The sequence below is a fragment of the Peromyscus leucopus genome, chromosome 1 (genome assembly GCF_004664715.2).
Source record: "Peromyscus leucopus breed LL Stock chromosome 1, UCI_PerLeu_2.1, whole genome shotgun sequence".
Taxonomy (NCBI): Eukaryota; Metazoa; Chordata; class Mammalia; order Rodentia; family Cricetidae; genus Peromyscus; species Peromyscus leucopus.
In genome coordinates this window covers 116247055-116391233 of record NC_051063.1, presented here as the reverse complement: position 1 = coordinate 116391233, position 144179 = coordinate 116247055, and the positions used below count along the sequence as shown (strand labels likewise).

The window sequence follows — 144179 nt, the reverse complement described above, 5'->3', positions numbered from 1 at the left end:
AACAATTTCCCTTGTAAACAAAGACACAAAAACACTAATTAAAATATTTGCAAATCTGAATCCAAGAACAAATCAATGTGATTATCTACCATGATCAAGTAGGCTTCATCCCAGACATACAGGGATAGTTTAACATATGAAAGTTAGTAAATGCATTCACTGTATAAATAAATCAAAAGAAAAAATCACATGATCATTCTCATTAGATTCTGAAAAGCCTTTGCCAAAATCTAGCACCCCTTCATGATCAAAGTCCTGGAGAAATTAGGGATACAAGGGACACACCTAAACACAATAAAGGCGATGTACAAAAACCCTATTGTCAACATCAAATTAAATGAAGAGAAACCCAAAGCAATTCCATGAAAGTCAGGAACAAGGCTGTCTACTCTCTCCATGTCTATTCAATATAATACTTGAAGTTCCATCTAGAGTAAAAGACAAAAGAAAGAGATCAAGGGAATACAAACTGGAAAGAAAGAAGTTAAAGTATCTTTATTTGCAGATAATATGCTTGTACATATGACACCCCCCAAAAATATCTACCAAGAATCTACAGCTGACAAACACTTTAACTGAAATATCTGGATACAAGATTAACAATAACAACAACAACAAAAAAAATTAGTAGCCCTCTTATATACCAATGACAAATGGACTAAGAAAGAAATCAGGGAAACAGCACCCTTCAGAATAAGCTCAAATAACATTAAATATCTTGGGGTAACTCTAACTAACCAAGTGAAAGTAAGTTCTGTTTTACAAAAACTTCAAATCTTTGAAGAAAGACATTGAAGAAGATATCAGATATGGAAAGATCTCCCAAGTTCATCGATCAATAGGATCAACACAGTAAAAAACAGCCATCCTACCAAAAGCAATCTATAGATTCAATGACATTCCCACTAAAATTTCAACACAATATTCTCCTCTCAGCACGTTGAAAGGACAATTCTTAGCTTCATATAGAAAAACAAAAAACCCATGATAGATAGATAAAGCAGTCCTGAACAATTAAAACACTGCTGGAGGAATCACCATCCCTGATTTCAAACTGTATTACAGAGCTATAGTAATAAAAAACACATGGTACTTGATTAAAAACATACAGGTTGGCCAGGCGGCGGTGGCACACACCTTTAATCCCAGCACTCGGGAGGCAGGGTCAGGCGGATCTCTGTGAGTTCGAGGCCAGCCTGGGCTACCAAGTGAGTTCCAGGAAAGGCACAAAGCTACACAGAGAAACCCTGTCTTGGAAAAAAACAAAAACAAACAAACAAACAAAAAAAAAAAAAAAAAAAAAACAAAAAACCATACAGGTTGATCAATGGAATTGAACTGAAGGCCTAAACATAACTCCACACAACTATGGACACCTGATTTTTGATAAAGAATCCAGAAATGAACAATGGAAAAAAGACAGCGTCTTCATCCAATGGTGCTGGTCTAACTGAATGTCTACATGTAGAAGAATGCAAATAGATCCATATTTATCACTCTACACAAAACTCAAATCCACGTCAATTAAAGACCTCAATGTTAAACTAGACACACTGAACCTGATAGATGAGAAAGCAGGCAACAGCCCTGAATGTATTGGCACAGGAAACAACTTTCTGAACAGAACATCAACAGTACAGGCACTAAGATCAACAGTTAAAATCTGGGACCTCATGAAATCAAAAAGCTTCTGGAAGGCAAAGGACATTGTTAAGTGGACAAAGCAGCAGCCTATAGAATGAGAAAAGAGTTCTACCAACTCCACATCCAAGAGATGTCTAATATTTAAAATATACAAAGAACTCAAGAAATTAGATATCAAAAAACTAAATAATCCAATTAAAAAGTACAATACAGATTATACAGAGAATTCTCAATAGAGAAATCTCCAATGGCTGAGAAATACTTAAAAGAAATTTTCAAAAATCTTGGTCATCTGGGAAATGCAAATCAAAACGACTCTGAGATAGCATTTACACCTGTCAGAATGGCTAAGAGCAATAACAAAGGTGACAGCTCCTGCTGTTGAGGATGCAGAGCAAGGGGAACACTCCTCAGTTGCTTGTGGAAGGGCAAACTCATAAGGCCACTATAGAAATCAATATGGGGGTTTCTCAGAGAACAGGGAATTGATCTACTTCAAGACCCAACTATAACACTCTTGGTCATATACCCAAAGGACACTCCATCTGACCACAAGAACACTTGCTCAGCTATGTTCATTGTGGCTTTATTTCTAATAGCTAGAAACTGGAAACAGCCTAGATTTCCCTCAACTGAAGAATGCTTAAAGAAAATGTGGTACATTTATACAATGGAATATCACCCAGGTGTCAAAAAAAAATGACATCATGAAATTTGCAGGCAAATGCATGCAACTAGAAAAAAAGTTACCCTAAGTGAAGTAATCCAGACCTAGAAAGACAATTATGCTATGTATTTGTAAGTTGATATTAGTTGTTAAATAAGTGATAATCAAGCTACAATCCACAGACCCAGAGAGGTTAGGTAAAGAGGAGGGCTCTAGAGGGGACACAAATATCTCCCAGGGAATAGGAAATAGAATATATTTTGTGGGAAGACTAGGAATCTAGGGACAGAGCAGGAGGGATCAGGTGGGAAGGGAGATGGAGGGAGAGAAGGCAGAGAGAAACAGCTGGAACTGGGGGACACTTTGGGAGTTGTATGGAAACCTAGTACAGTGGAAATTCCCTGGAATCTATGAGGGCAACTCTAGTGAGGACTCCTAGAAATGGAGGATATGGAATCTGATCTGTTTATGTTTTATAGCCAAGCAAGACTTCCAGTTGTAGGACTGGGTTGCATTCCATTGACTTTTTGCCAAGGTTGTCCTGTGGAGATCCCGAAACAATTCATGCTGATGTTAGTACAGAGGCTAACCCTTTGAAAACTAACAGAGGGACCCATTGTTGAGGACAACATCCACACAACTCATTGAACATAGAGATGTTGAGCTGGTACCCACATGGAGCATTCACTCCTATGTTCTAGTCTCCTTTCTACTAGAAAGTACTCTGCAGAATACAGAAATAGAAACCTGGACACCAAGTGTGGTGATGTGAATAAATAGGTACGGTCCTCATAGACTCACGTGTTTGAATGCTTGGTCCATAGTGAATGGCACTATTAGGAGGTGTGGCCTTTTGAAGGAAGTGTGCCACTGTGGGGGCTGGCTTTGAGGTCTCATATTCTCAAGCTGTGCTTAGTGTGGCACATAGTATGCTTTCTGCTGCCTGCAAATCAAGATGTAGAACTCTTAGTTCTTTCTCCAACACCATGTTTGCCTGCACATTGCTATGCTTCTTGCCACAACAATAATGTACTGAACCTCTGAAAGTGTAAGCCAGCCTCAATTAAATGTTTTTTTTTTTTATTTTTTTTATTTTATGAGTTTCCATAGTCATGATGCCTCTTTACAGCAATAGAAACACTAAGAAACCAACCTACCCATGAAACCTTTGATCTACATTCTGTCCCACCAGCAAGATGTGGTAGGGCAATGGTGGCACAGAACTTGGGGGAATGGCCAATCAACATTTGGTTTAACTTGAGGACCACAGGAGGAGAGGGAAATTATTCCTAACATTGAATGGCCAGGAACCAGAGGCCCGATAGCCCAGGGGTCTAAGGCAGAAACAAATACAACTGGAAAAAAAGTCAATGAAATGATTCCTAATGATATTCTGCTTTACTTAAAGATTGGTGGTGTGCTAAGTTCTCAACAGAGAGGCCTCTTGATGCAATACATAGGAAAGGTGCAGACACCCACAGCAGAGACTCCACAGAGACCCTCTCTGGAGAGAGAGTCTAAATTGGAGGTCTCCTTTGAGTCCCTGCTTTGGAGATCAGGAAACTCCAGAGAGGAGCAAGAAGAAAGATTGTAGGATCCAGAGAGGATGGAAGACACCAGGAGAACATCGCCCACTGAATCAACCAAGCAAGGCTCACATGAGCTCACAGAGACTGGAACAGCAAGCATGGAGCCTATGTGGGGCTGCACCAGGTCCTCTACATTCTATGTTACCGCTGTTAATTTGGTTTTGGGAGACTCTTAACAGCTGGAGTGGGTGCACTGCTGCCTCTTTTGTCTGCTCTTGGGACTCTTCCCCCCCTATTGGGTTACCTTGTCCAGCCTCAGTATAAGGGTTTTTGACTTGTCTTGTATCTTGTTAGTTTGTTTGGCTGCTGTCTCTTGGAGGCCTGCTCTTTTCTGAAGGGAAACAGAGGGGGAGTGGATCTGGGGCAGAGTTGAGGAGGCAGTTGGGGGGAGTTGGGGGTGGGGAAACTGTGGTCAGGATGTATTGTATGAGAGAAAAATCTATTTTCAATTAAAAAAAATAATAATAAGCACTGCCATGAACACCTAAAGTTTATTTGGCAACTGTATATCACATTGTGTGGAAGTATTTTGATTGATAATATATGATGTTAGATTATATTTTTCCTTTCTTAAAGAGTTTGAGATCAATTCACCCCATAGATAGATAAAAATTAAGAATCAATAATTAAGTTTTGAACTCAAACCCAAGTAACTATTAGGACAGTGTACCACAATACTTAACTTGACATGCGTGACAAAGTTTGTGTGACTCTTCACTACTATTTAATGAATTTCATTACAAGTATTGCAATTGCATAAATATAACTGAGCCTCAAGCTCTCTCTCTCTCTCTCTCTCTCTCTCTCTCTCTCTCTCTCTCTCTCTCTCTCTCTCTCTCTCTCTCCCTCCCCCTCCCTCCTTTTCTGCACTAGAGCCTCTCTTTTTTAATAGGGATTGCTTTCTCCGGCCAGCACGAAGAAGGCTTTCTTTAAACTCAGTGGTTCACAACACAAAAGAGACAGACATGAACATGGGAAAGAGACTTGTAGGGTGAGGTAAAGATGTGACAGAGGTAACTAAAGAGGGTGGGGTGGGGGCAATCAGTGCATTGTACATATGTGTGGGAGTGTCAATAATATATTCTTTTTTTAATTGGAAAGTTTGTAAAAATAATGTAACACACATTAGAGAATTTGCTGACCCATCCTTCAAGGAGTGTTCCACAGCAAGCTGATGCTCCACAAAGGTAGCTCTGCCTGGAAGTTTGCAGCTTCTGTTAGAGACGCCTACTTTAAGTCTGTACATTTCCTCTGCAACAAACTCTTAAAAAATGTCGACTTTTAGAAATGTTGCTCTGAAACTTGGAAAATGATTTATCGTTGCAGTATATTAGTGCTCTGAAAAAGCCTTTAATTAACATAATTTTTTTTTTGTGAAAGGTCCTGAAAGAATCAAAACCTGCTAGTAAGTCATCTTAACTCTTGTTGGATTAAATTTGAATGGTTAATGGATCTGAATTAAAGTTTTTTTTTTCTTTCTGGTAACTGTTTAAGCCAATTAGAGATAATTACTTCCTCATACATGTATGAATTTTAGAATTATTCCTGAATAGATACATTTTTTTTTTGTTGTTGTTTTTAGAGACACGGTTTCTCTGTGTTGTTTTGGTGCCTGTCCTGGATCTTGCTCTGTAGACCAGGCTGGCCTCAAACTCACAGAGATCTGCCTGGCTCTACCTCCCAAGTGATGAGATTAAAAGTGTGTGCCACCACTGCCCAGTGAATAGATGCATCTTAAAAGGCAGAATGGAAGCCGGGCGGTGGTGGCGCATGCCTTTAATCCCAGCACTCGGGAGGCAGAGGCAGGAGGATCTCTTTGAGTTCGAGGCTAGCCTGGGCTACCAAGTGAGTCCCAGGAAAGGTGCAAAGCTACACAGAGAAACCCTGTTTCAAAAATCAAAAAAGGCAGAATGGTAAACCAAAATGGCAGTAATGGGAAACCATAGTTACAGTTTTAAAATCTTTGTATATATTACAAAGTTCTTGATATGAGTAAATATGGAAGTGTTTCAAATTAAAAACAAGAGTAAGGAAGTAAGTTCTCTGATATTGATTAAGGGTATGTGTCAGATTTGTACATTAGTATTATACAAACAGGAAATTTAATCATGAATTTAACTCTGTAATTACATGGTTTTGCAGGCAAACATTTTTTTTTCCATACTTTTCATTTCTCCCTGATCCATTCCTGTATATCTTCATGCTCAGGTCAGCATTAGAAGCATATGAAGATCTTTTTCATCTATAATGCTATAATCTTTGTTTTGTGGTTATTTGTATACATTTTCTGTATAATTATAATTTTCAACACTGGAATATATGTGCTTAACTTGAAGTCCATAATTGTTTTAAAGCTTACTTTTATAAGTAAAATGAGACTCGTCCAGCTCCTTCCATCAGCTTTTAGTTAATATTTGATTATTGAATGAACAAAAATAACAGCAAAATTATTTTGAGAAAAATGCAATAAAAATAGAAACTGAAAAATAAACAGTCTTGTATTCTTATTGGGAGTATTATTTTTTCTGTTTCTCATTCTGAAGATAAGAGGTCAACAGATACAAAAAAAGTCACTTGAGATTTATATATGATAATAGGAGTAGAAAGCAATGTTTATAATTTACCAATTATTTTCTAGGAAAGAAGGCACATTTTTACTTAAAAATACATTTTAGAAAATGGCATATTTCTATGACTCCAAATGTGACTTATGACAAACCTTTAAACTTCAGCTGACATTTTTTTTCAAGTGACACCAGATATTTCAAGTAAAAAACCCTCAACTCTATTAACTACCAGTTTAACTTGTGAGAATATAACATTTTCTTCAAGCTTAAGGAACATAATTATATCACGCTTATTCCATCCTGCATCCATTTCATCAACCACAACCCAACAGGCACTTTAAATCTTTCCCTTAAATCTGGTACACTTTTAAGAACCCAGTTAATACAGAATACAGGTGGCTATTGTGTGGATATTTACCATTATCCTAAATGCCATGTTTATATCTAAAAAATGCAATCAGCAGTACTACTTGCATACCGCACCATCACTACAAAATCAGGACTAGAGTATATAAAGTTAAGTTTAGTTTCTGCTTAGAGTGACTGATGGTGACTTTATCATAATGCATAATGCACATAATTGTTAATATTCAGAAGAATTTTATAGACATGTAATTAAGCAATAGTTATCAAATAATTAGCTCCAGCCCCTATCAGAATCAAGAGCAAATCACATTTACAGGATTGAACCTGTAAAGGTTTATCTTGAGACCATGTTGTCATGTGCACAAGGTCAAGCAATTTGCTAAGTGGTTTGAGGTAGTACAAGCTTTGTAATAATGATTCAGTCATATTGGCTCTCTGTGACAGCTCCAGGATCTCTCATTCCTTTACTTCTAGCAACAATGTCAGGAAGAAGTTAGAGGGAGAGCCACTGAAGTGGCTTATAGCCAGGCTAGTGCACTGGTAGTCCATCTTCATGCCATACTGGTCATCCCAAGTCATATGACCCAGGACCTGACTTCAAAGGAAGCTGGAAAAATCACTGTTCTTGTATTTTCTGGAGAAAAGAGATTTGGTTAGCACCTTGCTTGTCTCTGCAAAGCTATTAAAAGAAACATAGCATGTGCTCTGCATTGACTCCTTTTAAACTGTTTCTTTTCTGCTTGTCAGGGGACCAGTGTTGGGGTTCAGCTCCAACCTATTGAAGAGTCCCTTGAAGGGGGGAGTGAGGAACTGAGAAGTAATAGGAAGAAATATAGATGTAGATGGAGAGAAAGACAGAGACACAGGATAGCTTCAGGAGGCCCTGAGTCAATGCCCAGCAGCTGCCTCGAGTTTATGTCTAATGGACTTTTTATACACTAGCAAGGGGAGAGGCAAAAGACCTCCCCCTTTCAAGATCAAAGCACAATGTACAACCAAGTGTAGAGCCTTCAAAACACCTGGTAACCACGCCCCCGGCAAAGCATCTTGTGATTGGGCCTTGAAGACACCTGGTAACCATGCCTTTGCACTTATTATACAGCCTTGGAGAGCAACATAAACTCTGACTCTCCAACCTTGAGTCAAACCACAGGTTGGAATCTTTGTGGGCTCCCACACATGCTCTGCCTCAAAACAGTCCAATTACAACTGTACCAATCACTCCAAAGAAATAAAACATTGCTTTAATTCCAAGAGCCATCTCAGAATAATAGCTATTTCTATTTTTTGAACATATTCTTTTTGAAAAATTACACTATCATTTGAGACTGAAGGTGTCTTTTTATTCTAGCTTATACTCCACTTTGTTGAGAAGCCAGTTATGGGGCAGGGAGATTGATGAGTTTTGTCTACTAGTTGTAATCCTGAGCTTTTCAGAATTGAGGTAAGTGATATAAAAACTTCAGATTACAAAAATACCATGTGCAAACTCTGTAGCTGAGATCTGTAGCCAGTGCTCTGCTGGCATGATAAATGTTCGGTGATTATTCTTTCTCTCTTGGACACATTGTAGATTCATTGGAAGCTTTCCAACCAAGTACATTGGATTTCCACAATATTCAAATATATTCCTAATGTTTTCCTTTAGGCTCTGTATACACAACCCTGACTCCTTTCTTTACAGACCTGATCACCTGGTTGTGGGCTAACTCTTGAACTGGGTCTCTTTGAAAACTAGATGCAGGCCAGCTTCTGGCTACATGAGCTATACAGAGTCTTTGAAAAATAATACATATTCTCCCCTATTAATCTGTGGACTGTGGAAACTAAACTGACTTTTAATGTAGATTCACTCTTGTATGAGACCATTTTCATTAGCAGCATTTAAAATTTATATTTCTTCAGCATTAATTCCAAAAATATTTTTTAATGTATATTAGGCCATCTCAGTTGTTAGGAAAACCTTCTCAGGTGACTTGAGGAAAAGAAAACGCATCTTCATTGTTGTTTGGAAACAAGTGGTAGATACAGATCATAAAACTTTCCACTATTTCCCTTAAAAAACAAAAACAAAAACAAATCAAAACAAAAAACCTTCATTCTTTAATGTAATTTAGGGAGATGGATATTTAGTCACATTCTTTGAAACCTATGTTAGAAGTATAGAATCTCTTCGGGGAATTGGGCAGGAGTTAGGATTAGCACTGTGGTGGTTGAATGATGATAGCCCTCATAAATCTCATATATTTGAAGGCTAGTTAGTGGGACTGTTTTGGAAAGAATTGGGAGGTGTGACTTTGTTGGAGGAGGTGTGCCACTGGGAGGGGGCTTTGGAGGTAGGCTTTGAGCCCAGTCTCCCCCCCTCTGTCTCTCTTTGTCTCTCTCTGTCTCTCTGTCTCTGTCTGTCTCTGTCTCTCTCAGTGTGTGTGTCTTAGTACCAGCCTAGGAAATGGTACTGCCCATATTTAGAGTAGGTCCTTCCACTTCAACTAACCCAGCCTAGAAAGTCTCACACAGGCACACCAAGAAGCTTGTTTTTTTTTTTTTTTTTTTTTTTTTTTAGGAGATTCTGGATGCTATCAAATTCAAAGTATTAACCATGATAACTCCCCTCTCTGAAATTTCAGTCTAGCCTTCATAGCCTCTCAATGCACTTAAAATCAGAATTAGTATTGTGGTGATATTTTATTTGTGCTGAATGTGGTGATATTTTATCTCTGCTTTAATGAATAAAGCTAGCCTGGAGAATAGGGAATAGCAAGCCATTTTAAGTAAACAAAGAAGTCAGGCAGTGGTAGCACATGTCCTTAATCCTATCTGTTAGCAGACAGGATCTCTGTGTGTTCAAGGCCACACTAGGGAACAGAACCTATCATGGTGATACACACCTTTAGTCTCAGTACCAACCATAGAGGTCTGGGATCTGTACAGATAGACAGAAAGTGACAGAGCTGTGTAGGAAGAGGAAGTAATGTAGCTGGGCTAAGAGCCAATGAGAAGGCAGAAAAGCAAGGCATATAAAGGCATGGGTAGACAGGAAGTAGCTTGCATTTGGAAATGACATTTGGAAGCTGTGGAGTTGGTGAGGTGAGGTTGGCTGGTGACTTTCCCTATTTCCCTTATCTCTCTAAAGCTTTTGCCCCTATATTTGACCCTGTGTTTTTTTTTGTTTAATAAAACCATTTAGAAATTCGTCTACATAGTATATTTTATCTACCTTTGCCTGGGATTGTAACTCATCCGCTGAAAGCACAGGTATGACCTACTCTATTACATTTGAAAGTGACAATCTCTGCTCCACTGTTGTTGTTATTATTATTTTTCATTGTTATTTTAAAAGGTCCTTGTTTTACAGCCCTCAGAGTCATGACCCTCCTGCCTCAGCAGCAGAAAGGCTGGAATTACAGGGAAAACCACAACGGCAAGATGTGGTATTCATATTTTAAAAGTAATTAGCATAGAATTATTGGTTTCATTATGACTTTTCAAGCACACACACACACACACACACACACACACATTTGTGTCTTGTTCTTATTTGCCCCTATCTCATCTCCATCTTTCCTCTAAATGTCAAGTGTTAGACACCAAAATCCAAATGATCCAATCCACTCGTTGCTCAAAGATTAAACTCCATGTACCTAACTCTCCTCCTTATTTTTATGAAGCTATTCTTCATTTATAATACAGAGGTAAAGGGACAACCTGGGAAACAATGGCTTCCCTTTAAACTAATATCTTTTTGAAGACAATTTCAAAAAAAAGTAAAAAACATAATTTGTTTGGTAGCCTCCTTTATTGAATTATTTTCATGTAAAATATCTAATTAATTTTTCATAAATAATTTCAAATATAGTATAACCTCCACTATAGAAATCAGGAGATTCAAAAAATAGAAAAAGGGAGGGAGCAGTCAGGCCTGTTGGTACACATGTGTGGTTCCAGCTAATCCGGAGGCTGAGGTGGATCTCTTGAGCCTAAGTGTTCAAAGCCAGTTTGTATATCAGAACAAGTCCTAGACTCTTAAGAGAAAATGTGAAGGACTTGAGGTTTCAAAGGCTTAGCAATCTTACAAACGCAACAGAGAAGACTGGGGAGCAAGCGTCTTGACCTCCCAAGGTGAGTACAGTCCAGGCTCCGAGACATACATAGACCTTTTAAATGCTTTTGTTCTTAGTGTGAAGAAAAAGTGAGGTTATAATGAAAGGTATGTATTCTTTGATGTATTCTGGTATTCTTACTCCATAAAATGCATTTCAAAAGTTGCATAAAGTCTTCGGTGGTAATCACATGGCCACATAATCTCCTTGGCCTAGATGTTTAAAAATAATCTTAGAAGTCTTCATGTGGAGTGATTATATTACTACAAAAGCAATAGAGGGAGAAAGGGGTCTGTGCAAAAGTTTGTTTTGAGAAGGTGTAGTGACTGTTTAGAAAGTGTTAGCAAAGGGGAGGACTTTGCAGGCTGGACAGGAATTATGGAAGGCATGGTGCAAAGGTTCTGAAAGTTGAAGCCTGTCAGGGAAGAAAAATCCGAGGCCTTGAAAGATGGGATCAGATTAGGTCATTAGAGGATGCAGACCTCTGAGGGTCAAGAGTCCAGGAGTCTAGAGCTTCTGCAGGCGACTGACTGTGAGGGGCAGCTAGCTGTCCAGGCACAATGCCATTAGTTCTGAAAGGCATCAAGGCAGGTAGGTGGTGCTAACAGAGCTGCAAATGTTGGGTGGAAGAAAGATTGAATGCTAGGTAAGAACTGGAAATAAGCAGAAAGAAGGTAGGTTTCTGATTAGTCAGATTTTGTATCACTGTGAACACCTGAAATAACAATGTAGGGAAAGAGAATTATTTTTTCCTAAAGTTGTAGAGGCTTATATTCATGGCTTAGTTCCATTGACTCCTCACTTGTGTTGAGGCAAATAGCTGTTGATGGGAGCATATGACAGAGGCTCACTTCCTGGTAAACAGGAAGCAGAAGATTAAGAAAGGACTATGGAAGCCAAGAGTGATGGTATATACCTTTAATTCCAGAACTTGGGAGGCAGAGGCAGGTGGATCTCAGAATTTGAGGCCAGCTTGGTCTACAGAGTGAGTTCCAGGACAGCTAGGGCTACACAGAGAAACCATGTCTTTTTTTTCTTTATTAAGAAATTTTTTATTCACTTTTACATACCAAGCACAAGTCCCCCTCTCTTCCCTCCTCCTATTGCCCCCCAGCCTTCCTCCCCACAACCCACCTTCCAGTCCCTCCTCTGAAAAGGTAAGGCCTCCCATGGGAAGTCAGCAAAGCCTGGTACATTCAGTTGAGGCAGGTCCAAGCCCTTCCCCCTGCATCACGGCTGTGCAATGTGTCCTACCACAGGTAATAGGCTCCAAAACGTCAGCTAATGAACCAGGGATAGATCCTGATCCTACTGCCAGGGGACCTTTTAAGAAGACCAAGTTATACAATTGTCTCACTTATGCAGAGGGCCTAGTCCAGTCCCATGGAGACTCCACATCTGTTGGTCTAAAGTTTATGAGTTTCCACTAGCTTGGTTCAGTTTTTTCTGTAGGTTTCCTCATCATGCTCTTGCAGATTCAGAGATCCACGCCAAGCTACAGGAGTCCAGTTGAAGAAAGGGAAGAGGGATTCTATGAACAAGGGGTGGGGAATCAAGATCATCACAGGGAAATTCTGAGAAGAAAAGATGAAGAAAGAGAAGGAAATGGAGAAGAAGTAAGAAGAGGAGGAGGAGGAAGAAGAAGAAGAAACTAGGGAGCAAGGACAGCCACAGAAAATATACCTACCAGTGACCTACTTTCTTCCACCATTCCTCAGCCCCTAAAATTATTTATCTCCCAAAATAGCTTCATCGGCTGGGGACTAAGTGGTCAGAATGCGAGCTGGTGGACAGCTTTTCATGTCCAAAGCCTAACACTTTTCTTTGGGGAAAACTCTTAAGTGTCTGATGATAGGCGATTCACAGGAAGGTAGTAAGGCAGGCTCGGGAAGACAGCAAGCATCTCCTGCTGACTCGTGCAAAAGCCTGCATGAGCAATGCTTCGTTTTTTTCAGCCAAGAACTCTATCACTTAAAGCCCTGAAGTATAGCAAAATTCTGCCAGTTTTTCAGTGTAGCAATTTCAGTTGTTAAAGCCAAAGAAATACCCCTGGCTGGCACATGCTTAATTAACTACAATGCTTCCTGTGTGTTAGTTTTTAGGAAATCCCTCTTTTTCTCTACTAGATGTTTATGAAAAGCAATTCATCTGAGCCAGGGGATGGTGGCACCTGCCTTTAATCCCAGCACTCAAGAGGAGACAGGCGGATCTCTGAGTTGAAGGCCATCCTGGTCTACAGAGTGAATTCCAGGACAGCCAGGGCTACACAGAGAAACTCTGTCTCAAAAAGTTAAAAAAAAAAAAAATCCTGTGTTCCAGTGCAGCCAATTCGAAACTTTGTTGAATCATTTGGAGGGCTCTAAATCACAGACTAAATTATTACAACACTAGTCTAATGTTTGGTGGTAAGTTACTGTCTAAATGTATTTCTTGTGTGTTTTTAATAAAAAATAAGTGGCCATGTGCCAAAAATAGAATAAGACTAAGTATGAACTCACTAGTTTTCATAGATCTATAAAAATTCTTCCCTCCAAACATATATAGGTTGAGAGACACAGAGACACACAGGTCTGCACCCTTGGCCTCGGTATCCTTACATTTATTCTTCATGTACTCTTTGTTTTAAACCATCTCATCTCTTTTGTTCTTTTAAACTGTCCCATCTCTTTAGATAGTTTTCATTATTTATTTATTTTTTATAATTACCAAAACATCATTTTAATAGAGAACTGAGGTAATGGTGCACAAGAAAATATTGGAAAATGTAAAGGTCCGTTAAATGTTCTTTCCTTTTGTATTTACTGCTCTGTATCCTGCTGAGGAACTTGTACATGTTGGTAGGCACAAATGAGGGACCTAATCCATATATTTGCTAGCAACCTAAACCAACTTTCTGGCCCTGATCAGTTTGAATTCAGTATACCTCAATTAATATGATGTTATAAAAATTCTAGATAGCACATGGCACCAAACTGACTGTATGTCCAAAAGCAAATCATGACACAGAAATCAATGGCAAAATGATTTTTAATTTAGTTCTGTAGTGACTCATTAACTCCTGTGTTCTATCTCCCAGAGTTAAAATATCTTTCCTCTTCACAAGGGAAATGTTTAGGGACTCTTCCTTGGAAGTATGCCTCCCATCAGTAGAACTTGTAAATCTTAGTCATTATACAAGCACACACTGCATGCTCAAGAAGTCATTTTACAGAATCGGTATGTAATATGATCACATTTTCCACTAAATATTCCACTTATGATAGAAACAATGCTGGAAGCTTTGCTCACTGTACCAACTCTTCCTGTTTTACCAAATATTCTGAACACTCTTGATTCATATAGTCATCCAAATTTTGTCCATCCCTGCTTTGCTCTCCGGTTTTTAAATAACTTGTAAACAAATCTGAGAAAATTAACATGGAGTTGTATATGACTTCTTATTAGTGATTATTATTAAGGAATTCTAAAAGACATTGAATATTGTAAATGATTGATGGCCACATTAGTAATTGTGTCATTAAAGTATTATGTTAGTCATTTTCTGACTATCCTTACCCTAAGCCGTAGTATTCTGTTCTCTTCTATTTTCCTACAGTAGTCTCTCTGCTTGGCCACCGTGACCAGAGCCTACATAAGACTGCATAGCACCTCTTCAAATTACAGTACACTCATTACTCCGCTGGGTAAATGAAGTCCACCTGATTGTGTGGTTTAGTAAGAAAGTTCACTGGTTTGGGACCCATGATATTCCCCTAATTGGGTGTCCAGGTCCAAGTTATAACCCACACAATTATCTATAGTGGCCTTGGCCATGGCTCATTTAGACACTGTTTCATGGATCAATTTATACTACTCAATTGCAAGGAAACAGCTATTAATTGGGATTTTTAAAGAACAAAAATATCTTTCTTCTATGTGATCCACTAAAGTTACACTATCCACCACTGGACTCTAATAACAAAACAATCTTAGTCATAACAGGCTAATATTTTAAAAAATCAAATCAGACAATCTTGAAACCAATGCTAGTGAGACACTGTATAAGCTGGGTTGTAATAAACAAACATGATTAAATAATAATACGAGCTTATTTATAATTCACATAACATCCAGGATTATCTTTAATTTCATTGCTGTCAAAGACATAAGATCTTTATTTTTTATAATGATCAGTTTTATGGGTGTATAATTGACAGAAAATATATTATACTACTCTGAAAGATACAAACAGGTAAGAAAGAACATTGTACCATTTGTAAGTTATCTTTCTATGCTTGTCAACTTTCCTCCAAGAACTTTTCTTTCTGCTCTGCTCTCAAGCTGCCACTCTTCTGCTTTCTGTTATGATGTGACAATTTTTATTGTTCAGAGCTTCACAGGCATAACATTACACAGGACAAAGTCTACTGGTCTTCTTCAGAGAATAATTACTTTGAGATAAATACACATTATTGCATGTACCTGTAATTATTCCTTATTGCTAAGTAAAACCCATTATACAAATACTCTAAAAGTATTCAATGGTTAATGAATTATATGGGTTGTTTCCAATGTAGGGGATTAGAAATAAATTGAACATATATATTCATATATGTTTTATAGGCATATGCTTTCAATTCTTATAGGTGAACACTTAGGAACAGAATAGCTGCATCATATGCTTGGTGTCTGTTTAACTTTTTAAGAAAATTACAAGATAATTTTCCAATTAGGTTCTCTATTTTATATTATCTTTAAATGCTTTCTTTTTACATTTCTTTTAAGTTGGTCTTATTATCTTTATCTCACTAATTTCCCGACAAGTAGGTTATTACTATCACCTAGTGATTTTCTTAATTCTAATCATTATAGTTTTCATATTTAAGGCATTTTCTTTTCAATACATTATAATAACTCTCAATATATGGAACACAGTTAGTGTAATTACTAATTTCTTTGTCTAGTATTTCTATGATCTGTGTAGCTCCTGTGAGGGTTTTCAGTGCAACAGTTTCCCTTTTTATTGTGGACAGTATTTTCCTGTTTCTTTGATTCTCTGGACATTTTTACTGGATGTCAAATATTGTAGTTCATTGAGGTTTGATATATGCTAGATATTGTTGTAACCCTGCAAACATCATTCATAGCTGTTCTAGAGATAGTTCTGGCAGGTAGATGCACTCTTACTCTTTTTTTTTTTAGTAGAAGTTTATTGATATCCACTTATGTAGTATTTTACATATACCCACCAGTAGAGAGTCCTCAACATTCAATCAACTCTTCTAAGAATTGCTTCATGCAAAAATGGGTTTCTTTGCCCTCCCCCAAGAAAGATACTTCTGCTGTTTATGCTCTTGATAACAATGCATTTGATTACACCACCTTCATAAAAACAGTCCTTAAGACCTCTGCAAACAGTGAAGATATACTAGCATAGAACCCTCTCCAAAATGCAATGCTTCACAACAGAGGTGTAGTGTATGAGATATAGGAAACGGAGATTCCCCAGAGGTTGTGCCCACACCTAGAGGAAGGCACCATAGAGCTGAGGCCCCAACTGGGTGGCCCTATCTTCGGAATGTGGACAGCTGGGATTGCAAGACCTTCAGGTCCTCTTCATCCTCCTCATCCTCAGCATCCTCTCCCTTTTCTGAGGCAGCCATTGCTCCTGAATATTCAGGCTCAGGAAGAGTGTCAGTTGCTTCTGGGTGTTTTGCCCAAGGCTCCTGCTGTGATTTCGAAGAGGATTCTGTCCATCTCCACTTCTGCTGCTTCTTCCATTTCTTCCTGATCACCCATGCTTTCAAATGTATCCTCTAACATCTTTATGATTTCAGCCTTCTTCATCTCTTTGGACAGCTCACACATAGTGTCCTGAATTTCTGGGATCTTCACAAGACTCTGCACAGCGTTCGTCACTTCTGTGCTCTTTTGTAGGGAACCAGATAATCTTAGAACCACAAGCTGGTTCTTCATCCCCATCAGCATAGAGTTCATGTGTGCTTTGGATGCATATTTGTTCACAGCCTTCCTTGAACTGATCATCTGCTTGGCCAGAACTGCACAATCATCTTTTTGGCCCTTCTTAGTTGCATCTTTCACAGACCACTTTACGTCCTCTTCTTCTCTTTGGATATCTCTTATTTGCCTGTCAACAATTCTCATTTCCTTTCCGATCTTCAATGACCATTCATTGACCAGCTCTTTGGGAGGCTTCTCCTGGGTTTTTCCAAACAGCCCCATGATGAATTGGACTCCCCTTACTGTTTCCTGCATGCTTATTCTTTAAGACTTGTTTTTAATATTCATTGGGCAGGAATAGATAAAGTAATCTTACTTCACTACAGGGACAAGATCTTCCTGAAAACTATAGAACAAGCCCCATGAACTATGACATTTATTGACTACCTGGTAGAAAGAAACACCAGTTCTTGCCTTGGTGTTTCTGATATTCTTCTTAGATTACTAATTTTCCAAACTCAAACAGTTTCCTCACATATGTTTGCTGGTCAGTGTTTTTGACTACAAGGAGATGCATGCATATGTATCTTGTGCCTAGCTTCTAAACTCAATCAGTATAACTCTACCTTTTCTGTTATTCTAGCCTGTGACCTCTGCTTCTCTTTATTCCTCTAACTCACACCTCTAACTCATTAGAGAATGTTATAGGTTCTACTTTGACTTCCTCTCCCTGAATCAGGTCTTGAAGTGGGCAGTAAACTAGAATGAATCAGGGCTTACCTTACTGTATTGCTGTCCTTCATTGCTTAATACCAATGCCCAGTATTTAGGAAGATGATGCTTCAAGTATTTCATTTGGTTTATTTGTTATTTAAAGAAGATGGGTAAATTTAGATCCTTTCTTCCATCCATCTTATCCCATACCCAAGCTTCTTGAATTCTTTGGCAGTGTTAATGTACAAGTCTTAATCTTCTCTATCTCTGAGTTCAGACCATGAAAGATCATGTTGGGGTCATTTTTGTGAGTTACATCTGAAAACAGTCACCCAGTTAATATTGCACAGGTGCATTTGCTTAAAAGGTCAATTGGGAACAGTAGCCAGTCTGTACCCCAGTCCATAGCACATTGCACATTTATGGGTGCCAAATGCCTATATTACTTCCCCTCTCATACAATAGAGAGTACCATTCCATGTTAAGGGAAACAGTATGAAGTCTATCACTTATGATCTTCTCCATTGGATCTGGATGTTGTTTTTAATCAACTCTTCGATTTTGAGACTTAAAAATAAGTAAAGACCTTTCTTATGTCCACACAACAGCAACAACAGCAAAAAAAAAAAAATCAGAAAACAGAAGAAAGACCTTTAATTAAAACTTTCATTTAGACAAAGAAAATAGTAGAATACTATTTCACTTTTTGGCTCACAGTGTTGATAAAAATTCTGCCAGTCAAGAACTGTCAAGTCCCAGGGTTAACTAGAATGATGCCAAATGTCTGTAATCCCAATGATAAGGAGGCTAAAACAGGATGATCAGAAGTTCAAGGTCAGGCTCTGCCACATGATAAGATAAAGCTACATGGGTTACATGGGATAAAGAATGCCTAATCTTAAAAAGAAAATAGATGGGCCTGGAGAGATGGCTCAGTGGTTAAGAGTACTTCATGCTCTTGCAGATGACCAGAGTTTGGGTTCTAACACCCACACAGTGGCTTACAACTGTCTGTAACTCTCAGTTTCAGGGTACTTGATCTGATGCCTTCTTTTGACTTCCATGAACACCAGATGTTAAGGGAGAGGGTGGGAGAAAATGGTGACAAAATACATGTCACATGAGAGTAGAAGGGAAAATCTATTGGAGGACAATCAGAACGATGGGGGAACAGGAAAGGAGAGAGTGGTAGGAAAGGAGGGTGAATATGGATGAAATACAATGAAACATATATGTAAAAATAACAAAATGGAAAATATTACTGTGCATGTCATGAGAACTTTAAAAATTAATTAGAAGAAGAAAACAAATTGAAGTAAATTGATACTGAAAAATGTATATTTCCTCTAGCTGACAATGAAGTTATTAACTCCTAAAGATAAGATATTGTAATTATGGGATTAACCATGAAAATACCTAAAGTAAACCTACAAAAGAAAGAAAAAGAAATCAAATCAAGTCAATGAAGCCATCAAATCAAAACTGATATAAAGGGAGGAAAGGAACAAATGGATTATAAAAATGAAAATCAATGTATCAAATGGCACTAGTAAATCCTTACCTATTAGTAATTACTTTATGCTGTGGGATGGTGTCTTCTGTACACTGTGAATATGGGTTGCTACCATTGGTTAATAAAGCAGTAAGGAAGCTGCTCTGGCCTATGGCAAGGCAGAAGAGAGCCAGGAGAGGGGGACTCCAAGCAGAGAGACAAACAAAAGAAAGAAGGCAGAGTCAGAGGAGATGCTGAGCACTGCTGGGAGCAAGATGTAATGAAACACAGGTGACACCACGAAGCCACGTTGCAAAACATAAATTAATAGAAGTGGCAAAACATAGATTAATAGAAGTGAGTTGAATTAAGTTGTAAGAGCTAGTTAATGATAAGCCTGAGCCATAGACAAAACAGTTTGAAGTTCATATAAGCCTCTGTGTGTTTACTAGGGACTGAGAGGCTCTGGGGAACAGGAAAACTGCCTACAATTGGCATCCAGACATGGTGGCAAGAGTTTCCACCTAAAACCTGAGAAAATTTAAGAAGAGATTATAGAATGGAGCTAAGAGTGGCTTCCTAGTTCATGTCTCTCGTGTGGGCTGGGCCGCAGTACAGAGACACTGTGGCATTCAAGCTTGAGCACAGCATGGCATATATATATATATATATAAAACATAGGCTTGGGAAAGAGAGGGAAATAAAGTATAGGCAGTTATGCAAAGAAATAATAGTTTTTAAAAATAAAGTCTTTAAAGAAACAATGAAAGTAATATAAAAGAAACAGCCAGATAAAGATGGAAAATACACAGAGTCAGGATTACATATATTATTGTATTTTCTTTGACTTTTTTGACTGTTAATGAGCTAGCGGCAGAAACACTTTTGATTGTAAAGGCTGCTAAGTTAAACCAACATATATATTATAAAGGTATTTTCACTTCAAAATTTGAGTCTAAGGATATGTTGCTTTGCAAAAAATGTTCTGCTTTTGTTTCCACAGAAGATGAGAACCCATAGATTCCTTCTTGGTTAATACGGTTTGATTGAGCAAGACCTCCTGAAAAATCTCCAATGGGAAGAGGTGGCCCAGATGATTCAAAGTTTCAGAGCACCTCTGTTGCAGTTTCCTTTGAGTTCTGCATCCAGAAAGGCTTTAAGGATGCTGGCTGAGATGATCCAGCAACACAGACTACTCTAGTCAGGACTTGACTCTAATCCCAAATTTTCTTTGGGTCCCTATAAGATTACCAGTGCCCCAAGTCACCAGGATGTAGTCTAGAGAACTATGCTCACATTCCACAAAATAAATTATGGATATTTGTCATTTGTTTAGGAGAGTTGGCTACAAGTTGTTATGGTTAATGGTCAGAAAAAAGCTGAACAAAGGAGATTATATTCAGGGATCTCATTCTGAAAAGAAAAGGGGATATAGAAATGATAGAATAAAAGTGTTGATTGTTGAATCTACTTTAATCTAAAAAACAAACATTAATCTTACCTATTTTACATTAGTATGGATTTTGGGTTTATTAATACAAATTTAAAGTTTTTTATACTGTATATATTTCTATTCTTGTTTAAGCATTGTATTTATGAAACTCATTTAAAATTGTAATATATAATTAAGAAATACAGATTAATAGTCATCTATGATAATCAAATTTATATTCATGTTAGTTAAGTTTTCTAGGTACACATTGGTATGTTTCAGTTGGGTAGGTAATCTTCAAACACTTCAAAGACCTACAGAATATGGCATTTAAAATGTTTTAAGAACTTAGACTTTTCTGGACATTGAGACATATCTGCTCCTGGCAGCACCAATCTACTTCAGAGAAGATGATGGGCATTGAATAAACTCCATATAGAGTTTGCTTTTTTTGTGGTAAAAGTTAACCATTTGGACAAGAAACTACTCTTTCCTGGACTGCTTGACAGTATATTGTATGAACCAGACATACAGGACTCATAGGAAAGTGACCACTGAACTTTGCCAAAACAAAGCGAGATGATCCTTCATGTTTCTGCTTCACAGAAGATACTGCCAGACATTCTGCAGGACACAGAAAAAAATGACTGATAAACTTTGCCAATAGGCAAGACAATCCTTCAAATTTTCTGCTTCATTAAAAAGTATGCCAGGCCTGTAGGCTGTGATAGACTACCCCAATGTTGCAGAAGAATGTTGGGTGACTGTTTAGAATTTCAGAAGTTGCTTACAATGCACTTCCTGTTTATTTAGGCAATATTAAATCCTTCTGGGGTCTTTGATGGAATTAAAGACTAAATAGTTATAATTATAGTTTTCCTTAATTATGATAAAAGGTAAATTAGATATGAAACTTTAGACATAAATATAGGAGAGATGATAGAATATTTTCTTTGATTTTGCTAAATACAAATAGCCTAGATATTATAACTATAATTCTTGCTTGATAACTCTTTTGTTACTATGTAATTTTACCATATTAAAATGAAAACCTTCCTTTTTGATTAGACAGAAAAGGGGAAGTGTTGTGGGATAGTCTTTCTGTATACTGTAAATATGTATTGCTATCATTGGTTAATAAAGAAGCTGCTGTGGCCTATGGCAAGGCAAATAGAGCCAGGAGGGGAATCCAAGCAGAGAGACAAAAGGAAGAAGGCAGAGTCAAAGGAAATGCTGAACACTGCCAGGGAGCAAGATGTAATGAAACACAGGTAACACCACAAAGCCAAGTGGCAAAATACAGATTAATAGAAATGGGTTGAGTTAAGTTGTAAGAGCTAGTGAATGATAAGCCTGAGCCATCAGCCAAACAGTTTGTAATTAATATAAGCCTCTATGTGTTTACTTGGGGCTGAGCAGCTGTAGGACACAAGAAAACTTCTGCCTACAGCTTTAAATGTAAGTGAATTAAACTCACCAATTTAAAATACTAGAGTAATGGAATGGATAAAATAAGATACAGCTATATGCTGAATATAAGAGAATCACTTTAGGTTTGAAATACACATAGGCTGACAGGGACATAAAAATATATTCTCCACTAATGTAACCCAAAGAGAGTAGAGTGGCTATACTCATGTCAGATAAAGTAGGATTATGTAAAATATAGTCATAAGACAACAAAAGTCATTATAGAATAAAATGGTATATTCACCAGGAAGACATAATAATTATACATACATATCCATGCCACATCAGATTTACATATTTACCTAAATATGTAAAGCAAACATTGGTAGATAAAAAAGAAGTGATACTAAACTTCAATATTCCAATTTCAACAAGAGATATGACATTCAGATTAAAATTATTTAAAAACAAAGAAGTAGTCACATGTTCTTGACAAACATTTATAGTATGCTTTGTCAGACAGGAGAGTATGCATACTTCTAAATGAAACAGGGAATATTCTTCAGAATTTTTCGACATCACTCTGAAATTTGATTTTTTTTTTCTTTTGCTTTATTTTCAACACATCTGTCACATTTAATGTTAAAAGATGGCTCCCTGGAACCGTTGTGAAGAATGTGTAGAAAACTTATTCAGTTACTGTTATCTAAGCTTTTATAAAATCATTTGTTGAGTTCTATAACCAGTCATCTTTTCCAATTTTTTTTTAGTTCTCAAATTCTGGAATCTATTATCTTTTATTCATTATTGAAAACTATTCTATGGTGGGGCTAGAGAGATGGTTCAATGGCTAATGTCCCTGGCTCACTTTCGAGAGGATGTGGGTTCAATTCTCAGCACCGACATGGCAGTTCACAGCTGTCTGAACTCTATTTCCAAGGGATCCAACACCCTCACAGAGTATATACAGGCAAAACACCAGTGCACATTAAATAAATAAATCTTAAAAAAAAAAAAAGAAACCTATTTCCTGAACTGAACTTTTCCTTACAACCAATTATTAAACAATAAATCATAGCAACAAATTCTTAGATTTTTGACATATTCCCTAATGTTACAAATTCATATATTATCTTTCTAAACATAAACATTAGTTTGGTTATTATTTTTTATTTCACAACATGAATCACTAATATATTTCCTCTGTAACTAAACCAACTACAACTGGGAAAGGTAATTGACGTTAAAAAATTCAGGATGTCAGGATACATATCATTCTACTTCTGGCATCAGTATCTACTGTTGTTGTTAATATAGAAATATATTAAGTACAAAACAATTAAAAGTTTTTTTGGCTTTGGTAGAAAACCTAGTTAAGAAGTACATGATGGCACACACCTTTAATCCCAGCACTCAGGAGGTAAAGGCAGCTGGGTCTCTGAGTTCAAGGCCAGCCTAATTAACAGAGCAAGTTCCAGGACAGCCAGGGCTACACAGGGAAACCCTGTCTCAAAAAAACAAAATAATAATAATAATAATAATAATAATAATAATATTACTTCCTCTCAATTGCACTCTTTAAATTTTGGGATGACATCAAAGATAAATGCCTGGGTGCCCCCCAAACAGTTCAAGCCAAACAACCATGTTCCATTTCCAGAGGGCCTAGTCCATCCTTGGTGCATGGACAGGCTTTTGAGAATCTGGTGCCTGTGGTGTGATGCTTTGTGCAGCCTTGGTGCAGTGGGAAGGGGCTTGGATCTGCCTAGGCTCAGTGTGCTGGACTCTGCTGACTCCCCATGGGAGACCCTGATTTGGGGGATATGGGGATGTGGGGTGGCTTGGGAGGGAGGGCTTGAAGGTGGGAGGAAGAAGAAGGTGGGATCCGTGGGTAGTATGTAGAGTGAGTAGAAAATTTCTTAATAAAGAAAAATGAAAAAAAAAAGATAAATGGTCGTAATATTACATTTAGGTAACAAATGTCTTCAAATATATACAAGCATGTATATTAACATACATATATGTCTATAGTGTCAAGACAATTTTAGAAAAGACTCTACCTCATACCCTCTGGTCAATGCTATTAAATTATTTGTATCAATTATGGAGTAAAGTTCATCTCCTTCTAGGCTACACCCACTGACCAAATGACTGATCAGTTGGGATAAGTCTTTTTTTTATATTATTATTATTATTTTATTTTACAATACTATTCAGTTCTATATAACAGCCACAGATTCCCTTGTTCTCCCCCTTCCTGCCCCCTCCCCTTCCTCCCAGCACACCCCCCATTCCCATCTCCTCCAGAGCAAGGCCTCCCCCAAGGACTGAGATCGACCTGATAGACTCAGTCCAGGCAGGTCCAGTCCCCTCCTCCCAGATTGAGTCAAGTGTCCCTGCATAAGTCCCAGGTTTCAAACAGCTAACTCATGCAATGAGCACAGGACCTGGTACCACTGCCTAGATGCTTCCCAAACAGATCAATCCAATCAACTGTCTCACCTATTCAGAGGGCCTGATCCAGTTAGGGGCCCCTCAGCCTTTGGTTCATAGTTCATGTGTTTCCATTCGTTTGGCTATTTGTCCCTGTGCTTTATCCAACCTTGGTTTCATCAATTCTCGCTCATATAAACCCTCCTCTTTCTCGATAATTAGACTCCCAGGGCTCCACCTGGGGCCTAGCCGTGGATGTCTGCATCCAGATTCCTTAGTCCTTGGATGGGGTTTCTGGCACAACTATTAGGGTGTTTGGCCATCCCATCACCAGAGTAGGTCAGTCCTGGCTGTCTCTCGGCCATTGCCAGCAGTCTTTTGTGGAGGTACCTTTGTGGATTTCTGTGGACCTCTTGATTTGAAGAACGTTTATCAGACAAGACTCTCTGGTTCCTCATTCTTTCCCATGACCCTTACTTAGTAGGACTAGAATACTTTTGTTGGAAGCATGGAGAAACAGGCTTTTTCAAGACTTTCTATTTCTAGTAGTTAGTAGTAGTAACAGAACAATAATTCCATAAACTTTCCTGTGACTTCCTTCAGGTCATTGACATATGATTGATGGTGGCTGGGGCAGTTCTTGTATCTTCTGTCTGACTCACTCACAGCTTGATTGGACTGCATCTTCATTTATTTTCCATGATTACATAAAACACCCTTGATTGGATGTTTGTTTTTTAACTAAGCTTTGAGATCATTGATAAATGCATGCTCCTTTCTCAATGTCTTCAGCAACCAAATGGAGAATTTTTCTGTAAGTAATTCACCCATTTCTTGTTGCATTTATTTCTTATGCTCATTGAATAGAGATAGAAAGAAGAAAATACAATTCTGAGTGTTTGTGAACCACGGGGCATTTGTTCTACGATGTTACTGTGTTTTTTTCTGGTGTTCATACTGAAACTATTGCAGCTAGTAATTTTCATGTGTTTCTACAACAGAAAACTTTCACATACCACTATAATCTTCACAGTCAAAATTGAAAAAAAATATGTAATTTATTCTATAACTCCATAATAAGATTAGTGAATATTCATTGACCTATGACCACAGCTCTGTTTAAGGTTCTGGACTTATATCTAAGAAGGAGAGAGTTAGTGGGGGAACTTAAAAAATATGTAAGTATTAAACATATAAGATGTCAAGTAAGTGTTTAACAGATATAGAGAGGGTATCACAGAAAAAAGTAGTGTTAGTAATATAAAATAATGTTTTTTTCTGAACCATTTATTTACTTATTTGTGTGTTTTATACATATATAAGGCAGCCAGAAGAGAATATCTAGTGTCCTACTCTATCTCTTTCTTCCTATCCCTTTGAAACAGGATTTTATCACTGAATCTGGAGCAAGGCATGCAGCCAGCAAGGCACTGGGATTTGTTTGTCTCCATCTTTGATAGTGCAGGAGCTTTAGGTGCAGACAGTCAAGCTGGATTTTATGTGTGTGCTAGGTATTCAAGCTCAGGTCCTCTTACCTCTGTAGTAAGTATTCCTATATACTCAGTCAGCTCACTAGCTCCAATAGTTATGTTTTAATATAAGTCAGTAACGTTATGCAATACTTCAAACAGCCCAACACCATTGCTGTCTGTCTGAATTCCAAATGGTGTTTTTACTGGCAGGTGGCCCTTCATCTGACTTGAATTCAAGGTTCCTGTCTTTTACCTGTGGTTTTTAAGATTGTAAAGCTTAGCTCATTGCCTTTTATAAGAATGTATTTTGGGCTGGAGGGAGACAAAACTTTGCCCCCTACCCTCTGGTCAGCACTCAGTCATGGGGCCAAACTTAATTATAGAGTTAAGAAATTTATACCTTCCAGGAAAACAACTAACCAGTTTCTATACAGAAGCCAACACTGGAAGTAACTGGGTACGTTGTTACTGGATCAAGTTTTATCATATCACTAAATTCAATGCTGAAGGTCAATTAAATTTGATTTTCTCCTATCTACTATATCAAGTATTGTAATCAACACAGTTGCCAGACAAGATTTCCATTTATATCAACAAACAAATCAAAGAATACCCTGCTTGAGTTCATAGAAAGCAACAACAAAATAAACAAATGTAAAACATGAAAATAGGAGGCAAGTTTGTAGTAAAAAAATGTACAGCCTGAGCAGAAGAGGAATTGGAAAGAGCAAAGGAATGGAAAGACTGTTACAAAGCAATATATACATGTACGTTTCAAGTAATAACAAATAAATGTAAAAACAAATGTAAGCTTTGAAGTCAGACATTATTCAGTTTAAGCTCCAGTTCAGTTAATACAAGTTATTTTATTATTAAATTAAATTATACTATTCTCACCTTCAATTTAACTGGTAAACTGAAGCCAGTATCTACATTTCAGGTTTAGGCTAAGAGCTAAATAACACAATACTAATAAAAACACATATCAAAAAATATTAGAGTAAATATTCCCCTTTTGCTTTTGGGTTAGGGTTAGGGTTAGGGTTGGGGTTAGCCTTCCTCCATCCAATCTCTTACCTTCTCCTCTTCCTTTTCTTAGATTCTTCCGTCTTTTCTGTCTCCTCAATGAACTCATTCCCCTTTCAAAGTGAATATGCTTATGGCTAAATTCTCCCCTTCCAAAATTATAACCAACAAATACTCTTTATACAAGTACTTCAGAATATCTGCCCTTTGAATAATCTAATTAAGAATATGATCAAAATGTTCTTTATTAGGTCTAAATATTCTACCCTACTGAGACTTCTGGAGTGTCTTCTTTGGATAAGACATCACAGACACTTCCTACTCTTGCTTTATTGGTGCCACCGATAATGAGCTTTTAAGTATCTGAAAGGATGGTCAGAAGCTGGAAAATTACAGGAAGAAAAAATTTAAATGGACAGTAAAACTATATGAGGATTTAATAAAATCTTTGAAACTATTTACTTTACTCATCATTGATTTGCTTGACTTAAAGTATCACTATTTGGATTTGTTTCATTTTAGAAAGTAATCATAATGAGTTTTTCAAAAGGAAAGAATGGGTTTTTGAATTGCACTTGCTGTGCATTTATCTTGAATAGAGAACATTTGCCTCAGAATTTTACAAGGTCTGTAACCATATGGTTTTGCATATAGTCTCTTATGTAAGGGATTTTAGTGAAATTTTCTTTGTTCATATTACCTCAAGTTAAATCTTTAATTAAAAGCTCTGAGTCTTTATTCAGCAGTGTGAAATGCTTTGATGCAGCCCCGATAAGAAGTGCTAAGCATAATTAGTTGTAGATAATTTGCATATGCTGAAAATCATGTTCAAAGACCACAAAGACTTTTGTAAAATTTGCACTTTGGAGGAGCTCCCTAAAAATATAAAAGATAACTTATGTAGCTCAAGAAGACTATTTTTGTAACTGTATTTTATTTTGGTAAAAAGCAGATGTTTTATTATCTTTGAGGAAGGAAGTGATTTTGCTTAAAATGTTATTTCCTATGATATATCACTTCATATATAATGTGTTTAAAGTAAGAAAACATCTTATTAAGACTCTAGAGATGTTATATTTGGAAATGTCACACTGGATTAAAAAGTTATAACTTGCTAATCTTTCTCTTAAGAACATTTTTTTTTCTTTCTTTTTTTTTAGGTTTTGATTGAGATTGCTGGATTTTATTTTGCTTAATGTGATCATTGTCATGTTCAGATTCTCATTACAAATTAAGTCTGGTAGGGTTGACCTATGGATGGGAATCTGTTTTTAACAAAAGGAAAGTATAGCAAGACTTTTACTTAATACAGCAAAGCTACCTTCTCCCATGGAGACACTGTGGGTCATAGATGAACTGGCAGTAGGGGTCTGTGAATACTGATAACTGGAGGGTGATGAGCAGAGGTTGTCACTGGGAACCGGTTTCTGTTCTCTATGTATAAAAGGGAGAAGTGTGGCCCACACCTTTAAGTTGCTTTCAGTGCTGGCCTTGGCTGTAACTTCTCCTCACAAAAGAATACTCCAGAATTTTACTCTGCAGTGTATCTGCCCCACAGTGGCTGTGACATGTGCAAGGGGTTAGGCACAGGGCTATGGCAGGGCATTCAGGCTACTTTCTTCTAGATCATGAGCATATTTCTAGTATTCTCCATGGGTTCAGTGACTTTCACTCTCAGTGGCCCCTACAGGTGCTATGGATACATCAATTCATTTCTATACCTGTTGTCATGTGCCAGTACCCTTGTGAAATTCATGGTTCCAGATGAGGTGATCCAGATCTTTCTGAGCTAAAGGGGTATATCAGCATACTTCATTTATAACATTTATTAATAGGATTGGTGCTATGGGATGTTCTGTATGTTAAATGTGTTGTTCTGATTGGTTAATAAATAAAACACTGATTGACCAGTAGCCAGGAAGTATAGGCAGGACAATGAGAGAGGAGAATTCAGGGAAGTAGAAGGCTGAGGCAGAGAGATGCTGCCAGCCACTGCCATGAGTACCAACATGTAAGATACTGGTAAGCCATAAGCTATGTGGCAAGATATAGATTTATAGAAATGGGCTAATTTAAGATGTAAGAACAGTTAGCTAGAAGCCTGAGCCATTAGACCAAACACTTTAAATAAATACAAGAGTCTGTATGTTTATTTTATAAGTGGGCTGCGGGACTGCGGGAGCTTGGTGGGAGCTGGAGAGAAACTCTCCAGCTACAAATGGTGCCCAATGGCTCAAGTTTCCACTTAAACCTGAGAATATTTAATAAGCAATTCTAAATGAAGCCAAAACCAGGTTCCTGCTTCATGTCTCATACAGGAGGCTAGATGCTGCAATATGCGGGCTTGAGCTACACGGGTTCAAGACATGTGGGCTTGACCTATTCCCGCCGAGTTATACAGATGGTCCTGTAAGCCACACAACACGGTGCATGGTGGATTTAGCCTTTACTAGTTAAAAAAAGTTTCTGGGCTACATGCTGCTTGTATAAAAGCATAGACCACTGTTCCTAAGAGTTGATGGCTCCCAGAGCTGGCAGTAAATGTACCATCGCCATGTTGGGAAGCTAAAGTGGGTGGAGCCAGCAGCTACAGCACCATTTCAGTCTTACAATGCTGCAGTTTAAAGCAATAGGTTCTCAATAAGACAGATTCAAATGAAATAGTTTACAATGTGTGTATACGTAGGCTTGAAAGAGAAAAAAAGTGATATATATATATATATATATATATATATATAGTTATATAAAGAAATAGATAGTTTTTAAAAATAAAGTATTTAAAGAGACAGTAAAGGTAGTATAAAAATAAGCCATGTAAAGATGAATATTACACAGGGACTTCTTCCACAATATTCCTGAGCTTTGGTGAGAGTGGGACAGGTCTTGTATTTATGGCTAGCCATTCAGCTTATTCTCAGTGCTTTGACCAATCATACATCTCTGCAGTTACTTCTGGATACTGCAAAAAGAGCTTCTCTACCTATGCTAACAGCAGCACTATTTTTGAGTATAAACACAGTTATATAAGGAATTTGACAGGAACATCATGTTCATTTAGCAAAACAATAGCAGCAAATTCCCCCACTAGAACCTTTGACTTCTCCAGTCACAGGCTTATGCTTAACTATATTGAATAAGGTCCCACAATTAATAACTATTTTCACCAAAATGAAACAAGGAACTTTACCTGAGGCCCATATTCTTAACCAGCTCTTAACTAGAATGTTCTGCCTGCATCCACCAGATGTCTATTCTGTTACTTTGTACTTTAGTTTATGTGTCACTGAGATACTTTATACTTGGGTTTATGTGTCACTGTTAAGGAAGATGAATATGTCTCCAGATCTGGAAGGTCCTGGGTTTAAATTCCACTCCCAAAAAATTACATGCAAAAGATCTATTATGGAACAGTTCTATCTCCTACAGTGATAACAGTGGTCTCTTGACAGTTTCTATGAGAGAAGATTTAAGTTGTATTACATCCAAAGATGGTAAGTATGTGAGATAATGCGTATTTAAAATAACTCAATTTAGCCATCCTATTATATGTATGTGTATGTGTGGTGGTATTGTGTTCCCCAAAATATTGTACACCCTAGTAAACTTATCTGGGATCAGAGACAGAACAGCCACTAGATACAAAGGCTAGAAAATGGTGGCACTCACACCTTTAATCCTAGCACTCCAGAGGTAGAAATCCCTCTGGATCTCTGTGAGCTCAAGGTCACATTAGAAATGGCCAGGCATGGTGACACATGCCTTTAATCCAAGAAAGCAAGCCTTTAATCCCAGGGAATGGTGGTAGAAAGCAGAAAGGTATATAAGGCACGAGGACCAGAAACTAGAAGCATTTGGCTGGTTAAGCTTTCAGGCTTTTGAGCACAGTTCAGCTGAGAGCCATTGGGATGAGGACACAGAAGCTTCCAGTCTGAGGAAACAAGACCAGCTGAGAAGCTGGCCAGGTGAGGTTAGCTGTGGCTTGTTCTGGTTCTCTGATCTTCCAGTTCACTCCAATACCTGGCTCAGGTTTGATTTTATTAATAAGACTCTTTAAGATTCATGCTAATGTACGTGTATGTATCTCAAAGAATGTGCTGTCCATGATATACATATATGCTATTATATATAATTTTGTCAACTAAAATAACTTTAAAAAACAAGTTCAAGAATTTATATAGTATAGATTATTTATAATATGTCTTTTGAAAAGGAACCTATCCTCTCAGCTTGAGTTTCTACATGAATAAATGGCAATAATCATACTGTTTGTTGTTAAAGAAAGGGTGTACTTGAATTATATATAGGACACAAACATGAAAAATGTGTCTTGGCACATTAAGTGACTTCTCTGAGCTTGCACAGTTAATGAGTGCTGCAGTCTCAGTTCAAGTGCATTGATGCAAAACAGCATGTGCCACCACATGTCAGAGAGGCTAGAGTCACTCTAGTTGGCAGTACTCAGGAATGCCTCCTTAAAGAAGGAAGAATTCTTTAAGTTTTTAGTTTTTAGCTTGACTCAGTCAAGTTGTTTTATGCTTATAAGATAGTCTTGATATTTAGTCAGGCAGTACAGTATTTAGTCTATTACTTCAGTAAAGAAATTTATTGTGAGGCTAAATATTCAATAAATTGAAGAATTTATGGTATGCTCAACAGAAGAGAAATCCATACTTTAATATAGAGATTTCTTAAGCTACTATTCAGTAATTTTTCTGATTTGATTTTTTACAGCCAGAGAGAACTGTGGTATTTGCTGCTAAGATGTGAGGTTTATTCCTTCCTGGTCTTTTGGTTAATATCAAGTGTAGATTTTGAGGTTCAGAGAGGTTCAGTGACTTCCCAAGTTCATAATGCAGGCAAGGGATGGAGCTGGTATTAAACTGAATAATATTACTGCTATGGTAGAAATTAAAGTCCCTTCCAAAAAGTGAATAGCTGGCCTCCCAACAGAGTATGTCTCTGGAATCTGCTATAAGCATTTCCTTCTTTCAGGCAAAATGGCCATCCTTTCCTTTGGTGAGACTCATAATTAAAGCCTTTGGCAATTCCTGCAGACCCAGTGTTCCAAACCTTCTTTTTTCCTAGTTGTGCTAGCTTCTCTGTATAATGAGTGTCAGGTAGTACCATCTAATTAGCAAATGGCAGACACTGCGTGTTGATACATAACTCTTACCTTCCAAAGCTCCTATTTGCTGTCTGTGACTTGTGACCTCATTGTGAACTCAAGTTGCAATAAAGCTACCACTGTGATTGGGGTTAAAGTAGCTGTAATCTTCTTAGCCTTAGTTGAAACTGTGAAAGTCTCTTTCATCTTCAATTATTATTTATTTGGCCTGTTTCCCTGGAGGGCAGGAGGCTGTCTAATCCTTTAGACTGAGCCTCAGGAGTCTGCCCCAGCAGAAAGGAATGCTAGTCTTACATACCAGGAGCTAGAAGACTAGGTCTTGACCCCAATAAGGATGGAAGTAGACATGTTTTAGAAGTTCACTTGTCCCATGGCTATTTACCAAGAGAGCTACTTTAGAAATGACTTAAGAAAGAAGTTCCTAGCATTGGAGATGATTCCTAAATCAAGAAGATTTAAAACACTGAAACCTTTATTTTCAAAACAAATGAACAATAACAACAAAACCACAGTAGAACAGAGAACAAACTGAAGTATGGTAGAGTGACCTACCTGATGGATAACTGATTACCCTCCTAAAGTTTCTCAGGACATAAAAGCTAACATTATCTCTCTATATATCCACAGACTTCACTTTAGGACAATGGAGAACCTTGGAAAATGTGTCCCAGAGACCATGTGTCCAGACAGGATTAACTTGAGTGCTTTAAAGAAGTGGTGACATTTATTTGCAGAACCATTGCATCAAATGGAGGATCAGCAATGCTATGACCACATTCATTAAAAATAACTGTTCTGCCAACAACTCCTGCAAACATTTGTCCTATGTGGGTCCTGGCCAGACTGTGTACAGTTCTGATCTGAGTCTTCAGATACTGGGCCTCATGCCTCTTTTTAGAATTTATCATGAGAGTGTACCTCAAGAAGCCTACCTAGTAGACATGCTTTTTGAGGCATCTCTCTTCCTTCTGACATAAGCCTGTTGCGCAACAATACACCTCACTTGCAGAAATTATCATGGGTGAACTGGCTAAGAAGGGCTGGCACCAATCATTTGCACCACAGAATCTGATGCTACCAAAAAGATTTAGACATACCAGAGCTGAGAGACTGTTCTGATAAACAGCCAACTAAAAACAAACCCTCTCATCTTTCATCATCATTTCCATTCTACCTTTTGCTTGAATATTTCTTTACCCAAAGTTCTGACGGTCTTTAATTGACATCAAGTAAAATGACAGAAACCTGTCTTCTCTCACCTGCCTTCCAAATTGGATGAACATCAGTTTAGCTCATCAGATTTTCTTCAAATGTGTAATCAATGGAGTTCTGATTTCTATAAATCATGTATTATCTCTATTGCAAAACATCTAGGTTATTGTTGAAACTCAGATATGTAAGGTTTGCAAATCTACAGGCAATATACAATTTCCTTTCTTTACAATACTGCCAATGTGGCAAGATGGGAAAGTGATGTCTGTAATTGGAGGTTTCTTTCCCACCCACCTGTTCCCAAATATCTGGCAGCTGCTTCCAGATAATTGACTGGAAGTCTTAATATTACTTATAAATTTTGGGCGAATAGCGCAGGCTAGTTACTAGCTAACTCTTACACTTAAATTAACCCATATTTCTCCTTTGCTTTGCCACATGGCAGTACCTTTATTTTATTAGCATGGCACATTTATCTCCTACTCCCTCTGCATCTGGCTGGTGACTCCTAACTCTATCCTTCTCCTTCCCATCATCCTTAGTTTGGTGGTACCTCCTATACTTCCTGCCTGGCTACTGGCCAATTAGCATTTTATTAAACCAATTTGAGTGACAAATCTTTACAGGGTATAAGAGGATTATTCCACAGCAGATGTCCTTAAGCAGTAAATTTTCCAGTTTGTTTTTTAGGAACCTGAAAGGATATTATTATCAAACATCAACACAGAAAGCTTAATGATTTAAGCTGTAAATGTATGCGATAGGAACATATTAATTTAATAGTTGCATATGCATTTAAATAGTTTATAGAAATAAACAATCTAGTAAAAATTTTTCTATGAAAGATGATAACCAAGTTGAGCAACTCTTTTAGAAACAATAGAATATAAAATATATTTTAATGTCTTCATTATGGTCTAGTGTTAGTTAGATGTGAAATATTTTGAAATACTGAGGACACATTAAAATGTAGAGAAAATTGTCAAAGTACTAATGTAAAAATGCTTTTTTAAAAAAAGAAAAAGGTGAGCACTTAGAAGAAAAAATATTTAAGCCAAATATATCACTGCAAAACTTCAAAATACTAAGTGGAAATAAAAATAGAAGATTTTCTTAATAATTATGCACCAAGTTTAAAAAAATACCCTTATCTTGGTATCTTTCTTTCCAGTTATATGCATATACATATATGATAAATATAGATATAGTTAATATATATGACTATATTCTAATATATAATCATGTCCGTATGTCTATAGAATTACTATTATAATATTAATATACAGAAGAGACATGATAAATGTGTCATTTAATACTTTTTCAAACTATTGTATATATATGAATGATATAGTTGATACATGAAAGATATCACATGTAACTTTAAATGTTACATTTTCAAATAGCATAATAGGAAGTTTATCATTTCCATTAACTAAATTTTATGAGTTAAATGTTAAATGACTGTAAGTTACTAAATTTTATGGACATGACATTGTTGTCATACCAACTTTCTATTGATGTGTATTCTGGTTGCTATTAAAATTAGTGATATATGAAATATTTTGTGCCACAATTTTGAAAGATTGCTAATTTCTTTAGAGTAAATTCTTAAGAAGACACTGCTTACATAGCTCATACCATTTGTCAGATAATTGGGTCTCTGTTTCAATCCCTTGATGCACACATTTATGAAGGTCTTTATGTGTAACAGGCTGTCACACAGTGTGAGGTAGCAAAACTAGGTTGACACTGGAGTCAGTGACAGATTCAGAATGGAAAGATAGCCCTTAAAGCTTCTTTCCCAGCAATCTTTGGGCTTCCATCTTCCCATTGCTTTCTATACATGCCTGTTGCAATGCTCATGTCTTTGAGGCAAGCAATGACAACTGCAACAGCCACACAACCAACAAAAATGGGTACCTTAGTATACTTAAGGCTCACAGCAACAGAAGACATGGCCTTTCAGATTTCCTATTTTATACTACTATTAAATGATTCTTAAGCACATGTGCAAGGCAGAAGATCATCCAACATAGCTATACCTGAGTAGTTGTGAAAAATGTCTCAGGCTTCCAGGTATGATGTGACAGGCACAGTACCATGTGCTGAGAGAGTATATGCTCATAATCTCACAAGCAAGTCAAAAAGCAGTCAGTCAGTGTCTCCAGAAACAAAGTTTGTAGAGAGGAAATGGCAAGGAGCTCTCATGGAATCTGCTTTTACACAAGTGTGCTATGGAGGGACAGAACTCTCTTTTCAGACTCAATGGCATGTATCAGTTAAGATTTAGTTTGGCTGCATACAGGGACAAACAGCCAAACGAATGGAAACACATGAACTATGAACCAAAGGCTGAGGGGCCCCCAACTGGATCAGGCCCTCTGAATAGGTGAGGCAGTTGATTGGATTGATCTGTTTGGGAGGCATCCAGGCAGTAGGACCAAGTCCTGTGCTCATTGCATGAGTTGGCTGTTTGAAACCTGGGGCTTATGCAGGGACGCTTGGCTCAGTCTGGGAGGGGGGGACTGGACCTGCCTGGACTGAGTCTACCAGGTTGTTCTCAGACCTCAAGGGAGGCTTTGCCCTGGAGGAGGTGGGAATGGGGGGGTGTGCTGGGGGGAAGGGGAGGGGGCCAGGAGGGGGGAGAACAAGGGAATCCGTGGCTGATATGTAGAACTGAATAGGATTGTAAAATAAAATAAAAGGAAAAAAATAAAAAAAAGAAAATTGCATCACATTGTTAAAAAAAAACTCAACTGAACTAATGCTTAAACAAAACAGAATATATTCTCATACATAAAGTAAATCTCAAAGTAATGGAGAAAATATGTACTATTTTATTTTTGAAGACTATTGATTTGAGGCTGGTGACAGAGCTCAGGCCTGGGGAAACTAAGTCAGGGAGATTTCTTTAGGAAGCAGCTACTTGGTGAGCTATTAAGAATAAAATTGGGCCAGTGAGACAGTTCAGCTGGTAAAGGTGCTTACTGCCAAGTCTGATGACCTGAGTTTGATCTCCAGAACCCACATGGTAGAAGGAGGGAAGTGACGTTGCAAGCTGTTCTCTGACATCCACACTTACATTGTGGCATTCATGTACCCCTATTCCTTCCCCCACAAAATAAATAAATGGAGGGGTAAGGAGAGAGAGAGAGAAAAAAAAGAGTGAGAATTGGAAAAGCTGAATGGGAGAGGCACTGGAGAGAAGAATCAGCACACTGCTGCCCTTTGGAAACTGGAGCAGGATCAGGAAGGAGACAAGGATATTATCTGATGACATCCATGAGCCTGGGAGGAATTTTAACCCCAACGGGCTCATGGGGGTAGCTCCCATCAATGCTTCCTGAGCTAAGCATGGGCTGCTGTGGCAGAGTCACTCCAGGACAGCAGCCAGGCCCTGTCTGACTGGTTCTGAGTGTCACATGAAATGGTGTGTTGGTTTGTGGTGAGGGAAATCTTCTCAGCACTGATAAGATCAGTGGGATGAGGATGACAAATGGTGGCTGGAAAAACACTGACACTCAGCTGAGAACTTGGCAGCAAGACTTTGGACGTCATTGTCATTGCACACTGAACCCTGAAACCTGCATTTAGAGTTGCTGGAACTCCTCGTCCGGGGCCTATCTGTACACTCGGATTCTTATCTCTTTCAGGTCCCAGCAGTGTCGCCTGTACAGGTAACACGGAAAATTAGGAAAGCAGGAGCAGCACAGCTGTCGAAAGGCAGCCATCTCACCACCCAAGCATACACTTCAGTTGTTTGCAATGGTCTATCTTTTTTTTTTTTTTTTTCTTTTCGGTTTTCCGAGACAGGGTTTCTCTGTGTAGCTTTGCGCCTTTCCTGGAGCTCACTTGGTAGCCCAGGCTGGCCTCGAACTCACAGAGATCCGCCTGGCTCTGCCTCCCGAGTGCTAGGATTAAAGGCGTGCGCCGCCGCCGCCGCCGCCGCCCGGCGCAATGGTCTATCTTTTGATCTGCTTCTATGAATAATATGTCAATGGGTTTGTGTAGTAAAAGTTAAAAAGTATATACTTTATTTGTAACTGGTGATTATAGGTTGTGACTTGATTTTTTTTTGCCCATTTTTAAAATAAATGTTATGAGGAAAATATTGTGAATATATTTCAGTGTCTTGATGGTATCTCGATTGTTTAATTTTCATTCTTTAAATTGATAGAAAATATTTTTTCATATTATTGGATTTTTGTATTTCTTGTGTACCAAGTTGTTTTTTCGCATCTTTTCTCTTTTATTTTTGGGGTTGTTTTGAAAATAATTTAATGAGAATTTATGTATATATACCATATATATTTATGTATATATACCATTTTTCCTTTCTTAGTTGTAAATTTCCAACCATTTTCCATCTGTCTTTTGTCATTTCCAAAGACATGCATACATACAAACACATGAATACATATACACAAGCATATACAGTCACATATACAAAAACAAATACACAAACATGCACTAACACATGCAACCACACACATCATATACACACATCACAAATACACACACACACACACAAATGCACACAGTTTTGCACATGCACACAGTGTATTTTCCTTTTATCATTCCTACCTTCATGTGATCCATCCTAGCAATTATATTGAATAACCATTTGCCTTTATCTGCTAATACTACTGCTGTGGTATAGAGGAAGCACACTCCGGAACTGGCCTGTGGAGAATCAGAGGGATCAGCTGATGGATGTTGGTAATAGAGAGGGAGGAGTCAAATGTGGCTGGCTTTCCAGGCTTTGTATATGTTGTTAGGGTGGAACCACAGACCAAAAGCCATGAGTACAGGAAAAGGAACAAGTCTGTTAGGGTAGATAATGAATTCAGTTTTGCCCATGTTGCAGTTGAAATGACTGCCAGAAAACCTGGCAGAAATGCCCAGCAGGCAGTTTGTTAGCAGTGTATGGAATCCAAGAGTAATGTTGGGTTTAAAATGCAGCTGTGGAAACCATCAGCCAAAACTTTGTTAGCTTAACATTTTCTTTTTTGTGTATATCTTGGGCCAGGAATTATGCAAAATGCTTTATTGCATTTTTCATTTAGTCTTCTTAAAGAATTTGTTATGTAAAAAGCGTTACTGTTCTCATTGTATGTAGGAAGGAACATAGCTACAGAAATTAAGTTACTAAGGTCTCACTACTAGGTAGTGGTAGAACTTGAATGAAAACTTAATCTTTGGACTATTTTGATAAACCGTAACAGAGTGAATGAGTTCAAGTAAAGAGAAGCAGGATCCAAAAGATGGAAAACAGCAAAATACTAGACAGACATAAAAGAAAGGAATTTGCTATTGAAGGAGTTTCAGAAATGGTCAGAGTAGGTAGAGGGGCATGCTGGTAGCTTAATCAGAATGGGTGCATTTTGATGGTAGGGGCTTATGTCTTTCCTACTCTTTTAGAGAGATGTGAGATCCTTGTTTTGACCTTTACCCTAAAACTGTCCATTGTATGATAGTAGTTTTTGTTCTATTTTGTTTCTTTGTTTTGTTTGATTTTTGGCTTTTCTTTTAAATTTGGTTTTGTTTGGAAGGGGAGGTTGCAAGGGAAGAGGGCAGATGCGAGGAGATGAGGAGATAAGTGGGATTACAATACATGAAGTGAAATCCACCAAGAATCATAATTTTTTTTAAAAAAGGTGTCCAATGTAGTGTTTTACATGTAAATATCTTTGATGCTTTAATAATGTGTCAATAATTTTTCTGGCATAATTTCGTCCTTCTGGCTACATTGCATGACCTCTTATATCATTACTTGTGCAGACTCGGGACTCACTCAACATTGAATAGCCTCAGGATCATAGTGCTACTGCCTTCTCTGGGAGCAACGAAAGAAGACACCCTGGCACATATTTGCTGTGGATACGAGGTTGGATCACTGCTCAAATAAAGAGAATGCTATTTGTATTTTTTGAGCAAGTATGGAATATATATTTTTATCATTAAACTTACCATTTTGTAAACTTTGTAAACTAGGAATAGAACAAATTCTTTTCTGTAGAGCCTGAATATAAGATAGTATAGCACAAAAAATATGGAGAAGAAATTTGGATCTATATTTTGTCAGATGCCAAAGAAATGTGGTACATACAAAAAGAAACAATTGTTGGAGCTATGTATTGACATTCACAGTATGTTACTGTGACTCTGGGGTGATAGTTTCAGTGATTTAATGCCTAATTTGCTCAAATAAAGAGAAGGTACTTTCTCCAGGATAATTATGAGGCTTAAATAAATTTTGCTAAAAAAAAAGTATAAAGAACTCTAAATTTGACTCCATTTGGAATGTTTTGATGCATGTACTTCTCACATACTTGCCTTTCAGCTGTTCCATAGCTTATGTCTCCTCGTCCATGTTGAGCAGGTAAGAAAGAACAGAGGATCCAGGTCCCACAGATTTGTCCAATGCAAGCCTAACACATGTAGCTACAAACATAATTCTTTCAGTGAATCTATGACCTAAAATGATTTAAGACTGAATCAGGTTTTCCTGATGTAGACTAATTGAGAGTTCAAAATCTCAACTGAAGTTAATTTCTGATAATAATTGCTAAATGATTTTTTATAAGCTTTTGGAGGAAAAACATTCCAACATCAGAATTTTTACTGATGGAAATGTGTTTATTTCAAGTACTTTCAACACTAAATCCACCTGGGCCTCTCTCCAAATAATCTGAATGTTAATGTCCACTTGCAGAGAACTGCTGCATTCCTGAATCAATTCTGGATATAACTAACGCCCATTACAAGTGAGCACAGGTTTGGGAGGAACAGGTTTCAGACAAGCCTAGTGGATAAAAGGGGAACTCTTTGAAGATAACAGAGTAACGAACTGCAACCTTAACTTTGCAGCTTCATTTGTTGAAATCCTGCTTTAGGAGGTTTTCAGACGCCACTGGTAAATGCAGATTTCATCTGAGATCTTTAACTCCCTGCTTTTGCCTCAGGAATAAATATACTTGAAGAGTGCCTTGGCTCATTCCTTTTATTTGGTGTAATTATTAGTAATGCACCTTTCTGTTCCCAAGAGGTCCGATTTTGGATAATAAATTATATGGTCATCTCTTCAAAGGTCCCTTGTAGAGCAAAGGTCCATCTTCTTTATATCTTCCTTGTGTTAATCTAAGAAAATTTAGCTTACCTTTCCTACAACAAAGCCTCTGGGACCAACTCTATCTTGCAGTCCTTTAAGTATTTCTATGATGCAATAATTAAGAGCTCACATAAGCTAACTACTAACTCCCTGTGGTTCTTTTAATGGCAAAAGCAAATAAAGTAACTTTTTGGAGCTTCATTTAATTTGGTAACCCCAGAGAGAAGCAAAAGGGACTGGCCTTTCAAGTTTATATTTGCAAAGCAATTTCCAATCATTTAAATTAGGTTTTCTATTTAATAAGTGAAAGCTTTTGTATCCACACTGGACAGCATGTGACTGGAGACAGAGACAGCTGCCACCGTGCTTTCTGGAATATCTTGAAGGCCTTGTACTGGGAGTACTTTGTAGTCTCAGAACTTTATGACTTGAGTCATCTGCCTTTCTGTTGCTGGGGAGAGGGTGTGCAGTGGTTTGGCAAGAGGAACATTGTAACAGCATGAAAACAGTGCCAGGGATGTGTGGAGAGTCACTGAGAAAAACCGGTTTCCCTGATGCAAATATGATGTTGAGACGGTGCCCTTACAGGTTCAGGGACCTAGTTAGGTTTCACTGAACTGATAGCCTGTACTTCCCATTTCACTGAAGTCTAAAGGGTTTAAAAAGAAACTGAGAGTAAAGTTTTCCCATTATGAGGAATTGTCATAAGACTACAATGAATACCTATGGAAACAAATTACACACAAGTCCTGCCTAGTCAGAGTGCCTGATAACTAGTTGGGTACAGTTCCTCAGAAAGAAACAGACATAGCAGGGCTCCTTCCATGGCCCTAGATCTACTTTTTAAGTTTTAACTTTGTGTTCTTTTGCTTAAAGAGCCCCCGCCCATTTTCATATACATTGACTCCAGAAGTCCTGAGTCTTGTTCCACCTGCCTTAAATCATACATTTGAATATCCAGTGTCCCAAAGTGTTCCTAACCAGGAGAGATCAGATCAAGGTCAAGATGACACAGCTGCTATCTGGCTTGGGAAACAGGCCAGGGCCTGCAAATATGTTGGGTCAGGCATGATAGTGAGGGATGGGCCATATTGTGTCTCAAAATTCTACGCAGCTGCTAGTTTCTTCCATCAGACCTTCGCCCACAACAAGGTTGTCTTTTTTTGTTTCTTTGTTTGTTTTCATATCTACAGAAGTGTGGTTTGGGATCTGGCAAGGGTCTTATTTTGTCAGAATCTCTGATTTTGTTGATGCTAAAAGGGTTTAAACACTTCCAGTTCCCTAGGACTCTTCCTGGGAAGTGAAGATACAGTATTGGACAATTCTGTCAGCAGGCAGAATGTTTCTCTTACTTGTTAGATATAATCTGCATAGTGTATATGTGGAAACCAATGGATAATGCTTACCCACATACCTACGCATTTCAACAAAGAAGCCAAAATGGTTCTACACATCTTCCCTTAGTGTTCCATTATGAGCAAAGCTTCTGAATTATCCTGTAAGGAGAAACAAAGCTGAGGAACCCCTACTGACAGAGTTAAAATGCCTGTCATTTCCCATTAAGAGCTGTCATTTATTCACAGTTAATTGGCACCTACTACACACACACACACACACACACACACACACACACACACAGAGAGAGAGAGAGAGAGAGAGAGAGAGAGAGAGAGAGCGCTCAGGTCATTTAGACATTATTACTTTCTTTTGTTCTGAAAACCAAAGTTCATATAGGTGCATGCGTGTAGTCACCCAGGAAAGGATCTCTCTGCTCATGAAGGGCTAATGGAGGCTGAAGGTGAAGGTATTATGTAATTTCAGAGAAGCAGAGCAGAAAGACTTTGGCCATAGCAAACTTTTCATCCACTATTTTACACAGTTTACATCTCATTTCTTATACTCTCTAGCTATATGGTACCTTGGGAGGGCAGCTCTCAATCTTGCTTTCCTCCTTTATAGCTGCACAAATTTCTCAACTCATAAAGGAATGTAAAGATGAAATAAGATTACTCAGACTGAACTCCCTTCCCTTCTGAGTGAAATGAGTACAAAAATTACCCATTTTGACAAGAAATGCTGATCCCCAATATCTGCATGCTCCTTTCCTCACTTCCTTAAGCCGCAGGGAATACTCACCTGCCCAGGGAGACCTTTTCTGGCCTCCCTAAATAAACAGCCACGCCCACACAGAGTTTCCACATTCTTTCCCCCATTTTATGGGTGCATTTATCCCGCTGTGGGTCTGTGATTCTTTTTATATTTCCACAAGCACACACATATCTGCATAGGGCACACCATTACATGAATGAATAAGAAAGAAGGTGTTGATACCAGCCGGACTAGGGTTTGAAATGGGTGTTTGCTTTACACTAGTGAGTATATACAGTTCTCGGGGCTCCTCATTTGTAAAAGAGGAAGAAGAATTATGCTGATTTTTAGGACGGCCAGGATAAATAAGTGGCGTGTGTGTGAGGATTTATAAACATTTGTTGATACTTATAACGAATGATAAGATCTCCTGTGTCTAGTCATAGCTGGGATGCCTTAGGATGGGAGTGGAGGCTGGAAGTTTAGCAAACCTTCAACATTTCATCTCGCGGGAAGGGGGGCGGGCATTAAGGTCATTAAAGGTTTAATAGGTGAAAGGGTGCTAAGAGCATTACCATTTTACAGACATCCAGGCTGAGGGGCTCAAAGGGTTGCCCAATGTCATTCGGTTTCAGGGGCCTGGCTCAACCCAAACCGAAGAGTTGAGCCTTCTATGTTGGTATTTCTCACGGCCTTCCCCAACCTCACACCACAGTGTGGCTGGCAGTTGGGCTCGGTAACCTCAGAAGACCAGGGTATTTTTTGACACCCAGTTCTCTCCCTGGTAGAATAATGGAAAACAAACCCCACAGCTTACAAGTTTGTGCCCTGGACGAAAGGCGAGAAAAATCTCTGCGAAAGGTATGAAGTGCTGTGCAAATAAGAGCTGGAATTGTCAATAGCACTCAGGTCCTTTAGCTTCTAGTCCCAGGAGTCGCTCCTGTCTCCTCCCACTTTGGAGACCGCAGTGTAGGAAGGAGGATTAACCCCGAGGGAGGAGTTCCGCCCCAGCTCCCCAGCCTGCACCAGCACGCCCGGCCTACGCTCCCAGACAGCGCTTGGGTCTCCTCCTGCGCCCAAGCCCCGGCTGCGCTTCCCAGGGCAGGCTCCAGGCTCTGCAAGTCCGACGGGCCTCCAGGATGCAGGCCCCGCACAAGGAGCACCTGTACAAACTGCTGGTGATCGGCGACCTGGGTGTAGGCAAAACCAGCATCATCAAGCGCTATGTACACCAGAACTTCTCCTCGCACTACCGGGCCACCATTGGTGTGGACTTCGCGCTGAAAGTGCTCCACTGGGACCCAGAGACCGTAGTGCGCTTGCAGCTCTGGGACATTGCAGGTGAGCGCTCTGAGCAGCGCGCGCAAAGGGGAGGGGTTGGGGGAGTGGAGAGTGACTTTTCAGCTGATTTCCAGTTCTGGGATCCTGGCGTGCAACCAAGTAGGAGATCCAGATCGCCAGAGTGGTCCACTCTAGGAAACTTTGACTAGTGGCTTGGAAACCTACTTTCAAAGAAAAAGTGTTTTCTTGGTTTTGCTGTTGTTTCTGTTGGATTCTTACCCAACCCTAGCTGCAACTTGAAGTAACTTCGCTCTCACTGGGTGTTCTCCGGCCATGGCTCAAGCTGGTTCTTCCACTTTCCCCTGGGATTCCTGGGTTCAGAGCAGTCAGTCTGTGGCTGGGACCCAGAAGGCTATAGCGCCCTTCTGTTTCCATTCTGGTCCCTTTCTGGACACAAGTAGCCCGGACTCAGTCCAGAGTTTCCCACGTGGCCTTCATTCTGGCCAGTAGAGGGGAAGCCCCTAGGAAACATAAGAGGGAACAGGATTGTTTTAGGTTAACTCTTGTTTGTCCATTCTTGAGTTTCAGGAATTTAGGTTATTCCAAATTTCACTACTATGGTCATCTCTTCAGTCAAGAAAATTTGAGATTGTTGATTTTGTACACATCTAGGACAAACTGTCTCTTCCCATACCACTCCTCTCTTCTCCAACCCTTTATATCTCTGGCTCTCTCTCTATAGTCTGTCTCAGAAAGGAGACTGTGTATGTGTTTTAGGACAAGTGGTTTTTCTGAGACAGGGTCTTACTATCTAACTGTGACTAGCCTGGAATTCCCTATGTAGACCAAGCTGACCTCAAACTCATAGAGATCCACTTACTACTGCCTCCCCAGTGGCAGAGATGGGGGTGAAGAGGGTGGGGGGTTGTGATCATGTTCATGGCATTTGCTTTTTAGATTTCTTGATTTGATCCTGGGTGTATTCTTTGAGAAATCCAAAATCTGGTAAACGTTTTTATGGTGTTTGAAACCAGAATTTGACCAACAGGTATACCAGCTCATAGGCACAGTGAAAATTGAGGAGGCAGTTTTCACTCAAGAATGAGTCCTATTTTTCTGCTTGTAACCTGGGCATGACTAGCCTCTTATTCCAGATGCTTAGCCACCTACCAGATCAGCAGCATCCCTGTTAAGCTGCAAGGCAGTAATGGCTCAGCATCTTCCTGTTCAGAAGTTTTAAATTCCAATGAGATTCTCCATGGTCCACTTCAAATAGCCCTACTTAATCTTTGTTCATGGTTTGGGGCACCAAGAACCCTTTGGTAGGTGCTGGATCTAAAGTAAACAATACTTGTTCAGAAAATATGTTCATTTCAGCTAGTGCATTTGACTGCAAACATTTTGTCATGACTAGAAATGAGAACCAAGGAAGAAGATTCCTGAAAGGACATTTCTGGTCTTGAGACCCAGGGCTTCTGTAACTATGAGCTTTGCCAGGTCTTATGATAAGGCTAGTGTAGACAAGTTCATAGTTTGGAGTCTTTAGCAGATTTAGAGAAACATGAGCTGTTGGAGACTTGAAGATGGCATCAACTAGAGTCTTTTGAAGTTTTCCTCCAACTCTGTGGACTCTGTTGCTGTGTGTTTTAGTGCCTGAGGTGTCTTCTGACTGCACCACAGCCCCCAGGATCTCAGGTTAGAATAGATTACTATTTAAAAGATGGAGCTGTCACTAGTACTAATTTCAAGTCCTAGTAATATTATGTCTCCAGCCTTGTTAAACATCTGTGAGTTTTAGTTTCCTCTTCTAAATGGGAGGATGAGAAAGGTATAATGATTCTGAGCTCAAATTTTAGAATGGGATACCTACTGTGGAATACCTCCTTCTGAATCTTGCTTTATTTCATATGTATTATGTGATTATTGACAAATCCCCCAATCTGTTTTATTTTTCTTATCTATAAACAGGGAGTGTGTTTTATTCCACCAAATGGGAGAAGAATAACCAATAGTTCAAGGTAAAGACAATAATGCCTACTATCCAGGAACTCATTAAGTTACCACTCTCTGAAAAATTACACAGATGAAACAAGAGGAACATGGTATACATGTAGCAATTAAATCCTCATAAGATGCAATCCTATACTCCACCTATATCCTGTCCTCAAATGCCAGTATCATTTTTTAGTCTCACCCATTTTGCAGCAAAAAGCAGGTTAAGTTCCAAGCTTGCTGTCAGAACATTTAGCTCCCAGACTTAGGAATGCTTTCCTAAGCTATAGTTTCAGACCAAAGTTGTGGTGAAAGCTATAATCACAGAAGTCTGTGCAAGTAGAAAGTCTGAAGGATCTGAGATCCATTTGGCAGGCAGAATGGCATTCATCCTTGTGGTAATGCCCAGTTCACTCTTTCTTTGAGAGCCTCAAACTCAAAGGCCCTGAACTACTGAGTTAGAGGCTGAAAGCTTTTTTAGGTAAAAAGCTAGGTAACTGGGGATAGGATGGTTGTAACATAAATGTTTCAAAATATATTGGGTTATACGGTGATGTGAAATCCAACCTCAACTCTTCACTCAGATTCAAGTTAGGTTAGTATGTCTTCTAGTACACTCAAGTAACAGAATGCCATCCTGTTTTTCTTAACTATGCTGTGTATCTATAAAGAAGCAAGTTTTGAGAATGTTCAAATTCTTTTCTTTTAACTTATAAACAAAAACATTATTTTATGTGTATGGATGTTTTATCTGCACATATGTCTGTATACCATGAGTATGCATTGAGCAAAGAAGCCAGAAGAGAGCATTGGATCCTCTGAAACTAGAGTTACAGATAATTTTGAGCTACCAAATGAGTGCTGGGAACTGAACTCAGGTAGGTCCTTTGCAAGTGCAGACAGGGCTCCTAACTGCTGAGCCATTTCTCTAGTCCCTCCTCTTGTTTTGTTTTGTTTTGTTGTTGAGACAGTGTAGTTCAGATTATTCTTGAACTCACTGTGAAGCTAAAGATGATTGAAACTTCTCATCTTCTTATACTTCCCAAATGCTGAGGTTACATAAAATTGCCACCATATTCGGTTTATGCAATATTGGGAATAAAATTAAGGGACTTGTGCATGCTAGGTAATTACTTTGCCCACTGAGATTCATCTTCAACCTTGACACTCTTGATGAGATGGAAAGGACTTACTCTGGCCCAATATGATACTAGCTTATGATAAAGGTTTTTATTTTTTTTCCCCTAGGTAGACTCTTTGCGTTTTATTTGGTTCAATGATATAAGGCCTTATTTGTATTCCCATGATATGTATCTTATAGTCACTTTGAGTAGCCAATCTGAAAGTTTCAAGACATTAGGGGCTTGTGAAACAAGATGATAATTTTCCCCAAACCCCACAGGGAACAGTGTTTGCTCCAGATCTGAGCAAGTACACCACAAGGGAGCATCTGGTCAACTCTGTTCAGATGTTCTTGGTAGAGTCAAAGATGTTATTTTGTCCAAGATGAACCTGTTAACAGTGGACAGGCAGGATTGTGCCTATTCTGTGATTTGAAATTATACTATGTTCTGCAAGTCCACCAGCCTGTGAGTACCTGACAAGCAGTGGGTTCTTGTGGATAAGGCCCTCTTCCTTTTTTGGTTGGTAGATAATCCTAGCCTTCTTCTTTCATTTTTTTCTTTTATTAAAAATAGATTTTCTTCATATGATACATTTTGCTTATCCTTTCCCCTTCCCTACTCCTCCCACTTGTTCCCTACCTTTCCCTTTCTTTAGTTGTTCGGTAATCCTTAATTTCCTCCCATAATTTTTTGGATGTTATTAGATACTAGTATGGAGAAATTGGAAATAAATGAATGAATTTTTTTGAAAACTTTATCATTGCCTCAGATGTGAGTTTATATTCCCCCTTATCTATATACATCAACCAAGAAAAAAACAGAGTTTACACTTGAGACTTCTTTTCTTACTACTCTCCAAACCTGATACCAGCAATTGCCACATTAGCCCACTCAGAGACATGAATAATTCTCCTTGAAGCATCTGATGTACTCTGGGACACAGCTTTAGGAATTAAGACAATTGCAGACCTAGCAGGTACCATCCTTTAAGCACCTATTCTTATGGTTGTCCAAAGACATTCAATTTCCTAGTAAAATAGCTGGCATATGGTAGTGTCACAATTTAAAACATGGCTGTTGACCATGCCCCTCCCCACCTTTCCTAGTAGCTTCTCTCTACTTCCTCTGGTTTAACAGTACAGTGTTTCAGATACATTCTATATGTAGTATGGATTACATATGATGAAAATATAATACTTGATATTGGTCAAGTCATGAAATCTTACTGGAGCTCAGGTGTTCCACCTATAGAATAGCAATTATTTTATTTGTCTATGATATCACATTTGGAAGATGTTCTTTCTTTCAGTCTCCACCAATGTTAATATCATAGCCTCACCTTGCCTGCACTGTAGGTAATACATGATAGTTTTCCCTAACCTTCTTAATTGTGAGTCTTGACATACAAGTTTCATATACTCTGCGTTGTCTATAAGATGAAGGCAACAGAACTTGTATCTGTTAGAGTTGTTATAAGAAATAAATGAGTTAAATCATGAACACTCCTGATACATAATAAACACATTAGTACTTTTATTCTTATTATGATAGTTGCCATTAGTATAAACTACTTTTACATACATTTCCTGCTTGATCTTGATGTAGATAGAGAAGATAGTATCAAAGTCATTTTATACTAATGAAGGTCAAGAATCAAAGAAGCAAGGTACTTGCTCACAGAAGGGCAGAAATAGTATATTTGCCTAACAGAAGCGTGTGTGTGTGTGTGTGTGTGTGTGTGTGTGTGTGTGTGTGTGTGTGTGTGTAAAACTTGACTGAGTCTGCTAGTCATCATAAGACCCAACTCCAAATTCAACAAATGTAATGTAAAACATCATATTTGCAGACAGACTGTTTCTTCACCATAGAGAAGTTTCATTGCAGTCATCTTCTACATGACAGTGACATCTGAGAAGACCCAACTTATGAGAACAGCATTTCCATTTCCATGCAGGACTCAGCTATACTGTCTGTTCTAATTCACTTGGGTCACCATGGTAGGCTGCTTTATAGTTTCCAAACTCTCATGTTGTGAACTAAACTGAAGGAAGGGTTTGGACTGGGCCATTTCCTTAGTATTTATGTCTAAAAATAATTATCTCATGAATTTTATAAGGTTTAAGTGTCTTGGCAAGAGATATAGGTATATAGAAAGGCTAACTTTTGAAAACAAGCATGTCAGGTAAAACAAAAATGAATCCAAGGATGGACCCATTTCTGCAGGAGAATTTGTTGCCTCCTTTCTGTCCTGCATAATTATAGGTTTTCAGATCACTGTGTGGAATGACATATTGTGAGCTTACAGCTAAACAGAGTGTACAGTAAGCAGAAATGGAGAATTTTCAATATTGTGCAGGAAACATAAAAACTGGGGAATGAGCTTAAATATGACTATGAAAGCTGTGATTCTTCATTTATCAAAATCTCCATAATTTGAAGTAAAATGTTACTCATTTGAAGGTCAAGTGGAAAGCTATCTTCTTTGTGATTTTTCAATATATTAAATGGAGTAATAACTTGTTAAAAGTAATTTTATAGTTATATCATCTTGTAAGTACTCATCTAAACCATGCAAGTCCTTTTAGAGACAAGGCAGCTATGATTTGGAAGGGAGTTAGCACTGGATTCTCAGGCCCATAGAACTTATTAATAGTAGAACTAATTCCATGTTTACTATTGGTGCACTCTGGAGAAGTAACCCCCCCCCCTTTTTACGTTAGATGTCTGATGATATCTTAAGCACTGAAGTTCAATGGTCATGGAATTGGATAGGAAAGAGGGATCCGCAGTTCAGTTGCTAACCATACATCTTTTTTCTATAGTTCTAGGGATGGAACTCAGAACCTTGTAAAGGCTATGCAAGGGATATACCATGGAGCTACATCCTCAGGCACTTTAACAACAATTTTAAAATTAAAATGATCCTACTGACTATCCATTGGGATATTTATATTTCAGTCATTTTAACTCCTCGGCATTCCCTGTTTGGTCCAATGTTAATTGTCTCTATTCTTTCTTTGTCTAGTCTTCCTACAGATCTATGTGATCTTTTCTTTTTTTGTTTCCACATATCATAGTCCTTGCTAATATTTGACTCATTTGAAAAGTAACTCCTCCTCTCCGGAAATCCCCCAATTTTTTTTTTTTTTTTTTTGTCAGCTGTAGCTTCTTCCTCCTTCAGTCTCATGTGACTTTTTTTTTTTTTGCTTTTATTGCCCTGTAGTACTTCTCTTACCAAGCCTGGTATAAAAGTTATTTTGGCCGGGCGGTGGTGGCGCACGCCTTTAATCCCAGCACTTGGGAGGCAGAGCCAGGAGGATCTCTGTGAGTTCGAGGCCAGCCTGGGCTACCAAGTGAGTTCCAGGAAAGGCGCAAAGCTACACAGAGAAACCCTGTTTCGAAAAAACCAAAAAAAAAAAAAAAAAAAAAGTTATTTTGTTCTTTTGTAGATATCCTTTGCAAGTTTCAGAAGACTCAGCCATGAGTTTTTTGGTATAAAATTTAATTAGATGATCGTGGTCATCAAAGAAGTAGAGAAAGAGAAAATGCTACTTATGAGGGTGTCCTAGTTATTTTTCCTATTGAAATAAAATATTCCAACAGCAGCAATGTAAGTGAGAAGGGGGGTTCTTCTAGCTCAAAGTCCATTAAGGTAGGGGAGTCAAGAGCAGAAGCCTGAAGCATCATATTCACAGTCAGAAAGCAGAGAATAACAAATGCATGTTAATGCTTAGCTTGCTTTCTCTGTTTTATACAGTCCAGGCAAACACACAGTCAAGCTGGGTCTTCCCATGTCATTTAACATAATCAAGATAATCTCCCACAGGTGTGCCCAGGGGCCCATCTCCCACGTGCATCTAGATTCTGTCATCTCAGTGCACAATCAAGAAAAATCCTAATTATTTTAAGCTATGATCATGAATTTAAGAAGACTGAATTGTTTTAAGTGTTTTGTCATCTTTTTCCTTGATTCTGTAATTTTTGTAGTATGCATTATCCTGATGCATTAGTTAACCTTTGTTCCCTATATTTATATTCAAATTTAACTTTTAATTGGTTTACTACTCTTGCATAAAATTGCTCTCCCAGGAAGAATGATGAACTTTCTTGTTTACTTCCCGAGTCTAATACAGATGAAATATTTATAGTGTAAGGGGGATTCCAAAAATTTCTGTCTAATTCATAGGGGGAAGTTCAAAACAAATTGATTCAAAGCCCTTGCCGAGACAGCTGCTTTCCTCTACAATAAAATGTGTTATTAATAGCTCTATTTACTGAAGGTCAGGCATATTGTAGGCATATGCATCATTATATTTATTGCTCACAATGAGCTTATCTGGACACTATTATTACATGGAGACAAGAAAACTCTGCTTATTTAGGCTATAAAAATGAGAAGCACATAAAACCTTTTGAAAGACATACAGATAAGGAATTCTGCTGAGTTAAGATTTGTGATTTATCTGGCCACAACTCCTATTTTCTGACTAGTCTATGATAATCCTTCCCAATATATGATGAAATGATACAATAGTTTTTAAACTTATAGATTGTTTAAATTGTGCCTATAGGGTAACTAAATTCTTTACAACCATCATCAATGAAAGCTCATGGTTACTGGCTTTAATAGCAACCATCCTCGTATATGACATTTAGGCTGGAATGCTGCAGTACCTGAGAGGCAGAAGTCTCTCATTTGAGAAACATAGCTAAGAATAACTGTGCAGTATCCAAATAATAGCTAATTCCTATGGTGACAGGACAATCTCTCTGTGGATATGTATTTATGTATGTGTTCTAAATTTAAGGAAAATAGAGTAGTATCTAGAGGCTAAGGCAGAAAATCTCACACTCTTCGCTCACCAAATTCTTAGTGTCAAAGTAATTTCTTATTATGCCCTTCAGCCAAAAGAAATACCTAAAAATTCTGTTCCTTAAAAAGTTAACACCAGCTGACTTAATAAGCATATGTTTTGAGGTTAGGGATGTAACTCAATCAGTAGAGTGTTTACTTGGCACACATAAAGCTCTAGGTTTGATCTCCAGCACTATGTACAACCAGGCCTGGTGATGTTGCCTATAATCTCAGCACTCCAGAGGTGGAGGCAGAAGGATCTAAACCTGAAGGTCATCCTGTGCTGTGTAGCAATTTTAAGGCCAGCCTGGACTACGTGAGGCTTTGTTATACACACAAAAAAAAGTATCTTCTAGCAAATAATTATCCATTTGAGAAAAGTAGTATAACTTATAAGAGAGAATTATTATTATTTGATTTTTAAAAACTACAGTTTAGGGATATGTGTGTGCCTTTGGTTATAGAATGATCTCTTAAAAACTTGAGACAGAGTGGCCCCACTACCCTCATTTCCTGTTTACATTGATTCTTTGCATGATTCTTGTTTTCTATGACAGAAATTTTAAAAATTAAACTACCCTAAGTTAATAGTGTCTGATATATCTGCCTGACCACAAATACTACTGTGTTTGCCCCAAGATTTTGAAATATCACATGGGTTTCCTGGGAGCATATTAGAGCATTTTTGGCATGTGTTTGGGGGAATTTGTATTCTAAAGGAGTCTAGAAATCCTTCAGGAATCAAGAATTAGGAATTAAGGGAGTGTTTTTATATGTTATGTATTAAATTGTCTGTAAAGGCTACTTAGAGCTACGATTTTGAATGCCAAGTAATTCAAAGCTTGTTTTCCATTGGATGTATTAAGCTTATTATTTCATGAACATGTTTTAGGTTGACTATTAGTAATTATAGAACAACAAAATTTTTAGTTACAAATTGTTTGTGTTTAATAATTGTAATGAAAGGCATCATAAGATTTTAAAAATTAACATCAGGGAAGGTAGTGTATACCTATGATCTTAGCACTTGGTATGTGAAGCAGGAGGATCACAAACTCAAAGCTAGCTTGGGTTACAGGGTAAAAAAAATTTATGAAGTCATTTTTTTTGCACATTTTGGTTCAGTTAAATATATCACAGATAACTTATTTATTCTTGATGGATAGATTCAAGAAATGTTAACTACCAAGAGAATGAAATTAGACGTGCTGTTTACAGAGGACCTAAAATGATGAGAAGCGCCTGTGTAGTTCTGAATTACACGAAGGTTGAGAACTTTATGAACAGTTTAGTAGGAATAGGCAGTAAAAACACAACATCTAAGATTCTGCTCTATTTGGTCTCCTCCTTTCTGTGCCAGGGCTCCTTCTCACTAATGTAATATTCACTTTGTTATACGAAGTCTCTGTATTGCTAGTTTCATGTGTTATGTAAATCTACTAGGAACACACACTTAGAGCCTCTTAGGGTCTACGTGCTGTGCAGACTTGGGTACTGTGATTGAGTAATTGAATATATGGTTTGAGGAGTCTGCAGTGTCACTGGGGACACACTGTAGAGGCTTGAAGAACATGAAAAATACTACAAACAGGTGTTGAGTTAAATAGCCAAGAGGGTGATATAATGAGTCACTGCTATGGGAACCTACAGAGAGATGAGTGCAAAGGCAAATAGTCATAGTTTCCAGGAAGGTTGGGCTTGGGTTCAACATTGAAGGTTGGGTAGAATTTGGTTAGGAGAAAGATACAGAAGAGGTTATGTTGTAGTGAGAGTAGGTCACCTTAACATGAAGGTTTCAATATTAGATGCAGGATTTAGCAGAGACTAACAAGGCATAGTTTGATTTGCTCTTAACATAACTCTTACATAGACAATCTCCAAATTCCCACAGGGGACCAGAAGGCAAATGGTCATCTTTTTTTTTTTTTTTTCTCGAGACAGGGTTTCTCTGTATAGCTTTGCGCCTTTCCTGGGACTCACTTGGTAGTCCAGGCTGGCCTCGAACTCACAGAGATCCACCTGGCTCTGCCTCCCGAGTGCTGGGATTAAAGGCGTGCGCCACCACCGCCTGGCTTTGGTCATCTTTTAAAAGACTTTCTAAAAATGTATTCCCAGTTTTGGATAACTCAAGCAACTGCTCCCCTTCCCCTAAGAAATGGGAACCAAGCTTCTCCACGGCCTTGGGTCTGTGCTTTTCTATTTGAATAAACCAAAGTATGTTCATGTGCTTTGATGAAAAGTAGAACAAAACAGAAACCACCAGGATGTCCTAAGTAATTCCTTATTGGAGCTATACAACAATGGACCAGTTGCGGTGGTTTATGAGAAAATAAAATTGTATCTTTCACTGATTGCTACATATTTTGGTTAGAAAGAAAGTACTTATTTTATTATAAATAAATATTAATGCAAAACTTACATTTAAAATTTTTTTCTTGAACATGACTATATGAAGGAAGTAGTTGTCTCAGCATATTTCCTACTTAAAATGGAAATTTAGGAGTTTAGTATTGGTTAGTTCAAAAGTGTTCACAAGTGAATCATATATGGAGCTAGTTTATAATTAATATGACTCCTGTATTTCCAAGTGTTCAGAAATTTTCAAATATTCCAATATGTGGATATTTATGATACCGCTTCCTTTCTATTATAATGGTCTGAAGGGAATAATTTAAATTGTTTGAAACCTGATGTGGATCACATCACATATTAGCAGTCTAACTTCTAATTATGTACCTCAGCTCTAGGCTCAAAGCACATGAATCTCTACAAGTGTTGATACTGAGACAGTGCCACAGAGAGTGAATTTGGTAGTAATATACATAAATTAAAAGAGGATAAGTTAAATCTACAGCCCTGACTGCCTCCATCCCTATCCTAGCTGTGGTAAAGCCACGTTTTCTTTGAGGGTCTAGGAGTCATACTTGAATTATCTCTTGCACAATTCCTCTGCTATCTCCATCTCCAGTTGTATCCAGGAAACAAACAGTCCTCACAACTACTATTTTAGTTCAAATAATAATCTCTCACTAGTCATTGCAACACCTTCCTAACTGGTGTCTCCAGCTCTGTCTTCACTCCCACAAACCATTTCTCAATGCAGCACCCTTACTAATCCGTGATTTCTCATCAGCTTGCAATCTTTCAGGATTTTCATGTCTTGCCCAGAATTAAAGACAATATCAATACAATGGCACCAAACTGTTTATCCTCTGGACCTCCTGATCTCTGTTTTATCCCAGTGTACTCTGACCCATGAGCAGTCTTTGGTATCCCACCTAATCCCTTTACTACTTCCCAAAGACTTTCCAGACTGACCTGTGTTTCTTTACCTTTGTGCCAGGAATTCCCTCTGTTTAAACCTACAAAATGTTCATGTAGTTTCTTACTTTACGCTTCTGGTGTTTGATCAAATGATATAGATTTTTCTGGAAGGCTCCTTATCCAAATTTTAAAATTCTGTCCCCACCCTCAGAATACTTTTCTTTCTTTTCCTGCTTTATTTTTTTCCCTCATGATGTTTTTTAAAACCACATAAATAGTATTGTCTCAATTTAACTTACTTCTTTTTAAATTTGCTGTTTACCTCTCACCAGTGGAATGTAACCACCATTGAGTCAAAGAAATTTTTTCTAATTGCTGGAATAATTCCTAGAAAAATCATAAGGATTACAATATTTTGTTTGTTTGTTATTGTTGCATGATGAAATAGATGGTTTATTCCAGTTCAAGTGGAAGGACAGTGCAGAATATACAGACAAGATAGGCATGTTTAAGACTTGGTAAGCTTACACTTGTCTGCTGGGAGGGAGCTAAGGGATTAGGGCTATTAGCTAGCTTTTCTGGCACTGTGACAAACTATCTGAGGGGAAAATACTTAATAAAGTAAAAAAGTTTGTTTTTTATCACCTCATTGCACCTAGGAAACCTAGGAAAGAAAGGTAGGGAAAAGATAACACACACACACACACACACACACACACACACACACACACACATCACTTAAATATGAAACCTCAAAGCCCACCTTCATTGACACACTTCCTCCAACACGGCCACACCTCCTCCAACAAGACCACACCTACTCCACCCCCCCGCCCGCCCCAAACACACATGCAGACATCTTAGTTACTTTTCCATGGCTGTGAAGAGACCATGACCAAGGCAACTCTTATAAAATAAAGCATTTAATTGGAGTCTTGTGTACAGTTTCAGAGACCATGGTGGCGGGAAGAAATGGCACTGGAGAAGTAGCTAAGAGTTCTACATCCTGATCCACGAGCACAGAGAGACTAGTCCTGGCATGGGCTTTTGAAACCTCAAAGTCCACCTCCAGTGACACACACCCTTCAACAAGACCACAACTCCTCTACAAGGCCACACTTGCTAATCCTTCTCAAATAGTGCTACTCCCTCATAACTTAGCATTCAAATTTATGATCCTATGGAGGCCATTCTTATTTAAAACATCACTATATACATGGAGAGAGAGGAAGAGAGAGAGAGGGAAAGAAAGAGAGAGAGAGAGGCCCACAGAAAGTCTTCTTCCAGCCAGGTCTCATCTCTGTTCAGTGTGAAATCATCCTTGGCTATATGAAACCAGTAACTTAATGATCCAGTCTCCTCAGCTGGGGTAAAGCTCAGGCTTTCAGTACTTGAACCCTTTTAGGAGACTCTTACTGCCCAGTCACAACATAGAGTGTCTGCTTCACGCAGCAGATGAACCTTAATGAACTTTAACTATACAGAGTTCAAAGCTGGTCATGGGATGATAGAAATTTGATCATGGTTGTGGATCAATTGGTAGTGTTTCAGGGGTGATTATAAGAGGTTGGTACTAAGTGTAACCTATGCCTAAATGAGGAAAACTAGTGATTAATAGATACCTGTCTGTCACTGGCATATCAGGGAAAAATAGTGAGGAGAGAAGAGATTAAAATCCTTCCACCAGATGAGCACTGAGGCAACTAAAAACAAGAAAACTTTCATAAGATGTTATCTATTGGAGTACATGGGTTTCTCTAAGCCTTCAGAACAAGCTTTCTGTATTGACAGCTTAGTGTTCTTTTCACTACAGCAGGAACTAAATAATTTGATTATTTTTCTTTTAGAGCATTGTGAAATAGCTATATTTACTTTTGATTTTTTATATTGGTTTCCTTCTTTTCACATACTAGCCATATAAGTACAGAGAGTATATTTATGTCCCCTTTAGATCTTATGATTGGACCATAACTCCCCCAAAATACTGTTTATAGTAAATTCATCACAAGGGACAATTCCTTAAGGATGAGAATGGCTACAAAAGTATATAGCTTTCTAGTCTAAAACTTATTGTAACAGATATGAACGTGACCTTGGTAGAATAATGTTGATTTTTCTCCTCCAATGAACACATTATTTATTCACTGGAAATGAGAGTTGACTATGAAGTAAGTATGCCAGCATGTACCAGTGGCTTGTGAATATATGCTGATGGATTGTAGAAAAAATGAAACTTTCAACTCAATTTATTTTCATTATCGCATTCTGTTCTCTCACTGTATCCAAAAGAGGAAGAAATGGCCCTCGAGCTTTACAGCGTCAAAACACGACTAACCTGCTCTCGGAGATTTTTCAGTGCCATGAGAGGGGTTGCAGCATGAATATACACGTGAATAATAGGGAATCACGATGTAGGCTAAGACAACGGTGTGGGGCTGGGGAGATGGTTCAAAGAGTAAGAGAGCTTGCCGTGCAAACATTGGGGCCCGAGTTCAAATCCCTAGTGCTCACATAAAAGCTGCCTAAGACTCTTAGGGAGATGAATTTTCCAATATGATTGGGCCAGACTGCATTTTGAAGGAAGTGAGATGAAGTTGTAAAAGTAGATGGAGACAAAAGACATACAGTATTATGTATAGTGTTAATAAAAATATTTTTCCTTAAATTTGTGTGGATAATGAACAACCAAAATGACAAAGAATAAGGGTAAGAATTACCTTTTGTGGGTAGTTCATAATAAAACTGGAGTTATAAGACTTGGGCATATGTTAATGTCACCTAGAGGGTGTTTAAAAGTGGAGACTTCTAGGCTCCACACTAAATACTTCTCTAAAGAGTGTAGGACAGGCCAGGTGGTGGTGGCGGAGCATGCCTTTAATCTCACATGAGGGAGGCAGAGCCAGGTGGATCTCTGTGAGTTCGAGGCCAGCCTGGTCTACAGAGTGAGCTCGAGGAAAAGCGCCAAAGCTACGCAGAGAAACCCTGTCTCAAAAAACAAAATGCCAAAAACCAACCAAACAAAAACAGAGTATAGGACAGGAATAGGTATTCTATAGATACTTCAGATTTCTTAAAAATGCTACCACATTGAAATTGTTGGAAGACTTGTATTGGTACAGTTAAACTCACACTTACTTATATTTATATCTTGGTAGCAAGAAAGTGATAAGGGACAGTAAAAGACCTACCAAGGATCCAGGTGATGGTCTACGTGGCTCTGCTGAGCAGTGGCGATTTTGATGGATAGGGGGTGGCAGAGTTAAGAGCCACTTCAGAAACGGAATTTGGGGTGGGTAATAGAGACTCTGTGGATGGGAAAATAAAGTGTGTTGGAAGATAGCCTGACAGTTCGTTGTGGTGGTTGTGTAAGTGACACCATGAATCAGATGGGCGAACAGGGGTGGTGGGAGGGGGACAACTATGCACCTGCTGGGTCAATTGCTTGTCTCCTTTCTCTGGTAAAATACCTGATCGAAGCGACTTAAGGATGCGTTCATTTGCATCCACTTCCATGACATAGAGTTCAGCTTGGCACACGTGGTGGCAGGAGCAGGAGGTGGCTGGTCACATTGCAGTCCCACTCAGGAATCAAAAACAGTAAATACCAGGATTCAGCTCACTTTCTCCTTTATAGAGAAGGACCCTAGCTCTTGTTATGGTGCTGTCCTCAGTTAATTTTTGTTGTTGTTGTTTCACCTCAACCTCATCCAGATAATCCTTCATAGGCAAGCCTAGATACTTGTATGGTGGGCAATTCCAGTTCCTGTGAACTTAATCATATTGGCTCTTACAGCTGCCAGATTGCCAGAAACAGTAACAAATGTAGTTTGTAGTAAAGAGTAAGAAAACTGAGACCCATTATGGTGAACAGACTAATCTGGGTCACAAACTGGTGGGTTAGGGTCAGTTGGCTAAAAGCATCTGCTAAGTTTGGGTGAGTCTCTGTACTTTCTCAATTCAGCCCTCCTCATCTGGATATTGTCTATAAGAATATGGAGACCAATGCCGGGCGGTGGTGGCGCACGCCTTTAATCCCAGCACTCGGGAGGCAGAGCCAGGCGGATCTCTGTGAGTTCGAGGCCAGCCTGGGCTACCAAGTGAGCTCCAGGAAAGGCGTAAAGCTATGCAGAGAAACCCTGTCTCGAAAATCAAAAAAAAAAAAAAAAAAAAAAAAAAAAAAAGAGAATATGGAGACCATTTTGTGCAGATGGAACGCACCCAGCAGACAAAAGTAGACTAAGCACTCAGCAGTCACAATTTCTTTACTATGTTAAAAACCTAATAGAAATATGATACAAAGCTCTAAAAACAGTTTTGGATCAGAATTTAAGACAAAACACTATTACAGGTACTTAAGAAGAGACAAAAAAAAAGTGAACAAAATCCTATTACCTCTAACTTGTCTACTAGTGATTGCTGGAGGCAGGGACTAATAAAGGGCATATTTTTATTTTATGAGCCCAAACCTTTATTTACATTGAATCACAAAAGTAGGTACACATCACTTTTCTTAGAAAGAATAAAATACTGAAAATGCAATGTATTTAGGGAAATGCATGCTAACATAACCTCAAAAAATACTTTAGATTAATTTTGAACACAAGATGATGTAATGGTGAAATTCAATATGAAGTAATGAATGTTTTGTAGATTATAACCTTCTATACTTCTGTATAGGTTTTATGCCTGTTTAGGAGACTCACTGCTTGGCTGTTCCTAGTGAGAACATCTAGGGTACTAATAGTTAGCTTTAGCTGTCAACTTGAAAGAAGCCTAGAGTCACCTGGCAAGAGGGAACTTCAATTGTAAATTGATGTAGGAGGGCCTAGCCTACTGTGGGCAGTACTGCCTGATCTGCAGGCAAGTAGGCCCAGACTTTAAAAATGCTAGCAGATTCAGAACCTTAAAGCAAGCTGGTAAGCAGCATTTCTCAGTGATCTCTGCTCCAGTTACTGACTCCAGATTCCTGCCTTGCCTCCCTTCCTTGATTTCCTTTGAAGATGAATCTAAAACCAAATAAACCCTTTTCATCTGGTTGATTTGGTTAGTATTTTATCACAGCAACAGGAAACAAACAAGAACACTCATTATTAAGTAAAAATACCATTAAATACACATTATGGTTGTGACATTTGTATATATTTTTACCTGAGCTTGTGACACCAAGGTAAGTATTTCAGGCTGTTAAAAAACAGAGCCAAGGTTTGACTAAATCTTAGAAAAGAGAGCAGCTGGGGGACCTTAACGATCAGCCCTATCTAGATTCAGAGAGAAACATTTGTTTAAAGTTATCTTGGTTTGTTTAAGACCACTAGTGATAAAATTAAGGCCTGTGTCTTTTGACTCCTTAAAGAAATGTGTTTACAATTTCACATCCCTCAAAGCATGGAGTAGAATCATGAGCCATATCCATATTATGATGGAGTGTGTGTGTTCAGAGGGTATAAGGAAAGTGTTGTTCCACCTGGTGAAGTAGGCTTTCAGTAGAAAAGCCAAGTATGACTCTCCTTGTTTAAGAAACTTCTCATGTCCAGAAGCCCTACGTATGAGTGGCACAGAGTTAAGTAGCTGTCCAGTAAATGTGTGTTGAGTGAGTGGTGTTATGCAGAGATGGGTTTTGAATTGTAGTCTTTGTTTTGTTTTAAAGTAAATTTGCTTAGGATAGATGTGACAAGTTTCTGTTCTACCTACAAGTAGGCACTCGCTGAGGCTCACATGATTCTCATTTTTAACAAGAAGTAGCAGAGAGGGTTGTCAGCTGACAGAGGAAGGCTAAGATGTGAGAGCCAGAACTGCTCCGGTCTGCCTGTGACCCCTTCGTGGAATGTCAAAAATACAGACTTTCCCAGTGGGTTGGCCCAATGACCTCCACATACAAAGATCTTTTCTGTCTAGAAAAGTCGCCTTCTACTTCTTTCTGATCCATTCACTCACACACTTTCTTACACTCATTGTCCTTTTAAAATGCCAGTCAGGGTAAGATACCGTATGGTGCTTTTTGCACATTATGAATATAATCTTCGTCCATATGTTAAAATGTAAAATCTTCATTCTTGGGAGCCATGTATTTTGCAAACCCCTGGACAAGTAGATTGTTGAATAACCCATGACTGCCCTTCATCTGGTTAGATCTCTAGAGAGATCATAAGACATCCTTAACAAGCCTAGAGGCCCTCAGAGTTCTGAATGATCACAGAAGGCTTTTTTCCCTTTTGTTCTGAAATGTCATACCCCACCCTGAACAGTATCAAAGGAGATCATTATTTGTATCATGCATTAAAAAAGAAAAAAAAGAGAGGTCATTTGGGGAAAAGGGAAGTTCATCCGAGGGTTGTGTGTCATATGAAAAATGTTTTACCCTTCTTCTTCATTGACTGAATGACTATGAAAACAGCTTCAAATTTCTCTGTGGTGCAACCAATGTAAGAACTATCAGACTGTCAAGTGCAGATCCTGATGAAATGCTGTTCTCCAGCACACATTCATGAGCAAGTGCTCAGAGACTAAGGCAAGAGCCGTCGAGTTCCATCCGTTCCCATGACGTGTTTAGGAAAGCATCCTTTCTTTAATCCTAGTGTGAAAACAATCTACAAAACATTCATTACTTCGAATTAAAATTTGCTAGCACAAATTCTTGTGTTCTAAATTTATCTAAAGTATTTTTGAGGTTGTGTTGACATTCATTTTCCTAAATACATTGTATTTCAAATATTTTATTCTATCTAAGAAAACAGATGCATACCTATTTTTGTTCTGGTTTATATAATTTTACGATCCATTGTAAATAAAGGTTTGGGGCTTATAAAATAAAAATCCATCCATCGTTAGTCACTGCCTACAGAAATCACTAGTGGACATAATTAAAGGTAATAGGATTTTTCTCACTTTTTGTCTCTGCTGAAGTACCTATAATAGTGTTTTGCCTTAAATTCTGAACACTGTTTATAGAACTTATATCATATTTCTATTATGTTTTAAGCATAATAAAGAAATTTTGACTGTTGAGTGCTTAGTCTATGTTAATACACTCCATCTGCACAAAACTGTTCTTCTAAGTCTTAGAGACACTTTCCAGATGAGGAGGGCTTAATTGAGAAAGCATAAGAAACTTGCCAGTACTCATTAGAAAGATTTTCAGAGCAAAACTGATTCTGGCCAACTGCAACTAATTCCCAAACCAATCTATTCTTTAAAAGAAAATGATTTTCTTCAATACCAGGCTCATTTCTTTGTCTAATGGGTTGCAGACTCCTTAATGGAGAGACTGTTTGGTTCACTGTTATATTGTGAGGACACAGACCAGAGCCTGGCACAGATTCTAAAGATCCCCAGCAAGTATCTGTAAAATTGGATTGAGTTGGCTCTTTCTGGAACATAAATCTGGAGTCAAGTTAGCTCAAGAGTGTGGTTTAGAAGCTGAAAGTACTTGATGTTGGTGGATAACATGGCTTTGGAATCAGGCAGCTGAGGTTTGAATTCTGACTCTGCAAACTCACCATCTGTTTTAATTGTGCAAACTACACAGATGTTCCAATTCTCAATTTTCTCATTTTCAACTAGGGATAGTGGTTGAGAACATAGTCCTGTGGTAGAGTTGCTTACCTAACACTCCTAATATAGATTTGATCCTAATCTCCATAACATGAATAATGATAAGAAACTAAACAGTGAAGATAATAATTATACTTTCATGGTCATTTGTATAAATTATATTTTTGATGGGAAGTAAACATATAGAGTATACTAACTAGTTTTATTACCTTTGATAGAAATAGATTTTGGATGTTTCCTTATAATACTACATACTTTAATTGTTAATCCGTCTTTCCACTAAAATATAAACTCCCAAGAACACAGATTTTTAACATCATTGCATGTCAAGTGTTCAGAGCACTATAGCTCAGTACAATGACCTGTGTTGATTCAAATATTCTGTATTGTCATCATATAATGTAACAGCCACTAAATATAGTGGTTATTTAAAAAATTTGCTCTCTGTAAGAATTTAAAAAATGAGTACATAAAGCTGGTTGGTGGTGGCGCATGCCTTTAATCCCAGCACTCGGGAGGCAGAGGCAGGTGGATCTCTGTGAGTTTGAGGTCAACCTGGTCTACAGAGCAAGATCCAGGAAAGGTGCAAAGCTACACAGAGAAACTCTGTCTCAAAAAACAAACAAACAACAACAACAACAAAAGAACAAAAAATGAGTACATAAAGTAATGGACTTTATTATTGATTTTAGCTGAATATTGTTTTTAATCCATCAGTTGACCTATTTCTTTTCTATTGGTGAGTTGAGTCTGTTTGCATTTCAGGTTGTTGCTGAGAGGGATTTGATATTCTCATGCTTTTCTTTGGCTGTTGGTTCTTCCTCCCGTCTGTTCATTTTGGGGTTTTCTGCTTTACTGTGTTGTACATGATTGATCCCTGACCAATTCTCATCTTTTATCTATTCCTAAAACAAATTGTATTATTTCCTGTGTGCTCACTGATGAATCTGTTTCTTCTTTCACTATGTAGTTTCCCTTTTTAACCTTGTTTGCGTTGTTGGCCTGATTGTCTTAAGTAACTTAATTTGTTCTTATCTTGAAATGGTTTTTAATTGTCTGTCAGTTTTAAGAGATGACTTTCTTGTGCATAGCAATTTTTTTTTTTTTTTTTGCTTTGGGGGTTTAAAACAAAGCATTTCATGCTTACACGGCTTTTCTTTTTAATAACTCAACCTATATTGTAAAACACTTGCAAGTAAAAGACGGTATGCAATGAGATTAGTAAGACCCAAAGTCTCAATGAACATATTAGAATAATATTAGAATAGCAATTCTGAAGTGATGAAGCTTCACACTGGGTCTGAAGGTTGCTGATGTGAGAGCTGATGTTATTCTGATATATTTGTCTATGTAATGAGTTGACATGTTTAACTTTCAGCTTTCAATGTTCTTTTGGGTTTTGTTTTTTTGGTAATTTTGACATTTCAGCAGGTATATTGTGGTGAATTCTTCTCTAGTCATATCTATTTGAAGGTTCTAAATGCCTCTTACGTTTAAATATCTCTCCAGGTATGGGAAAATTTCTCTTATAATTTAATATATTTTCTATTTCTCTAGGCTTCACCAGATCCATTTTGTACCTCATGGATTCTTAGATTCTGTATCTTGAACACATCCAATAGTTCTTGGGCGTTTTGATCATGTTCATTAATTTCATATTTACATAAGTGAATTTGTTATTTTCCCAGCTTTGTCCTTTGTTCCTGAATAGAATCTTCTGCTTGGGATTCTCTGTTGAACATACTTCTCACTGTTCTTTATTTGATTGATTTTGTTCTTTAATTTCTAAAATTTCTATTTGGTTCTCTTTTTGGAGTTTCAGTATCCTTTCTGAAATTGTTCTCCAAGTATTTGATATTTGAATTTCTTCTCCAAGTTACTGTTTTATCTACTTTAGTATCTTTGCTGTCCAGGTTCCAATTTCCTTACTTCATTCATATGCTTTCTTCAGTTTTCATTGTAGTCTCTAATCTTTTTTTTTTTTTTTTAACACAGGACTCTGAGCTCTTTCTCTAGCATTTTTTGAATCTCATTATCTTTGGTTTCTTTGAAGAGTTGGGAGATTGTGGAAATGTCAGAGTGGATTGTTTCATACATTTGTACTTCACACTTCTGTTAAATTAGAGGTATTCTCAGCTTTTATTTTTTTCCTATTTTTTCTATTGTTTTTATTTTTATTTTTATGTTTGTTCCCTGGTGATCTGTCTTTACTTAGGTTTATGTTCTAGAATGTTGTTTAGAGGGGAAACCAACCACAGCCTCAGATTTAATAGTATTCTCAATCTTAATGTTCAGAAGAAGATAATTTGTTCTCTTGCTTAAGTTCTGACAGAGTTCAGAGACAGGGCTTCTCGGGTACTTGCTAAAAGACTATATTTTGTAATGCCTTTAGAGGTAAGGGTATCAATATTTAAGAGTGAGGTGAAGAGAGAGTGTGGAAGAGGGAAAGATAGAATAATAAGAAGGAAAATATATGAAATATAATTATGAGAATTACCAGAGAAAATATTTTAGAGTAGGTATAGAGAAAGGAAGGACAGTTATAAAAGCTTTAAAAAAAAAACCCTGAGATCCAGATTAAAACAATTAATTTATAAAAGTGTAAATAATGATGATGATGATGATAATAGCTCTTCAGTGAAATAGAAGAAGGCATTATGAGTACTAGTTGGGAAGATATAGTTTCTTCTTCACCTTGTATTGTCTTTTGAACCAGTCTTCATAGGTGGGTAGGGGAGATTTATAGTGTCAAAAATTCAAACAAGGTACATCAGTTTGTCCTTGCAAGTGAGAAAAAAAATGTGTAGCTGAAGTCCACTTTCTGCCAAATTTCCAGTCTGTGACACCTGCTGTCCCTTTACAACTTTGTCTCTGGTGATTTGAAGATCATTCATTTTGTCAGAACTTTCTGTGATTGAGATTGTGAAAGAGTTTGGGAGACCTGCCCCTTGTTTACCTTTTATGGAGTCTATCTGAATACCATACCAAGTCTCATAGCTTATCTAGGCAGTGGCAGGAGTATAGGTTGAGGACTCTTGAAAAGTTTCAACTTCAGGTTCACACTCCTGATGCTCTCTTCAGCCTGTTCTGCTTGAAGCTTTGTTGTACCCATCAGGACACTGTACTAAGTTCCACTCTCAAGGTCCTTTGAGCTTTAGTTCATTCAGGCCAAGGGCAGGAGTGGGTGTGAGAGTGCTGAGCTCCTCTCAGCTTTACACACCTCTGCCACACTTCCTCCACCTCCGCAGCTGGCTGTACTCTGGCCACCTTTCCCTGAAATATATGTCCACCCTCTAGTTTCTAAAATCAAGACTGTCTCTCTCTACCTCTTACATTGTTGTTTGCCTGTGAACCCTCTTCCCAGGTAGCTACAGTTGAATTTGCCAGGGTACATACAGACAGTGTGGCTTGGCTGGAATGTTGTCTGCTTTGTGGGCAAAAAAATCTACCAAAGTATATTTCTGTTTTCCATAGCTCTTTCTCTTACAGGAATAGGATCTATTGCTTTTTATAGTAACTTTTTTTTTCAATCCAATTTCACAGACACAGCTTCTTGTTTTGGTTTTTGGTTTTTTTTTTTTTTTTTTTTTTTTTTTTTTTGTTTATTTTTTGAGACAGGATTTATCTGTGTAACAGCTCTCTGGCTGTCCTGGAACTGCTTTGTAACAAGGTTGGCCTCGAACTCATAAAGATATGCCTGCTTATGCCTTCCTAGAGTGCTGGGATTAAAGGGGTAAGCCACCAGCAACTGGCTCAGACACAGCTTCTAATCTCTCATCTTACCCTGAACTTCAAAGAAGACTTTATGTAATTACTGAATATTTGAAATGTAGCTAACTACTGTGACTCATAGACTGAATTTCAAATTTTATTCAGCATTAATTAATTTAATGTAAATAATCACATACACCTACTAAGATACCATATAAGCAGATTTATAGAATATTGCATACTACACAGTACTTTCTCAATAAATATTTCATAATTTTCACAGTTATTTACTTATTTTGTACGCATGTGTTTGAACACACAAACACACACATACAAATACACATGCACACATACTATAGCACACTTGTGGAGGTCAGAGGATAAGCTGTAGGAGTTTGTCTTCTCTGTTTCGCATGTAGGGTCTAGGGACTGAATGCATGTCTAGGGCTAAGCAGCAAGAGCCTTTAACTGCTGAGCCATCTCACAGACCCAGTATACAAAACCCCATGTTTTTAAATGAAAGATTCCCTTCTGGCTGTAAAGATTAACTAACACAGCTACATAATTGGATATTTATCCACTCCAAATTAGCAATAGAACTCTCTATTGCATCATCTTTTCATTTTGAAGGCCCCATGAATCTCTAGTGTAGTGTATAATTATGATTCCAATTTTAAAAACTCTCTGAATTCTGTTCTTTTTGGTGATAGGTCAAGAAAGATTTGGAAACATGACAAGAGTCTATTACCGAGAAGCGATGGGAGCATTTATCGTCTTCGATGTCACCAGGCCAGCCACATTTGAAGCAGTGGCAAAGTGGAAAAATGATTTGGACTCAAAGTTAACTCTCCCTAATGGTAAGCCAGTGTCAGTGGTTTTATTGGCCAACAAATGTGACCAGGGGAAGGATGTGCTTATGAACAATGGACTCAAGATGGACCAGTTCTGCAAGGAGCATGGTTTCGTAGGATGGTTTGAAACTTCAGCCAAGGTAAGGCCACATTAAACAATAAGCCTAATAGACTAAGATTCATAAAGAGCCCAGCACATAACCATTATCATTATCATAGATTACTGTGAAATTTCTGCCCAATGATATAGTTTGCAAATTGCTTTATGCTCTGTCTCATAGCAAGGTAATGAGAGGGTGGGAATGAAATTACTACCTATTATTTAAGATGATTATGACTAAGGAAGGAAAACCACTTGTACATGGCCATACTGATAATAGTTTATAAACTTCCACAACTTTTGTGAGCTAGCTATACACTGGTGTGTTTCACAAGCATTCTTGTATTGTGCACAACTCTTTCAAGCTCACTATATACCAGGTGTGTTTAGTCCTTAAAAGATCCTATAATTTCATAGGAAACGAAAGAAATGGATGTGACATTCTGTGTCATTGCCTTATTCTTAAGTTCACACTGTGACTGTTAAATCCATTCACCTGCATGTCCGGAGTTACACTTTGTCATATGAATGAAGTAATGACAATGATATAGGACCACCATGTTGGGAATACTGAAATGATAGGGTAAGAAAGGGAATAGTACAAATGTGGAGTAATTAGCATAGCTTGGTTCTTCTGATTCTCCTGGGAGACTGGGAAGTACTAGGAAGTAGGAGCCTAGGCAAAGCTGCAAGACCCAGGATCCTTTGTGGTACAAAAAGGCATTGCACTTAAAATTGGGCCTTTCACTGATCTCTGATTTTTTAGTACAAGTTTTCTTTTCTATGCTCACTCTCAGCTCCCTTTTTGGTTTATATTTTAAATCTCAATCTTAAAAGAAAATATCATTGAACATAAAATTTATTTCATTCATTTTACTTTTAATTGGCATATAATATAACACAAGTTTATGACACACACGTACTGCCTTGATTCATTTATTCATTGGAAGATAGTCAATGTAGGACACTTAGCATATTCATCACCTTATCTTGTTATAGTTTTCTGTGTGAATTTAAATATATCTTTTAGATTATTAGGATTTCAATCTGTATACTTTTTGTCATGGCTGTTCTACTTTTGTTAATTAGTTTAAAACAAATATTTAGATATTTGTGAAGACCAAGCATTTGATACTTGTTTGGGATTCAGGTGTACATAAGACAGGTATTGTCTCTTTACTTATGGAGTTCGTATGTAGACTTCATTATAGACATTTGTACACGTCCCCAGAAAATTGTGGGTGAAATTTCTTCAATATCCATCATTTAAAGTGGTTTGGGGTGTTCTATTACATAGTACTCTGACTATAAATATGATAAATATTGTATATCTTAAATATAGCTATATATGTTAAAATAGGGAGAATAATACATTTCACTAAACAGGGTTACTTTTATTTCAACCTTACCTGGATTCCTATGGGAAAATGACCTTCCTCAAGATCAGTGGCTATAGGAATAGAAAAGAAAAAGTTTGTTTGAGAGTATCCCTGAAGTGTAAACCCAGCAGGATTAAGTTGCTGCTTAACTCACAGAATGATAAAAAGGGGAAGGGAGTTGGTGGTCTCTGATGGGGTTCTACCTGAAACATTGTCTGTTATAGTGATTTCCAGGACACTCTTATTACCTGAACTGCCTACATGCTGTCTCGAAGCTTTCCTGTGTGTAGAGGTTATTGTCCCCCAGTTCCCAGTGTTGTCTTTTTAAAAGGGCTCTCCTGTTCCAGAGCACGTCTCCAGTTCTTTTAATCCTTAATTGCTTGTTTCTTATTATTTTTCCCTTGGTTCTTGATTAACTTACAGAAGTTTCACAACTACAGTCTTTCCCTGGATGTTAGCCTGGATTTTCTTTTTCATTCCAAAATATAAGCTAACTCACTCGCTCTTTTTCCCCGAGTCACACACTCCACTGTCATATCTTCTGCATTTTCCTTCAGATTTTTTCTTTCTTCTTTCCTTGCTTCCTTCTTTTCTTCCTTCCTTTTTTTTCTTTCTTTTTTAAACTCTTCAGCTAGGCATAAGGAGACATAGGGTTCTGGATTACTTTTTGTAGCTATGGGTAAACTGGACCAAATGATTTCTATGTAGAAGTGTTCTTTTATTACTCTTTCATTGCATTAAAAACCATCAAGTATTTCTTACTTACCAGTCAAAAATTCTGTGAGTGAAACTGCAAAAGTTTGTAAAAACAGACACAATTTTGTCTTCATAGAGAGCCATAGCGCAGCCTAAGTAAAATCTATAGTGTGCTGAATAGTGATTGACAACTAATAAGAAGAAAGAGAGGAGGCTATGAGCTATGGAGAGGGTTGGAATTACTTTGGGGCCTAAGACCTTTCTTAACTTTGTTTTCCTCACTTCACTCTGACATTCTTGGTTCATTCACTGCAGTGCCAAACTGTATCTGTTTGAGAACACTATGCTCATTAACTTAAGGTCTGGCTGACCCTCCCACTTAAGTATTATATTTCTAATCCTTCATGTTCCCACTAGTGTTAAGTCTGAAGAGAGGCTGTGGACAAGTGTGGGAGAGCAGGGCATAGAATTTCACAGCAACATGTCCATAAGAGTACAAGACCTTGTGGTGAACCATGAATCCACACTGTACTTCCCTCTTTTCTGTAAACAATGCAGTTGGAGTTGCCCTTCTGAGTGTCCTCAAGCAAATGGCTGACTGACACTGGGTTAACTTTCCCCAGCAGTATTAGGAACCTCTGAAATAATATGCATCATGGACACAGTGAAGTGCCAAGCTGCTCACAGATCTGAGATAAAGGTCTGCTAACTTTTGAGTACAGCATTGCACCCTTTATGAAGCTGAGCCCCAGGTTAGACTGCTTTGGTTCCTGAGATGACAGCATTTGGGAACAGCAAACAGTTCCTTCTTTGATTGCATTTGGGCCAGGGAACATATCGAGTAGAAAGCATTTTTATAAAGGAAATCTTTAAACAGTTAAAGATCTCTTGCATGACATCATAATCAGCTGGCAATGAACATCTGATTTCCATTCTTCTCCTTTTACATTTCCAAAACTACTAAGGAGCCAAAGCCACACGCTCTGGCTTACCCTTATGGACACTTCCTGTTAGAGATCCTGTGGAAAGCAGCAGTGGCAGCCTTGCCCTTTCTTAAATGAAACTAGAACTTGTGATTGAAACCACTGTCTGCCCAGCTGCTGACTCCATCGCTGAGTAGGACTTCCTGTCTTAGCCTTCCATTTTCTGTAGCAACTTTGTGTTATTATTATTGCTGGAACAATATGGTAGCCCCTGGCTGACTAACAAATTTTAAAATGAAAACAATATATACCTTTATTGTGGTACATCTAATCTTTAGATTATCTCTTTTTATACTAAATTCAAAGGAAAGAAAAATGATCTTTACTAAATCAGATTTTCTGTGCAGCCTGCCTGAATGGATTCTCTAGGTAGCATATGATTGTTTGCTCAAATGTCTCAGTTTCCCCCAAACATTCCTGGTTTATGCTTGTAATTTTAAAATAATTATTAAAATTTCCTACACTTTATATGTGTACATTACTCAGGAGCCCAGTCTATCTTACTCTTTCAATTTACTCTAACAATGAATGTTTTATGCTTTTCTGTGGTCATAGATAATCTTCTTAATGTGCTTTCATACTAAAAGTTTGGGGTCCTGCCATCTGGGCTCATCTCAAGTGTTGACTGAACCCTGCTACCTGTTAACAGCTAACAGGTTCACCTGGTGCGTTACTGGTGCCTTTTATCTGAGTCTTCCCTCTTACAAATTTGCGATTTGCTTTCTCTCCACCTTCTAAAATTGTTGTAGTCATTGGGAAAATGTATTTGGATTTCTCAGATGCATTAAATCTGATTCTACTGTATCATACACACACACACACACACACACACACACACACACACACACACACACACAAACACACACACTCCTACTGATTGTTACTGTAGCCCAGCAGCTAGTCTGGTTTTTACTTTCTGTGTTTCTCTCTGAGACACACAGAGCTGCACTCTGTTGAGAGAAGTCCTCCTGTATCTTACCCCCCCCCACACACACACTTCCTATTGCTCTTCAAGTGTAGTGCTTCAGGTGCAGTTATGTTCACAAGTAGGACATTAGGTGCCAACAGCGTAGCCAGGAAATAATGAAGCATGTTGTACCTGTGTAGTACTGAGATGAATCAAATCCACAGAGGAAAACCTGCAGTGTCTTCATTCTTGTTTTCCTTTAGCTCAAGCCCCATTTCTGACAAATTTCCTCAACTATTTCTATTCTGCGTATAGTGACTCTCTAGACCCACATCTCCAAGAGTGCTCTAGGATCAATAGGTACATTGGGAAGCAATTATTTTAAATTAAATCTCCCAAATTTGGCTTAAAAGTAAATATGCCTGTGGATGCCTTCTGCTCGGAGAATGAATGTGCTTGACTGTACACCTTCTGAGATGGTGCGACTTATTGTAGTAGAAGAGTGGACATTTTACACTGCAGCGGTTTTTGGAATTTTAGTAAGTACTAAACATATTTATTATCTTTAGGGATTTTTTTTAGCTCACCTATGCAAAAAAAATTCTATAAATCTTTTGTTTTGCTTTGCTTTGCTTTGCTTTGCTTTCCTTCCTTCCTTCCTTCCTTCCTTCCTTCCTTCCTTCCTTCCTTCCTTCCTTCCTTCCTTCCTTCCTTTCTGTCTTTCTTTATTTCTTTTCTTTCACTTTTGAGACAAGTCTTGCACATCCTAGGCTGGCCTCAAACTCACTGTGTAGCCAAGGCTGACCTTATAGTGTTGATCTTTCTGCCACTATGCCCTGGGATTCCAAGCATGTGCCCACAGATTTCATGAGGTGATACAAATTAGACTGAACTCTAAGCTTTGCGTAGTCTTGACAAGCACACTTTAATATGCTATTTATAATAGTTTTATTACTTTTATCTGTTTTGGTGTGTGTATCTTGACATACGTCCAAGAATAACCTTTGCAAAGGAGCAGGTCTTTCCTTCCACCATGTGAGTTCCAGGAATGGAAGGTTGTCAGACTTGACAGCAAGCACCACTACCCATGAAACCATCCCATTTCTTCATATTTTTCTTAGTTGCTTCTTCTGGAAGTAGGACAGGAAGCATCTCTAACCACTGAGCCATCTCTCCAACCCTTGAGGTTACTTTGTACAAAGATTTTTGTGTAAGAACCCACTCAATTATTTGTAAGACTTCATGGGGTAGGCATTATTATCATTCAAAAGAAATAAAAATTGAGGCATAGGTGACCTCCCTAAAGTTGCCTAATTATTTTATTTCTTTATTTTAATACACATTTCTTTATATCAAATGTAGTGTATTTTAAAAATTAAGGTGTGGCCTGTAGTCTGATGCTCTGTCATAACACGCAGCAGGTTTTTTTTTTTTCCTATTTCTTCTATTAGACAACTGTATCGAGTGGCAGTTCCTAAGTGTTTTGCCCCATGTATAACAGAACAGTGGGAATGATAGCCTAGAATTATGTTGTTGTTGTTGTAAAGGGAAAGTTTTCTGTGTGTTTTATTAAATTTAGTGAGCTCTTTTACTATTTTTAAGCTATTCAGAAGCTGGCATAGAAAGCAGTTAAGACTGGCGAGTTTTCTGGAAGCCTTTTCAAGGGTAGTCTCACACATCATTTATTTTACAGGCATGTAGAAAATAAACAGTTATAAAACTTGCATTTATACAAACTGGAATTGCATAGATAATTGCACTTGGGTATGGGTAAATAGTTACTCTAATTTCCTTTTTAATGAGTTGAGCATAACACATTATTTTAAAAATCTTTTTCTATTAAATCAAGTAATAAGCCATCTCTGATTCTTTCTAGTTTTCAAATGTCAAAATGTGAAAAAAGAAACCTTGATAGTCCCTTGTGTATTCATTGATGAGCACAATTTGTATCAGGTGACTTCTTTCAGGATCTGTGTTATGAATGGTGTACCCTAAGCACATAGTGTGTTGAAAGAAACATTATTTTTTTTAACAAGGTCCTAAGGAAAATACAACAGTTTACACACTCAGCTCCCATGGATTTCGATGAAGTTAGAGGATGCAGCTAGCCTGACTTCTCTGGCCATGGCTTTTAACCTGGTCATACATTTTATCCTGCATTTTTAATTCTTCTGGTTGGAGCTGTTAGAACTTGGGAACATAAAAGAATGAGACCCATTTGAAATCTAAAGTCAAAGTGAAGTTAGAAGGTATAATTTAAAGGAGATTATGGGTGTGTTTAATAGTCATGATTGGTTTCATAATGACTATCAGTCTGTATTACCGTCATCTGAATAATTATTTTTGACAGAGTCTTAATGCCTTACTTGAGAAATGGAAATCTTTTCCTGAGTTTGAGAGTGGCTTATGCCCTAGTCACAAACTCAAGCTACCCATCTGCTTACAGATCAGCATAAATTAATAATAACATTTCCATTTTTACCTAATTAGTTCTCTAAATATACTCTGGCTATGTGCTTACAGTTCACTAGATAGCCTAACATCCCATTTCAGGATAGTAGAAAAAGACTATAAGCAAATATAACCATGGTTTGGTGATTAGAAGGCACAGTATTGTACCTGTCACCCTGTCTTTCATATTTCTTGATTTTATAATTCGGAATTCCAACCTTTACTTTTTCCACATTTAGAAAACTATAGTATCTCATCTTGAGACTTGTTCAGGGGAGCCTAGTTTAGGTACCATTGCTGTGGAATATCGTTCTGTATGCTGTGAATGTGTGTTGCTCTGATTAGTTGATAAATAAAGCACTGATTGGCCAGTAGCCAGGCAGGAAGTTAGGCAGGATAAGCAGACAAGGAGAATTCTGGGAAGAGGAAGGCTGAGTCAGAATTGGCCAGACAGGCACAGAGGAAGCAAGATGTGAAGGCAGAATGGAAAAAAGGTACCAAGCCACATGCTAAACATAGATAAGAATTATGGGTTAATTTAAATGGAAGAGCTAGTGAATAACAAGCCTGAGCAAATGGCCAAGCAGTTGTATTAAGCTTTTCTGTGATTATTTTATAAAAAGCTGTGGGACTGTGGGTGAGAGATTTGTCCCGACCGCGGGCCCAGCAGGACACAGAAAAACTTCCAACTATATGCCATATGCTGAAACTCACCCTGAACAGGGGTTGTTTTTTTTTATTTATTTACTGCCAAGATCAATAATCTCCAATAAGGTCCATTTATTAATGATTAATGTTCAGACAACTTAGCAAGTGTCAGTAAATTTTGACCCATGGGCAAAATACAAGCCCCTTCTGTATTAACCTAAGCTTCTATTAGAGCAGAGCTGTTCTCCTGGTTTACAGGTTACTGATGGCTCCTGTACTGCTTCAAGTACAGAGGCCTTGTAACCTGCACATCTAAGTTACACAGAGGCCTTGTAGACTGCAAACCCTGAACTGTTCAACATCTGTCCCTTTTTAAAGTTTACCATGGAGTTTTATTATAAAAACAGCTTCTCTTATCAAAGTATTATGGGTTTACATAAAATACTTTACTATTGATTTCCTTCAAACAAGTTTGTAAATAAGCTGCTGTTAGTTTTCTGTTTTACAGATGAGGACATCAAAGTTTAAAGTAGAAAGTGTAAATGACTAGCCACAGTACTCATGGTTAGCATGTAAGAAAGGTGAGATTTCAATGCAGGTGTCTCATCAGCCCAGCTTAATCACCCAAGCACCACATTTTGCTACCTTGTAGCTTTCCCCGATTGTGGCCATCTATAATAACTACTTACTGAGCAACTGACACTTGCAGATAGTAAAGTCTGAGCCTGTTTTCCAGAAGATTAGGGTCTAATGAGAGGACACATGCAATGAAAATAGGCCTTTCTTTCACCATGACAAAATGCCCGACAGAAACACCGTGGAAGAAAGAGAGGTCTACATAGATTTCTCAGTCCGTGGTTTCAGAAGTTTCAATCCATGGTTCTCTGACTGAGGTGAGGGCAACATCATGTGAATCAGAAAAAGACAGGAGCAAGGATAGACTGGGTAAGATCAGGGGAAAAGGAAAAAGAGAGAAAAAGGGGACTAGGAAAGAGAGAGTGAGGCTAAGAAGAAGGGGAAATATGGACAAGAAGTATTCTTTTAGGGTACATCCCTGTAGTTAGAGTTTTCCTGCCTGGCCCACAGTCAGGACAAATCTCTCTCACCCGCCAGTCCCACAGCTGCTCAGACTCAACCAAGTAAACACAGAGACTTATATTGCTTACAAACTGTATGGCTGTGGCAGGCTTCTTGCTAACTGTTCTTATAGCTTAAATTAATCCATTTCCATAAGTCTATACCTTGCCACGTGGCTCATGGCTTACTGGCATCTTCACATGCGGCTTGTCATGGTGGCAGCTGGCAGTGTCTCTTTCTGCCTTCCTGTTCTTTTTTCTCCTCTCTGTTAGTCCCGCCTATACTTCCTGCCTAGCCACTGACCAATCAGTGTTTGATTTATTGACCAATCAGAGCAACACATTTGCCATACAGAACATCCCACAGCACATCCCTCATGACCTACTTAACCTAAGTATATCCCAACTTTGAGAACTTCTACTACTTCCTAATAATGCCATCAAATTATGAATTAGGCTGGAGATTTACCTCAGTGTCAAAGCATTTACCTAATAAATATAGGTCTGTGGGTTCAGTCCCTAGTTCAAATAAATAAATAAATAAATAAATAAATAAATAAATAAATAAATAAAATCCAGACATTATGGGGAAAGAGAGTCTAAATTGGAGGTCTCCATCATGTCCCTTCCCTAGGAGAATGGGTAACGCCCCTGCAAGGAGGGAAAGGAAATATTATGGGAGTCAGAGGGGGTGTAGGACACCAGGAGAGCATGGCCCAGTGAATCAACTAAGCAGGGTGGCAAGGTGGTCTTTCTTGGGTCTGCAACAAGTCCTCTGCATACATATTATGGCTGTTAGCTTAGTGTTTTTGTGGGAATCTTACCAGTGGGAGCAGGTATATCTTTAACTCTTGTGCCTGCTCTTGAGACTTTTCCTCCTATTGGGTTCCCTTGTCCAGCCTGAATATGAGGGCCCTTTGCCTCATCTTATTTTACTTTGTTTTGTCCTATTTGACTGTTGTCTCTTGGAGGCTTACTGTTTTCTGAAGAGGAAATGGGGGTGGTGTATCTGGGGGAGATGGGATATGAGGGTTAGCTGGGAAAAATAGAAGAAGGGGAAACTGTGGTCAGGATGTATTTTATGAGAGAAGAATCTATTTTCAATAAAAAATACATTGTAAAAAAAAAAACTTCTTGCAGTGGGTAACAATTTATACAACTGGTCAAAATGCAGAGAATTTGGAGTGTTCAGCCCTAATTGGGACATCTCTATTACTCCTTTTCCTCTTGTGACTCGGAGTCATTGCAGAAGATGGAACAGAAAGACTTTAAAAGATAGAGATAGTGGATAACTACAGCAAAATAATGTTTTCTGAACACAAAAAAAGCAGTTGGACATATGGACTCAGGTTGTGTCAACATGTACAAGACCTATGTAAGGATCGAGCCAGACCAAATCTCAGCAAGGAGAGGGAAAGTGGGCATGAAGTCTTACTTCCAGTTGAGAATATATTGGCAATTGATGGCTTCTGGGATAGGAAGTATCAGTTTTCTTCAGGGATTCAACTCTTGAGTGGCTAACTGTGCCCCAGTCGACGTCCTTACACCCCATGCATGTACAGACAGCACTAAGTGGACTCAGTGTTTGTGGTGGTTTGAAATAAATTGGCCACCAAAGGGAGTGGCACTATCAGGAAGTGTGGCCTTGTTGGACGAGGTGTCACTGTGGAGGTGTGCTTTGAATTCTCATATATGCTCAAGCCACCCCCAGTGAGCCAGACCACTTCCTATTGCCTGTAAGTCAAGATGCGGTACTCTCAGCTCTTTCTCCAGCACCATGTCTGCCTGCATGCCACCATGTTGAACCATGATGATAATGGACTAAACCTATGAAAATGTAAGACACCCCAATTAAATGTTTGTCCTTTATAAGAGTTGCCATGGTCATGGTGTCTCTTTACATTGACATAGACCTTAACTAAGGCAGTGCTTTTAGCATTAAATTTTTTAATGAACATTTGGAATTTGGAGAGAATAGGGCAGATGTGGGCCATAGATGAGGGATTAGAGTAGTAGGAATGGGGAATGAACTTGACCAAAAATGTTATATTCAAGTATGAAATTTTCAAACACCATACATAAGACATTTATAACACACCTCCATGCAGTCACTGCACCTGGATTCCAAAGGCTTTTCTGAAAATCCTGTTAATCAAATCATGGAATTCTCTGTAGCTACTCCCTTAGTGCCTTGAATTTCTTAAGTCTTCTTTGAAACACATTCAGAGTGAGAGAGTATGATTTGCAGGGAGGACTGAGTATCAGAATTGGAGAGGAGAGAATGAGGGAGCTCCTTTAAGCAAAACTCAAAGAACTTTCCCAGATACCTTGGTAGATGGTCCCACTGCCTCCATCCTTCGCCTGAGAGATATATTGAATGGGTTTAGAGATTGTTCTTGTGGGAATGAATTCACTGTGGGAAAGGGAACAAAAGTTATATACTAATGAGCTTACCTAGAGGAAGGCTGGAGTTAACAGGATCTGTAAGAAGTGGATTATTTTTGTTTTGTTTGCATGTGTGGTATGTGCATGTGTGTATGTGTGTTCACAAGGGTGTGACTGCACAAGTGTGAGGGAGTGCATATGCATGTGTGCACATGCATGTGGAAGCCCAGAATCAGTACCAAGTGTCTTTTTTACAATCATTTCCCACCTTATTTATTGAGTAGGGGTCTCTCTCTGACTCCAGCTAGTCTCACTAATCAACTTGCCTGGAGGATCCCCTGTTTCTTTCACTCAGGTGCTAGGATTGCAAGGGGCTCATTATACCTGCCAAGCTTTTATGTGGGTTTGGGGTTCTGAACTCCATTCCTTATGCTTTCAAGGCGAAGTGCTTTATCCACTGATCTATCTCCCTACACACTCAACATTTTATTTTGCACTCTCCTTTAATCATTTCCCAACTCTACATTATACTTATTTCAGTAGCTTCTTTTTTTTAAAAAAAAGAAAATAAGAGCTATGCACCTCTTTTTGGAATTTCAAAGATTAAAGATCCTCCCAAAGCTCCACCTAGCTCAAGCTTCATATGAAACACAAAATCACTACTTCATAAAACTGTAGGTAATAAGAACATCTCATAAAGCTCTGGGGTATTAGGGATGAAAATACTGCTTCTGTGCCTCCAGATGTAAGTTATAACTAAAGTTTGAACTCTAGACTCCACCAGTAGAGCACATTGGTCATCGTCCTCATTCAAGAGATGATTAAATACAACAGAATTTGCGAATGGATTCTTGTTTCTGTCTGGATATCTACCTCCAGGCATTAATTTTTTCCACTCTTTAGATTTCCATCTCTTTATAGATCTGTGCCTTCATACCACCCAGAGATTGCAAAACTGATGTGTCTAGACTGCAGTGCATTTCTACAAATACCATCATCTTGTTTGAATGCTAGCTAACTTCACATAGAGTTAGCCAAACTAATCTTTACTATAACCTCTTACTCATCCTTTAGGATCCTCTCTCCTGAGCATCAAAAACTCCCATAGAGAGCCTCTTACCTGCTTCCCCAGAGCTTTGCTGTTTTTTATTTATTTATTTATTTATTTATTTATTTATTTATTTATTTATTTATTTTTACTTCATCTCTTTCCATAATTATGCTGAATGACATGAAGTCTTCTCTTGGTCTTTGTACCCTTCTGCTTGGAAGAATCTACTTCCTACCTTTATGCACCTTGTTCTCTTCATTCAGGACTCAGTTTCATATCCAAGATTACTGACCACAGGTTATCTCTTCCTTCACTTCAGACTTTATGTAGTAATCATTTCTTCTATAGCTTGGGCTTTACCCTCATCTGTAAGTGTCCCTGTTTGTCACCCAATACAATGTCTATTACAGAGAAGGTGATTGCTTTGTCAGAAGCTACTGAGTAGAACATTGTTTATTGCTGTGCATTTCAAGGCCACATCCAGAAGATTTGTCTACTGTATTATTCTCTCCCGGCCATTTATGGACAATTTCTATCTTTAGAGAACTCTGCAGAGGATAAAAATTGAATTAATTCTGTGTTTTCCAGAAGGATTCTACAGTATGCAAGTCCTTTCATCTAGAAAGCTCTCCAGACACTTAGCACAGGAAACAGATTGCTGCTGTGCCCTGCTGTGTGGATGGGGAATGGGATCAGAGGGTAGAAATGAAGGTGAAGGAGGCCTCCTCCTCCCTCAATGCCCTCCGTCCTAAACTGGGATTGCAAACTCTGATAATGCTACTATATAATCCAATAAGAACCTGACATTAGTCCGTGGATCTGATCACCCAGGGTATTCTACATTTTCTCCTCACTGATTTTCTTTTGCAAGGTCCTCTCATGTTTTTCTGGTACTGTCATTTATGGCATACAAAATGGCTATCGTATTTGTCTGTTTTTACTAATAAAGAACAGAATTCTAAGAAAGCTTTATAAAATTTCTTTAAAAAGTTTGTTCATTCATTTATATGTATGTGTGCTTGCTTAACTGAGTTTCTATGAACTTCATGTATATAGGAGTCTGAGGAGGCCAAAAGTGGACATCAAATCTCCTAGAACTGGAGATAAAGGCAGTTGTGAGCCACAATGTGCGTGCTAAGAACAGAATTCAGGCCCTCTACAAGAGTAATAAACATGCTAAGCCACCCCTAGAGCCCCAGGAAAGTTTTTCAGTGATGTTTATTGAACATATCAGGCCTCATCTTCATATCTAGGCCAATGATCTGTCCACTGACAGTGAATGAGTTTTGAAGAGGATTTCACATCAGGGACATTGAAATTGTAGGTCTTATTGAAATTGTAGGTGTTTTGGTCTAATTTTTAGAAATAATTGTAGAAAATGCAATTTTTTTTTGTTTTGTTTTGGAAAATACTGCCTTAGTGACTTTGACTTGGAAACTAATTAACATCATTGTAATAGTGTTCATTCATTCATTCCTTCCCAAAGCATCCTGTGAAAGTTTGCTGTGTTTGCAGGTGGGCCCTTTGCTAAGTGCTGAGACACTGAAAACTAAGGTCAGTGTCTCTTAATCAAAGAGCCCCCGGTCCCCTGGGGGAAAGCCCAGAAAACAATTCTGGTACAGTGTGAAGTTTGATGAAAAAAAAAAAAAAGTCCTCTCAATAAGAACTGTGAGAGAATTTGCTAGAAAACTTCTACCCACATCTTACCGAAGCACCTTGCTTTCTGCTTGATCAGGGTCACTAAGCCTAAGGAGGTGCTAAGGGAAGACTCAAGGGAAACTCAGGATAACTCCTTTTTCATGGGTGTAGAGTGGAGCCTTAGGAACCACATTAGGGACCCAGGGATTGTTGAAGGCACTCAGACTTCTCATCTTAATGTCAAGTGTCTACGCAAGAGCATGTTGCTGCTACTCCAGAGTTATCTAACTTTACAAGTCCTTAGAAAATTGTCACTACAAGGCCACAGAGAATTCTAATATTAATGAAACTTTATAAACATGTGTGTTTTCTTTTAAAGGGACTTTCTCCTAAGTTATTTATTCTACCAGTTTCTCATCAACCTTTACAAAGCACAAGCAGATGCTAGAGAAAGTAACTTATTTGCCTGGGATCATCTGTTTAGCTTATGGCAGAGTCTGAATTAGAATGCAGCTCTCTTTATCCAACTCTCATATTCCATGTTATTTTCCTTATTTCCAAAAATATAAATAGAAGTTTCCTATTATTTTGTCTTAGTTGGTGGTACATAGACAAACCTACATGTTGTCTGCTATATTAGGTGGCTTCCTGTACATGTCCATTTCCACTTCAATGACCCCAAATCTCTCCAGTGGTTCTGCCACTGCTTTTAGTTCAATCATAATTAATGACTCTATCTGATATAATTAAACATGACAACTTTATTTCCGTATGTAGTTTGTAATTTGGGATTATCCTCAGTGAAACTTTATTCTTTAGTGTTTTCAAAAATTCTCCCTCATACTGATTATTCTGTTGAGAATAGCTTTGTTCTAGTAGGCTCCATCCCAGGCTCCTCTATTTCCCACTTCCTGTTTGTTTCGATTGCCCTGAAGACTCATCATACAGCTTGGAATTCTGGAACTCCGCTCTTCTCCTCTATGGGGTCACCTTTGCTCTTCCACTGTATGACTCACCTGCTCCCTGGTGCCCTGTGCTACGGCTCTATTTTATTGGAACACAGGCTTCTGAGATTGTTTAGGGAAAGCTGCATGGACATTTCTGATTCTGATAGCTTCAAGTAGGAGTTTTCTCAGCTTCACACAATTTTGGTTCTCTGGATGGGTATCAAATATTACATTTAAAACTATTTCCCTTTGTTGCTGGACAGTCTTTCTCCACTGTTGCATAACACTCTGTGTTGCTGTGTAGAGGGCTCCTACCTTCTGATTCTTACAAGTTTATGTTGAAGATATTTTCCATTGTCTTTCAGGTTTCGGGGTCATATACTTAAGTCTGGTAATCTGTAATTTTACACATTATTGCTGTCTATGGCTGTTGCTCATTTATCTTCCTGGACTCCGAGTCCTTTTAACATAGACACTTACAGTCTAAAAAAATATATATTCCTTTGGTAGTTTTCTTCTCTTTTGTTGTTCTTTCCTTATGATTTTTCTGATTTAGTATAATTTCATTTAAGTCTGTGAACTTTTCACTCTTCCACATAATTTCAATGCTTTTCAATATTTTTTATTGTATTCATTTTGATTAAACATTCTATTCTTTTATTATTAGGCTATTTGGATGATATGGGTATATTTGATTCAGACTCTAGATGTTGCCAATGTTGCTGGTAGTTTAGATAGTAGAATGGAGTGCTACATTCTTTCAGGCTGTCCCTCTGACTTTAGCTACCTTAAAATGCAATTCTAGGGATGGTTGGATTCTGTGAACATGAAGTTTCTCTCATCTGTATCTCTCTCTACATGAACTTCAGACTATGCTATCTACATGCTAACCAACTCATTACCAATTTTCCATTACTTCCAAGTTTCTAAAACTATGTCAAGATCTCATAAATGCACATTTTTCTTATTCTAACCATTAAGATGCTATTTAATGTATTGTTACTCTCAGATTTTTTTTTTGCAGAATATTGGTAAAGAAAATAAATGGGCACATTTCCTTGTCCTGCCATACCTAACTGAAATGTGTGCATGTTCTTGTTTACTTGATGATTGCTTTCTCACTCTAATCCTTGTTAATATATAACAATTATTGCAATTGAAAAATAGTATTTTGTCCTAATTTTATAATGTGGGGAGGAAAGTGTAGCAGCGGATGAGTAAGTAGACTTTACTTCCAGTCATCCAGTTAGTATCCGAGCTGGGACTGAAATACATGGCAATTGATTCACCAACATACTCTCCTTGCCAGCTTCTTACTTAAAAAAAAAAATGGACAAAAGCTGTGCCTCCTCTGTCAGAACCAATGTCTCTCTCCTCTTTCTAAACCTGGCAAGGGTTTTCCTGTTTCAGGAGGGCGTCATTGTTAAGACCTGTTTGCCTTCTCCCTCCTTGTGCTACTTTATTGTTTTCTGTATTGACTTTGTTTGCCCCCTGTTTTGTGGTGCTTTGCCTTCTCGGATGGTGTCTTGTTTGCCATCTTTGAAGCATTCTTGATTTGTTGGTGACAGCCTTATCATCCCAAGGCCTTCCATTTCATCTCTGTCTGCTTCACTGCAAGTGAGATATTGATTTCTTGCAAGAGCCTGCTGAGATTGGGGGAAAATCAATATCCCATTAGACTTAAGTGAGGAGTAGCAGAGCTCCTCAGCCGCCAGCCCACTGACCTGACATGCTGAGACAGTACTCAAAGTCTGGCTTAGCCTGCTGTGCCCAGTTATATCCTAAAACAATGAGAATGTCATAGGGAGAAGGAAGGTGGCCCAGTAGGGACAGGCAGCACTTTCCTATGCTCTGATAAATCTGAAAGAACACATCTGTGACTTCAAAAAGAGGTGAAAAGTGTGGAATGGCGACAGACGATCACAGTAATTTTTGGCTAGATAAAATGTAGAAATATCGAATGGTAACTTTATAAGGGAATTCACAGTCGAACCCAGAACGCTGAAGAAAGCAGGAGGGAAAAGAGAGAATTGGGCTTGTGCCAAAAGAAAGCAATGGAAAATCTGTAGATGTGAAAGCAAAAGACCTGTAAGACCCGTAAAGAGGCTGCTGGGTGAGGATGCACCCACTGTCAGTCATGCTTCATTACTGTCTCCAATGCTGGAGCAAGGAAGGAACAGATCCCAAGAGAAACTTTCCAATCAAGCTGCTCAGCAGGGATGCGGGGGTAGGGGGCGGGTGGGTGGGGGTGGTGCTTAGAGAGACAATGCTGCACCATGGTGTCTCTAGAACACCAAACCTCATCTTCCCATTCACAGTGTGAGGCCCAGAGACCCTCATGGGAGCCAACCTAAACTCAAGCTTAGGAGAGCAAATTTATTCAAGCTAAGGCTAATGATGCTGACAGGAGCAATCCAAGCATTAGTAAGCTGAGGATATAGGTAAACAGGGCCTGCCACATCAGAGCCTTGGGTGCTGATATCTACTCAGGGAAGTGTACCAGTCTTGCACATTAGTGGGTGAGGGACTCTGGGCAACACTTAATATGGATGTCTGGGAAACTCCAGAAGGATGGCCCACTCTTTCTGATGTTTGTGCAGAAGTCCAGCACAGACCAATGCTGACCAATCAAACATACCAGGAAACAGAATGTCCCATCATCAATTTGCTCTAGAAAATATATCATTGTGACACAAATGCTAAATATTCTTGTTAATAAAATACACCAGGGGCGAAAGATGAAAGATCAGAGGAATAGAACAAGCCAGCAACAAGTTCTTTCCACTAGGAAATCCTCAGCCCAAGAGAGCTACTTCATATATGCTCATGCCTTATATACCTTTCTGTGCCCTGCCATCTTACTTCCTCTCTCCACCCAGCTACACCACTTCCTCTTTCTGACAAGCTCTATTACTTCCTGTCTGTTTGTAGAGACCTCCAGACCTCTATGGCTAACTAGTGCTGAGATTAAAGGCATGTGCCACCATGCCTGGCTCTGTTCTCGTGTGGCCTTGAACTTACAGAGATCCAGATGAATCTCTGCCTCCCAAATGCTAGGATTAGAGGCATTTGCTACCACTGCCTGACCTCTACATTTAATATGGTGGCTGGCTTTGTCCTCTGATTCCCAGGCAAGTTTTATTTATTAGAGTCCAAATAAAATATCACCACATTTCCTGGAGAATTTGGATCTAGCATGCATCTCAGCAAAGTAGGGATATTGACTGAAGCTGTATATGCCACTTTGGCTTTTATTTGTTTGAAATTTTGATTTATTGTGGTGGTTGAAATGAGAAATGTCCCCCATAGGTTCCAGCACTTGGGTACTTGGTTCCCAGGTGGTTGTGTGGTTTAGGGAACTTTGGGGTGTATGGCTTTTCTGGAGGAAGTATGTTGTTAGGGTGGACTTTGAGTGCTCGTAGTCTTACCTTAATTCCAATTTGCTCTCTTTGCTTCATGACTGAGGTGGAAGAAATGAGTTCTAAGCTCACTGCTATAGCTGCTTCCCTTCCATGGTGAATTCTCATCTAGAAACATAAGCCAAACTAAATCCTTCTTACATAAGTTATCCTGGCCATGAGATTTATCACAGCAACAGAAAAGTAACAAATACATTTACATATAAGTGTTTCTTATTTTGTTTCTTATTTATATTGTTCAATTAGTTTGTGTGATTATTCCATTTGTTTCTATACTTCTTTTGTTGTGCTCTTTCTGCTATTTACCTACAATACATGTAACTCTCTCTCTCTCATATCTTATTTTCTCTCTGTCTTATCCACTATCAAATCATGATTTTACTTCTTCAATATAAGTATCTGTAGCACTAATAATTTTAAACTATTTAACCAACTTTCTCTTTTCTTCTTTATTTTTTCTTATTTATAAAAATTATTTTTTAAAAATTCATTTATTTAAAAAAACTATTCTTTATTTCTTATTTCTTTTTATTCTTTAGTTTTCTCTTTTACTCTAATATTAATCCCTAGTCTTACTAAGCTTATTTTCCTTCAATTCTTACCCTTAGTAATGAATATCTTCTATATATCACTCTTTCCTGCTCCTTTATTCCCTTGAAGTTAATACAGCTCAATTGTTTGTAATTGACCATGGTCACATGGGTTTATTATCTGTAATTGTTTCACAGTTAGTATTCTACTCTCAGAATGCTACTGGAGATCATGGCTAGTGAACTACTCCCCTAATCCAATAAAAGCAGAATGGCACTTTAACCCTATTACAGCCTGGACCAAGTTGAACACTGTAGTTACTTTCATTTAAAGAATATGGGTTATTAAAGAAAAATCCAACCAACTACACAAGCCCAAGCACTTAAGCCTTGCAGATGCACAAGAAACAGGGTACAACAGGAAAGCAAGTCTTGACTGCAGATACATAGTGCCATGGTCAGCTATTCCAATTAGAGTGGATTAGATGAAATCCCAAAGAAAGTCAGAAAAATAACTATAAGCCTACTTAACAAAATCAAGGACACAAACTCCTGAATGTATTCAAAGAGAATACACATCAACAGCTGAGTGAAATAAAGAATTCAATAAAAAATATAAAGAAAAGTTTCACACAGTGTTAGAAATGCTAAAAGCTAAGTTTAAAGTTTAGAAATGAAAACTCTAAGTCAAATAAAAATCTCAGTAGAACCCGCAGGAGTAGAATGAAAGTCAAGTAGAAGGCAGACTGTCAGGGTTTGATGACAAAATAAATGCATTAGATAGAAGAGTGGGCCTTTGAAAAAAATCCAACATCTCTTCATGATAAAAAACCATAACAAAACTACTGGTAGAAGAAACATACCCCAACATAATACATGCTATATACGACAGGCTTATCACCAATATTATCTTAAATGGGAAAAACCTGCCAGCATCTTTACTAATATCATGAACAAAAAGAGAATGTCTACTTTCACACTAGAAAGTATTTTCATTTATTCTTTGAGAATTTTATACATGCACTCTATTTGGTCATGCAAACACCTGATTCTTCTCATGACCTCCTCCTAGAACCACCATGACCTCCTTACTCTCTCCAACTTCTGCTCAAAGTCTTACAGCCATAAGATGACTGAGGGGAATAAAAAACATACAAATAGGAAAGAAAAAGAAAGACATCAAAACATCCTTATAATCGTATATGTAAGAGACCATAAAAACTCCACCAGAATAGTTTTAGAACTGACAAACACTTCCCAAAAACAGAAGGATGAAAAATTAACTTATGAAACCCTGCAACTTTCTTTAAAATATAATGGTAATAATAATATATATTGTAATTGATGTAATAAAAGAGATATCAGGAAAGCATTCCCGTTCACAATTACCTCAAAACAAAACAAGTAAACAAACCCCAGAACAAATCTAACCAATGAATGAAAGCCCTCTCTAATGAAAATACTTGAACATTGAGAAGAAAATTGTAGATACTAGAAGATGGAAAGACCTACCATTCACATAAACTGAATTAATATTGTTAGAATACTATACCAATGAAGGTAATCTACAAATTCAATGTAATTCCTATCAAAATTCCAGTCTTGTTCTCCAATGAACTAGAAAAAAACTTCCAAAAATTCACACTAAAGACAAAAGACCCAGAATAGTCAAAGCAATGCTGAGCATAAAATATCATACTGATGATATCACCAGACCTGATTTCAAGTTTTCCTACAGAGCCACAGTACTCAAAACGACACATACTGGACCTAAAACAAAATTGTAGGTGAACAGAATAAAGGATTCACGTAAAACCCCAGATAACAACAGCCACCCAAGATTTAATAAAAATACCAAAAACACACATGGAAGGAAAGGCAGCCTCTTCAACAAATGGTGCTGAAGAAACACATAGAAAATAGAACTAGAGGCCCATCTATTCTCCCTTGGAGAGCGTCACTTTAGTGAGTCCTTCCCTTCTGTGAGTTCCTGCATTCTGTGGCAGTACTTTTGTTCTAAAGTACCATTAACAGTTTCTTTAAATGTCTAAATTTTGGGTTTGTTTCGTGACTTTATTGGTACAAGTTCATACTAATTCTGAATCTGTTCTGAGTTCAGATACCAGACTGTCTGTCCTCTGTACAAGTTCATTTTAACCTGATCTTTTTATAGTTATACTGATTTTTTTTATACTACTCTCCTCTTTATTTCTCTAGTTGCTGCATTTTGTCAGTGTGTTCTTTCTTTCATATTGTCTGCACTTTAGGAGTAAAATAAACTTTAAGTGTTCTTATGTTGTTTATGGCTTAAAACTTATTTTCTTGGTTCTACCTTTAAGTGGGAATATTATCATATAGGTATCATATGGAAAACTTAGAAGATAATCACAATTAAAAACACAAGATTAACATTAATTTAAAATCTAAAGACTAATTGACTTAGCCATAAATATTTTATTTTGTTTCTTACCAATAAGGAAATTGTTAAAAAAAAAAAAACCCTCTAGCCTAAGTTTCTATGCATGTTTATTCCTTTTTATAACTTTACTTATTTATATTTATGTGTAAGTGTATTTTATATGCTTGTATGTCTGTGTACCATAGGCATGCCTGGTGTTCATGGAGACCAGAAGCAGGTATCAGATATCCTGGAACTGGAAGTACATGTGAACCACCATGTGGTTGCTGAGAATCAAATCTAGGCCCTGTGGAAGAGCAGCCAGCCCCATTAACCACTGTTCTATTTCTGTTAGAACTACTATGTTTATTTTGACACTTCAGTCCTCAGGATGGATTCATTATCTATAGGCACATAGTTGCTATTTATAGGTGTATTGTTGCATGTACAGTAACAGCTGCAATAAGGAGAGAAGCGAATATGCTTAGTGACAGAAACTCCCCCTTCTGAATAAGGTTTGATGATGTGGACAGTGTGTATATACCTTAAGACGTTCCCAGCAATAATGCTAAAATTTTAAAGTTCACATCTGCAGCAGCAGCTTCTTCTACTTGGCAAAGATATTGTTCATTTTGTTCTAATAAGTTGATAAAATCCTATAAAGCAACCAGAAAATACGAATTAGGTTTTAGTTGTTTCAAGTAGGTCATTTTAGTACTTTATTGTTATTTCTATATTATTATTATCATTATTGTCTTACAAAAGATATATTGAGAAATAATAGCTTTCTGATTAAGGTAATTCTTTCAAGGCATTCCTGTTTTATTCTCTTTAGTGTCTCTGTTACTATGCCTAGTAAAGTAGCCCAGCACATGGTGAAGTTATTGGATGTCCCTGTACTTGCTGTAGAATGTAGCTTTGTGGAAAATATTTTTCTTGTTCATGTATTGTTTAGGCTATCTAAAACACAAGTATGTACCCTATCTACACTGGTGTTGATGGTATAAATGTCTATGAAGTGATATAACATGGACAACTAAAGATTTTCAAATTCAAAATGATTTTACCATGTCCTTTTCTGCTTATATCCATGTCCCTCTTTCCCTCCCTGCATGTTATATAAATATTTTACCATTTTTTCATGCTGGGCCTATCAAATCACTGTCAATTGCTAATCGTGTCCATGAGATCTAAATGAGGCTGCTCCTGGAACCCCTGGGCTGGAAGTTGCTCTAGTCTTGAATGTGAACATGCAACCAAATTTAAAGTCATCTGAGTTCTTCTTCAGAGATTTTTGCATCTGAAGTTGAGGACTGGAAATCTTTTTCTCAGACATCAAAATGATGAACCAATGAACCTAGAAGCTCCAAGTCTCTTCATATACATAAAGCCACTACAGATGGAGGAAATGAAGCTGGCCTGATAGCATTTGAGAGTCTAATTTTATTGCCTTATGTTCATGGAATAGCCTGAGTCTTTCAGCAATTCTGTCACTCCCAGGAACTAAACTCCAGATGCCCTGGACAATTCAATGGGTTTCTAAATTTTATAGCCAAAAAACTTATGGCTAATCAAGTTGATAGAGTGTACTTGCTCTAGTAAGTGATTTGTTAAACAAATGTCTCCTACTTAAAGCCTCAATATGAGAAATCTTCCACATTAAAGGAGCATTATTCTAAGGTCTCCCAGAATTTTCACTGCATTAGTCAACAGACAGAGATGGTCTCAAGGGTCATCTTCAAGTCTGTTTGGAAAAAGACAGAGTATAAAGTATAAATTCCCTGCCTTCACAGTTAGTGAAACTGATACAGAGAGAGAGAGAGGAGGGAGGGAGGGAGAGAGGGAAGGAAGAGAGAGAGAGAGAGAGAGAGAGAGAGAGAGAGAGATTTGACATGCCTTTAATGACTAGAACAATTTGCAATGACACCAGTGCCAAGATGAATTCCCTGTCTTAATGGGTCTTGAGTTTAAAGGAACTGAAGTATAATGGATATCAACATCGGCAGCTCATACTTTCCCCCTCATTTTCTTTCTCTCTCACAGGATAACTTACCTAAAAATGACATTTAAAAAACTGTTTCCCTACATAACAGGTAATAGTACCGCAGGAGACTACTAGGTAGCACCTAGAAGAGATATCTAGTCCCACTTATTTTGTTTGGCAGGGAGTACCGACCTATCAAAGTACACAATGTCTTTTCATAAATAATCAGGCCCACTGTTTTAAGTGTTTCATTATGTGACTCTGCTTTGTCAACATATTTGCATGCATGTGCACACACTCACGTGTATACACACACACACACACACACACACACACACTTCATCTTCAGCTAGACTCAGAGAAATGGAGAAAGGTGAAAGTAGAAATAGTATATATAGACAGATTTTTCTTTGGGTCTCCAGCACACCAAAAAAAAAAAAAAATGACACAGAGACTTATTAATTATGAAAGCTCAGCCTTAGCTTAGGCTTGTTTGTAAATAGCTCTTATAACTTAAATTAACCAATATTTTAAGTCTATGCTTTTGCATGCACTCATTATCTCATTTCCATTTTGCTCATCCTGCTTTCTCAGCATCTGGCTCGTGACACTGCCTTTCTTCTCCCCAGAGCTCTCTCTGTTCAGAAGTCCCTGCTATACCTCCTGCCTAGCTATTGGCCATTTAGCTGCTTAGCTTTTTATTAAACCAATCACAGTGACATATCTTTACACAATGTAATCAAATATCTCACAATAAGTATACCATAGATAAAGGTTAAATAACATAGATAAAGGTTAAGTATCATGTTATATAAAAACAGTTGGTAAATGTCTCCCTTGGTCCATCTTTTCCATCCACTACTCTCCTACATACCACTACTACATCAAGTTAGTAGCTACTAATTGTATAAAGATAAGCTCTAAACCTGAGAGATACAGCATTATGCAATAGTCCTATGGTCAGATACAGGTATGACTGCTTGGTACTCTTTCCATGTATGAGCACAGAAGGAATTAAATGGGGTGGCAGTTCTTTTTGCTTTTCTCTAATCCTCCCTTTTCAAATGGAATCCACCATGGCCTAATGATACACTGTGGATACAAACCTTTCTGTGTTCTCTGCATGATGTTCTGAATGGGCAAGTCATCTACACAGAGAGTTGGAATAAGAATAATCAAGCCAGATTTGTATTGTTGATCTACAGCCTGAAAGGGAAGTATGACTAACTTGGGCAGAGGCCACAATGAGTGCTCTAGCCTTCAACAAGTCCTATGATCTAGTTCAGCTGGGCTTTGCTAAGGAGGGGAGTCAGTGGAAATGATACAGAAGAGACAAGCTTGGCATGCTTTAGTAGCCTGTACTCATTCAAGTAAGCAGTCTGAGCCAATAAAGTTTTATAAGCTGATAATGAGGATGAGGTATGAACAGAATGATACTTTCATTAAAATAGCCTGGAGACAACCTGGCAGGAAAAGGAAGGGTGACTGTTAATGGATAGAAATTGGAGGCATAAAGCCTAAGAGATTATATGGGGCATGAACTAGGGGGAGAATAAGTGTGGGAGGAAGGCACATCATGTCTGTCATTATCTCTAAACATAAACAAAGACTCCTGGACTACGGTGACAATCACAGTGCCTGACCCAGTGTGTTTAAACATAGCCTGAGACAAGATGTATCCGATCTGTTGAAAAGCTCATGATTGTTTCCTGACTAATCAATTGTTTTTAATTATTAATTAATATTAGCTAATCATTTAATTAATAGTAACTAATCATTTATTCTCTTCAGTGATGCTATATTTCAAGTCCTGTAGTGTCTAATTTTCTAATTATAAATTTATGGAATGAAGAAAGGAATGTATGACTCTATATCAGAAAGAAATAAATTATGTAGCAGATGCTATGTGCTACTTCAGGATGTTCACAGGCTGCAGATGACCCATTATCTGACTGTGGGACTTAGTAGTTAGAACTCAAGGATTTGGAAAGGGAGGTTGGTGGTCTTAGTTTCCACGGTGCAGGCTAGGGTTCTGGTAGTTAACTAACATCACAGACATTCCAGATATGAAAATATGATTAAAGATGTTTCTTGACTTTTCCCAACATCTCCACTTTTACACACCATTCTCGGTCTTTTTTTGTTTCGACCCTAGTTAGCATTATTCTGATTATAGTGGTAAAGATAATTTTACTTACACTACCTGAAAAAGCAAGAATTTCAAAGTATCTATGTCTTAGTCAGTGTTCTATTGCTGTGAAGAGACACCATGACCACATAAAGGTAAACATTTATAAGGAAAGGGGCTGGCTTACAGTTCAGAGGTTGAGTCCATTATTGTCATGGTGGGCAGCATGGTGGCCCACAGGCAGACATGGTGCTGGAGAGGTAGCTGACAGTTCTACATCAGATTGGCAGGCAGCAGGAAGAGAGTAACATTGGGGCTAGCTTGAGCATTTGAAACTCCAAAGCTCACCTCCAGTGACACACTTCCTCCAACAAGGCCATGCCTAGTCCAACGAAGCCACACTTCCTAATCCCTGTTAAGCAGTGCTGCTTCATAATGACCAATCATTCAAATATGAGGCCCATTCCTCCCGCCACATTCAAACCACTACACGCTACTAAAAAGTTAACAGATGAACAAACCAAAGTATAATATATGAAGAAAAAAACAAACTGAAAGACTGAAAGGATATTATCAGGCTTAAACTGACCACTCATTTAATTTTATTAAAATAAATGTGTTATAGAAAGATAATACTAATTATATACCTATATAGACATATGTATGATGTTTGCATCTATTCATAAATAGCTGCACTTACATATTATATACTATGTATGTATAATGTAATATGTATACATATTGCCAAATGTAATATTTATAATTCTTATAGTTCTGTGCACTTGTTAGTTTTTAACTGTCACTTTCACAGTTTTTTCTTGATTAAAATTGATTTATTTTTGTTTTATGCACATGTGTGGTTCACCTGCACACACACACACACACACACACACACACACACACACACACACACACACACACTCTCTTTCTGTACTTGACACATGTGGAGGCCAGAAATAAGTATCCAATCCCTCAGGACCAGAGTTAAAGACAGTTGTGAGCTACCTTGTGGGTACTGGAAACCTAACCCAGGTCCTCTACAAAAGCAGCCAGTGCTTTGAACAGCTGAGATGTCTCCAGCACAAAAGAAGTTTTGAATGAGGAATGACCTAGATCAAGTTGTTCTGTGGTTGCGGCTGTGTGAAACTGTCTTGACTGTTAACTGATGTTGAAAGACCCGGCCCGGGCAGTTAAGGGAAGAGAAAGCGATCAGAGCAAGTGAGCAAGGAAGGATCCATGCACTCGTTCTCTCCCTGCTCTTGACTGTGGATGGGATGCTATAAGTTTCTGCCTGGTTCCCCCTCAGTAAAGATCTCTAGCCTGGAACATAAGCCAAATAAACCCTTTCTTCCCTGTTTTGTCAGGATATTTTCTCTCATCCGTGGAAATGTAACTTGAACATTCTGAGAAGTGGATTTTATTAACTAGTTATATCTTATATAGGTAAGGCTCAAGAAAATTAAGTTTTTTTTGCCTAAATAAATTGAGTTATTAAGCAGCAATGGTTGGTCTAAGCAGTTAGGAACAACAAATACAAATAATTATTTCTAAAGGAAATAAATATACAAGTTAGGTCAGATTGAGTGAAAGTAATTATCTAACTGAATCCAGCTCAGTGATAACAAACTGGTCCAGTCCATCTGCCCTCCACTTCCTCTGGATGGAGTGATGTTGGCAACTGGGAACAAATTAGAATAGGCAGCGTGGCTTGTGGAGTAAATTCTGTTGTGAGCATGTTTTCTTTCTCACTCTCTGCTCAAATCACCCATATCTAAACTTATTTTCATTTTGGAACCAGAACTTGTCACTCTTCTGAGGATATGATCAATCATTTAGTCAGTTGATTGGCTGTTCATTTACTTATATGCTGTCTACAGCCACTGTGGTGGACAGTGGGATACAGCAATAGCCCTGGCATCTCAGTGAAGGATGCATACAAATAAGCCTTTTTCTGCAGATCTGAAGTATGTGACAGTGTTTGAAGGGCTTCTGTTCCAGCCAAAGCAAATCACGAGACGCCCCACAGAATATGATAACCAAAGTATGACTTGAAGCAAGATGAGAATGAGCTAGGAGTAGGGACTTATATTTGTTGAAGTGCCAGTGACTGTATTGGAGTAATGTCTGGGTGCTTCATCTCTGTTTATCATTTAACTCTATCAAGAGCCCTGTGAAACAGGGTTATTACTGGTCTCATTTTGCAGACTAAGAAGTGGAGGCAGAACCTTTCAAATTCTCCTTGGTCCCAGAGATAATTCACACTATAGATCTTGAAGCTGAAGCTTTCTTTAATTCCATTACACCCTGCTGCTTCCTGAGACAATGATGGTCCTGTTTCAGTCTGCCGTCTTAACACACAGAGTTACCAGAACAAAAGCATTTAATCAAGACAGAAATAGATTTTAAGACAGGTCATTTTTGCTCATGGTGGTAATCAATAACACTTGAAATTGAACCAAATACATCCAGCACATACTGTGGCTAAGTGTTTATTCTATATGCGTCTCAATCTTCTCTTCACTAAAGTGGGGTTAATAGTATATTACTTCTCAGATGAGTTGATGTATGTAGCAGCATGCGGAGCAGAATACTGAGTAAGGATTCAAGCAGTATTAGCAATTATTACTATTAATATTTGTGTCTGTTGGGTCATTTGCCTTCCAGAGCTGACAAATGAGAAAGGATATTAACTGAAGCTATTCTTAATGAATGGAGTTATTAAGTCTGACTAAGTGATAGCATTGAAACTTGGGTATTCTCTTTTTAAAACTGATTATTGGGTGTCTTAACACTGTGTTAGCAAAAGACTCACAGTAAGGGTAATTAAGACATGACTAAATTAAAAGTGAAGTGTTAATAGTAGCAGAATCCAAGAGTGTTCTGACTGAGTGATCATTCATGGTAAGTTATGCATTCTGAATTTGGAAAATACTTCTCAGGAATGGCAAACTCAAAAAGCTGTCCTCCTAATTTTAGGGTTGTAGGCATTTGATGGAGGAGAAAACAACAGGTATGATGCCATGTTTCTTCAGGTTCAGGAATTTAATGGAAATGAATGAGTTAGATGCCAAGCTAGAGATAGTATGCATATGCCATTTTAAGTCAGTAAGCCTTTGAAAACCACCAAATTAATTACTAGCCATGGATCAAGTAAAAACATTGTAGACTGCCCATATCTAATCTTTCAGGTTTATAAAGAAATCAATAGAGCAAGAAGGAAGGCGAGCTGGTGCCTGGTGCCTTACATAAGCATTTATGGAGAAGAGTAGGCTAAGAACAGGAACTCAACTGGTCTGTGGTCCTGTCTTTGATATAATATGTTTCTGAGTCATATATGGGTATGGGTAATGCTGGGAAAGTTTTGTAATCTCCTTTTTCTTGCTTAGAGTTTTTCTGGGTGGAGGATTAACTTAGCTGACACAGGGAAAGTATGTAAATGGTACATGATTTATAATAGCTTGTCCATAGGTATTAGTAATATTACACAATATGATTTAGAGAGTCCTTGTCATGTTGGAAGCCAGTAGCACACAGCGTGTATTGTAGTTAAACATAATTCTGATGTGGGGACACCAGCAAAAGGCATGAAAGACAAAGTCCTCAGGGTCACTTGAGGAGGCTAGAAAGAGCCAGAGAACATAGAGGAAGCATTTCACAAAACAGAAACAAGGCCGCTCAGAAGATAAAATGTTTTCAGAAATGAGGATGCGAATAGGCAGCAAAAGCTAAGAGGGGTTCATGTCCCCCTGTGCAGTCCAATAGCCTGTGTAATGTATGGATGTCACCTTTCCTTCAGTTTCTGGGGTGTCAGAGGAGGGCGAAGTAGTGATGACTTCTTTCCCTTCCTTGTTAGTGTTTGGTGACTCTGTAAATCTAGGGTGCTTTCAGAGCTAAAGTGGGGTGCATGACTACCTGAGTGATGGAGAAAGTGTTCATTGGCAGATAAGAGAGGCCCCGAAGCTGGAGGAAAGCACACAAGAAGGTTGAATTGGACTTTCACACCTAAAAGGTAAAGGACCCATGGTAGATGATGTAGGAGGGCAGTGGCCTCGCATGCTGGAAGCCCAAGGTTCAAACCACAGCATAGGAAAAAAATAACCATTGAAAGTAAGGAACAGTAAGACAGTAAGAACAAGGTGACTACAGGAGCAGTGTTGGCCGAGGATCGTCATCCTCTTAGTTCAGTGCATTTGAAAACTTCTCTCTGCCGACAGCATGGTCCTTCTGTGCCCAGATGAGTAAGAAGTGACACAGCCCCGTCTGTCCTTCCCAATAGCCTTGGACTGACGCTGGGTAACTTTTAGTATCTCTTTATATACCACATGTGCCTTCTCATCCAGAAATAGGAGCAGAGTACAAAGCTTTGGGTGCTTGTGACTGATAGCTTGGACATCAGTGAAAGGTAGTCAAGCATTTTCCAAGCAAATGGAAAATGCAGGCTGTGAAGGCAGGAGCCAGGTCCCGCACCTTACTGGTCCAGGATCCTGTGTACATTCTATTTTCTCTTTTTAAAAAAATCACCGAGTATTACTGTGAAGATTAAGTGAAAAACTTCATTCTGAGAAAAGGGTGTGAGGCATAAGTCCCAGATGAAGGAAGTCCTAGTCAAAAGCTTGGGATCCACAAGAGTCAGGAAGTCCCAAACAAAAATGGAGGAGAGGAAGAAAGGGCAAGGCAGACACAAATTCAAGTCTGTCACCAGTGTTCACAGCAACCACAGAAAAGAAATATCGACCAACAAGGAGCAAGAGACCTTTTGGCACATAAGTGTTCAATAGACAAGTGACGAATGTTCTCCTCGGAGTAAGGAGTTTTAAGTCCCTGTCTGTGTGAGACTTCTTACTGTAGTGTTATTACCCACCATCCACCAGCTCTAATTAGAACATCACAGTGCTGAGGAATTTGGTGCCCTAACCTAAGGCCTCTGGTACATTTGGTATTTTGTTTGAGGTTGATGTATTTGGAAAGATTGTGGAAAGTGAATTCCTCGCCAGCGTCTAATGAGGCAGATGTGAAAGTTTTCTACTAGTGTTCCCCACCCCCTCCTCTGGCACTGGCAGTCAAAGATTAAATAATTCAACCTCAGACAGATGTCCTAAAGAGTTGATTAAAAAACTGACAAGATCTCCTGACCTCACATAGACTTAGATGCTTTACTTCGGGGAAAAATCAGAATCACTCCAGTGTAGAGCACTTACTGAATTATATTTTCAGAAGTTCCAAAATAAAAATAAAAAGGACAGAGTATTTAAAGATATCTGTACTATAAAGTATATAAAGATATCTGTACTGTATATATCTTTACTATGGGTGTCTTATAACTGGATGCACATTTTATCTCTAAATTTTTGTGTATGTTTGTTTATAAAGGAGGTGCATGTACTCTGCCTGTGTACATGTATGCATGTATATATGGAAGCCAATGGCTCACATTAAGGGTCTTCCTTAATCAATCCCCCGCTCCTTTGTTGGGACAGGTTTTCTCACTTAATTTGGAGCTCACCAGCTTGGCAGACTGGCTGGCAGGCAAGTCCCCAGGGACCCTCCTGTCTGTCCCTCCAGTTCTGGGATGAGAGATGCATGGCACCTCAATCAGTTTTTGAGTGGATGTTGGGAACTGAATTCAGGCACTTTACCAATTAATCCACCTCCCTGGTTTGAATGTGTGTGCATGTTGTCCATATGTATGTATGCTGTATGTATGTATGAAGGAACAAATATTTGTGTGTGTCCATGGGTGCCCACACCCTAGTACTTGTGCATGTAGAGGCCATTGGTGTTTTCTTGTTCTGCTGCCTGCCTTATTCCCTTACCACAGCATCTTTCACTGAACCAGAAGCTCAGTCTTTTTCAGCTAGGCTGACTGGCTAGTGAACTCCTCAGATCTGCCTCTCCCCCCTTCTGATACCCAGCTGTTACATGCATGCTGAAGACTTAAATGCAGATGCTCAGGCTTGCATAACAAGTGCTCTTACCCACTGAGTCATCTCCTCAGCCCAGAATCTTTTGAAGCATGTCCATGTGGGTTATTATGCTAGATCAATTGAATCCATGCCTGAGAGGGGGAGCCTGGTTATGTATATTTGTAAACTAACATGGTAGACAGATGTAGCCATGACTGAGAACTCTGGGTTTAGAAGTGAGACTATTTTTCTATCTGTTTTAAACCTGAGAAACTATGTATTGCTCAGAGAACAGCACAGAAGTTGAGTCTTGGTGAAAATGACAGATTGAGCAAGGGCAAGCTCTGCTCTGGGTGAGTTTTCCTGGCCTTATGGCTTCCTTACCTTTAGAATGTGGCTGTCAAGTTGTTTTCATAGATTGTGTGTGTGCGTGTGTGTGTGTGTGTGTGTGTGTGTGTGTGTGTGTGTGTGTGTGTGGTGAGTTCATGAGAAGATTATTTTGTAAATAACCCACTTGTCTAACCATACCACTCACACTATTTGTTTTAGTGAAATGCTTTGTTGGCAATTTTAAGCCTTTATCTATTGATACAGTGAAGCAACCCCGTAACAGTGGCCTCAGCCTGAGCCTTCTGACCTGAAGCGGCCAGAACAGCAGACCATCTCCTCATACTGCACATGTGTGAGTGAATCAGCCAGATTCTGCTAGCTTGTGTGTAGCTTGGGAGTTACAGAATGTATTAATTCCCCTTCAGGCATAAGATGCTACTGGGATGCTGTTATTGCTCTGAGTCGCATGTGCATACAAAAATCCCCAGACAGCACTTTACAGTTTAGCCAGCAGGTCTATTTCTGCACAGTCACCTGCAGTATGAGCCTGATTGTGTCTGCCTGAATGCCAACTAGCTCAGTAGTACCCGAAACATAACTGAAGTTTTAACAGGCAGGATTTGATCATCCATCTTGGCCTTGAGACAAAAGGGGAGAGAGTTTTGATCTATATTATGCTAGAGAGGGGACTCAGAAAGTAAGCATACCTACTGTCAAACCTGGTGATCTGAGTTCAATCCCCTGTGGAAGGAGAGAACCAACTTCCTCAAGTTGGCATGCATGGACACACACACACACACACACACACACACACACACACACACACCTGTTAAGATCAATCCACGTGAGTCAGTTTAATGGGTAATTGGTATTTATTAAGAGAGACAGTTGTGTAGCTTGATCTGCTTAAGGGGCCCCTTGGCAGTAGGGTCAGGATCCATTCCTGGTGCATGAGCTGGCTTTTTGAAGCCCATTACCTATGATGGATCACCTCACACAGTCTTGATGCAGGGGAACGGACTTCGACCTGTTTCAACTGAATGTGCCAGGCTTTGCTGACTTCCCATGGGAGGCCTTACCTTTTTGGAGGAGGGAATGGGAGTGGGTTGGGTGGGGAGGAGGCAGGAGGGGCTGGAGGAGAGAGAAGAGGGAGATCTGTGATTGGTATGTAAATGAATAAAAAGATTCCTTAATAAAAAATAAATTAATTTTTTAAAAAAGATGTAAGTTGGAGGAAATATACTCATGGATACAGAACCGAGTAAACAGCTGAAGTTGTCCTCTGTTCTGCCCAGGAGCTAATGCACCTGGCCATCTAATATATAATCATGCCAAGAAGAGAGCATGACCCATCTCTCTTTCCTTTTAAGAGGTCACATATACAGGCAAGAAGCACTGCCTATTTCTGGCTGTATAGCCCACAGTCATGGGTGAAGCAATATCACTACACTTCCCTTTTTTGTCTAAATAAGAAGGTTTTAAACCTAATACAAACCATATACAATAAGAATGATTGATTATCAAGTACTTTCCAGGAGAAAGAAGGGTAATAACAACAAAAATGGAACTGCAACCCTATTACAACTTATACCCAAACCCTAGCAGATGACAATTATCCATAACACTGAGAAAACAAAACCTGCTGGGAAAAGGGGGCATCATTTTTTTTTTTAATTCCTTCCTGCTGTCTAGGGAGGGATGCTATCTCTATGGGGTCCTGTAAGAAAGTTAAAACATTGGAGAAAAGTTCTGTGATGACAGTTAGGATATTCACTGATCTGATCACTGGGGCAAACCAGTTCAGTTCAGGCACCCTCTCCATTATTTCTAGTAGTCCAAGCTGGTTTTATCCTTGGAGATTCCTGGCAATTTCCCTAGCATTGTGTTTCTCTCCATCCCCATGATATCTCCCTTCATCATGGTATCTCTTTCATTGCTTTCCCACTCCATCCATGTCCCAGCTCTGCCATCCTATTCCCTTATGTTCTCATCCCCCATCCCCTACCCTCCATTGCCCACCTATCACCCCAGCTCCAGGAGTCCAGTAGGAGAGAGAGAGGAGGGATTCTATGAGCAAGTGCATCAGGATCATGATGGGGAAACCTGCAGAGACAACCAAACCAAACTAGTGGGAACTCATGAAAGTTGGATTAATGGCTGTAGAGTCTGCATGGTACTGGCCTAGGCTCTCTGCATGGAGAGACAATTGTGTGGCTTGATCTGCTTGGGGGGCCCCCTGGAGGTTGCTGTGGATATCACTCTATATAAATAAAACACTGATGGCCAGTGACCAGACAGGAAGTATAGGCGGGACAAAGAGAGAGGAGAATTAGGGAAACAGGAAGAAGGAAGAGAGACACTGCAGCCACCACCAGGACAAGCAACATGTAAAGACATCAGTAAGCCACCAGCCACATGGCAAGGTATAGATTTATAAAAATGGGTTAATTTAAGATAAAAGAACAGTTAGCAAGAAGCCTGCCCCGGCCATACAGTTTATAAGTATTATAAGCGTCTGAGTGATTATTTTATATGTGGATTGTGGGACTGCGGGGCTTGGTGGAAGCTGGAGAGAAGCCCTCCAGCAACAGAGGTAGAATCAGAATCCATCCCTGGTGCATGAGGGGGCTTTTTGGAGCCCACTACCTATGATGGAATACCTTGTGCAGCCTTTAGGCAGGGGTAGGACTTGGACTTTCCTCTACTGGATGTGCCTCCCCATGGGAGGCCTTGCCTTCTTGTGGCGGGGAGTGAGGGGTACATTGTGGGGAGGCTGGGGGGCAGGAGGAGGGAAGAGGGGGATCTTTGGTGTGTAAAATGAATAAAAAATTCTTAATTCAAAAAAAGAAGAAAAAAAAAAGAAAAAAAAGCTAAAACAATGTAGCCAGTCTCAGAGTACCCTGTCCATTTTATTCCTGTTTTCACTATGGAAATCTTTAGAAGAGTTGAAATGAGTTCAAGCTGGCTTTTGACACTACATGCACACTTCCCTCACCTTTCAGCAGTAAGCATGTGGTCATTATCACTATTTACTATTTTCCCTGCACTCACACCTGTGGCTTGGGGCTAGCTACTTACTCTTTTTCAATCTCAATGTCCTGGGCTGCCAGATGAAGGGATAGAATTCACACATTACTGTTCTTCAGATGCTGAGTCCAACCTTACAAGAGCAGAATACAGATGCTGCTATATCCTTCACTGCTCCAAGTAGTTTGCTTATTTTAAGCATTTAATATGATTCACTTATATTCATCTGTGTGGCAGATTTTTCATCTTTTCAAGCGGAGAAGAGTGTGGTATATTGGTTACTTTTCTGTCATTGTGATATATCATTTCTTAAAGCACCATAGAGTAGAAGAGATTTATTTTAGCTGACAGTTCCAAAGGGTGCATAGTCCACCATAACTAGAAAGACATAGCAACAAAAGCATGAGGCTGGCCTGGTAGTTAGGAAGAAGAAAGAACATGTTTCATGCAGACATGAGAGGTAGAGAGAAAGAGCGTGTAGTGGGGCCAAGCTGTAAGACCTTAAAGCCCACCTCTAATTACCTACTTCATCCAGCAAAGCTCCACCTCCTACGGGTTCCATAACTTTCCCAAACAGCACCCCCATCTGAGCACCAAGTGTTCAAGCACTCGAGTCTGTGGGACACATTTCTCACTCTTACTGTCTCATGAAGCATCTGATGCTTTGAACTTTTCTGGGATTACTCAGTCAAAAAGTGTGTGGTGCCTAAGATAAGCATGTGACTTCAGATACCTTTCCTACCCATTGTATCCCTTCCTTATTACAGCATGTTTATGGTGAATATAGTGATAAATGGGAGCCCTCAATGCTTCTGGCTTCATCTGTAAGTCTCTGATCAGAATCAGGCATGCTGCCATGATAAGTAGAAGCACACAACCACGGGTATTCATGAAACATGTACCGATAGATGGTGAAGGCAGAGTGCTCAGTGTCTCTACAGTCTTGCCTATAATGGGATTGTAGAGAATTGTACTTATAAGCACTTCCCCTCCAAGAGATCCCAGCGATGAAACCTCTGTAATAAACTGGCCCCCAGATGCTCTTTTCAGACACTTTATGCCTCTGGGGTTCCTACAAACTTTTCTAGTGCTTACGCCCAGACCAAAATGGGACTTTCTCATCTTCATCTCTATCCTAGGACTTAGCAGGAATGCACATAATACTGGCTAAAATAATGGATGTGGCTCAGTCACCATGAACTGCCACTTGGCTGCTAACTGGGGCCTCAGTGAAGATCCCCTTACTCTTTTGCCCTGCTTGTTTCCCCTGTAAGGAGCCCCAAGGCCCAGCCCAGTCCTAACCCAACTTACCCTGACTTGATCAGCTATTCTCCAAAACCAGTTCCTCTTTCATCATCTTATGTTTTACAAAATCCGTCTTACTAGGCTGCCACTGACTGGACAGATATTTTAGTAGTTTCCTCCTTGTGATGAACAGATTTTTCGTTTAATTGCCACATTGTTAGCATTTAACCCTACTCTTTAAGAAATTTTCTACATTTTACATTAATGACTGAAAACCATATTTAACTGCCATGTTAACCTATAAATGTAAATTTTAAAAAAAAATTGACTAAAAAGCCTAAGTTATGCTATTTGTGAAGGAGGAGCCATCTTAAAGTTTTTCTATCATATAAAAATAATTTTATAGTGTATAACAAATTAAAAGGAGAAATATTTAGTACCTATTGTGTCTAATGCTGGGTAATGTGTCTTACTGCATTTGATCTTTAAAACAGTTTGACAGCATTTGTCATGGGTCAGGGAAGAACATGTGAGACCCCCACCTCTCCCTGAGGGACTATTAGCAGTGGCTGGTTATTGGGAAAGGGGTGTAATTTTCTTCAGTAATGTAGTACCAAAAAAGTAGTGCAATCCTGGCGGTGGTGGCACATGCCTTTAATCCCAGCACTCAGGAGGCAGAGGTAGGTGGATCTCTGTGAGTTCCAGGCCAGCCTGGTCTACAGAGTAAGTTCCAGGACAGCAAGGGCTACATAGAGAAACCCTGTCTCAAAAAAACAAACAAAAAAGTAGTCCATGCTTCAGTAAATAACCTTTCACACAAGTTTATACAAACAACCCTAATTAAACTTAGTGGGTCACACAGAGCAAAAGAAGTGAAAGTGTGAGGGTTTTTTTTGTGAAGAGGAAGCATTTCTGTGGAAGAGGGAGGGCCTGAGAGAGGGTTTTGGGGGTGAACAAACATGACTAAAGTTCATATATAGATGAAAAGTTCTATATAGTTTGTATAGTTCTATATATGAACTTTATATGGCTCTATATATGAACTTTAGTCATATGAATATATAGTCAAAGAATAAATATTTCAAAATTAGAAAAAAAAAGTCTTGAAAAGAAACACAACTTGCTTTAATGCCACGGAGTGGTCTGACCTTCCAGTCGACCTGCTGTGCGATCATGCTGAATGTCTATAACTTTTCTAAACTTAAGGTTTCTTACCCACCTACATACGATAATAACTCATGCCTGGCATTAGAGGTGAGATTATAGTGCCTTCATTTCTGGCACACAAGCAACAGTTAATAAGGAAATGGTATTGGCTCATTAATTACTTGAGAATATACTTTAAAGTCCCACTAGCACATAGGATTTCTTTAGTGGGAGATGCTGTTCCACATGCTGAGGTCCCATAAGGCTAAGTGAGGCTACCCATTCTCAGCATCAGGAATGTAAGTAACCTAGTAGAGAACCAGTAACCAGATCCTTCCTTAGTGACATAAACAACTGATTTGATTCAGAAGCAGAGCACTGAGCCAGATACCGCCTAAGCCCAGATTATTGCCTAGGAGCAAGGAGTTCAGTTATGACCTCTGGGAATGATGGTGGGAGCAGAGTGTGAAAGGTGTACCAACCATGGACTGTGATCTCAGGGCACAGTGGTCTTCCCATCAAGAAGCAGTGGCCCATGTATACCCTAGTTTCCATGGAATGGAACAGCTGTTGGAGCTGCCGAAGAGAGGGCACCCACCTCCCACCCCAGCAGTAACAACAGAATCAATAAGAACAAAAGCTAATGTTTGTCCTTCAGTATTCTAAAGAGAATGAAAGAACATGAGCCTAAAATGTTTGGCATGTGGATATAAAGTGCATGGACCAGTGAGTGACCAGTCAAGAGATGCAACTTTTTATTAGTTCCGTGTTGTCGGAAAGACCCCTGTGTACTTGACAAAACAGAGGCTCGGAAACTACTGTGACGACTATTCCAGTGAAAACCAGTAACAAGGTGTGACAGCATGTACTTTGACAGTAGATAAACAAGGGGTCAGGTCTGAAGGATGTGGAGTATGGTGACATGTATTTCCATCTAGAGCCATTGGTCATGGACACATTTGGTAACCATCATCACCCTTAGCATTTTCTAGGTAATAGGACTTCATGTAAGGATTTTTTTTTTTAATTTGCAGTTTTTAAAAAATTTTATTTTATTTTTTGCAAGGATCTTAAAGTAGATCTGTGGTGGTATTGTGTTCCCCAAAATATTGTGTACCTTAATAAACTTATCTGGGGTTAGAGAACAGAAAAGCCACTAGTTAGGCAGTGATAGCACACGCCTTTAATCCTAGCATTCCAGAGACAGAAATCCATCTGGGATCTCTGTGAGTTCAAGGCCACATTGGAAACAGGCAGGCATGGTGACTCACGCCTTTAATCCCAGGAAGCAAGCCTTTAATCCTAGGGAGTGATGGTAGAAAGCAGAAAGGTATAAAGGCATGAGGACCAGAAACTAGAAGCATTTGGCTGGTTAAGCATTCGGCTGGTTAAGCTTTCAGGCTTTGAAGCAGCACAGTTCAGCTGGGATTCATTCTGGATGGGGGCTCAGAAGCTTCCAGTCTGAGGAAACAAGACCAGCTGAGAAGTTGACCAGGTGAGGTTAGCTGTGGCTTGTTCTCTGACCTTCCAGTATTCACCCCAATAACTGGCCTCGGGTTTGATTTTATTAATAAGAACTTTGAAGATTCATGCTACATAGATCAATGATTTTGAGAAACAAAATATTAAGAATAAGTAATTTCAGTTCAAGTTGTACAAAAAGACACAGTGATGTAACAGTTTGACAAGACAAAAGTCCTTGTCTTTTAGCAATGGAATGTCTGAAAGTACATTATTAAAAGTTCTGTAAATAATGACTTAAAACAATGAAAGTTTTCTGGAGATCTTCATTGAATTTTGCATGAGAAAAGATTTTTTTTCTAGTATCCTAGTAATAAACTCCGTGTTACTTTTTTTCTGTTCAGAAGGAAAACTATTATAATAATTAAATATCTGATGTGTATTTTAGATTAAAATATCTGTTCCATATTTTTTTTAAATTAGAGCTTGTTCTACTATTGTGCATGACATTCACTTCTTGCCTGAGCATGTGTGTGTTGCAGGGGATGGGGGTGCTGCCATGCCATGCCAAGGTGTCTGTGGAAGTCAGCAGACAGCCTTGGGCGTTGGTTCTCATCTTCCACCTTGTTTGACGCGGGGTCTCTTTGGTGTACTTCTAGTGTAAGTGGCACACTAACTGGCTCCCGAGTGCCCAGCAAGTCTGCTGTCTGTGTCTCACATCTTCCCAGCAGGGATGCACTAGCCTTACAAACACTTGGGGTACTGCATCCAGGTTTCCACGTGGATTCTGAGGCTCTAAACTCAGATCCTTAGGTTTGTTCAGCAAGTGCTTCTCACTGGGCTATCTTCTCAGCCCTGGATCCACTTCTGATTTTACATTCTCCTTTAAAGAGTTACCTCCATCCAGAGTGGCTAGGTGATGCCACGATAAAAATGATTTCTAATCTTAGTGATTTCAAATAGCAAAGGCATAATTCCCACCTATTCTGCGTGTCTCATCATGAGCTCATTGGAACAGAGTCTTAGAATCTCCACCTCAAAGTTTCAGTGAATTCATATGAAAAGAATGCAGGGCAATTAAATCCTAACTTTTAATGTTTCTAGCTAAGAAAGTAGGACATATACCTTTTTGTGCTTCTCATATTTAACTGACTGCCAGCTATCACATGTTCATACCTGAATTCAAGGAGGCCAGAAATGTGGCAGTTGGACCATTTGTCTGGCAGGCAAAAAGATAGAAATAATGGTTAAACTGCTAATGACTGCTGCAAAAGACTGCTGTCCTCTGTTCCTACTGAGACTTTAAAAGCAAAATGCACTGGTGCAATTATAAATCTAAGCTAGACTGAAAGCTTATTTTTTTTTCTTATAAGATTATATAACAGGTGAAAAATAAGAAAATTGAAATCTAAAAAAAAGTAACATTAAATAAATCCAGGAAACAATATTGTTCCTATTTGACAAAATATAATCTATACCTTAACTTTTGTGAAGAATCAAGAGATAGAAAAAGAGAAAGAAAGGAATAAAATAAAGAAGGAAAGAAGGGAGGGAGGGAAGGATGGATGGTGGGAGGGAGGGAGGGAGGGAGGGAGGGAGGGAGGGAGGAAGGAAGGGAGGAAGGAAGGAAGGGAGGAAGGAAGGAGACAGTAATAGTAAGGGAAAATAGGATGTATAGATAATGTACAGAAATGATTTTTACATGAATCACCAAAAACACTGCCCTGGCTCAGGAGAAAGCTCAGTGGGTAAAGTACTTGTTTTGCAAGCACAGCAAATCCCAGCCAAGCTGCTGCAGATACCTTTAAACCCAGTGCTGGGGAGGCAGACACAGGCAGATCCTTGAGCCCCACTGGTCAGCTAGCCTAATCTATTTGACTAGTTCCAGGCCAGTGAGACACAAGGTCTCAAAACGAGGTGGAGGTACCTGAAACACAACACTTGAGATTGTCGTCAGACCTCTACATGCCTATACACACATATGCATGGAGACAAAAGCAACACACACACACACACACACACACACACACACACACACACACACACACTACTTTAAATACTGGATTTTGTCTTTATATAATACTATTATTTTACAATGTTGTGCTAAAAGAAAATTGTTTTTTTTTTCTCCCCCTCAGGAAAATATAAACATTGATGAAGCTTCAAGATGCCTGGTGAAACACATACTTGCAAATGAATGTGACCTTATAGAGACTATAGAACCGGACATTGTGAAGCCCCACCTCACATCACCCAAGGTTGTCAGCTGCTCTGGCTGTGCCAAATCCTAGAAGGCGCCTCTGCTGGTATATGCCAGACAGAACCCCATGGCCCTAATGAATTGTGCTTCAATTTTGCTTTATTACCATTTTGGGTAAGTGTCAGGATAGAGGAGCACACGTGACAAGCCAAAGATGTATGACGGCATGTTTCCTGTCAGAGAGGAGCAGCAAATGTTCTCTATTTGTTTTCCCAACCATCAGCACAGTGTTTACAAAGCTTTTTAAATATTAGTCTGTTGTAAAATGCTGTTTTATCACTGAACAAAGTCACTCAGGGACACATCCAGCCGTGATACATGTTCCTTTAAATCAGCCGAGGTCTCTGGTCTTCTTGAGAAGGGCAATAAGAGGGCAAGGCAGAGGTCAAACTATGTGTGGGATTTGCCTTGCCCCGGTGCGTCTCTTTGTTAAGGTTTCAATTTGTTTCTGGGTGGTCCTATGGGTCTATTGAATAGAAACGGTATTTTTGCCGTTCTTGGCAGACCTGAGGGCTGTCTGTGATGTTGCTCTTCAGAGTCGTGAGCACAGGCAGCCCGTGCTTTTGTTGTCATTACTTGCTGTGGCCCGAATGCTGGTTTAACTGAAAACTGTGTGGAAAGATCTGCTCCCTGTATGTGCCTTTCTTTTAGTATCCTCGGACTCAAGCTGTGGGACTTCTCTGTACATGTAAGATATATATAATATATATATTTTCACAAGTGGAAAATAAAACATTAAAGATGCTGTTTCCCTATTTCTGATATTGCCTTCAATTTCTTTCTTAGTACTGTGGCCTTTTTGACAATGCAATTGTGTTTCTCAAATTCTATTTCTACATTTGATTATGATGAGTTCGTTCTGTCTGTGTCAACTGTCTCATTCAGTATTTAGGTCAAGGAAATAGCCAGTGTTCATGCATTTTTGGCTAATCACAGAAACATATCTCTATTCATTCTGATCAGGAATGTTACAGAACAGTGAATATAAAAACGAAAAACTGGCCATATTGTTAAAACATTGCAGGTGGGTAACATTTTTAATAGGACTATTTTCCTTTGATATTCACAGTACACTCACAAAAACTTCAAATTTTACAACATATATTTTTAGAGTTTACTCTTGACATTCATTATTTCTGTAAGCATCACACACGTGTTAGTATTGTGTTTCTTTTTCCCTTAAGAGGTGCACTTACCTCTGATGCAGTTGGCCCATGAGGCAGATAGTCCAGAATTTTCTTGGAATTCATGTTTCTTGAACCAGCTCTCACATATAAGAACAAAGAAAGAGCTACATGTACCCTCAAATTTTTTTTCAGTCACAAGGAATAGTGCCAAGGCATGTTCTGAGGGCTGTCCCTAGTGACATTAAGTACCTGTTTTTTATAGAGAGAATTTTCCATTTGATTTATCCAAAATGATGACATTGTTCCTCTACTGATGTTCTTGGGCTAACCTTCCAAACAAATTACATTCATGAAAATCCAGGTCTTATTATGTAGAAGGCAACCTAAATTTGTTAAGTTGGAGGTGAACCGAGGAGGAGGAAGAGTCTTAGTATCAGATGCTTGAAGTGAATCATTTCCAAACAAGGCATAGCCAGGATGGACTCACTGATGGGTGAGAAAAGCTGTAAGCAGTAGTACCAGATTACTAAGATTCTCATGAGGTGGGTAGAAGACAGCCGAAGAGTAAATATAATTCTTTCAAACTCAAGCTTTTGCACAGCAAAGGATAAAATCAAGAGTACAAGGAGACAAATTACAGAATGGAAGACGTGTTCAAACTATTCACCTGACTCTAAAACCTCATTAACATTAATAATAACCCAATAAAAATGATCTGAAGAGATTCTCTTCCAATGTGAAAATGTCAATGGTCACTGAATAAAGGGAGAACATAACTAGACATCAAAGAAAGGGATGTAATTCTACACTATGATATATAATTCTACTCTAATCAGAATAGCTAACATCATAGATGAAAAAAATAACAAATACTTGTAAAATATAAAGAAAATGAAAGTCATACACCATTGATAGGGATGAAAACTAATACAATAGCTATGATGAACAATATAAATGTCCTTAAAAATATAAAAATGTATCTACTACATGGTTCAGCCATACATTTCTAGGTCTATACTCAAAAGGAATTGAGAAAAGCATATCAAATAAATATTTATTGCATCATTATTCACAACAGCTAAGGTGTGGTGTCAAACAAGGTACCCATTGGTAGACAAATGGATAAAGAAAATGTGCAGATAACTGTGGAATATCACTTACCCATAAATAAGAATATGATCCTGTCATTTGTAGCAAACTAGAACTAGAAATCTTGTTACTTACCCAGTGAACATAGGAAGGATTCTACTTCACTGTCAGCTGCTGCTTGATTAGTTCTGAATGTTTATGCTCATAGACTAGTACTTAGGAAAGCTACTTAATTCAAACAGAATAATTCATCATGATGTGCAAAAGAAAACAGGATTGCTGAACACCAATGGATCAGGGAGGCATATGTCCAGAAGTCTGGGCTCACTGGGATCCTTCTGATGTTTCCATGCATAATGATAGTTGCTGGAGCAATTGCAATATCCCTGGTGAGGATAACCAGGGACTCACATTCCTGGGGCAAGTCTGACCTGTAGTGTTATATGGGATACTTGGTCTAGAAGCACTTGAGTCAAGAGAATGAGAGTGGTAGAGAAAAATCATGAGCATCAGTTATGATCTCAAAGATAAACCACAGCAGAAGGTAGTGGAGATTGTTCCACTACCCTTCCTATTTTTATTACTCTCTCCTTTTCCCTCCCCTTTTCCATATTAATAAGACTCAAGCTTCATAAACTGTGGGTCAGGACTTTTTAAGGGGCAAAATAATCAAATGTAGGGATTGCGAAAATTCAGCAACACTAAAAGATTCCTGACCACACTACAACTGAACCTTATTTTAAAAACAAACACGTCATGAATGCAGAGTGTTTCTGGCTGCATTCAACCTGTGCTGTATCACAAGGTTTTACTGAAGCCTTAGTTCTGAATATAAAACACATGCTCTTTTCACTGGGTGTGTAATGCCACCAAATGCTGCCTGAAGCACTTTGGCTCAGATTGGAGATTATGGTGTGTTGAGAACTGCAGTGCTTTTATTGTACATAAAGAGTTTTCTCCTCTTACAAAAGTGTAGTGTTGTAATTCTGTAAAGAGAAAACTTTTAATGTTTTCCTGACATTCATGCCTCAGCATGCACATATAAAATAAATATTTGAATGATTTGAATTGCATCATGTCAGAATATTTTATTTGAAAAGTTGCAATTTAAATTTCTGAACTGAATTTCAAAAAAACATTAAAGGAGTTTTGACTTGGGGTTAAGATAGACTTTTAAGCAATTGCTGAAATGACCCTAAATGCACTTCTACCATTTTGTACTACATATTTATATGAAGGAGAGTTGTCAACATTAATGACTACAAAATCAGGACATCAAACAACTTGAAATATCTTTGAAAGATCATCCATGTCCTGAAAAATTTAATTCTTTATGAAAAAAATCACATCCCTCTTATTAGGATGCAAACAGACCTTCATCTTCAACAAATGGTAAAATCAGATGTACAGCAAAGAATTTTTAAAATTTATTCAATTATCATTTGTTATCTGTAAATATTTCAGATCTATACCCAGTCTGTACACCTATATGCTCACGGTTTTGTAAAAGTTTCTCTGTGAGAAGGGGTCACAAGTCAAAAAATGCTTTTCAGTGACTTTCTAGAAAAATTCATGAAAGACCAGAGTGTTCTGAAGATGCAGAATGAGTACATACAGAGCACGCAGACAATAGCAAGGGATGCCAAAGACGTTCTGTGGAAGATCTGCTACAGTCTCCTGTGCCATTGCCTACAAGCTCGCTCTAGATGCCTAGGGTCAGAGCACCACAGAATTCATACCTCCTGGACAAGCCTCATGCAAGACTAGCGTAAATTAGTAAATAGTCAAGCTTTCTCACTTTGGCTTGAATAAACCTCAGACTTCCTCCTCCAGAGGCCTCCAAAGACAAAGTTACACTGAGTGGAAAACTGATTTATTGCAACCTGTTTGGTTTCTGTTTGTCCCTGCCTCCATTTTCTGTCTTATCGCCAGTGAGTCCCAGGATCTGTAAGTAATTTCCATTTTTGTTTGAGCTCTGAGTGCTTGTGGATCTTAAGACATCAGGGCATCTAGTCAGTAACTATGAAATTTATAAAACACTACATTTCTTGCTTGTTGTATTTGTTTTGATTTGTTGATACAGAGTGACCTCAAGCTCGTGTTATCCCTACCTTAGTCTCCAGAGTAACTGGAATTACAGGTGTGTGCCACCCCACCCAGCTATTACTACTTAATTTCTAAAATGTTTAAATTTTATTGTTTCATTTGTAGGGGTATTTTGCCTGTTTGTGTATCTGTGTATCATGTTTATGCAATACTCCTGAAAGCTGGAACTGGGCTTTGGATCCACTGGGACTGGAGTTACAGACAGTTGTGAACTGAATTGTGGATGCTGAGAATAGAACATTTGGGCCTCTGGAAGACCATCCAGTGCTCTCAACCGCTGATGTATCACTCATCCTTCATTACAGCTCCTACATAATATATATATTACTATCGACTGATGCATAGGGCTGACACATGTTTTTAAAGACAGAAGCTGTCATCTAAATTTTTGTAATCATAATTATTATTTACTAATTATTAATATTATAAATAATCACAAATTTAAAAATTGCATTTATTTATTTTATATGTGTGTATACATTCATACATGCTTGTTCTTGAAAACGTGTGGAGGCTGTAAAAAAAAAAAAACCCTTCAGAAATCAGTTTTCTCTTACCATCACATTGTGGGGCCCAGGGATCAAACTCAGGTCATCAAGCTTGGCAAGAGGCACTTTTACCTGCTAAACCAGGTAATTCATTGGCCTTCTCCACAAACTTGTATTTATTACTCAATCGCTGTGTTACCACTACTGCAGCTGGGACTGTTTCTGGAGAGATAAATGACTAAGTCATGGACTAAGACCTTAAGATGCTATGGTCAAAAAGGCAAACACATGAGCAATTCATTTTGTGCTAAGAAAGAAGGTAAATGTCCAATAAGGTAAAACATTTTTTATTAAAACATAATTTGTTTTTAGATGTTGGGGCATAAGCTATAATTGTAATTAAGTGGGAAAAAAGGTATATTCCTATGATTCTCTTCCTAGGACACCAAGATTTAGACACCCTAGAAAAATTTGTTTGACTATATTTTCCTGTTATTTGGAATATTCTGGGCTTTTCAGGGTTTGGGGGTTTTGTTTGTTAGTATGCTCCTTTTTGTGTGTGTGTGCCTGTCGGGAGGGAGGGGTGTCTTAGAATCAAGGATCCAAACAATGGTGTAGTAATATGAGATCACTCATCTCTGTAGTCAGTGGTCAATTTTCCAAAGCTCATACAGCTACTTGCAGTCAGAAGAAGGACTCACACCCAGGAAGCCTGATGCCAATAGCCATGTTGTTAAATGTTATGATAAACTCTCTTCTGAGATGTTTGCAGGATGCAGTGCTACTAAATACCAGCTGCTACCAAGCACTTCTCTTCAGCACTGAGAGAGCTGCTGCTATACATGGTCTATACAAACACTTAGCATAGTGCCTAAAACATGGTAAGTAGTAAAAAAGTGATTGTTGTGCTATTCTCCTGTTGACTTAGTTATGACTAAGCTAAAGAAGTGCAAGCATAATCATCTGATGAGATTATATATATATATATATATATATATATATATAGAGAGAGAGAGAGAGAGAGAGAGAGAGAGAGAGCCTTAGAACTCACTCACTGGTACAGTTTAGTGACTGGTTTCAGTGATAGCTGAAAAGAATGCTTTTCTTTGGGAAAAAAAAAACGGTAGAATATTAATTGTAATGATAGACACACAACTTCGTGAATATATTAAAATACAGTGAAAGGTGGGATAAATAGCAAATAAATTACAGAGTCCTCATAAGAAACAAAGAAAAGCCAGAGAAAAAGAAATACAAAGTTGTTTTTTATGGAGGAAATTGTCGTGATCTGATGCCATAGGAAGGTGTCTTCTGAAGTGTGCTGGTATCACTGCTGATATCTGTCTCCCCAGCCCACCCTTGCTCTCAGATGCTGGGAGTACCATTGTGCATAGCTTTAAATTTAGCTGCTTCTGAGCTGTGCCTGTCCCCTGATATTCTTTGTGGCTCTGAATTCCCCCAATCAATAGAACACCTTCCAATACTGGAAGGAAAGGAACATGAGAAACTCCAGATGCAAGGTGAGAACAGGCGAACTAAAGCGAGAGTGAAACACAGGAGGATAGTGCCTCTGCAAAGCGTGGCTGCACATATGTTTGTTAGCACGGCTAAGTCTGAAATGCTCCATTTCAACAACCAGCTTATTTTCTTCAATCGAATTAGTTGTCCAGACACAGGCAGTATATTCCTAAATTCAGTATGCTAGCTGACTTTAGACATAAGACCCAGGAAGTTAACAACGCAGAAGGTCTGGATCATGCTTTCCATTAGAACACGAATCAACCTTATGCAAATGTTTCTTTTGCTTTTTCTTTTCCACATCAAATACCAAAGGATGTGCTGATACTTGTAATACATTCTTGTATTTTCTGTTGCCTTGAACCGAAGTTTTAAGAAGTTATGTTGGATGTGCAACATCAATCAATTTGTATTCATAGAAGTCTTTAATCAAATAGCTATCAAGTCACTGCTCTGAGCATGTCTTTGTATTTGTATTAAATGGGCCACCTGTCAAGGTTTTGTAACAAAATACATAGTGCTTAATATGTGTTAGTTTCTTTTTTTTCCCTCTGTGATAGCTGTTGTCATGGAAACCTGAAGAATAAAATGTCATGGTTCTCTGCACTTTAAGTTTGGAATTTCCTTAGAGGAAGAGAGAGTGGTTAATAAGACAGGGAAGAGATAGAACCAAGGATGGAGGTTACTCTTTCTGTTTCTACTACATGGCACTCTTCATTTTTATAGTATTTTTTTATTACAGTAAGAGGTAATAGATATTGTTTATTGCTAGACCCTACAATATATCTCCTCCAAATACAGTGCCATTTAATAATCCCTACTACTCTGTTGGTTGGAGGGTTTCAAATTATATAAATAAATAAATAATAAATAAATAAATAAGCTTATAGAAAAAGAAAGATGTTCTTACCATGATTCTGGAGAGATTTGAAGCCACTATATCTGACTTTCTGGTTAATTTGAGTACTCCCTCCTTAGCTAATATGAGATGCAGAGATGTATTTGTGATGCAGGCTGTACCATGCAGTCCTCTGTGCTCCCCCCTCCAAAGTTTAGTAAAGCAGACTACAGGGCGTGTCTGTCATTTTCTCACTCCAGCAGTAGGTGAGCGAACTCCTAACCTGTACACAGTGGGGTGAGAGCCAAGCACTGAGAGTGGGGCAGCAAAGACAACGGAAGAGACCGTCTAAGTCTCTGGGTTTCAACGATGCAAGAATCCTGATTTAACCTTTAATATCTTGTTATAAGAAATAAGAAATTCTCGTTTTGTTTCTTTGCATTTTTGTTCAGTAAAGATTGAGCTGATTTTCTACTGTCCATAAACCAAATGTCCCTGACTACTACAGCAGGGTCCAAGTTCTACATAGCAAGAGTGGGTTAGACCTGTATCCTGTTGTACTGGCTGGCTTTGTGTATCAACTTGAGACAAGAAAGAGTAATCAGAGTGGATGGAGCTTCAATTGAGAAAATTGAGCTTCCATGATACCAATTGTAAGGCATTTTTTCACTTAGTGATCAATGGGGGAGGGCCCATCCTATTGTGGGTGGTGCCATGCCTGGGCTGGTGGTCCTGGGTTCTATAATAAAGCAGGCTGAGTAAGCAGGGGAAGCAAGCCAATAAGCACCTCCCCTCTGGCCTCTGCATCAACTCCTACCTCCCAGATGCTGCCCTGTTTGAGTTCTTTTCCTGACTTCCTTCAGTGATGAACAGCAATGTTGAAATGTAAGCCAAATAAATCCTTTCCTTCCCCAACTTGTTTTGGTCATGGTGTTTTCAAAGCAGCAATAGAAACCCTAATGAACACACCTGTTAATTGTATTCATGGTCCACAACACCCACATTCCTGACCATAATGCTCATTAACAACTACAACTCCCACTTTTTTAATTGGGCTTTTATCTTCAAATATTCTAGTAGTATAGAAATATAAAGATAATGTTGATGAAGGGATGGGTACTGCATGCTAATAAAAATCAGTCAGTCTCACAAAAATAAATAATAAAATGATAAAAGTGGCTTACCTAATAAAAACAAGCATGTTAAAATTTTTGTAATTAAATTACTTGGTAAGATTATAGAGAACAGTATGATAGACATAGAGCATTACGCATTGTGTATCAATTTGTATTTAAAAATTAGTGCAGAAATTTTCAAGTCTATTTATATATCCGTTAGGGAAGCAGATTTTTTTTTAAAAAAAAGCCTATGAACTATAATTTGGGAGTCTATTTTAAAGAAAGGTGGCTAATTCTGAGGGGAATTAGGAAAGGATAGGAAAAAATTTTATGAAAATATGGAATTATATGGACCTGTTGAATATTGCCCAGAGAAGTGTGAGAGGAGCCGGCGTGGTGGTAAAACCTGTGATTCAAGCACAGGAAACCAGAGGTAGGAGACTGCCGAAAGCTCAGAAACCACAATTTGAACATTTCTCCATGTAATCACAGCTATTTGATAGGAATGAAATGATAATTTTCAAATTTACTTGTTTTGGGTGTGAAACTGTAGAATTTCAGTAAAGAGGGAGACATACATGAAGTTGAACAAAGAACATGTAATAGGAGGATTTCCTTCTTAGAAAGTGGAGATTAATTAGGAAGTAATTAACAAATATAGAGGAAATCCCGCACTCCTGAGAGAACACTTCCTCAAGGGAGAAAACTTAGCCAAGCCTCCCCACTTCTCTCCCTCTGCCTGAGGCTGATGTGGGGACACTGCTAGAAAGAATCTGCTGAGGTCCAGAGAACCCAGTGGATAAATGTGAAGAGATTTGTGCATGAGTAGATACACGGGGACCACTCTCTGGAAATCATTGTCAAGGATGCTACGGAAACCCACTGGTAGGTGAGCGCCACTACCAAAGTCTTCTGAACTGCTAGCCAGGACAGAATCCTTTGGCATCAGACTGTAGAAGGAAGACCAGCACTGGATCTAAGCAGAAAAGTCCCCTTGGGATCTTTCTAGCACCCTCTACTGGCAAGGCTGTGCACTGTGCATGCTGGCAAAGGACAGAAGATTAGAAGGCTCACCTTTGGAACCAAAGGAAAGACAGTGCAGACCCTAGCTTCTTACTGTTAACTGCAAGTATTAAGTGGCAGTAGCTGTTAGGAATGTCTAGGAAACAAGAGAATAAGTGAGAATAAAGAAAACCCTAGAATCTAAGAGAGGAAGGGGTGGACAATAGAGCACATGAGATACAAAAGTGGAGGGACAGAAGAAGGGATGAACCCCAACAAAGCATGCATGAAAATTCCATAAAGAACCCTGGTAACCTGCAAGAAAATTATAGAAAATTTTAAAAATAAAATAAAGAGATAAGGCAAGGACCACAGATCGAATTTGGAATAGAAATGCAATAAACCAATAACCAACACAGTGTGGTAATTATGGTAAGCCACAATAGCTCAACCATAAAAGACTCCTCGTGTTTCGGGCTTAACTTAACCATTTCCCTGTCACTGAAATCATGGTGTGGAGCTTGCCAGATGAAGTTATTCCTGTCTTGAGTTTCTCCTTCAACCTGGAATCCTTCGCTTCTAGATATGCAGACAGAAGTGAATGAGAGCAATTCCCAAGAGTAGAGACAGTCTTACAAGTGTTGTATTGACCACTTGCTCACACTGAGCTGACCAGAATTCAGGCTCCTAATTCTATGAGAATCTGAGAATGTGCCAGAGACAATGTAATCTCATCTTTGCCACACTAGATTTTTAAGTAATTTGTTCATTTTAAAGTTTTAGCATGTCCAAATGTCCCAAATTCAGTTATTGTATACATAATTTTAAAAATGATGATACTTACTGCATGTATTGATATTCAGTAAATATTTGATTAGTAATTAGGAAGGCTGGAAGAGAAATCCATACATGTGTAGATATCCTAAAGAGGATATGATGATAAGAAAAGTATTCAATTTGTGGTTTATAGTGGGAACCAGAAAAGCCTATTTTTTTGTAGTGATCAAATTTACAGATTTTTAAAAAATCATCTGTATGCCAGATAATGGTTGCTTTGCCATGAACCTTGTATTTGAAGGAATTCTACATGTAGAAGCTTTGATATTGGTAAAGCCTAGCATGAATTTTCCACACATACTCTAGCCCTTTGGCTCTTTAATTTGCAAAATTGAAGTGTTGCTAATCATATCACAGTCTCTGGTTACTGTGAAAATTCCACAGCAACAACATGGACAGTAGAAATGTTGGGAGTATTGCAGTGCATGCTTTGTTGCAGGCACAGCAATGAGTGCTTTGCATGGAGAGCAGTATTTTAAGCATGTAGAAAGCTTTCGTTTTTGTTAGTTCCCCACTTTCTCCATGATCACAATAATAACTATTTAAGTTCATATTTAAGTCGGTCTTCCCTGACTTCCATGAAAATTAATTGAGATAGTGCCCAACTGTTTCCATATGGACAGCAATGTAAATATGCGAATGATATATAACACTACAACTATGAATATTTAGCACTTAATTTTAAGTTGGTTAACTATATATATTATTGTTTCTTTGTTGGTAACCTGATAATCAGATGCTAAAGATATTGTTAGGAAGCATGTGGTTAAAGAAATAAAAATGTTTTTAGTTCTACAAAAGAGTGATTAGGTCTTTATAAGCTTTTGTATGTTATGAAAAATAAAATGAATACAAAAGTCATGAGTGATTTCACTTCCCAAAGTAACCACCATTTTTCTGTCTAAAGGGAATTAATGTTTAACCTGATGATGGAATCTGATTTTTTTCTCTTTATGATGAATATCTTTGTAGTTTGTGAACTTCTTATATATCATAAATTTCAAGTGTGGATAGAAATTATATACATTATAATCCAGTATAGTTTATGTATGCAATCGCATCACTAATGAGGGACTTATTTGTTTTCACCAATAATTTTAATTTAAAATATCTCAAATATAAGCCTTTATATATAGTCATGATTAATTCATTAGGATAAATTTCTGGAAATGAAACCACTGATTCATAATTTATGCAAAATTTTAAAGCCACCTGAAAATTGTTTTGCAGAAATCGTGTACTGATCTCTCCTTCTCATGAGGATATTTGAAAATAATCAGTGAGCAGAGCAACCTAGGTTCCTCTTTTCTGCCTGGACTTAAAACTGTTGCAGATTCTTTGCAGAAAACCTCCCTGTGTGTGTGCTGGGGTGGACTGGCAAATGTATGAGTAGAAGAGAAATCCCTGCAGATACCAAAGGCTTGATGTCATTTTTTACTGGAGACCGGATTAAACACAAACGTAGACACCTCCCTCCTCTCCTCAGTACCCTTGAAAAGGGCCAGTTTGCACTCAAGTCCTTGGGGAGAAGTGTCATGGCACTAAATAAAAAATGAAAAAAAATAAGCACAAATTGGTTTTCCTGGGAGTCTTTTATCTGCTAGGGAGATGTAACATGTAGGCTTCAGTAAATCTGCTTGCTAATAATATTAATGAAATCAATGAGTCAAGCATTGTGTTTTATGGTATTATATTTATTGTACCAAAGCATTATAAATTATAATGCTTTTGAAATCATAATAGAATCTTCTTAGCTTGCTTTCAACCTATGACAAAAATGCATTTTAAAAAAACACTATTGAGTCTGCTTTAATTTTAACCTTGTAAAAAATTGAATTATAGTGACAGAATAAATCCAAGCATAAAACATGTCCCCAGCAAAATTTAGTTTTTTTATTTCTTTTGTTTTTTACCTTAATTTATAAAGGTTTGTGAGCCCTCAAGTCATATGTCTGTAATCTCATCCCAGCACTCAGAAAGACTAAGGCAGGAGAATACTGCATTGGACATCACTCTGCTCTGACTCTATGTAGTGAGTCTCAAAAATATAAACAAAAATCAGGTTATTTGGTTCATTAGACTGGAAATTTACAAAATATTAGATACAAAGAACCTCTGGATTATGGAAAATAACATTGATCTACCATGTTAAAGACTTGTTTATATGATTTTCTTTTGTTAAAGCTACACGTAATCACAACATCCCCTTTGGTACTTCATACTTTTAATTTTCAGTTTATCTTGGCTGATTTTGAATTGGAATTAATGATTTGTTAATATCATACCAGTTATTCTCTTCTTTGAAATTTAGAGTAGGAGACAGAATGACTTTTAAAAAACTTTTAGGTACCCTGCACACAAAGAACTATAGGTAACTGAGTAGGATATGTGGTTTTCCCTGGGAAGAGCACACCAATTGGTTGTCCAGTGCCAGGTGGTCAGCCCTGAAGACATACGTACAAGAAACATTATACAGACTCAACAGGTTATATTTAGGAATATATACATATTTATGCATGGATGCAAGTATACATATATACATATGTATGCATACAGTAACAATAAGAAAAGAGATTATGAATTTGAAGAAAAGCCTGGAGAGGTATATGGGGAGGCTTGAAGGGGGAAAAGGGAATGGACAAATGCTATATTTATAATCTCAAAAATGAAAAAGAAATAACCTTTTAGGTAATCCCCCTGCTCTCCTCTCACTTTCCTTTCACTCTATGGCCTGTTTGAGCTTTAAATTCTTCTAGGGGAAGCCTTCAGAAACAACTCATGTTAAACATTTGCTGATAAAACTTAAGATCCTGATAATGGAATTCCTAAGTGAATTAAGGGAGATAACCGATGTAGAATATTCAGAGTTGTTCCTGGCTTTTTGCTCTCCAAAGATGTTAGCTAGTGATATTCTGATATGATTGGAATTCAAATGTCACACAAAACAAAAGGCATTTGTGACCTTCTGTGCTGAGAGCATGTTCTACAACAACTATACAAATAAATTTGAGACATTTGACCCCAATCTTTGTTCTAAGAGTGTGTGTAACAAACACTAATGGTATTACAGAAGTTCATTTGACACTTCTAAGTATATTCTCTTATTCACTGGAATCTCTTGGATGAAGCTCTGTGGGTTTGTGCACACATGTGTATACTCACACATATGCCTGAAACATTTTCAAAGTTTATTTTTATTATTTTTAATGATGTATATGTGCATTATGAATGCATAGTCTATGCAAGTCTAGGCAGGTGCCAGAAACATCAGATGCCATGGAGCTGGACTTATAGGCACTTGTGGGTCTCCTGGGAACTGAACTCCATTCTTTTGTAAGAGCAGTTCACACTCCATTTCTATTTCACTTAAACTTTTCCAGATATGATATTATTAAATTTGTTTCTTTTATATCCTGACTACAGTCTTCCCTCCAACCTCTCCTCCCATTTCTTCCCTGAAACTCTTCCCCTCATCCATTTATCCTTTGTTTCTGTACAGAAAGGGGCAGGCCTCCCATGAGTATCAACAAAACATGGCATATCAGGGTGCAGTAGGACTAAGTTCCTCCCTTTTTATTCAGGTTGATCAAGGCAACCCAGTATGAGGAATAGGTTTCCAAAAGCCAGCCAAAATGTTAGGGACAGCCCCTGCTCCCACTTTTAGGAGCAGACATATTCTAATCATGATATTTTCCTCCCACAGCTTCTACCACATCCTCTCCTCCTCCTTACCCAACCCACTGCTGAGCCATCCATCTATGCTTACACTTTTGAGTCCATTCACTCACTTCTGAAGATTCTAGCTGGTGACAATGGAATTCAGTGTGAAAAATTTCCACATAGGTGCACATGAAGTTTCCTTTCACCACCTCCTTTAATTTTTTAGAACATCAATTGAAGAAAACCTTGATTATTGAAAACTTGAGAAGTGGTAATAAACTCTGTGAAAATTGAAAAATAAAATAATATAACAAGGAAAGAGATTTCCCTGTGCTCCAGGGCATGGATGTCATTGAATATTTAATAACAACTCAGGCTTTATTTTAATCTCAGAGTTTATTTGTCATTATATTATTGCATTTTATACACTATACATAATCAGTTTACATATGAGAAAATTGAAATCAAGTTCCTCCTTATATTTAGATTATGTTTTGATAAAGGCCAGATATAGTTATCTGTAATATTTAAGCAATTACTAAAACAATCAGAAGAGACCAAAGAACTTTATTTCAAAGCAAAGTGAACACTAAGGAAACACTTGCACTTACTTGCATCTGCTGTATATTCAAGTGGAAATAAGTATCAATGGATTAGGTTAGTATTAACTTTTCTAAGTAAAAGGAATTAATTTTTATTATTTCCTCAAACCTATAAAAGGTGAAACAATAACAAAGTCATATAATATCATGATTGTTCAGAAGACAAAAAATGAAAAGGCTGTTTTGGATTTCACAGGGGTTGGGCCTGTTCTCTAGGACATGATGGAAATGTAAACACAAGATACAGGTTCCCCTTAGCCTGACCTGGCCAATCCAAATTCTAAAGCAGTGATCATTGTCAGTATAGTATATTTGCTCCACCCATGGCCTTGGGCTATAGGGCCCTAAGGAGGTGGTGCTTCCTGCTGTTGTATGTGGCCTCTAAAAAGGAGAGGGAGATGGTCCCTTCTCCCTGCCTCTGATTGTGAGGTGGATTTGCTCCTGGTCAGATAAGAGGATGAATTCAGCTGTCTGCTCAGTTCTGTATTCATGAGTGTATTTCCTCAATTTATATCTTAATAAATCCCTATTACCCATTAAATAGACTCATGTGGATTGATCTTATTAAGTGGTGCCCAACATGGGGCATGAACCAACATGGACCCTGAGATTTAAAAGTCTCATGCTCTACTGACTGAGATAGCTGAGAAAATGGGCATCAACCTCTTGAAGAGGCAAATTCGGATGCCTTGATTTTGGTGTAGTTATAGTCACATCCACACCTGTGTCTAGTAATCCTTCAAGGACAGTGTTTTTTTATTTTATTTTACAGTACTATTCAGTTCTACATAACAACCACAGATTCCCTTGTTCTCCCCTTCCTGCCCTCCTCCCCTTCCCCCCAGCCCACCCCCCATTCCCACCACCTCCAGATCAAGGCCACACCCAAGGACTGAGATCGACCTGATAGACTCAGTCCAGGCAGGTCCAGTCTCCTCCTCCCAGACTGAGCCAAGCATCCCAATATAAGTCCCAGGTTTCAAACAGCTATCTCATGCAGCGAGCCCAGGACCTACCACTGCCTAGATGCCTCCCAAACAGATCAAGCCAATCAACTGTCTCACCTATTCAGAGGGCCTGATCCAGTTAGGGGCCCCTCAGCCTTTGGTTCATAGTTCATGTGTTTCCATTCATTTGCTTATTTGTCCCTGTGTTTTATCCAACCTTGGTTTCAACAATTCTCGCTCATATAAACCTTCCTCTTTCTCACTAATTAGATTCCCAGCGCTCCACCAGGGGCCTAGCTGTGGATGTCTGCATCCAGATTCCTCAGTCCTTGGATGGGGTTTCTGGCACAACTATTAGGGTGTTTGGCCATCCCATCACCAGAGTAGGTCAGTTCCGGCTGTCTCTCGGCCATTGCCAGCAGTCTTTTGTGGGGGTATCTTTGTGGATTTCTGTGGGCCTCTTTAGCACTTTGTTTCTTCCTTTTCTCATGTGGTCTTCATTTACCATGGTCTCCTATTCCTTGTTCTCCCTCTCTGTTCTTGATCCAGGTGAGATCTCCCGCTCTCTTTCCCTCGACCCGTGCCATTCATTGCTCCCACTCATGTCCAGGCTGTTCATGTAGATCTCATCCATTTCTCCATCATTGGGTGATCCCCGTGTCTTTCTTGGGGTCCTGTTTTATAGGTAGCCTCACTGGTGATGTGAGTAGCAGTCCAGTCATTCTTGTTCCACATCTAGTATCCTTCTATGAGTGAGTACATACCATATTTGTCTTTCTGAGTCTGGGTTACCTCACTCAGGATGATTTTTTCTAGATCCATCCATTTGCCTGCAAATCTCATTGTTTTTCTCTGCTGAGTAGTATTCCATTGTGTATATGTACCACAATTTATTTATCCATTCTTCAGTTGAAGGGCATCTAGGTTGTTTCCAGGTTTTGGCTATTACAAACAATGCTGATATAAACATATCTGAGCAAGTGCTCTTGTGGTACGATTGAGCATTTCTTGGGTATATGCCCAAGAGTGGTATAGCCGGATCTTGGGGGAGATTGATTCCCAATTTTCTAAGACAGCGCCATATTGATTTCCAAAGTGGTTGTACAAGCTTGCATTCCCACTAGCAGTGAAGGAGAGTTCCCCGAGTTCCACATCCTCTCCAGCATAAAGTGCAACGACAGTGTTTTTAATTTGCAATTTAAGCTTTGATCTTCATTCATTTATGGAAGTCTGCCAAAAATAATCATTTTATGGTATTTTTGGAATTTTTATTCATCTATCAAAGTTGTTATATCATCCAGTGCAGTATCATTTTTTACATTAGGCACTGGGTTATTTAATCATCCTTGGAGGAATTTCCTCTACAATGATTGGAAATGTTTGGACCACGTTTGATTTAGCAGCCTGTGAGAGGCTCCTGAGGAGGTTCCCTCTCCTTTTTAGAGGTCACATACAATGGTAGGAAGCACCACCTCCTTCGGGCTCTATAGCCCAAGGTCATAGGCAGAGCAAATACCACTATAGGTCAGCTTCAATGCATAGTGACAGCCCAGCTTTGAGCTTGATTTTTTTTTTTTTTTTTTTGATTCAGAGATGCTCCTGCAGGGTATTGGTAAAAACAGAACATCCTATTATTTTAATACACCCTTTTAAAAGCTAGGTGGTTTTAAAACCACACTATTCCATAGTTAGTGTTGAAATTCCTTTTATTTTTGCTATTTTATCTGTTGTTGCATTAAATTCCTGATGAGATGCTAGATAACCATCATAAAGATATATCCTTTTGTCTTGTTGGTGTGACACATTTCTAGAATAGCTGATACACACTGGCTTATAAATGGGCCCTGTGGAGATTCCTAAAGTCTTGAATAACTTCTATGACAAATCAAACAAAAAAGAAAGTTAATGAGTTTCTGGAAGGATTGACCCCACAAAAGAAAGTCATAAGTATTAGCCACTGATGAAGTGATGCTGTTTTGTTGAGTTGGTTGGATGTGTGTAACTTTGCCCAATATTGAAAACCATGTCTTGTCCTGATAGGAACAGCATGTCCAGATACCCTGCAGCATCCCAGGTTTACCTCAAGAAGTTTCCACTGTATTCTTGTTTACTTTTTTCTCTGTGTTCCTAAAGACTAAGGCACATGAGTGACACAGATACTGTTTTATTTCCCAAATGCAAACACTGTTTTCTGATAGTTTACACTATTTGTGGGGCATGGGTAGGTATTCTATTACCTCTGTACTTAGCTCAGTCATGTAGGTGCTTGCCATCTGTTTTTGCCCAGAGGTGCATCTGAAGTTGGACCTGTTATAATATACTTCTACACAGTGCAGGTTTTTTTGTACTATGGATTTTGAATGAAGTCTGAAAAGTCAGAGGAAATGGGAGTAGAAAGGAAAGTCTTTCCCTTGTGGATAAAATGGTTTCTATATCAATTCCAGTCCAGTGGTTGAGCTTTCTGCTTAGGAAGCAGATGGGAAAATAGGAACACACATTCTACTTTTATCTTCTTTCTGTTTAAAAATATTCACAAGTACCCCAGTCAGTGAAGTACTTACCAAGCAAGCCTAGGGACATGAATTCCATCCCTAGAATATGCTTGAACAAATAAAGGAAGCAAGCAAAAACAATACTAACAAATAGACTTGGTGAAGAGCACCTGCAATCCTAATTCTGAAGACAGGCAGATTTGAGGGGCTCATAGCCCCCATCTTGGACTACTTAGTGAGTTTCAGGCCACAAGACACTCTACCTGAGAATATGAGAAAAACTTTGAGTAGTGACACCCAAGGTTGTCTTCTAGCATCCACATGCACATGACTGTGCACACACATACACACACTATTCACAGAGGAAAATCTGAGGGTTTCTTTGGTTTGTTTTCTAGATATAAAATAATAACAAAAAATAGAATCTTATTTCTCTCCAAATATTTTCTCTATAATCACAATGCTGAATTGTATGCTTTGCTACTATTCTGCTATTTATTGGACATTTTCGTTCATTTAAAAATATAAATAATATATCAAGTTACACATTCATTTCTACCCCAAATAAGAGAAATTTTTGTGCACGTGGAACTTTATTTTGACACTATTTTTCCTTCCTTTCTTCCCTCTGCCTTTATTGTTCTATACTTCATTTATTTTTAGTGTTTTAGCTTTATCTTTCTTTTATTTCTTTTTTCACTTCTGCATTCTTGCTGCAATAAAATGCTTCCTTCAAGTGTAGTTCATTTATTTAAAAACTTGTTAGTTTTGTTGACATTGTTGAGGCAATGTTATAAATAAAGCAAGATCCCCACTATCACATAGCTAATACAAGTGTGCAGGCAATGTACACCAATAAATATGTGGTATATTAGGTATTACAACATTAATGTTCAAAGTAGAAATACTTGAGTGGAAGACAGTGTGTGTGCTGAGTTGTTTTATAAGTTAGTCAAGGAAGTCTTCTGAGATGAAAATAGAGCAGTAATAAATGGAAAATGAGAAAACAAGATCTGAAAATGTCCTGAAAGACAAAATTCTAGGAAAACAGAAGAGCAAACATAGCAATCTCAAGGTGGAGATGTTTTTGGAGTATCCAAGGAACCCAAGAAAGCCAGGGACATGAAGACAGTATTGGAAATTACCAACAAATGAGTGAATAATGCTGTAGCAAGAAGTGTGAAGACACCATAGGACTTCTTACCTTTATTTTGACTCAAATAAAATAAGGAACTATTATGAGATAGAGTAAGGCCACCTTCCTGAGGTAGGCACTTGTCTGTGCACAGATTGTTTTTATGGATGGCTAAGGCCACACTGTGTGCAAGATGGGATGAAGGCAAGGCAGAAGTCGTGCTATTTGCAATGGCAGGTGCCTTCAGTAGAGACTCAGGACTTAGAGTAGGATGTACTGAGATACTGTGGTGGTGCCAGCATCTCTGGACAGGATTAGGGTGGTCAGTGGAGAGTAGCTGCTGCTGTGACTGCTCTACTGCTGCTGCAGCCATTCTTCCTCTTAGGGTGTCCTGGCAAGAGTATCTGATGTCATGACTGTTGTGGCAGCATTGCTTCAGCTACTTACTTCCCAAAGACTTGTCAGGGAATATCCTATAGCCTTTGGGGTTTGGATGAGCATCCCACTCCTCTCCTATGACAGCTGAATGCAGAAATGCAGCAAAATAGTAGAGTGCCTTTCAAGTACAAACAAACTGCAGTGCCTAGGTCAAAGATCTGTCATGATTGTGCAGAAACACTGTGGCTGACAGCAGATTGTGCATGTATTAATCCACACCTTTTGTCTATGCAAGATTCACTCCTCCCATCCTTGGGGAGACAGTACAGAAAAACTGTCCCATGTACTGCATTCCTTGTGCTGCATCATAAGCTCCAATAATGTCTCAGCTGGAGAGTTTGGGTTTACCTTTTTCATTTTGTTTTTCCTTGAATTGCACAGAAGAACCAAGGGCTGAGGTGGTGACCACTAAGGGCTGGTTATCTGGAGCTATAAAAACAAAGAGCTAAGAGCTGATAACAAGGAAGCTTGAGTCTGCATTTTCAGAATTTCTATGCAAACTGAGTAAAAAGAACTCTCAGATAATCAATAACAATTACTATGAAGAAGAATGACCCAGTGCATGTCTAGTAGAGTTTAGAGGGGTCTGTTTGCCATTGTGGAATGGCAAACTAGTTGAGCTACTCACTGGCTTACAAAGTTTTAAAAGTCATTGAGAATTTCTGATAGATTGGATCTGAGATCTGTAAGAAGTCAGAAGAGATTTGAGAGTTTTATCTTGACTATAAAAGTTCTGAGATGAATGAGAGAAGTCGTGGTGATGTTAGAGAGGTTAGGAGTTAAATTTAAGCTTGTTAAATTTGATACAAAATAGTTGAACATATGATGCATGACATTAGAATAGAGAAAAAGTGCCAGATTTTATCAAAACTTTGAAAGCATATACACAGTATTTAAAGTTATAATGTTAATAGTAAAAACATGTAAATACTATAAAAACAAACAATCCTAGGGAGGTCCTCAGATACTCAACATTTATTTTTGGAGATGTGAAAGAACAGAATAAAAGATAAAGCAAAGCAGGGTCCTTGGTGGAAAAAATAGCCTCCTGGAACACAAAGAAGAGTTACAAGAGTTCAAGTAAATAATGTCACAAGCTGCTGACAGGCCAAGAAATGAGGACTGAGAGTGCATCTCTGGGTGTGTCAGTGAGAAAGTCACCAAAGTCTATGAAGTAGCTTCCTAAGGAATGCCTGCCCTTGGGGGCACATGGAGACTCACCAAAGAGTTTGCTGTTGCAAGTTAGTCAGAAGTTTTCCCAAAGTAGTCTAAAGCTGAAACATACATAAAGAAAAATGATTAACTTACCTTGGTTGGAACAAAGGAAGCAGACTTGTATGATAAGCCATGATGACAATGGGACCTCAGACAAACATAAAGAAATGCTCTTTATCTTACATGATTTCAAGTTCCAGAGTTCTTATCTTTTTTAGGTATGGTTACATTAAAAGAAAACCCTGTCTTCTTTTATGATCCCACATGCCCTTAAAATAAATTCTCATGAGTTTAGAGATCTTTTCCCAAACTTTGCTAATCTGTATAGTTCCTCTGAGGAAAAAACATTTGAGCAGTGTCTTTCATATGTTGACTAGTCACTCCTAAACTGTGACTTATATGAGTTTATCATACATGTGGCAAAGATTGGAATTAACTACCATTGGCAACCACGGAGCACATTCTTTATGACTAAGTCTTTAAAACGGTAAGAGTAAACGGTAAGCTCTAGTCAATTTCTCAGGAAGGCTTTGCTCTGGGGGACAGGGTAGGTCTTGAGCTTTCACCTCCTCTGACTGACATCAAGTAACAGGACTGAAAAATCTAGTATTTAACTGCAGCAATATCATGTTCAGAATGGTCCGTGATGCCTGTCAGAGGAAAGAGAATCAACCAATGTCTAGTTTCTCTCCACACCACCCCTGTATCTCTTGGCTCTTCATTTTAGTAAGATTTGTGTTGCAAGACCTCTGAAAAATTTTCTCATCCTTCTCAATGTTCCAGAACACTATGCAGTCCACATTTTAGTGCATTTGGTGTTTTTCCAGCATAAATAATAAACACATTTTTTGGACATTTACTAGGTGCTAGGAATTGGAACTGTGGTAAGAAGTTTATCTCTAGTCCTCCAAGCACTGCATTATACAGACATATGAAAGAAGCTTCTTCATTTTGTGCATGAGGCATTTAAAACCAGAGGCGCAATCAGGAAAGACGGTAAAGTCCAAACTACTTTACCTAAATACTTACCGAATCTTTTTATCTGTTTATCTATTTTTTTTTTTTTTTTTTTTTTTAATTTTTTCGAGACAGGGTTTCTCTGCGTAGCTTTGCGCCTTTCCTGGAGCTCACTTGGTAGCCCAGGCTGGCCTCGAACTCACAGAGATCCGCCTGGCTCTGCCTCCCGAGTGCTGGGATTAAAGGCGTGCGCCACCAACGCCCGGCCTATTTTTTTATTTGCTAATATTCTGACATCAAAGGCATATATACTATTTACTAGCATAGTGAAGAAATTCAAATACAAAAATGACCATTTGATTGATCTGGACATGCTGAATTGAATTCCTGTCCTAGCCCTACCATCTATCTTTTGGGGTATTCTGAGGCCAAGTAATTGGATGAGCAGGTGTCAGAGCTCATCAATTCACTTAAGAATTAAATGTTAGCACTTTGCACATTAACAGCTAGGCTCTTACGGTAGAGCATTCTTTAAGCTGTGCATGGTCAAAGGGAAGAGCAGTAGCATTGGCTCTCCTTGGCATGTGTCTCCTTGGACTCTGATATGATATTTTTACCTCTTCATTTCATTTGCTTTTGTGATAAATGGTGCAGTTGGGTTGACATATAACTGCTGATTTCTTCAAGAAAGATGAGAAGTTGTACAAGGAAGGAGCCTCAGCAAGAACACACACCAAAGCAGCCCAGGTTCATATTTTATGCTTTATGCACAGTTGTATTATGCTTTATTCATGACATGGCCTTATAGAGTGAGTTTATTCCTGATTGATTCATCTACTAATCATCAGGCTAGCAAAAAAATGTACTGAAGCTGTAAGTACATGATTTTGGAGTTTTGTTAACTGAGAAATTAAAACTCCTTGGAATAATTATTATGATCAATCCATGTGAGTCTATTAAATGGGTAACAGAATTTATTAATATATAAATTGAGGAAATACACTCATGATTACAGAACAGAGTAGACAGCAGAAGTCATCCTCTGATCTGACCAGGAAAGAATCCACCTCACAGGTTATATTATAATTACATCCTTTCTCCCACTCCTTAAAAGAGGTCATGTACAATGACAGGAAGCACTGCCTCCTTTGGGCCATTTAGCCCAAGGTCATGGGTGGAGCAAAAAGAATGCGTTTCCCCTTTTTGTCTCGATAAGAAGGTTCTAGTCTTAATGCAAACTATATACAATAAGAATGATTATCAAATACTGTCCAGGAAAAACAAAGGGTAATAACATAAACAAAAATGGAATTACAACTAACAAGAATAACATCCAACAAGAAAGACATGCTAAATGTCCAGAAATGTCCAGAACATAGGTAAATGGCAAATTACCAGGATTACTTCAATAACTGTCCTATCTTGAAGATTCTGACTCTAGTACTAATATGTTCTAGCTAAGATACAAGAAGATTGTAACTGTAACTATCTAGTGCTGTGGAATGTGTTTCTGTATGCTGTGAATATGTGTTGCTTTGATTGGTTGATAAATAAAGCTGTTTGGCCAATGGTGAGGCAGAATAAGGTGAGGCAGTGCATTCCATCTGGAGAGAGAGGGAGAAGAAAGGGCCTGCATTTTTTTTTATTAATTGTTCTTACAACATATGTCCTGTGTTTTAATGGGTTACTTTAAGATTGTATAAGGTTTAGAGCTCTTTATTGCTCTATTTATCAATCAGTAAGTACTCCCACACATGAAGTATATAATAAAAATTTAAAAAATAGTTTAAAAAACAATTTAATTGACCCATTATCCAAAGTAAACACAACTAAATTAATAATGAGGTGTTTAACACAATCCATACATAATTTTCTTTTCTTTTTTCTTTTTGTTGAGATTATATTATAATTACATCCTTTCTCTCTTCCAAACCCTCCCATATACCCCCTCATTGCTCTTTTCTGAATTCATAGCATCTGTTTTTTATTTATTGTTGTTTCATGCATATATAGATGCATACATCCATATTTCATATATATATTATATATATATATATATATATATATATATATATATATATATATATATATATACCCTGTTCAGCCTGTTTGATGTTGCTTGTATGTGTGTTTTAGAGGGTGCTCATTTGCTGTTGGATAACTAGTATCTCTACAAACCAACTCCCACACCTAAGGTTTAGGAATAACATGGAAGAGACAGCAGAGAGATTTTAAGAGCCACAGGATCGAGGATCAAGGAGCTTGCTGTGAGATTGTGTCTCTTAGTAATGTCAGAAGCTACACCCATAACATTAAATTTGCTTTTAATGAGAGGGTCCACTTATTTAGAACTGATATTGTGCCTCATTTTCCAGTTTTTGTACCTGAACACATTACGTTGGTTAGTTAGTTTCTGTTCTTGAAAAGTAAACAATTGACAGTTGAAGCTAAAGAAAAATCACATAGATGCTCAGCTCTTTTGCACTGCAGATTCCACACAACTAAAAGGAGGAAAAATGGTATTTCTGATGGTTAGATGAAATAATATTTGGAAAGCAAACACCATTATGATTGTGTTTCTATTTTCAGGCTCAACTAGTGTCCTTGTCCTTTCCTGTGCTGCTTTCTAATGCAGGAGTCCCAGTTTTCTAGTGGAAATGCTGGAGCTCTAGAGCTGGGAGAAGGCTTAAATTCGTCCCTGTTGTTAGCATTTAGACATCACCTGGCCCACCCTTGAGGACCTGACAGGATGCATTTGCTAACATTCAGGCAAATACCTACAGAGCCCAGGTCCTACAGTGAACATGCTCTGGGTGGATTCAGTCTATATACACATGCACTGAATCTCGTTATTAAAAGCAAACCCTTCCTCCCTTCTCTTTTCCTCTCTCTTCCCACGAGGTGGCGTCTGCACCTCCTTTCTTCCCCCTTTCCTGTCTCTTCTTCCCTTCCTTTCTCTTTCTTATTCCTCCTCTCCTAGGCCCTTATCTCCAGAGCTCCCCTCTGTGTCCCTTCTTCCCTTTAGCTAATAAAATCCTCTACATGAGCACTGAGCGCTGTCTGCATGGTGTCTCTCTCTCTCTCTCACACCCACTCCAACAGGCCAAGACCTGGGCCCGCCATTTTTAAATTATAACACCTGTTATTTAGTGATGTAATGTTATATTAAGGGCTGCTTAATGTCTGTGTCTGGAGAGAGAGAGAGAGAGAGAGAGAGAGAGAGAGAGAGAGAGAGAGAGAGAGAACATCTACTTTGACATATTATTATTAAATTAAATATACTATTGACATAATGTTGGCATCCAGCAGTCATTCAACAGGTGTTAAACAACCTCCTGCTTCTAGTTATTTTTTCAAAACTTCTACCCTTATGTAACCCCATTTCTGTTAATCTGGACTTTCTCATGTTTTTGCCACTAGCACTGATGATTCATCAATGTCGTAGTTTTCTCTTTGTGTGGATATATTATTAATAATAAGGGAAATAGTTAAGTGAACATTTACTAGGCAACAACAAATATTCTAAGCACTCCAAATCCATTCTTACATTTATAGTTTGATTCATTTAAGGGAAACCTAATTTAAAATAAAATAAGTCAGAACGGTGGTTGTCTCTGGAGTGGAACAGCAGAGAGTGAATGGGAAATAGCCCCAAGGAAGTACATGAACTTATAAAAATGCACCCTGCCTTCACAGATGTTGGTTACCATTGGATATGGGTGTTTCCTTATTAGTAAATTACACCCCAACAGGAAACTGACAGGAGAGATATCACATGGAATTAAGTGATTTTTTTCTTTCATTTATTTAGTTTATTTTGTTTGTTTGTTTGTTTGCTTTGAGATAGAGGCTTACTATGTAGCCCAAGTTAGCTTAGAATAGTCTGTGGAGCCCAGAATAGCCTTATAGTCATGGTCTTCTTGCTTCAGTCCCTCAAATACTGGAGTTACAGATATTTGCCAACAGGATTTGCTTAGAATTGTGGTATTGGTTTGTTTGTTTGTTTGCCTGCTTTGGTTTTATGTCTACTTTCAGTTAAAACTTGAATGATCAAATTATTTAATCCACTTCACACAGTATCTCCACTGAACTGAAATCCACAAGTCTTTCAGTGCAAAGCCCTTGCATTTAACTACTTACCACCACTCCTCTGGACAAAACACGGCATATTGCCCTGTGTTTTCTAATTCTTATTGTCTTATTTTAGACACAGATTGAGGCACAGAAGGAAGCAAGATCTGAAGTAATCTAATTTACTTATTAGAGAGATAGTGTTTTCACATTTTTTTAAACAAAACTCCATAAAGAAAAAAAATACCATCTGTAAATGTTTAGTAAGGATGTGAGATGCAAGATACATTTTGTGGCAATAGTATGTATTTATTAGAATTTGTAGCAAAGCTGGGGTGAGGTCTTTAAAAGTCACCTCTGGCAGTGTTTTGAAATGGCAGCTCACCCAGCAAGAACGAAAGTAGTGAACTGCTGTCAATGCCTCTGCTGTGCAGTGAGCCAGCAAAGAGTCAGGGTGCCTCTTAGAGAGGGTTTCAGCAATCAGGTAAACCTGTTAGATGTCTAACCCTCTGTGACAAAGCACACATTTAAATTCTAAATCATGTCAGTGAAGGGCCCCTACTCCTTTGGTGATTTTAAAACAAAGCAGTGTCTTTGCAGAGCTGGGTCACTTCAGATTTGCTCCCTCCTTCAATGAGGCAGCAGCTTCTAAATTTATAATAACTTTGCCCCATATGTCACTTCCCAGCTTTCCTTCTGTAAAGATACAGAAAACTGAATCTCAAATGTAAATTTCAAACAGGACAATTGATCAAATCACAAGGACACTTTCCTCTATGTCACAGTGATCATAAACTGAAAAGTGCATTTCTGGGCTACAATCTAAGGTCACTCTCCATTACCCAATATCCATGCTAACTAAGTACATAATTCAGTTCTCATAGCAACCCTACAAGGACTTACTATGAATATGCCTGTTTGTATATTAGTAAGATATATTAGTTGGGTTGACTGGCTTGCCCAGAGACACACATCACACAGATTTTGAGTGGAAAAGTAAAAATCAAGACTTCCCTACTCCTTTCTTCTCTACTATTTGATATAGTATCTCTTCCCAAGAGAACAGAAAAACATATTGAGATATTCTGTTGCCTATACCTGCTTTTGAAGGTGCAATGATTCTGGAAAGTAGTTTTAGAATTTATCTATTTCTTTCTCCACCCCTTTCAGCAGTTCCCCACTCTCAAACACCTTTAAAATCCCAGAATCTCATGCATTGTATACTGAAGAAAAAGGATTAAAAGTGAGTTCCAAGGGCAAGAAGAATATCTGGACTATTTGATAACAGGAGATGAGGCTTATTGTGTACCACCTTGATTCAATAATTATAGGGGAAATCTTAGTTTCTATTGAACTTATAAAACATGGCTGTTCTACAGAAAGGGCAATATTTGCAAAACAAGCCACAGAAAAGGTAATATTTGCAAAGCGAGCCTTCACAGAGCATTGTATATTGCGCTGAAAGATAACTCTCTCTCTCTCTTTGTGTGTGTGTGTGTGTGTGTGTGTGTGTGTGTGTGTGTGTGTGTGTTTGTTTTTTGTTTTCTGTTTTTTCAAGACAGGGTTTCTCTATGTAACTTTGCGCCTTTCCTGGGACTCACTTGGTAGCCCAGGCTGGCCTTGAACTCACAGAGATCTGCCTGGCTCTGCCTCCTGAGTGCTGGGATTAAAGTTGTGCACCACCACCGCCCGGCGAAAGATAACTCTTAAACTCTCCCTTCATACCTGGAGCTGAGAGGGAGATGCCAAAAGCTTGTTAAATATTGGACTCAACAGAACTCTGACCATACAAAGATTGCAACAGGGTGGCAAAATGAAAAATCAAGAATCATGGACCAATGAAAAAAATATAGTATGAAGTCTTATCTTTCCCTAGAGATTTCAGCAAATTTCTGAATGTGATTATTTCCCACTAGAATATGTGTCATATATAAGGTGGGTATTTATTTTCTGATCAATTCCTAGTATCAAGGATAACATTTGGTAAGCACTAGACCCTCAAAAAAAAAAAAAAAAAAGATAAATCCCAAATACCATGATTAAAGATACCCTAAGCAAATATGTCTCATGTACCAAGAAAAGAGACACATGGTTTTCAGTATGCTTTTTTTTTTCCAATTTGTAGAATCAACTTTTATTGATATGCCTTTCTGGTCTTCTTCCACCATTCATAACTTTCTATTTTTCCTCACGACTTAGTGAACAAATTAAACAGTTTTCTGGAATTATTGTTGTTTGTTTGTTTGTTTATAGTTAAGCTTTTGCTGCTTGCAAGCCTGTGGTGATGTTTTCTGCGTCCTCCCCACCCCCAACTTGTACTTCTTTACCTTGGTAATTAGATGTGGAGGCCTTAGTCAAATAGAAGGTTTCCTTTAATTAGTTTGTTTTTAAGGAAAGTACACTAGCACACTCGGGTGGATCACTGCCATTCTTATCCAATATCCATGTGTATGTGTGTTTCTCCCTTCTTGAATGAGCTGTGTAATATTCTTGTGTTGTGTTATTAGGAGAACATGAAAAATGATGAGGTGCCATGCTTATCATTAGGCAGCATTATGAAATACTGTTCCATAGTGGAATGGAGTGGTAAAATTTCCTTGTGCATTAATGAAATAAGCAACTATTTTGAGAAAGTTTAAGTCACAAGTGGTCCCTCTTCTCTCTCTTTCTGTTTCTGTCTCTGATTCTAGCCCAATAAAGAGTGTTTAATAATAAAGTGAAAATGATATTAAATAGTCTAAAATAAACTAGAAGTATTTGTTATACATATGTCCTCATAAGTAAAATTTTCAATATCATGTGAAAATTAATAAATCTATATCACCTTCTAAGCATTCTTTTTTCCTGTAAATATTTTCCTTTTTTTCTTTATTTTATTTTACATACCAAGCACATTTTCCCTTCCTCCTCTCCTCCTGTTTCTTCACCCTACCTCCCTTCAAACTGCTCCCCCATTCACTCCTCCTCCTTCTCCATTCAGATGGGGTAAGGTCTCCCTTGAAAGCACAGCATATCAAGTTGAGTTAGGACCAAGCTCCTCCCCACTGCCTCAAGGATGAACAAGGCATCTCACCATAGGGAATAGGTTTCAAGGAGCCAGTTCATGTATCAGGAACAGGTCCTGGTCCCATTGCTAGGGGCCTCACAAAAGATCAAGCTACACAACTGTCACCCAGATGCAAAGAGCCTAGGTCACTCCCATGCTGGCTCCCTAGCTGTCCATCCAGAGTCCATGAGCTCCCACAAGCTCAGGTGAGCTGTCTCTGTGGGTATTCCCATCATGATCTTGATGGTTCCTTGCTCATATAATCCCTCTACCCTCTCTGCAACTGGATTCCCGGAGCTCAGCCCAGTGCTTGGCTGTGGATCCCTGCATCTGTTTCTATCAGGCATTGGATGAAAGCTCTTTGATGAAAATTAGGGTAGTCCCCAATATGATTACAGGGGAAGGCCAGTTCACACACCCTCTACACTATTGCTAGGAGTCTTAACTGGAGTCATCCTTGTAGTTTCCTGGGAGTTTTGCTGGCACCAGGTTTCTCCCTAACCTCATAATGGCCTCCTCTATCAAGATATCTCTTTTACTACTCTCTCTCTCTGTGTCCCATCACCAACTCAACTATCCTGATCCTCTCTACCCACCCCCTGCCCCCAGTTACCCAGGATATATCTATTTCCTCTTCCCAGGGAGATCAACACATCCCTTAGAGTCCTTGTTACCTAGTTTATCTGGAGCTGAGGACTGTATTATGGTTATCCTTTGTTTTACATCTAATATCAACCTATGAGTGAGTATACACTGTTTGTCTTTCTGGGGCTGGGTTACCTCACTCAGAATGATTTTTTTTATTGCCTGCAAATTTCATGATACCATTTTTTTCACTCCATTGTGTATTTCTTTATCCATTCTTTTGTTGAGGGACTTCTAGGTTGTTTCTAGGTTCTGGCTATTAGGAATAATGCTACTATGAACACAGTTGAGTAAGTGTTCTTGTGGTATGGTTGAGTAACCCATTGGGTATATGCCCAAGAGTGGTATTGATGGACCTTGAGGTAGATTGCTTCCCAATTTTCTATTTCCAAAGTGGCTATACAAGTTTGCATTCCCATGAGCAGTGGAGGAGTGTTCTGCTTACTCTACATCCTCTCCAACATAGGCTGTCATTAGTGTTTTTGATCTTGGCTATTCTGACAGGTGTAAGATGGTATATCAGAGTCATTTTGATTTACATTTCCCTGATAGCTGAGGATGTTGAATACTTCTTTAAGTGTATTTTGGCCATTTGAGATTCTTCTGTGGAGAATTCTCTGTTTAAATCTGTACCCCCGTTTTAGTAGGGTTATTTGGTATTTTGTTGTCTAGTTTCTTGAGTTTTTTTTATGTATTTTGGATATCAGCCCTCTGTCAGATGTGGGGTTGGTGAAGATCTTTTCCCGTTCTGTAGACTGTCTTGATAGTGTCCTTTGCCTTACAGAAGCTTTTCAATTTCATGAGGTCCTATATATTAATTATTGCTCCCAGTGTCTGTACTGCTGGTGTTATATTCAGGAAATAGTCTCTTGTGTCAATGTGTTCAAGGCTACATCCCACTTTCTCATCTATCAGCTTCAATGTAACTGGATTTATGTTGAGGTCTGTGATCCATTTGGACTTGAGTTTTATGCAGGGTGATAGATAGGGATCTATTTGCAGCCTTCTACATATTAACATCCAGTTATGCCAGCACCATTTGTTGAAGATGCGTTCTTTTTTCCATTGTATATTTTTGGCTTTGTCAAAAATCAGGTGTTCATAGGTTGTGAATTTATGTCAGGGTCTTCAATTCAATTCCATTGATCCATGTGTCTGTTTTTTATGCCAATACTGAACTATTTTTATTAGTATAGCTCTAAAGTGAAGCTTGAGATCAGGGGTGGTGATGCCTCCAGAAGTTCCTTTATTGTAACAGGATTGTTTTAACTATCCTGGGTTTTTTGTTTTTCCATATGAAGTTGAGTATTGTTCTTTTGAGGTGTTTGAAGAATTGTGGTGGGATTTTGATGGGGACTGCATCAAATCTGTTGATTGCAAAGCATTCTTTTTTAACAAGTGAATTTCCAGCAAATGAGTGAAGATCATATGTAACCCAAGTTTCTCCCTCCTTTCCTCTTACTTCTTGTTCTTTCCCTCATTGAAGGAAGTCCGGGCAGGAACTTAAGAAGGAATTTGTAGCATAAACCATGGAAGAATGCATCCTGTTACCTCACCTACAGGCTCATGTTTTCTAAATTCTTGTATAGCTCACGAACACCTGCCCAGAGTGGTGCCACCCAAAAGGGGATGGGCATTCCTTCATTAATTAACAATCAAGATATCTCCCCATAGACATGGCCACAGGTCAGTCTGATCTGGGTAATTCTTTACATGAGACTCTCTTTTCATATAGTTCTAGACTGTGCCAAGTTGACAGTTAAAGCTAACCAGAACACTCTGCCAGAGGAACAAACTGAGACATTCCTAAGCTACTAATAAATAATTCATCTCATGTTCTGTACTAGTGGACTCCACTGACTATTTTGCTTCTTACTAGAACTCTAAACTTTGTGTGTAAAAGTAGTAAAATGTATCAAGTTATGCCAAGGAAAAGTCATATTCAGATACTATAGGTATCTAAAGGATATGGATTTCAAAAATAACTAATTAAAATTCTAGATTTCCCACCTATAAACTTTTCAAAAGGGCTGCCATAACCACTGTCTCACCAGCTAACATTTATTGTGCATGTTGTGGTGGTTTTGAATTTGCATGGTAATTCCATGAAATACAAAATGATATGTTTGACTTATATGTTTGACTGCGATTACTGAATTTACATAAACTTCAATAAAGTGGAACCTGTAGGCATTGAACAAACTTATGAGTCCAGTTTTTCAGTTACTGGAGATTTAGGAGATACATAGTATGAGTTGGGTTGGAGGGTTAAGATGTATTCAATCTACAGAAACTCAGTCACTAACTGAAGCCAAGCTAAGCCAGTGGGAACTGGGAACTAGAAGCCAAAGTCTCTAAGTTCTTTGTTTAATTCTTCTTCTATAATGTTCTTTTGCCTCACTTGGGTTAATTGAAGGCAGCAAGTGTATGTTTACCACTTACTATACAGAACAAATTCTGTCTTTCATAAGCAACTCCGAGACAGTTACATGAAGATACATTTATAAAGAAGGAATATTTATAGATAGACATATCGGAGCACCATGGAATTACCATCTAATTGCTAAGCTTAAATATTTTGTCTTTTATTATTTATTAAACACCTCTCCTCAAAACAGGAAAAATATCCATCTGAATATCCCAGAGAGATTGATATTTTAAATGAAACAAAAAATATTTGGGGGAATAGTGAAACCGAGGGGTCACAAAGATGGCAATACATTATATTTCAGAGTGGGCAGAATCAAGTCTAAAAAGACTCACCCAACAAATACTTGACACTGTTTGAAACCAGTGGCACTGTGAGCTTGACCATTTCCTCTCATAACAGCACCTCTGCACGGTGCCAGATGGGCTCCCAATGGAACAGACTGGCAAACTCTCTGCTGACATTGTTACTAGATCACGAGATAGAAAATCAGGCCTCACACAGCCATATTCCAGGCATTTCACTAGGGAGAACAAAAAGAACATTATATTAGTGGTGTTTCTTTTCTCCTAACCTATCAAAATTATGTTTTAACGGTTTCTGTCTGTTGCCCCAGTGTTCCTAATTTGCCTAAGTTTAATATGTCAATAGTCAGAACCAGCCTTCCATGTTTGAGGCAAACACATACTACAATTTGATTCTTAAATGATCATTAGACAAAGTGATGTCTTCATTTATGCTGCATAAGCAGGCTAATGTCTCTAGACATCTGGGCTGTCTTCTCCAAATATGAATGATTAATATTCTCATTTTACACCACACTGAAACTAATGCCTAATTTGCTGTTTTCACTTTACTTCTGAGGCTTATGGCAACTGCTTGCACTTGGGTCTCTTACAGCATCTGTGACTGTCCAGTGTTTGAGATGCTTCTGAACTCTGGCTGGAAACAGACAGAAATGAATGCGTATTCTGGCCTTTCCTTTTCACAGATGGATGATTTGACATACCTGACTATTTCTCTCAGCCTCAACATCTTTATTTTTAAAATCAGCAAAAGCCTGTCAATCTTTTAACATAATTGTTATGATTGTGATAATAACTATTCATATGTTGTCTCACCACTTAAGGCTGTTACACTTGATCTTAGCTCAATGGACAAGAAACAGTTAGCTAGGGTGTTGATGAAGTTGGTCAGATCATTGAAGAGATGACAGTGCTTCACTTCAAAAGTTTCCCCCTCTTGGTAGATGAAATAGATTGCGATATCTGTAAGAAGTCCTAGCACTTTTAAATTATTTGTTTAATTTATTTATTCATTGTATGGGCATGCATGCACATGTCATGGCATGTATGTGGAGACAGAGGAAAATTTTTAGAAGTTCATTCTCTCCTAGGATGCTTATCCTGGGAATCAGATAAATTCAGGTTATCAGCTATGACAAAAATCATTTTACTCCCTGAGCTACACTGTTGACCTCACCCAATCTTAAAATCTTTTCTTGATTTCAATTCACGTGTGTGTGTGTGTGTGTGTGTGTGTGTGTGTGTGTGTGTGTGTGTGTTGCTAAGGATCAAACTTAGAGCTTTTTGCATGGTAGACCAGTGCTCTATCACTGAGCTAGAGTCCCAGCCATTTTAATCCCATCTTACTAACATACTCAAATGTAGAATGCTACATACAGCTTTGTATTGCCAGAGTTCCCAACATGCTACCCTACATAAATTTTCTCTGCAATACAGAAAAATTAGGTAATTTAATGGATGCTTTCTTTTAGTCTAGCATATCGTAATGTTTTTTAATTGTGAGATATTTGGAAATATCAAGGAAAAGATGTTGACTATCACAAACATTGGAAATGCTATGGACATATCCTTAGTGATGATGTAAGACACCATAAAATATGCAATATATGAAAACAATGAGAATTATCTGTCCCCAAATCCAACAGTACCAACTTTGAAGAACCCTAGTATTATGAAAAACATATAGGGCTTTGGAGTCAAACTGAGTTTTACTCTCAACTCATCTGTTCACTTGGGCAAGTTGTTTGTCTTTGCTGATTTTAGTTTGTCCTACTACAAAATAAAGATACTATTTCCTATTACTTGGGAATTATATAATTATGTAAATAATCTACTTAAATGCTTTGTCTATAGAAGGTATTAAAACATATATGAGTTTCCTTATATGCTTGAAAGTCTTTCATACTTAAATTTCACAAGAATCTAGTTACAAAGAAGTAGATGAAAATGGATTCTTGTCTTAAAAAGACCTAAGGGTCTTAATAAGACATAGGCTGTTCCCTGGAGACACAAAGAGAGGAAATCCCAGTTAAAGTGTGCTCACAGAAAGAGAACCAAAGCAGAGCTTTGAGTCACTCTGAGTTACTTTTGTCTCTGTTTCCCAAAGCTAGACTGACTGCATGAAGACAAGAAGCATGCCGAAGCATTAGTGATGTCAATTCCACTGACTTCCTAAGCTCAGTAAGTACTTAGAAAATTGAATGTTTGCTGAATTGATTTAATAGAATCACAAAGGCTTTAAAATCACAGTGAACTGGAGCCTCAAGGACACGGCATCATGTAGGAAAGCAGATGCAAACACAGAGGGCAGACCATCACATCAGTTCCCACTGGAATCCACAGCCCTTCCTAACAGCGCTGACCCACGGTATAGTGTGCCAGACATGGCATGACTTTTTGCTGTTCACACTGTGTGTCAAGATGTGATAGACAGGAGCCAAGGAGACCCCGGCTAACCTAGCCTGAAGCCATGTGTTCAGGTATGCTGTTTTGTTCACTGCAGCAGAGTTGGTACCAGGCACAGTGCCTGGGACATAGTAAGTACTTGGTAAATCATGGCCAAATGATCCCAGAAACCCCAGCACAGACTATTCTAGTAACATTTGACTCTGAAGTCTGAAAAGGGAACTCTAGGCAGAGATTAAGACAGCCTCCTCCAAGGCACATGTGTCCTACACAGAATTTATGGCTACTAAAATTTATTCCTTCTCCAAGATGTGAGACTTACTTCAGCTCTTTCCCAATGGAATAACTGCCCAGTGAAGTGGATCCCATCCCTTTTATTAGCAGAGGTCCTAGAGAGAACCCATCAAGAATCAACAGAAATTACAAGCCAGGGTGATGCAGAACTAGATTCAATGGGAGGAAATGACTAATTAGGACTTAAAGTGATTTCCTCCTTTAAAAGTGACGGGATTCTGCAGCTACCCCATTCTATAGATGAGAACATGGAGTCATATAGAATTTCACTGCTCTTTTTCATATTCACAAAATTAACAGTAGTCAGATTTATATGAGTCCAGAGTCTGGATTATTTTGTATGACTTGTATGAGATTTTTCAATATATTTATTGATTTTAATGAACATATCACTCATATATATGACATAAAATATATATACAACTACACATATATATTTTGTATATGTGAGAAAGCCTGATATTTTTATATTATTTATCCCCATGACTCTCTGATCCTCTCCTTCGTATTCTCTTTAGATTTTAATGACCCCCACATTGTTCATTCTGTTTTCACAACACACACATAGGAAAAAAAACATGATACATTTGCCTTTCTGGGTCTAATTATTTCACTTAACACAATAATCTTCAGTTCCATCCATTTTTCTGAAACACCATAGCTTCATTCTTTACAGCTGAATAGTGTTCCATTGTGTATATCTATCAATTTTCTTTATCCATTCATCTGTTGATGATAGCTAGACTGATCCCATATCTTGTTTATTGTGAATCCTGCACTGTGAAATATGAATATAAGGCAAAAGAAGAGGGGAGATGTCTGGCCTTAAGCAAATCCTTACTAAATCTGAATATAAAAAACAAACAGTGGGCAAAGAGGACCTCCCCCTTCCACTCCACAAGGCCATCTAAAAGCATTCACTTGCACAGGACAATATGCCTCTGGCTCATTACAATACCAGAACACTCCTACCTGGAGTCTTAAGACACTAAGGAGAAATGTGATATATGAAGTTGTGTGTAGACCTTCCTGTAGTAGATAGAGCATGCACAGAAAAACCCAGGCCAGACAAGTCAAACAAAAGCTCACATTATGCAGCCAAAAGCCCACAGTGAAGTGACATAAAAACCTCAACTTTTTGTACAGGGAATCCTTGAGCTGCTAAGCTTGTTTCCTCTGACCCCTCTTCTCTCCCTCCCTCCCTCCCTCCATCCCTCCCTCCCTCCCTCCCTCTCTCTCTCTCTGCATGTGTGTGCATGTATGTGTGTATGTGTGTGTGATATATGTATAATCACTATGTATGCGTACCTATTCCTGTGTGTAATTGTGGGTGCTTGCACACACTCCACAACATGTGAATTGAGGTCAGAGAAGATCCTTGGGTGTTAGTCCTTGTCATCTACTGTGCTTGAGGCAGAGTGTGTTTGTTGCTTTCTCTTGTAGTTGCAGGCTGGTTGGCCTGAGAGCTTCCAAGGATTCTCCTGTCTCTGCCTCCCATCTTGCTGTAAGAGCAGTGGTCTTGCAAATGTGTGCTGTGTGTCTGGCTCTATGTAGAGTCTGGAGACTCCCTTGGGTTCTTACATTTGCATGGCAAATTCTTTACTCACTGGACCTTCTCTCTGTACTTGAAATCATACTCTCTTAATGAACCATGGACTGCTTCTGTGGGAACAATGGTGTGTCTCTGCTGTGGGATGTTCTCTATGCTGTAAATGTATTGCTATGATTGATTGATAAACAAAACGCTGATTGGCAAGTAGCCAGTCAGGAAGTATAGGCGAGACTAGCAGAGAGGAGAATTGGGGGAACAGGAAGGCGGAGTCAGAGAGACACTGCCACCGTGAGGAGAAGCATGGTGTAAGATACCAGTAAGCTACAAGTCATGTGGCAAGGTATAGATTTATGGAAATGGGTTAACTTAATATATAAGAACAGATAGCAAGAAGCCTGCCACAGCCATACAGTTTATAAGTAATATAAGTCTCTTTGTGTTTACTTGGGGGACGATAGTGGAAGAGATTTGCCCCAACTGCTGGCAGGCCAGGACACAGGAAAACTCCAGCTACATGTCTCTGCTCAGTTCCTTATATGGGGACACAGGAATGTGGAGCCTCTCTGTAGATGCCCTCTGGACCTCAGTATCTGCTTCTATCTGAAGAACAAGTGTCTTTGTGGTATATGGGCCTAGATTTCTTTGGGGATATTTGTAGGGGTAATACAGCTGGATCATGTGGCTGTTCTCACTATATGAACAATTGTATTTTCTTGTGGCTTCATATGTGTGCACGGGCACATGCATATGGAGG

General features: G+C 38.4%; 2 protein-coding genes across 2 annotated transcripts; one reads left to right on the top strand and one right to left on the bottom strand.

Annotated features, from left to right (window-relative positions):
• Positions 1–16479: 16479 nt before the first annotated feature.
• Positions 16480–17168, bottom strand: LOC114710709 (charged multivesicular body protein 3-like). The gene is given in 2 exon segments (XM_037206714.1): positions 16480–16618; positions 16620–17168. Coding segments are annotated over 2 exon segments (675 nt in total). The 5' UTR covers positions 17156–17168.
• Positions 17169–43382: 26214 nt separating this feature from the next.
• Rab38 (RAB38, member RAS oncogene family) lies at positions 43383–107871 on the top strand. Its single transcript, XM_028894970.2, has 3 exons — positions 43383–43729; positions 66877–67157; positions 106988–107871. Exons 1-3 carry the CDS (start codon positions 43528–43530, stop codon positions 107138–107140), a joined length of 636 nt encoding a protein of 211 aa, XP_028750803.1. The 5' UTR covers positions 43383–43527; the 3' UTR covers positions 107141–107871.
• Positions 107872–144179: the final 36308 nt, after the last annotated feature.

Excerpts from the sequence above, each read along its gene's own strand:
- Rab38 (XM_028894970.2), top strand. The coding sequence starts at position 43,528 with ATGCAGGCCCCGCACAAGGAGCACCTGTACAAACTGCTGGTGATCGGC. Across the intron at positions 43,730-66,876 it reads GCAGCTCTGGGACATTGCAG|GTCAAGAAAGATTTGGAAAC; the intron begins GTGAGCGCTCTG and ends TTTTGGTGATAG. Across the intron at positions 67,158-106,987 it reads GGTTTGAAACTTCAGCCAAG|GAAAATATAAACATTGATGA; the intron begins GTAAGGCCACAT and ends TCTCCCCCTCAG.